Here is a 114384-nt window from a genome sequence, read left to right on the forward strand (position 1 = left end):
GTTACAGTTAACCTGAGAATGCAACTTTTGAAAAAAAGTTTTGTGATTTACACGTGAAAGAAGTGAAACTATCATGGTATTTGAACAGATGAAAGACTCAACAGACAATCAAAGTATTTTTCAATGTATAATTTCAGTTACATCACACTGTAAACTTTTGCTATAAATTCTGTGCCTTACAATTGTGTCCTCCACAATCACCCGATGAAGGAGCGGCGCTCCGAAAGCTAGTGCTTCCAATTAAACCTGTTGGACTATAACCTGGTGTTGTGTGATTTTTAACTTTGTACACCCCAGTCCAACACTGGCATCTCCAAATCATAAGACAATTGCAGATGTCTCAATCACGTATCATGAAGGTCTACTGTCTTTGGAGAAAATTATTTCAAGATGTTATTTTAGTTTTCTTTTACAAGATATGGATTACCCAAAGAAATACAAGCAGATCAAGGTTTATCAATATCCAAAGCAACAATGAAAAGTGCTCAATAATAAGGAGCATTAGAAAGATGGTATCAACTTTGAAAGTCTGTGTTAGCATCTAGTATCAGGAATGCATTAATTTATTGGGATAAAGGAATTCCCTTGTCACTGTTTGCCATGAGAGAGTTGATCGGGGTTCAGCCCTTTTGAATCTAGATATGCACATTAGGTGTTCGTAAATTAATTAACAACAAATTTAAAAAGCAAAACTGAAATGTGTCACATTTTTAGTAAAAAAAAACAAGTGCATGAGTTGAACAAAAAGAAATTTCAAAAAATTACTCAACAAGCAAAGAAAACCACATCAGCTAAAAATACAAAGCTCAAACTAATGTTACTGGAGACGAGATGCTAGGATTGTTAACTGTCTCTGATGAACCATTGAAAGCAAAGCTCAGTGGATCTTATTAAATCAAAAGTCAACTCAATGATGTGAATTATGCAATGAATACTCTAGACAGGAAGAAAATTCATGAATGTGTCATTTAGTACATTAGACTGATACTGTGATGGGAAAGACAGGAGATAATAATGTTTGTAATAATGAAATGAATAGATAGTGAAATTTTTAAAAAGTCAGAATGATTTGGAATGAATTAGAAATTAAAACTTTTGAAGTTACTCTTCAGTTATCAGTTTGATTAACACAGAGGTGTTTAAAGTTAGATGCAATTATCTTCCAGAAATATATCAAGGTGATTTATAAAAGTTATTATAGCCTCTTCAATTGATTTTTGTGTGAATAAACTAGGAAGAATATATTTGATCATGCATAATGCTAATTTAGGGGATACAACATCCATAAAGCAATATTGTAACAGATTCAACCCAGAGATGTTAGCCCAGCTGAGGAAACAGATCTAGTTAATGTTGGAAAATAACATTATTTATCCAAGTAATAGTAGCTGAAGCTCACCAATTGTAATGGTACCATAACCAAGTTAATCACAAGGATTACGTATAAATTATTGACAAGTCAATGCAGCAATTAAGGTGAATTCAGAACATTTCTGAAGAAGGGTCAGTGGACCTGAAACATTAACTCGACTTTTGCTCCACAGATGCTGCCAGATCTGATGAGTTTTTCCAGCAATTTTTGCTTTGGTTTGGATTTCCAGCATTGGCAGAACTTCCAGTTCTTTTTTTTTTGCTAAAGGCAGATTCATATTCAGTATTGCAATTGGAGGATTGAGAAGATTGGACAAACGAGGTCCAGGGCAACAACTAGTTTGCAAAAGGGACATTGACAATTTGTATTCACCAATGTGACTAAACTAATTTCTAATTTTTAACCCAAGATTGACCTTATCAATGTAAAATAATACTTTTAAGGATAAAAGATACATTAGCATGATTTAGTTGTGTTCAGCAATATGATTCCAAAATCCAATTTAACTTTAATTTCAAGAATCAAATGAGACTACTCCAAGTACAAGTATGTTTTGGCAAGGTTTGGCAGTTTATTAAGTTATCAAAACAAGTAGGACAGAAATGAAACTGGATCAGCTATCCCATAATGGAATTGTGATTCTCTGTTGACTGCGGTTGACTCTTTTTTTTTGTTCTTCTTCCTTTTGCTGAAGTGGGCCTTATTAACTCTTTCCAAACCACAAACCATATCTTGCTTGGAGATGTCTCTTGAAATCTGACTGGTCCAGACTTTGGATGGTTAGATTCTTGCTTGGTGATGCAAGCACAGTGCATGAATATATCAAGGTCAATCTTAGTTTGGCTAGGTCGTGCAAGTCCAATTTCTGATCGGTTTCTTTAAAAGTAATGATCACCAACTGACATCACTTTATTTTATCCATTTCTATTACCAGTGAGACACAAAACATTTTTTGATTCCTTGTTGCACATTTATTTAGAACAGGGGAGTTTTTGCTGCTGTGTCCTCATGAGTGATAATACATTGAGCTTGTCACCTCAGACCTTGCTTAATTGATACAAATTCCTTATTTCCACCAATCAAGCACTATTTATTTAAATATAATTTGCTCAATGTGTTTTTGCTGTCCCTTTCTCTCGTTGCTGGTGTTTTGGATGAGTTACTTTAAAATAAAGAAGGTAGTGAAAAATTTCCTTATCTCTATGCAATATAAAGATAGTATTAATGCATGAAATCACGAAGCTGGTAGTATTTAAACATTCTACAAGGTATGTACAAAATATAAGTGCAAAACAAACAATGTATGAAAGGAGAGATGGTCAAATACTCCAATTCAATCAATATATAATTTCAGTGATAAAAATCCAGAAGAATCATGCTACACATTGTTGCAAAAGTTAACTCGAAACTAATTAGCAAAGAAATTTTTTTTTATTTAAAAACTGCAAATGAAAAACATAGAACACAGCCTTTGGCTTTCTTTCCTCTGCTGCTGAGGCTGAGTTTTTGATAATGTCTTAAACTTGTCAAAGAATGTAACCTGCCCAAACAACCTTAACAAAGTTTGCCACTTTTGTTCTGTTTAAAGCGCCATAGTGCATTCCTGTGTCAAGTAACACTAAGCAGTCGCATTGCTGAAGTCCTGCGTTGGTTACAGTTTCAAAAGAGTAACATTATATTCAGTGAATTGATTAATATACTTGGAAATAAACTGAATTAACCGTGAAATGTTACTTTCTCTGTGCAGCCAGGAACACTTGACCAAATTGTTTGATTTGTCTACAAAGTGACAATTTGAGAAATCTGGCTTAAAGTACATTGGCCAAAGCAAAATTAACTTATTTGGGCTACTCTGGAATAAGGACAAGAAATATCTGGAGAATCAAAGATAAGGTCAATATCTGAATTTCTAATGTAGGATTTACAACTTAAGACAACAAGGTATGTCTGGATTCTTTTGCAAGTCCAGTCCAGTCTGAAATTCAGTATCTTAATGGTCCCTTTGACAAGTTTGTTAAAGAAAGGCAAGCAATTTGAATGGACAGAGGAGTGGCAGAGTGCTGCTGATAGCTTGAAAGCTGTACTGACTACTGCACAAGATTTAGCAACACCAAATTATGCGAAAGCACTAGACTGTTGATTAGGTATCGGTTACAGGAGAATGAGATGAGGATTGAATGGTCAGTTACCCTTCTCACAAACTGAATTCATGCCAGGAGAAATACTCAACTGTGGAAAAAGCGACTGAGTTTACTGATGACCCTATTTTGAAGGCTACATATCTAATTACTCTACAAGGACTAATATTTATATGAGCCATGATCCACTAAATTTCCAGCAAAATTACATACCAACAATTTCACACTGTTTTGTTGAAGATTAATGCCACAACTATAGACTTTGAAGATCATTCATTTAGCAGGAAAGAACAATATCAAAGCAGATGATTTATCACGAGCAAATATGGAGGAACTGAATGTCCTGATCAAAATGGACTTAACTACTGTTTGTATGACAGGACTGTAACCAGCATGGAAATGAAACCTTAGAGCAATTCTGCCAGACTTTCTATTTTTCAACAAGACCTATCTTACACAGCTTTTAATAGTAAAGCTAAACTGAGAGTTAAAGATAATTTGTTCGTGTCCTTAAGCTCTCAAAGGGACATAAGCTCTTTAGTTTGTCAAGTCTTATTTCAGGACATTTTTGGGTTTTTCCCAGTTAATTATCTATTGTTTTCTTTTTCTTTCCTGGTTAATCAAAACATCACCTATAACTGAATCAATTGGCAAGTATAAAGTGCAGCCCCGATCACACTACTTTGCATTGATAGTCCGAGTCCAAGGATGGATCTAACCCCAAGTTACAAGAAAAGTTACCAGGTTTAAAATCGAGATAGACTGAATGCTTCCAGTTGAAAGTTTTCAATTAGTTGTTCATTTTGATTACTAATGTTAGTTCACTGATATAGTCTATTCTCACATATCAGACAGATAGAGCTGAATCTTACCTAATTTTGGCAAGTCCAAATTGTGTTGCGTATTTTGGAGGGTATCTTTTTTCCATAAGAGTATGTGTGTTTCTTGCCTTTTCTTACTAACATTGCCTAATTAATTATCTGCCATGCCCTTATGGTATCTCTCGCACCTAATTTCTACCTCATTGAACTGTGTACCATTCCCAGATCAACTCATCTCTGAGTGGATATCCACCTACAGATCAGTGTCATTTGCACCCATGTCATTTTTAAACCGCCTCAGTGCACCCAGATGGGCACTGGCATTCCAAAGCTAATCTGCTCATGGATGGACAGAATTGGAACAAAATGGAAGAGGGGAAGCTGGCACTGTGATTCTCCAATAGGAGACTAATTGTCCAGCTGGGCATGGTGGTGCAAAGGAAATGAGTTCTCTTTCCGGAGGACTAGAAGAGGAGGCTGTGCCTCCAGACCTTGCCCACCTGGCCTGAGGTCATCACCCTGCTCAGTGCCATCTCTTCAGGGTGCAGAGAAACAGCCAGTCATGTAGAAAGAAGATCAATAACTATTTCCAGTGTTAGTCCCATACTCTTCCTGCTGTTGCCTGACATTCAATCTATCAGCATCACTTCACACACCTCTATCTAGGCCCATGTCCCAATGCCCTCAAAGTTCCCTGCAACACATTTGCTCTACCGCTCTCCCCCCTCAGTCTCCCACACCACTAACCCTGCATCCCCTCAGCACTGCCTCCTCAGTCTTTGAGAATACCTCACCAACTTTCCACTAACATGCACCAGCACTAAAAGCCATGCCAGCCCCTGTCAACTCACTCAGTTTTCTCCATTTTCACATTACAAGAAGAGGGCAGTCCGTAATAATGCAGAGAGGAGAGAATCCTGGTGCTCACAGGAACATATTGGGGCCACTCCTGCGGGAATGCCGAAACACCTACGGTGCACCAATGTATCTCTGTTGAATGCCACTGCCATTCTCACATTAACCCTGCTATCAGTCTCAATCATCGCACACCACTTCCAACAATTGGCTATGATGTTTTCTCTCTCTTTTGTCTTTGTCTTGCAGATTGCATCAGTGTTTCGATAATGTCTGCGTAGATGTGGCTAGTTGCAGGTGAACCACCCTCCTGGGACTCAGAGTAAGCATCAGTGAGGCTACCCCTGAATCCCACACCAGTACACTCAGTGACAGCCTGCTGGGAACCTTAGACACAGAAAGTGTGACTGTACAATTTGGTGAGTATCTCACAGCAACAGCTCTGTCGTTGGCTGAGGAAGGAATGGCCGAGACTGCTGGCACTCAGAGGGCTGCAGCAGACCAAGCAGGAGATGGCCATGGGATGTTGGCAATCAGGGACTCCATTCAAATATGCAGGGAGAAACAGCTTGTGGCACGTAGGATACAACTGCTCTTGTTACCTAGAAGCTGTAGCAATGCATTGAATCATATGACTAAATCTACGTCCATGAACAGGTTGGCAGCTGCTGTGGAGAGTCAGGTCCAGGCCCCTCAGTGACCACTGCAGAGACGCATACACCTGCAGTCTATTGCTCCAACCATCAGTCTTCAGGACTGAAGTCATGTGATGGGTCACTTAGAAATTTATTGCTATTCCTTCAGTGTTGGTGGGTCAAAACCCTGGAATTCCCTCCTTATCAGCATTGTGGGTCTACCTACAGCACATAGATTGCAGCAGTTCAAGAAGGCAGTTCACTACCATCTTTTCAAGAGTAAATAGGAGTAGGCAATATATGTTGGTCCAACCAGCAATGCCCATATTTCATGAGAGAATTTTTAAAAATAGGTTCCCTGTCCTCATAAGGAGACAGGGCAATACCAAGAAGCACTCAGCCAGAGGTGGAAACATACATGCGCCCCTCAACTAATTCTAGTCAGGAGACTGCAAAGGGGGCTGGGCTCTCTAATTCCACCCTTCCTGTCCCCACTGACCCTTGGAGGTTCAAGCCAAGGAAGGTCAACCTGCCTTTAGCAAGAAGACCCTCAGCACGTCTGGCCTGTTCGGATGCAAGCACCCCTGTATTACACCAACAAACCTTCAGAATCAAATAAATTAATCTGCTCCACAGAGAGCCTGAATATCGATGAGGCATGTTCTGGTGTTAACATAATGGTGAGCGATCTACAATAACTTCCTATTGGCATCTCCCATTGCCTAGTGAGAATCTCACCACATAGCTTGCAACAAGCATCAACAATGAAGCGAGATGATCTCAACATCAAGATAAGCCTTGCTGCACTTGTCACCAGATTCTGCCACACATTTCACCATCAGCCATACAGCTCAGACCCCTATAAGATGTTGCCGATGCTTTCTTCCTGGTTATGATATGAGAAGATATGTGCAAAGAAACTGAAACCAGTATAGAACCAGATGCTGTAATCCACACTTAAATAAGATGAAAAATGGTCATCATACAACACAGACATAGATGGTGGTGAACTTCTAAACATGAGAGTTTCAATATCATTTATTCAATTGCATTATGAAAATTAATACTTCTGTCCTGATTTTATTTCTGAAACCTTTGAAATTTCAGAAGTACAAAGCTCAGCTATGCCATTTATTGCATTCACATATTCATTATCACAAAGAAATGGCTACAGTTATTTTTGAGAGAAACTAGGTACTCATATAAATCAAGCTGCCGCCAGAAATTTGCACAGCTACGGGGAATGTTGCATATACTGTATCTAGTTCATAATTCATATGATTTACAATATATATTCTTCCATGTAGGTATTGCTTCAGTAGGTAGGTATCAGTTACGAATCCCCAATTGACCAGAGGGCAGTTAAGAGTCAACCACATTGCTATGGGTCTGGAGTTTCATGTAGACGAGACCAGGTGAGGACAACAGTTTCCTTCACTCAAGGAGTTGAGTGAACAAATGGGTTTTTCTGATAATTGACAATGGTTTAATGGTTATCATTGGACTCTTAGTTCCAGATTTTTACTGAATTCAAACTTCACCATCTGCCATGGTGAAAATCAAATCTGGCTGCCCTGAACATTACCTGAGTCTCTGGAATAATAGTCCAGCAATAATCCCACGAGGACAACACCTTTTTCCTTGAAAGCTTTTAATTTTATTTTATCTTGTTATGACAAAGGGTAAGTTAAAGCCTGCAACACTGAAAAGATTTTTCCCATGTAGTAATCTGTGAAGATTAGAGATGCCAAGCACTATTTAAAGTAAAAATTAGCAACTATATTTCTTGGAGTATAACAGAGAATAATTAACTAACAACTATTTACAAGTCCTTCCTCTAACCTATCTTTTACCTTCCCCTTCTACAATATTAGTCCAATAAAATTCTCAATTAAGAATTACAAAACAAAAATTCTTATCTGAAAACCAGGCAGTTTTCAGTTTTCTCTGTATTCCTGTCTTCTTTTCAATTTTGGAGGGATTCTGCTTCACAGGTTACGGATTGATAAAGGTATCTTTTAAGAAAGCTATTTTTCAGACAATCTTTACATGCTGGTACCTTGGCCGTTCTCCTCTCAACCATTCAATTTTCCCCAGACTTATACACCCAAAGCATCGGATTGTGTTATTGGCTTTTAAGATTGTCAATATACCAAATTAAAACTGGATTGGAGTTTGGTATTTTTCGGAGTATAATTTAAACTCATTGGTCTAATTCAAATCTATTTTGTCATTTCCAGGCAACTCAGCTAATCTAGCTTTCGACCCAGTGTTACATTGATTCTTACTGAGAACACTTGGTGCTGTCACTCCTAGCTTTTAACTCTATTAAAGTTACAGTACACCTACATCTTCATAACACCACCTTCCTTGAGAAAAAAAACCCATCATAATGAAAAGATGGCTTCTTCTTTGTTTATTTTTAAAAAACATTACCTTAACCTACAGATAATTTTAGTATATGTTCATATTAACTTCTTCTCATATACCTGTGTATATAACATTAAATAAATACAAATCTCATCTAAACTCTATCAGGTAAATCCACAATAATGCATCTGCGATTACATTCTTTTGACCTGCAACATGTATAATTTTTAAAGTAAACGTCTGTAACACAACACTCCAATGAAACAATCTCATATTCTTATCTTTAAAACATTCTAAGAATGTAAGCAGATTGTGATCCATATACACAACCCTTTCCGACATATTGTTCATGACATACACATTGAAATGTTGAAAGGCCAGTACCAAACTCAGTAGTTCCTTTTTGATTGTGAAGCATTTTCTCTGGTGGATGTTGATCTTCTAAAAGTAACCAACTGGCAGTTCAATCCCAAACTCATCTTCCTGTAGGAATACAGCTCCAACTCCTGTGTCACTAGCATTGATGGCAACTTTAAAAGGTTTTGAAAAGTTTGGTGTAGCTAAAACTGGTTTGGTGGTTAATATGGCTTTCAAATGGTCAAATGTCTTATGGCGTTGTTCTGTCTGCTGAAACTTTGTGCTCTTCTTCAGCAAATCGGCTAACTGTGCCACTACATTGCTGAAGTTTGGAACAAATTTCTGATAGAATTCGTTGAATCCTATGAATCGAAGCACCTCTTTCTTGGAGGTTGGTCGTGGAAATTCCTCGATGGCTTCGTCTTTGTGTTCCGTGGGGTTAACCTTCCATGACCGATGTTGTGTCCCAAGAACATCACTTCTGCTTTCGCAAATTCAGTTTTATTTACATTTATCACCAGTTTTGCTTCTCATAGTAGTTCAAAGAGCTCTGCCAACTGTACCATGTGATCTTCCAGGACTTACCAAAGATCACAACATATTCCAAATAGACTGCATAGATTGTTAACCCAGCCACAACTCTGTTCATGAGTGTTTGGAATATGGTGGGTGTATTTTTCATTCCAAAGGGCATCACTTCAAACTAACAAAGCCCATTTGGAGTTACAAACGCAGACATTTCTTTCACTATCTCTGATAAAGATACCTGCCAGTAACCATGCATTAAGTTCAATTTGATGATCTAACTGGCTTGTCCAGTTTTCTCGATACAGTCTTCCAGTCTAGGAGTTGGATGTGAGTCCGATTTTGTAATGGCATTGATCTTCTGATCAGCCATGCAGAATCGTTGAGTCCTGTCTGGTTTGGGAATTAAGATGCTCGGCAAACTTCCCTTGCTCTGGCTTGGTTTGACGATGTCCTCGTCAAGCATGGCCTCCACCTCCATCTGGACCAGTCTAGCTTTTGAAGGATTAAGCCGGTAGGGGTGTTGTGTCATCAGAGCAGTATTACGTCTACTTCATGTACAATAGCATTAATCCTCCCCATCTGATTCTTACAAAAGTCCTTATACTGCAATAACAAGTCCTTCAACTGCATTCTATGCTCTTGGACAGATAGCTCACTAATCTATCCCACTCCTCAAGGACTTCTTCATTTGTTAAATCTATTTTGAGCCACCTCAAAATCCATGTCATCTGGATTTGATTCCTCACTCTGCAGGGGAGTAACTAACACCTGTTTCTCCGGTTCTTTCTCTCTCGTATAATATGGTTTCAACATGTTCACATGACATACTCGATACCTTTTTTTCAATCTGGCATCTGTACTAGATAGTTCACCTGACTCAACTTTTTCTCAATTTGATAGGGACCATTAAACTTGGCTTTGAATGGATCGCCTATCACTGGTAGCAATACTAACATGTTATCCCCACTGGAAAGCATACGAGTCTCATAGCTTTTATCTGCCACCTGCTTCATTCTACACTGTGCCCTTTTTAGGTGCTATTTTGCTAACTTGCCTATTCTATTTAATCTCTCCCTCACCTCCGATACATGATCTAAGTGTGAGATCTCTGACTTTGGTCCTGTCAATTTTTCTTTAATTAATTTCAAAGGGTCTCTCACTTCATGACAGAATATTAACTCAAAGGAAGTGAACTAAGTAGATTCATTTGGGGCATCTCTAATGGCAAACAATACAAATGAGTACTTTCATCCCAATCATTCGGGTAGTCCTGACAGTATGCTCTCAATGTGGTCTTCATAGTCTGATGCCATATTTCTAAAGCTCCCTGGGACTCAGGATGATACACACTGGATTTAAAATGCTGTGTACTTAAGCTATCCATAACCTCCTTAAACAGGCTATCAGTAAAATTTGACCTTTGGTCCAACGAATCTCTCAGGGTAGCCCATACCATGTGAAGAAAGCTACTAACTCCTCTACTAACTTTTTTGCCTTGATACTCCACAATGGAATTGCCTCCAGAAATCTGGTAGACACATCCATTATGGGTAACAAGGGCTGATTCCCACTTTTAGTTCTTGGGAGGGCACCTACTCAATTAATTATAACCCATGTGAAAGGTTCTTCAAATGTGGGAATTGGCAACAGAGGTACTGTTTTTATAACTGCCCGTGGCTTACCTACCATTTGGCATGTATGACACGTACAGCAAAAGTTAACCACATCATTGTGCATTCCAGACCAATAAAAATGCTTTTGTAGCTTACCTTGAGTCTTTCGTACCCCTAGGTGACCTCCTAAAGGTCGTTCATGTGCTACCCATAACACCTTCTGTCTGTATGTTATTGGCAACACAATCTGGTGCACTTCGGCCCATTTCTCTTCTGCACTAACCTGCCATGGTCTCCATTTCCACTTTAAGACTTTATCTTAAAGATAACAACTCTCCAGAATATTCTCTGCCTCCTTTTCAGAGTACGCATCCACATATATATCTTTTATTGTCTTGTCTTGCTGTTGCAAGACCCTTAGCCTTTCAAGACTAAACACTTATGTCTAACCGTCTCCCTGTTCAGGTTTTTCCTGCACTATTACATCAAACAGGGTATCCACTAACTGAACCTCAATTCCTTCATCTTTCTCTTTACACTTTGCTTCATGCTGTCACTTATGATAATGGAATCTAGTTCCCACAAAGTTTGGGGAAAAAAAAGAATATTTCTGTTTTAACTCCTCGGTTTCTTGGTCTTCCTTGGGCTTCTCCACAGCAAGGGGTGTCACTACCACCTTGGATCCTGCCAAATCATTCCCAACAAAAAACTGAATTCCTGGAACTGGCACTCTGTCAATCATTCCCATTGTAACTTTCCCAGTCTTAAGTTGGCACTCCAACATGATCTTACATAAGGGAATGCTAAATTTCTTCCATTTATCCCACAAATTAGCTCACTCTTGGATAATAAATCAGAAAGAGTGCATATTTGTTCATCTCTCACTATCAATGACTGGTTAGATCCTGTATCTCTCAAAATTATAACTTCTTGTCCTTCTCCCCTGTTCTTTCTGAGTAAACTTTACCAATGGAGGTGAATTCTTTGTAGAGATCAGGTACTAACTCCATACCCAGCCCATGCCTAGGCTGTGCACTCTCCTGCAGCTCCTCAGCTCTTCCTGGGATCTCTTCTACTACCTTCACTAATGCCACTGGCTTAGCTTCATTTACCACATCTTTTCCCACACGCTTTCTTTAATGAACAGCACTATGACTTTACATGTCCCACTTTACCACAGTGAGGCCTTTCACTTCCATTCCACCCTCTTGGGTTTCTTTTTTATCCTGTGGTAAATTCTTACCAGTGCTCTCTACTCTTGGTTTAGTAGTGTAGGATATCCTCTTCTCCCAACTTCTTTCCCTCACAGGATGAAATTCTGGTCAGAAGCTTGTCTTATGCACCAACATGTACTCATCTGCTAATTTTGCTGCCCTTCTCACATCCTGAGCTTTCGGTCCCTCCATGTGAATTCTCACCATCTCTGGAAGTGAGTTTTTAAACTCCTTCAGCAGAATAATCTCTCTTAGAACCTCAAAGATCTTATCTATTTTCAAAGCACGCACTCATTGATCAAAAAGACTATATTTAATTATTTTGAACTCAACATAAGTCTGACCTGATTCCTTCTTTGTGTTTCTGAACCGCTGTCTATATGCTTCTGGTACCAATTCATAAGTACTTAAAATAGCTTGTTTAACCTCATCATAATCTCTTGACCCCTCATCTGACATTGTGGCAAATAGCTCACTAGCTCTGCCTACCAGTTTAGCATTACCTATAAATTCTCGGACCACTCCAACTGCCCAGCCAATTTTTCAAATGAAATAAAGAAGGCTTCAATATCTTTCTCATCAAAATGTGGCAGAGTTTTGACATAGTTTATATGTATGTATATATATCACTATCTTCTCTTTTAATCTCCATCCTAATAACTTGACATTGCTGACTAAATTATAGTTACTTTGCAATTCGGTCTTGGAACTGGTTATAAGTAATGACCTTTTTTTAAAATATTAAAAGCATCAAGATGGACAGAGAAAAGCAGGAATATGACATTGAGATATGGAACAGCCATGATCATAGCGAATAGCAGAATAGGTTTGAAGAGCCAATGGATTAGTGGTGCTGGAAGAGCGGTCTCCTCTACTTTGGGGAGACTGGTCGCCTCCTAGCAGAGCGCTTTAGGGAACACCTCCGGGACACCCGCACCAATCAACCACACCGCCCCACGGCCCAAAATTTCAATTCCCCCTCCCACTCTGCTGAGGACATGGCGGTCCTGGGCCTCCTTCACCACCGCTCCCTCATCATCAGACACCTGGAGGAAGAACGCCTCATCTTCCGCCTCGGAACACTTCAACCCCAGGGCATCAATATGGACTTCAACAGTTTCCTCATATCCCCTTCCCCCACCTCACCCTAGTTCCAAACTTCCAGCTCAGCACTGTCCCCATGACTTGTCTGGACTTGTCCTACCTGCATATTTCCTTTTCCACCTGTCTACTCCACACTCTCCTCCCTGAACTATCACCTTCATCCCCTCCCCCACTCACCCATTGTACTCTATGCTACTTTCTCCCCACCCCCACCCTCTTCTAGCTTATCTCTCCATGCTTCAGGCTCACTGCCTTTATTCCTGATGAAGGGCTTTTGCCCAAAACATCGATTTTGCTGCTCCTTGGATGCTGCCTGAACTGCTGTGCTCTTCCAGCACCACTAATCCAGAATCTGGTTTCCAGCATCTGCAGTCATTGTTTTTACCTTGAAGAGCCAATGGCCTACTCCTGCTCCTAGTTTCTGTGTGTGCTATGCTACATAATGATAATATTTCAAATTGGAGCCTGTGTTAATTGCTTCTTTTATTTAGTTTATGTGAGTCCATGACAGGAGCAAGTAGTTCCCAAACTCAGTTCAGTTTGGGAAAGGCAGAGCCACTTATAGCTTTGCTATCGTGAAGACTACACCTCACTAGATTACGATAGCCGACAAGATGTGGTAATCAGTTAGGGCTGCGTTTGAAGCTGAAAAACTAATGATGTCATCATGCAATGCATAGAATTCAGGTTGGCCTCTATCCCAAAGTCACGTGCATGACCATCAACTAAAGATAAAACACCAACATCCAACATGAGGGAAAGGTAACCAGATTTGCTTCAGCTTGTAGTTAGTGGAAGAGATCTCATTATGCCAACTGGCAGAAAGCAGTCAGCAAAGTTAGCTTGAAAAGCTCTGGAGAGGCTTTTTCCAGCAACCCAAAAAAGGAGGTGAGAGGTCCACAATCTTAAGACTTGCAAGAAAAAGTTAATGGGGTCACATAACCAAAAACCTAAAAGCTCTACCTTGGAATCTTTCTTCAGAGTAGCTGAAGTAAGTAAAGAAAATCAAAGAGAATTCCAGAGGGCAGTGGCGTACTTTTCACATTTGTTTCTGGGAAAGTGAATGAACTTTCAAGGCTTCATAAGGTAAGGTACACTTTGGCAGGAATGAGGGGAAGTGAACAGTCCAATTGAGTTTGCAATAAGTGGTTCCTTATAGACTTTATTGTATATTTAAAGAGAAATTAAAGAAAGCAAACACTATTTGCTTAACACTAATGTCTGCTTTTGTGAAAATGACATGAAATCTTGTGATATAGATTTCTTGGTGAATTGTAGGATGTTGGTGTTTTATCTTTAGACATTGATGGTCCTGAATAGAATTGTAACATCAAAGAATAAAGATGAGATTAGATTAGATTAGATTCCCTACAGTGTGGAAACCTAATCTAATCTAATCTTTACTCTTTGATGTTACAATTCTGTTCAGGACCATCAATGTCTAAAGATAAAACACCAACATCCAACAATTCACCAAGAAACTTATATCACAAGAAATGGGATAATGCCAGAATTAGAGGGAACTAAGATCTTGCAAAGTAACCATGGACTGAATGGCTTTCTTGTGGGCTGCAAGCTTCAATAAAGTAATTTTTTCTACTAAAAATGTACTCTATTTGTAAAATTTGTAAAAGTCATTCATAAAACATTTTGATTGGAAAATCATATAATTCATAAAACATTTTGATTGGAAAATCATAGAAGATACACGGTGGTACAGTGGTTAGCACTGCTGCCTCACAGTACCAGAAACTTGGGTTCAATTCCTGACTCAGGCAACTGACTGTGTGGAGTTTGCACATCCTCCCCATGTCTGTGTGGGTTTGCTCTGGCTTCCTCCCACAGTCCAAAAATGTGCAGGTTAGGTGAATTGGCCATGCTAAATTGCCCGTAGTGTGGGGTGAATGGGTCTGGGTGGGTTGTGGGTTGGTGTGGACTTGTTGGGCCGAAGGGCCTGTTTCCACACTGTAAGTAATCATACAATGAAATTCAACTTGTTTTCAGATAACATGGGCCTCAATTCAATTGAAATAACCTTAATAATTTCAATATACATTTCATGTCAGTTACTGAACTTGAGAGAAAAAAACATTTTAAATTGAAAATTATTGAAAGTGTAATAAAAATAAACTTTTATCCTGCCACTAAATACCATTCTGAAATATTTTAATTGAATTTCAATATTTTCAATTTTCACAATGTATATGCTTTGTCAGGCCATGTGTTTCTACAGATTCTAGGCCCATGTCACACAATGGCTAAAAAGCAGTTGACAGCATCCTTTCATCAGTTTCCCTCTTTAGCACCTGCCCCAAGATGTTGTGCATCTGATGGTAGAAAGTCATTTCGAAGCTGTTGGTCTGCAGCTATCAATCAAAAACGACTCTCTTCATTGGAAAATCGGAAGTTTTCAGCAGAGCAAAGTGCATCTTTGAACAGAAGGAAGATCCTTCAGTTGAAGTTATTGTTTGTTTCAGTGCGCATCCCTAGGAACAGCCAATAGAGTATTGAGCTCAGTTTCATGAGCTGCTTGGGATGAACCTTGACTACTGAAACTCTGTCCAGATCTTCTTTGCAAAGGTACATACTACAAGGAGTTATAAAATGAATCCTTTGCTGCTTCAGCCACCTTGAAAGCAGTGTAAACAGGTGTTGAGACTTCAGCCATGTGAAAAGGAATTGACAAGAGGGACCTTTTTCACCACTATCCCAGCTATGTCTCAGTGTTTGTATGTTATGGCTATGAGGTAAATGACTTTGACAGTCTGCTTAGGGAACCAACCAACAAAGTCTACCATTTTCTTTTCCTGCAGACCTCTAGGACTTCATCTGCTGACCACTACCTGATGGATTGTGGTCAAAGGCGTTTCTTTGCATAAATGGGTCAAGTGATATGGCATGATTCAACTACTTGGAATCTTCTTCAACAATGTGTCTGGATACAGTTGAAAAGAAAGATGCCATCAAGATGAGGGCATTGTTAGGAATATTCCTTCCTCCCCTATCTAGAGATTTGTACAAGATATCCATGCAAACATGACTTGTTTTTGATTGCCAGATAAAGCTGAATATAACTTAATTGATTGGCTGAAGGTATGATGAATGGATCTGTTCTACATACAGATACTTTGAGAGTATGTCATATCTGATAATCATGTTCCTACTTGCAATGGTGAGGGGATATTGCTCCCATATGCACAGTTATTTACCATGGCTATTCATTTCTTCCTCTTGTTACAGCATAGCTTGACCCTTCTGAATGTTATCCCTACCACTTTCAGGTAACTTGAGTGATTAGGGATGGAGGACCAGTCATTCCAGTTCTCAAAGCACATGACCTGGCTCTAGCCATAATTTACCTTGGCTCCAGAGGCATGGTCAAACTAATTTCGGTGTACATCAGTCTGTGCACTGATTGTGAGCCCAAACAGAGGATAGGAATGTCATCAACATACTTGGAACTGAGTGTCTCCATTGTCTGGTATGGTCACTGTTTGATAGCCACATTCTTCCTGATGGACTCAACAAAACGTTTGATGCAGGACATGAACAGGACAGGAAGAGAAGGCAGCCCTGTTCATGTACGGATTTGATTGGGACACATTCTATGAAATGACAAACATTTGTAAAGTGTTGACTGTGCCTTGAAGTGCAGATCCCTGACAGCAATCTAGGTTTGTTTAATATATCCATTTAATTGCATGACACTGTGATCTTTTGCTATAAATTCTGTGTTTTATGATCCTGCCCCACTAGTTACTTGATGAAGGAGCAGTGCTCTGAAAGCTACTACCTCCAAATAAACCTGTTGCACTTTAACCTGGTGTCGTGTGATTTTTAATATGATAAAAAATTCATGCTAGATTTCAATTGCTAGTTTTCAATTGCAGATTTTTGTATTCATTGAATTTGAACTTCACCTATTATGCTGTAATTTGATATTTATGATTTGGTGGTTTCATGTTCCTATAGCATTAGCCTGGGTCTCTGGGTTACTAGTTTAGGATTGTTATCACTGTGCCACAATTTCCCCTACGATCACACCATTCTACTATACTGCTTCCCCACTGTTGTTCAGCTGTATGCCAATTGCCAGGTTCCATTCTTTTTTGTCAATTTCTAGCCAATGAATCACTTAAAATGGCTTATTTTCTATTTCCAACTGTTTTCTCCACCGTAAGTGATCTCTTATATTTCTCAACTATGTGTTTCTCCTCTGCAATGTCATTTGATGGCATATCATTTTCAATGATTCCCGATGAAGAGCTTATGCTCAAAACATTGGTTCTCCTGCTCCTTGGATGTTGCCTGACTGGCTGTGCTTTTCCAGCACCACCCTCTCAACCCTGATCTCCAGCATCTGCAGTCCTCACTTTCTCCCATTTTCAATGATGTTGACAACCTATCTCTTCCCCACCTCTTACAAATTGTTCACACTTTCTAAAATGATCAAGCTTATTATCTGACATCAGTACTGGATGAGTAGCAAAGCATATTTATGCTGGTGTTTAGATTTGGATTACTTACAGATTTTAGATTTAGATTACTTACAGTGTGGAAATAGGCCCTTCGGCCCAACAAGTCCACACCAACCTTCCGAAGAGCAACCCACCCAGATCCATTCCCCTACATTTACCCTTCACCTAACACTACGGGCAATTTAGCATGGCCAATGCACCTAACCTGCACATTTTTGAACTGTGGGAGGAAACTGGAGCACCCGGAGGAAACCCACGCACTCACGGGGAGAACATGCAGGAGTTGAACCCAGGTTTCTGGTGCTGTGAGGAAGCAGTGCTAACCACTGTGCCACCGTGCCGCCCATTACTTCAAGCCTGACTACTCGAGTGCACTTCTGGCAGGTCTCCCAACTCTATCCTTTGTAAACTTGACGTAATCCCAAATTCTGCTGTTTCCATTTGCCTCACGTCACCTTCATCTATTACAATGTTCATCAACTCATATTCAAGTCAAGTGGTCATTTTAAAGATTCTCATCTTTGTTTCAGATTTCACCATGACCTTGTCCCTCCCTATCTCTTCAACCAGTCTACAACCATCAGAGATATCTGCGCTAATCTAATTCTGGAGCCCTGACATCTCAATTCACAATTCCAATTATAACACCCTTGGTGAATGTACCTAGCCCTTTTGCTACAGAAATTCCTCCCTAAATCTCTGTGCTTTTGTAGTTCTCTTTCTTCCATCCAGATGTACTTTCTGGCTTATCTGAACTATCAAGCTGTTGGCCATCTGCTTTAGTATTACCTTATGTGCCTTGACATCCAAATTTTCTTTTTGAAGTGTTCCAGAATGTTTTATGATATTTATATTGTGAACTCCACTTATAAAACATACATCAATTTTGTGTTTTTTTTTGATAAATAAATAGACAAAACTGCTTGCTGAAGAATATGGGGATAAACTAGGTTAATAAAGGAAACAGGCCTCCAAAAGGGATTTTTTTTTCTGAGTTAGGTGGAAGATTTCAGTTGATTTATATTCAGATTGCTGGTTATACATTGAAAAATTTTAAAAATGAGGTTTATGCATTTGTCAAATTTTATCTCATTTGATTGTCATAACGAGAAAAAAACTGAGATAATTTTTTTCCACTACTTTCTTTGCTACAATTGCTTTTCAAAGGAGAAACTTATGAAAATCAGCAGTCACATCCATAATTGTGAGGAAATACTGCTGTCTAGCTTTTGTTTTTCATAATGGTCCTACACAATCTTCTCACACTTAACTGAATGGTTCTTCAAAAATGGGCATGAGTATTAAAAGCAACAGTTTGACTACTGAGTTGAAGATTTTCTACTACTTGATATGTATTGTATGTTTTACGGAAGAGCAGTATAATTAAGTCTTATAAAGTCTTGGCCAGGTAAAATGCCTATTTATCATTGCATGAATTTTCTGAATTTCTATGTCTTACACATTTTCTGCGCTACTCTGCAATATCTCATTACAATGTTAGGGCAGTAGCACTATCTGATGAACTACCATTCATCCTTTGTCCATTTTTTCATTAGATATCCTTAATATGAGAACACTCAGAAACCTCTTCAGCCTCAGCATTTTTGTGAGATGTTTGTGCTATCTTATTTGATTCTACATCTGCTTTCTGAGTCCCAGCTGAAGACATACCAAGCCCCTCCTTTGAATTGTCCTCATTTTTAAGGAATGTTTTCACTACTCTAACATCCACTTGTGATATTACTTTGACTTCAAGTGATGCATTTTGTTTAGCAATTGACCTGGTCACCACACAATCCAAAAAAATCCCAGAACATGTTCCTCTGACTGTCCTGTCTCTTTAGCCTCATTTGGACTTTCTGTGCTTATGAGTGAAGCTGTAACCTTTACTATAGTGTATAGACAATTACTTTTTTGTTTTTCTGTATTTTTGATTTGGGACTGAAATGGAAAAGGTAAACTAAGAATTATCCAACTCGTCTATGCCGACCAGGTATCCCAACTCAATCTAGTCCCACCTGCCAGCACCTGGCCCATATCTCTTCAAACCCTTCCTATTCATATACCCATCCAGATGCCTTTTTAATGTTGCAATTGTACTAGCCTCCACCATGGCAGCTCATTCCATACATGTACCACCCTCTGACTGAAAGAGTTGCTCTTTAGGTCTCTTTTATATCTTTCCCCTCTCAACCTAAACCTATGCCCTCTAGTTCTGGATTCCCTCACCCTAGGGAAAAGACTTTGTCTATTTATCCTATCCATGCCCCTCATGATTCTATAAGGTCACCCCTCAGCCTCCGATGTTCCAGGAAAAACAGCCCTAACCTATTCAACTTCTCTCTATAGCTCAAATCCTCCAATCATTGCCTCAAGTTTCACAACATCTTTCCGATAGGAAGGAGACCAGAGTTGCACACAATATTCCAACAGTGGCCTATCCAATATCCTGTACGGCCGCAACATGCCCTCCCAACTCATGTACTCAATACTCAGACCAATAAAGGAAAGCATACTAAACGTCTTCTTCACTATCCAATCTACCTGCGGCTCCACTTTCAAGGAGCTATGAACCTGCACTCCAAGGTCTCTTTATTCAGCAACACTCCCGAGGACCTTACCATTAAGTGTATAAGTCCTGCTAAGATTTGCTTTCCCAAATACAGCACCTCACATTTATCTAAATTAAAATTGATCTGCCACTTCCATTGGCTCATCTGATCAAGATCCCGTTGTAATCCGAGGTAACCTTCTTCGCTGTCTACTACATCTCCAATTTTGGTGTCATCAGCAAGCTTACTAATTATACTTCTTATGCTCACATCCAAATCATTTGTGTAAATGTAAAAAAGTAGTGGATCCAGCACCGATCCTTAGAGGATTGCTGTACTTTGTAAAAGCAATTAACCTGATGCCAATTATAAGTACGGTTTACACAGCTGCTCATTCAAGCAGTAATGAAGCTGGAAGAACACAGCAAGCCAGGCAGCATCAGGAAGTAGAGAAGTCAACTTTTCAGGTGTAACTCTTTTTCACCTCCCGAAGAAGGGTTACACCTGAAATGTCAACTTCTGTGTTCTTCCAATCTCCTGCCTGTCTACTTTGAATTCCAGCATCTGTAGTTTTTTTGGCTCTATTCAAGCAGTAATGGCAATCTAGTTTGCAGACAGGCTGGAGCCAAGGGTTGTGTACCAATGGAGCTTTGGCTGACAACAAGTAGCTCATTTGTCTGTAGACTGGGGTTTACTGAGATGATTGTTTTGACCTCTCCAGGTACTTACCCTTGTTTGCAGGAGGCACAGGATGACTGGCTCAGACTTATAAGTTCTCTGAATTATTGGCTCAGAACCACAGCTTACAGCAAGTGATGAGAGAGGAAAAACTGGCTTTCTTCAGGCTTGCAATTTTAACTGCAGAGGAAAGGATCAGTTCCCTTGTTTTCGGAGGTTTAAAATTGTATTTGTAAAAGCATTCACACCAAACAGGTATTCAGCCACCTGGGAGTCGAGAGTATGGTGCTGGAAAAGCATAGCAGGTCAGGCAGCATTCGAGGATCATGAGAATTGACATTTCAGGCATAAGCCCTTCATCAGGATTGGTCAACTGGGAGCTAATCACATTGTTTTTGGCCTTTTGTCATTGACAACCAGTCACCATTCACCAAACTAATTGTCTGCTCTGTAGCTCCAGCTTATCTGCAATTACATGCCCCATCCAGCCACCGTCACTGACTGCTTACAGTGTCAGGTAAATTGCTTTTAAAATGTGCAGCAAGGCTCCATTTTTAAAACAGCCCTTTTCCCATTTCAGTCCATAATCAGGAATGCAAGAATAAATAGATACTGGACTTTACATGAGGAAGACACTGTAAAAAGTTCAAAATGACATTGACAATTCGATGGAGTGAGTAAATAGATGGCAGGTGAAGTTCAACACTGAGGTGTGGGAGGTGATGTATGAAATAAAGAGTACCATTCCAAAAAGAATGCGGGAGCAGAGAGACTTGGGTGTACATATGTGTAAATCATTAATGATAGAACAGTTAGAGAGAGCTAATAATAAAGCATGTAGTATTATATTCATTCTCATGGGCATCGTGTATTAGAGCTTGGAGGTTATGCTGAACTTTAGGACAGTGGTTTGACCTCAGCAGGAGTGTTGTGTACAGTTCTGGGTGTCACATTCTCGGAAAGTTGTGAAGGCATTGGAGACAGTGCAAAAGAGGTAAATGAGAATAATTCCAGGATAAGACACTAGTTACGAGAATAAATTGGAGAATTTGGTACTGTTTTCCTTGTAGAGAAGGCGAAGGGGAGATTTGAAATAAGATGTCAAAATCATGAGGTATTTGGACAGTATACATAGGGACAACTGTTCCCAATTGTAAAAGGATCATGAATTAGAGACCACACTGTTTAAAAGTAGTTGCAAATAAATCAAATACAAAGCAAAACAACCTTTTAACATAGCCACTGGTCCAGGTTGGGACAGGACTGCTCTAAGTGTGGTGGTGATGGGATCAATTGAGACATTTGTGAGGACACTTGAATGACTGTAGAAACACCAATCAGTGGTAGGGGCAAAGGCAGAAGTTTAGCACTCATGTCAGGGCAAATACAATGGGCCGAATAATCTCCTTTGACACCATATTGATTCTGTGAATTAAGAACAAAAACAAAAACTACTGGAAAAATTGAGCAGGTCTGGGAGTATCTGCGTAGAGAAATCAAACGTTAACGTTCCGGGCCGAGTAGCATTTCTTCAGAATTTCAGTAGCCCTGCGAATTAGGGAGACACCCAGCATCACCCCCCACTCCATGAAGGAATTAAAAACAACATTCTTTTCCCACTTTGCCGTACATTCAGTTTCGGCTGGGGGCAGGGAATTAAACTTCGCACGTGCGTCCCACTTTCGGTCTTGCAGGAGACGAGACAGTGAGGGCTGCAGAGGCTGCAGATCATGGTCGGGAGTGTGGTGCTGGGAAAGCACAGCGGGTCAGGCAGCATCCGAGGAGCAGGACAATTGACGTTTCGGACCGGAGCCTTTCAACATTCCTGATGAAGGGCATATGGCGGAAACGTCCATTCTCCTACTCCTCGGATGCTGCCTGAGCTGCTGGGCTTTCCCAAGAACACACCCTCAACACTTCCTAGTCTTGTTTCTGTCATGCGCGAACGGGGACAATCCCCAAAAAAAAGGGACACAAACCGCGCATGCGCAGCAACCAGCCGTGTTGTCAAATCAGTAGCTCGTGATGTTAAGTCATTACGCGCCGTCATGCGGTACGCGACGCATGCGCAGATGGCGCCCAGCGGCCATCTTTAATGGCGGCCTGCGTACGGCATTCTGGTATTGTTTGATTTATCATCCTCACACTACGTTCTGATAGTGTTCAATCTCTTCGTTTTCCACGGTCCCGATAGATTTGGTATTAAATCATTTCAGTAGTGCGTTCTCCCTGAGGTGAGTGAACATGAAATGTCAGAAAGTCGGTGTTTGAAAAAAAACTGATTGTGCGATTTTGGTACAGTATAAGATCATGGCAGCAGGCAGAGAGTGAGCTGAGTGTAAATGTTTGTGGGCACAGGGAAGGACGAAGGTAAATGTTGGATGGGCTGTGTTATGGGCGGCTCTGCATGCCAGCTGCTCTGAACTTGCCTTTTAAACTCCAGCCGTAAAGCTCAGCGTTGGGGCTGCTCAGAAGAAAGTTGTTGTCATGTCGAAAAAAAAGCACTGGCTTTCTATGGGCAAAACCAAACGGAGTCAGCTAAGCACCCTACATTTAAATTTAATATTCAAAGTTTAACTAAACAGCTACTTAATGGCAATAAAACCAAGATTGAAACGCAAACACAAAATGCTGGAGAAACTTAGCAGTTCGGGTAGCATGTGTAGAGAGGGCAAAGATAGTGTTTAGAGTCCACATCCTCTAGGACTACATCCTCTAGACCCAAATGCTCGTGGACTTCCTTTGAAAGATTTTTAGTATCTGAGCAGATTCTTAATTTCTTTTTTAGAAACATTCCTCATAGTGGTTCTTAGGAACAAAAACAAAGCGGTACATGTGCAAACCAGCACCTTTTGGGCATAATATACTTAGTTTGAATTCTCAACATGTTAGAGCTGTTAGATAATACTGTTTGTTGGAGCAAATGCATGGAGAATTGAGGGACTGTTTTTTCTTTCATGGGAAGAGATGTTTGTCTATAACTCTTTAACTTTTTAAAAAAAGTTTAGGAATAAAATCAAATATTGAAAAGAGCATACAAAAGAATGTATCAACTAACACTTGGATAAAGCTTTGGCCCAAAAATTGGAAAGTAATTTATGCCTAAAGTGTACATTTAATCACTTTTTTCTTTGACCAGATTTGGCTGTAAAAATGATTTGGGGGTGGGAATACTGGGTAAAGATCTGGTGTCATTGACAGAAAATATGAATAGAGAGATAAAATGGATTTTACTTTGAAAGTATTCACCTAATTTAAAAAGGCATCTCCAAAAAAGGTGGCAGATTTGTAAGTGGAAATGCAAATTCTATGTCTTTGCTGTGGGAGTTTGCATATCAGAAGAACTCACCTAAGCATTAAAAACATTTGGAAAACTTTCTTGAAGCAGCATATTGGAAGAGGACCATGTATCTATGCAATACTTTGCTATACTATTCTGATTAGATGCTCCTTGTCAGACATTTGAGGCACCTTCTAGTCCAGTATGTTCAGTGATATAACGTGTTTCGGGAACCTCTGGCTCAGGGACTACATTACAACTTGCACTACAAGAACTCCTTTGTCAGATGTTTGACCAAACTGGTTCACTACAATTAGGTCTTAAATAATTAAGACTCCTTGGAGATATCACTGGCATGTCTTATTCATTCCAGTTATTTTTCAAAAAATGGTGTTGACCCATCTTGTTGAACAAAACTTGTGTGTGGTCCTTGAGACCATTTTAGGAAGTAAGACTGAGGACTGCAGAGTCACAAGTCAAAAAATGTGGCTCTGGAAAAGCACAGCAGTTCAGGCAGCATCTGAGGAGCAGGCGAGTTGGTGTCTCAGGCATAAGCCCTTCTACAGGAATGTGGGGGGAAGGGGGAACTAAGAGAAATAGGATCATGGGGCTGGGGATAAGATGGCTGGGAAGTTGATAGGTTGGGGGGGGGGTGAGGGTGGAACAGATAGTTGGGAAGGAAGATGGACAGGTCAAGACTGCATTGCTGAGTTGGAAGTTTGGATCTGGGTTGAAGTGTGGGGACAGGAGATTTGGAAGCTGGTGAAGTCGGTCTTGATGCTGTGTGATTCAAGTGTTCCAAGGCGGAAGATGAGGCATTCTTCCTTCAGTTGCTAGGTGTCTTGGATTTGGCGGTGGATGAGGCCCAGGCTTTGCATGTCCTTGGAGTTGAAGTGGTCAGTCACAGGCTGGTGGTTTTGTTTCTGTGTGTCCCAGAGGTGTTCCCTGAAATGCTCTGTGAGTTGGCATCCTGTATTCCTGACTGTAGAGGAGACTGCATTGAGAGCAATGGATACAGTTGTTCAGGTGAGTGGGTTTGTAGGAAAATCTCTGGATGTGAAGCAATCCTTTGAGGCTTTAGACAGAAGTGAGGGGGGAGGTGTGGGTATGGGTTTTACACCCTCCAACTTGATACCGCTATCTTGACCTGTCCTACCTGTCCATTTTTCTCCCCACTGACCTATCACAATTACCCCATATCGCCTTCCCAGCTACCTTCCTCCAGCTCCATCTCCACTTGGTTGCTGCCTGACCTGCTGTGCTTTTCCAGTGCCATATTTTAGAATGATTTGGAGGTGCCAGTGTTGGATGGGGGTGTACAAAGTTAAAAATCTCACAGACCAGGTTCTAGCCCAATAGGTTTATTTGGAATGAAGGGACAGTGCTCCGAAAGCTTGTGCTTCCAAATAAATCTGTTGGACTATACCTGGTGTTGTGATTTAAAAAAAAAAACTATTTGGAAAACAGTTAGAGACAATCTCATTGCCAATAATTGCAAAGAGGTGGCTACATTCTCAGGTATAAATGCAATAAATGACTCAACTGAGCTTTGTAATTCCTGACATTTAAACATCCTAAAATGATAAGTGTTGACAGTTTAACTAATTATACTGAAACCCCCATATTTAGGAATTTATTACAATCTACTTCTGGAATATATGATACCCAATTTTTGACCACTTTAGGTGTGCATGGCAGCACTTTGGTCTGTATTGGTTTTAGTTTCTTTGCACATTTTATGGTTGAGATCTATTTGTTCTCGGGTCATAAGCAAGCACAAGCACATATTAAAGTAGTCAATATTCAGTACACCACCGTTTAAGAATTAAAATGAATTAATTGGAAGTAGTTGGCTTCACATTTACACTTATCTCTCCACCCCAGAGACTCCCAGCCTCATTTCTGATGAAGGGCTTTGGCCCGAAACATTGATTTTTCCTGCTTCATGGATGCTGCCTGACCTGCTGTGCTTTTCCAGCACTACTCTAATCTTTAATCTCCAGCATCTGCAGTACTCACTTTTGCCTTTACTTTTACACCTGGCAAGTTTTTTTTTTCTATAGTTTGGTTTCAGATGTCTGTGCTTCCTGACCGATGAGAGGCTGTGTTATAACCTTGGATATGCCAATCAACTTTAATTCTCGTACACAGTTGACTTTTGAACAGAAGGAGGTGGGGTGTGGGGAACAATAGTAAGTGATTTTTGGGGGGGAAGAAAAGCGAAGAAAAGCAAAAACATGACAAAATTAAAAAGCTTGAAGAGTGGAAAATTTTAGCAAAATTGTTCAAGGGTTTATTTTCATATTGGATACATTCCAAATCAAACTCATTCAAACTGAAAGTACGTTAGAGGGACACAAATTCCATTGGCAAATCTCAGATTGTATTGGGAATATTACATTCTCGAGTTGAAAAGATGTCACCCAAGGCTCAAGCTAATGTTCTAGGGCTATGGCTTCAAACGAGTATCTGGTGAAATGTAAATTCAGTTGCTAAATCTGGAATTGTTGACAATAAAACCCTTAAGACAGGACTTTTGAATGAAGGAAATCTTCCATCCCTACCTGGTCTGGCCAAGATGCAATTTCAGCTCCACAGACATGTGGACAACTCAAAATCCTTTCTGAAATAGCTGAGCTTTAGTGGGAATTAAAGATAGAAAACAAGTGCAGCCTTTGCCAATGACACACATCCTGCGAAAGAATATGATGCATACAGATCCAAATTCTGATTAAAAAAAATTTTCTGCCATTCATACCTCTCCCATCATTAGACATTACATAATCCACAATCGTAAATTTCTAATGCTGTTACATTCAATCCTTGTTTCTAGATATAGACATTTGAACTGCTCAAACATGAATATAATTTGTTAATGAGTATGAAATTTCCAACTACTACATCAACCATAAACTAAATATATACTGATGTAGGTGGAATGAGACTGGACAAGAAAGCAAATGTTTTCCATGGAGCAAGAACAGGATAAAACAACAGGAAACTAGGTAATTCTGTCAGTCTATTCCCATGAATATTTTTGGATTATCCAACTTCTCTTCCCTTCCTAGTCCACACATTAGTTGATATAAAATTTTTCTCATTCATGGGCTGTGGGCACCACTAGCAGCACCAGCATTTATCGCCAATACTTATTGCCCGAGAACCTTCTTGAACCACTGCAGTACAATGGCTGCAGGTAGAGCCACTGTTTCTGTTTGGGATAGAGTTCTAGTATTTTTACACAGTGAAACAAAGAACAAAAATGCTTCCAAGTTTGGGTGGTGAGGGGCTTGGTGAAGAACTTGCAGGTGGTGGCTTTCTCTATATATTTGCTACCTCTGCCCTTCTAAATGATAGTGGTCCTGGGTTTGGAAGATGTTGTCCAAGAAACTTTGGAAAAGTTTGGTTGGAGGTGTGATCCTTCAGCAAAGTTAGAGAATATTCTATCACACTTGAGTGTCACAAGTGGACTGACCTTGGTGAGTCAGATTACTACCACAACATTTATGGCATCTGATCTGTGCTTGTAGCCACATTACTTGTATGGCTAGTGCAGTTCAGTTTCTGGTCCCTGGCAAATCAAAAGATACCAATAGTAAGGGATTCAGAAATAATCATGCCCTTTGAATGGGAAAGTTTATTGTTTAGAATCTCTTGTTGGAGAGAGTTATTGTCAGGCATGTGCCAGCCCAAACCTGGATATTATCCAGGCCTTGCTGCATAGCCTGCTTCAGTATCTGAAGAATCAGAAATGATATTAGATTACTTAGTGTGCAAACAGGCCCTTCAGCCCAACATCTCCACACTGACCTTCCGAAGCGCAACCCGCCCATTCCCCTACATTTACCCCTTTACCTAACACTACGGGCAATTTGGCATGGCCAACTCACCTGACCTGCACATCTTTGGACTGTGGGAGGAAACCGGAGCACCCGGAGGAAACCCACGCAGACACGGGGAGAATGTACAAACTATCTGGTCGGCGTGCGCGGGTTAGACCGAAGGGTCTGTTTCCATGCTGCATATCCCTATGACTCGATTTCATATTGCATAGTCACCTGGAAACATCCTCACTTTTCATTTTACTACGAAGCAGTTGAAAACGTTGCAAGAGAAAAGAAAAAGGTGGGTGGGGAAAAAAGAGAGAACGTGTTCCCTAATTCTCCAAGCACTTGCACTACTCCCCCAGGACTAATTTGCTGCAGACTCAGCCAGCTGGACCCTAGCCAATGTAACTTCGGTTCCAATTTGCTGCAACATGAACCCACAGTGTTAGTCCCAGGCTGGACGTTACTCAGTGTATGGTGCAAATTTCCATCAGTCTTATTACAAAAATCATAAAAAGAATACCACAGATGCACTAAGCCAATGCAAATTCTATATTTCCAAGTAAAAATTAATTATTTAATGATATTAGGAAAACAACAAATTATACAGGACTGATGTTGTGATAGAGCAACTATAAAAGTATAAATTATGGACCATTACTACTTTGTATGATGCGATTCTCTGGCACAAAACATCGACTTAATGATTTGAGAACTTATTGCACAGATTGTTGGAATCAGCTTCTTATTTTGGCAATGGCAAGTTTGCCTTCAAGAAATCAGAGTTCATTGGGGTGGGGAATTGGAGAAGTTCAGGAAAACATACCTCACTTTTAACAACCCACTGAAATCCTAAACAATTCTTCATACAAGATTTAAGGTGTTCTGTGTACAGTTTTAATTACATAGAAAAATTGCTTTGTGACTAAACATAACTCAAAATATATAATATATGCAGCAATTCCCATTGAAGTATAAATTTGCTAAATTGAGGCTGGATAGATACCAACCATTACTGCATTCCTACATAAAATAAAAGCATATACAAATATGTACTTGATAAAATTTAACTCAGGACTGTCTGCTGAGGTTAGAAACAGGAAAGAAGTCACCCTGTTGGGAACTTTCTATAGACCACCAAATAGTTCCAGAGATGTAGAGGAAAGGATAGCAAAGATAATTCTGGATAGGAGTGTGAGTAACGTAGTTTTTGAGATCTTTAATTGTCTAAATATTGACTAGAAACACCAGAGTTTGGACAAAAACTGACCCATCTAAAGTATTCAATGTGTGCAGGATGGTTTCCTGACACAGTATATAGACAAGGCCACATTGGATTTGGTACTGGGTAATGAACTTGGCCAGGTGTTAAGTAGATGAGCACTTTGGTGATGGAGACTGCAATTTGGTTATGTTTACTTTAGTGATGGAAAGGGATAGGTGTGTAATGCAAGGCAAGAATTAGTGTTGCGGGAAAGGTAATTATGATGTGATTAGACAAGATTTAGGATGGGGACGGAAACCGCAAGTGGTGGGCACAATTGAAACATGGAGCTTTCTTTTTTAAGAGACAGCTACTGTGTCCCCTTGTCAGGCAGGGAGGAAGTGGTTGAGCAAGGGAACCATGGTTTACTTGAGAAGTTGAATCTCTTGTCAAGAGGACAAGGAAGGCTTATGTTAGGGTGAGACGTGAAGGCTCCGTTAGGGTGCTTAAGAGTTACAAGGTATCCAGGAGAAGTTGTTGACAGGTTGGATCAAGGAAAACCCTAAAGCCTTCTCTGAGACCATCATTGGCTAGATCAACATTTTATTGTTTATCCCTAATTGCAAACACATTGCTGTGGGTCTGGAGTCAACATGTAGACCAGACCAGATAAGGATTGCAGTTTACTTCAATAAAGGTGGGGTTTTCCTAACGATTTGTTTCATGGTCATTATTTGACTCCGAATTCCAGATTTTCATTGAATTCAAAGTCTATCATCTGCAGTGGCAGGATTTGAACCCAGATCCCCAGAACATTATCTGGGTCTCTGGATTAATTGATCAGCAATAATACCACAAGGCTGTTATCTTCTCTACATTTCTACTATTGTTTTTTTCCAGTGCCTATATCAATGCCAGGTTGACCATTTTATTTTCGATTCTTCGTTGAAACTTTGTAGTGATTGTTACCATTGTGTGACAGTTTGCTAGGCCATTTCTCAGAGCAGTTGATTGAAAATTAGAGGGGTGATCATGTTTGTTCTAACCCAAAATATGGTGTACCTAAATGATAGTGATGTGAAATTTTTTTAAAAAATAATCTATTTTATGTCCATATTAATATTGGCTATTTCCAATGTCAATCTTTCGGTTAGTGTTGGTGTAATTTTTTGATCTCCAATGTTTTACCTGGTACTTGCAGAGGAAAATCCAATGCTCCAGCCAACTCTACTTCTAAAAGTAATAGCTTTCATATTTTACCTAAATTACAAACTAAGCCATTGTTGTCCATCCATTGGCACTATACTTGCACATCCTGGATAACTGTTTGCTCATTGTCACCCCTGACAATGCTTGTCATGGCTGTAAAATGAGTAATGATAAGGTTATTGAAAACTTATTGAGAAATATTTGCAGTCAGTCAGTCTCTCTCCAAAAGATGACAATTCATGGGCCAAAGTCCCTTGTGCCCTTGCCTTGAACTCTGAAATTTGCTTTATTTTCTCTGCCCTCCCATCTCCAGTTTTTCGAGCTCAAGTTTGACATTAATCTCTTAAACTGCTGACTATCCAACTTTCCATCCCCTTCCTTCACCCATCCTAGAACCCAGTCCGGAGGAAGGGTCACTCGACTTGAAACATAACTTTAATTTTTCTCCACAGGTGCTGCCAGACCTGCTGAGTTTTTACTGCAATTTCTGTTTTTAGTGTGGTCGATTTACTTATTCTTGTGATGTGGGCATCACTGAGAGGCTAATATTTGTTGCACATTCTTAATTGTCATTGTCATTGAATTGACTGACTGGTGTTTTTGGCCAGGTCCTACTGCTGTGGGTCAGAAATCCTATAGCTTAAACTGGATATGAATTGTAGATTTCCTCGCTCAAATGAACATCAGTAACCAGATGGATTTTCATGATAGTTGACACAGGCATGATTACTAGTTTTCAATTAGAGATATTTTGTATTAATTGAATTTATACCCTATATACATTCTTGTAAGGACATTACTCCTTTCTGAGCAATTCTTCCATGACCAGACCATTCTTATCCCTGCCTCCCCATTGTTGTTTAGATGGGTGGGAGTGCAATTCACTGGCTCCATTATTTTCTGTATAATTACAGCCAATTAATCATTTTGAAGTGGCTTTTCTACCTTTCTGACCGTTTTCATTTACAAAATGCTCTTTTGCATCTGTTATGTTTCTCAACAGCACCATCAGAAATCTGTCAGTTTTCACAGCTTACAACTCTTATTGTACCCAATTTAACTTTCTCCATCTGCAGTAGCTCCAGATTATGTGAAGCTTTTATTTTAAGAGTTCCCATCCTTGTTTTCAGATTTCTCCATGATCTTGTCCCCTCCCGCCCCTCTCTCTCTCTCATGTTCACCAGTCTACAACCAGTCTACCATAGCTGTTGTAACCGAATTATGGTTCTAATTTTGCTGGCTGTGCTTTTAGTTGCTAGCCTCTTTGGTCCAGAAATCCATCCCAAAATGTTTCCCTCCAGATGCTCTTTAAGATTTGTATGTCTAAACCAGTTGCATATTTGTGCCTTGCTGTCTAATTTTTCTGAAGCTGTAAACTGTATTTAAATTGTGCAATTTATTTTCTAAATAGATCATGGAAGACGCAAGCTGTTTATTGAAGAAAATGGAGATCAGTGTGTCAGAAGCAGAAAAACGAACAGGCAAAAATGCAGTGAACATGCAGGAGATTTATACAGTCTACCTTATTGAAACAAAGTATGTAAATATGTATTACAGCTCATTTGTGTAGTTTCATAGTAGTGCCACTGCCTTGGTCTGTAGTTTGTTTTCTTTGGCGCGTACACAAATAACGTTGTGATTTTAGACTTCAGTAGCAGACATTTTAGCAGTTCTTGCTATGTAACTATAAAGTGATTTGTCTATGTTTTGATAAACATTGTCATCATAAAAATTGATTTTAATTCTTTACAACATGTACTGTTTTTTAGTATTTTACTGCATAGGAATTCTAAAATTTTTGCTAAGTGAACAGGTGAAAGATCTCTTGTGCTAGATCAATGTTATGCCCAAATTTGGTGTACACTCATGCTGACTTCTTTGAGATTACCATATCAAGTTTCACTTAAATTTTCAAAACCATTCTGAAGTTGTTAACTCAACATTGGCGCAAGTCATAAAATCACAATTGACACTTAGCCAAGAAAAAGTGGAGAAATAAGTTTTTATTATATTTATAGTTTTTTTTTAACTTAGGAAATTACTGCTGCCTAGGTTGCATGATTAATTCTTCTTTCCAGGTGCTTTCTAGTTTCTACATTAATTTTAAAATTGGGGAAACTTGGTAAGCAACTGAATAACTGATCATTCGAAGTAATGCCAACGTGAGGTTGTTTCTGATCACGTTGGCATTAATTCTAACCCTTTTTGTGGTCTGTTTTCCTAATGTACTGTATATTCCAGTATGCTATTCTCTTTCCAAACTGGAATAATGTAAATTTGTGCTTTTTATTTCCACTTCATGAAGAAGTGGATGTTGCTGTTTAGACAGCATTTACTACCCACTCCCAATTCCCTATTGAAAGTGTTGGTGAGCCTCCTTTCTGCAGTCCCATGTGATGTGGGCTAACCTATAGTGCTGTCCAGAAATTTGATTCCATGATGAAGTAGCAGTAGCATGGTTCCAATTCAGGATGGTGTGTGGCTTGAAGGGCAGCAGGCAGATAATCAGTTATCCCAGATAGTAGAGACTGTGGGTTTGCACAGTCATTGAAGCAATCTTGGTGAGTTACTGCAGTGTATCTTGTAGCTGTTAAGTGTGGTGGTGTAGGCAGAGCATTTTGAAGGTGGAGGGTTTGGTGCCAGCCAAGTGGCCTGCTGTGTTGACTGATGTAGGCATTCTGGTTAAGTGGTGAGTTCAATTGAGTTTCTAATCAATGGTAACTCCAAGGATCTTGATTATAACAGGATTCGGTGATGGCATACCAATTGAATAGAAAAGATGGTGGCTAGATTACCCAGTTCTAGTTGGAGATGCACATTGCCAGACATTTATGGCATGGATGTTACTTGCTACTTGTCAGCCCAAGCCTGGGAATTATACTGATCTTGTTGCATTTGAACATCTGGCTCCTTCAGTATCTGAGAGTTGCAAATGCTGTTGAACATGGTGCGATCATCGGCAAACATCTCCAATTATGACCTTGTGAAAGGAAGATCATTGAAGAAACAGCTGAAAATGGTTGGGCCTAGGATGCTTCTGAAGAACTTATGCTGAATGTCCTGGGGCTGACCTCCAATGACCATAACCTCCATCTTATATGCCAGGTATGACTTCAAGTGGAAAGATTGTCCCTGGATACATTGATTTCAGTTCTGCTTCTGGTCTTTCGTCCACATTCGAGCAAGGCTGGAATGAGGTCAGCAGCTGACTGGGTGTCATTGAGCTGGTTATTGCTGAGCAGTTGTTGCTTGATAATGGTGTTGATGACACCTTCAGTCACTCTACTGATCAAGAGTGGACTGGGGCAGTAATTGGTAGAGTTGGAATTATTCTGCTGTTGCATACAGAATGTACCTGGGCAACTTTCTACATTATTGTGTAAATGCCAATATTGTAACTCGAAGAGCTTGGCAAGGAGAATGCCAAGTTCTAGTCTTCAGTATGATTGCTGGAATGTTGTCAGCACCCATAGCTTTTGTACTGTCCAGTGCCTCTGACCACTTATTAATATCAGTGTGAATCGAATTGGCTGAAGACTGGGGGTATCTGTGATGTTGAGGACCAGAGAAAGAGGCCAAGATAGATCATCCACTTTGGCATTGCTGACTGAAGCATTCACAGCAATCTCTCTCACTGCATAGGGCTCTGCCATCATTGAAGATAGGGATATTTGTGGAGATGCCTCCAAGTAATTAATTATTCACAACTGGGATAGGACTGCAGAGCTTGGATCTGATCCATTAGCTGTGGGAATCACTGAGCTCTGTTAATTGTTCTGCTATTTGGTGTGTAAGTAGGCCTGCTTTGGTAGCTTCACCAGATTGACACCTCATCTTTCAGGTTTGCTGGATCCTGCTCCTGGAATGCCCACCTGCACTCTCCATTTGAGCAGGGTCGATACCTTGGCTTGATGGTAATGGTTGAGTGCTTGGCCATGAGGCTGCAGATTCTGCTGTTAACATTTTTTCTGCAGCCAGCAGGTTGGCAAGGATGAGATAAAGTATGTCTTCTTGTTTCCTCGCTGCTTGCGGCAGACCCAGTCTGGCAGCTATGACCTTTAGAACACAACCAGCTAGATCAGTGTACTACTGAACCACTTTTAGTGGTGGACATCGAAATTCCCTATTCAGAGTACACTTTGCACTCTTGTCACCCTTCGAGTTCCCCCCAAGTCTTCCTCAACAGGAGGAATCAGCCAAGGGAGATGGTACACGATGATCAGCAGGAGGTTTCCTTGTCCACGTTTCTCTAAGTCAAGACTTCATGAAGTCAGGAATCAATATTGAGGCCTCCCCAGGGCAATTCCCTCCTGTCACCACCTCTGTTGGGTTTATCCTGCTGGTGGGACAAGGCATATCCGGGGATAGTGACAATGATGTTAAATACAGAACACCCCTTTGAGCCTGCTCTGCCATTCCATCATGATCATGGCTGACTTGTCCAACTCAATAGCCTAATCCTGCTCTTTTTTTTCCCTATAACATTTTTTTTTAGATTAGATTACTTAGTGTGGAAACAGGACCTACGGCCCAACAAGTCCACACTGATCCTCTGAGCAACCCACCCAGACCCATTCCTCTACATTTACCCCATTACCTAACACTATGGGCAATTTAGCACAGCCAATTCACCTAACCTGCACACTTTTTGGACTGTGAAAGGAAACCGGAGTACCTGGAGGAAACCCACGCAGACATGGGGAGAATGTGCAAACTCCACACAGATTGTTGCCTGAGCTGGAAATTGAACCTGGGTCTTTGGCGCTGTGAGGCAGCAGTGCTAACCACTGTGCTGCCCATATTGATCCCATTTGCCCTGACTGCTGTATGTATCTAATTATCTTGACTACATTCAATGTTTGGGTATCAACTACTTTTTGTAGTAATGAATTCTGCAGGCTCACCACTTTTTGCATGAAGAAATGACTCCCTGTCTCTGTCCTAAATGGATTGTTTGTTAGTAAGATATGATTCTATCATTGTCGAGCTATTGCTTAAACTAGTGTTTGAGACAGCTCCCCCAATTTTGGCATTAGCCCCCAGGTATTACTGCAAAGGACTTTGCTGAATCAACAAGGTTGGTTGTTTCTGCTGTTGTCTTTTCTGGTACCTGGGTCAATGTCAGGTGGTCTGTCCAGTTTAATTTCTTTGATACTTTGTAATGATTGATGCATCAGAGTAGTTTGATTGGACACTTCAGAGGATATTGAAGTCCAATGTATTGCTGTGGATCTGGAGTTGCACATAGGCCAGACCAGGTGAGAATGGAGGATTTCCTTCCCTGAAGGGCATTAATGAGTCACAGGTTTTTTTTTAAGTTAAGTAATAGTTATCAATACACCATCTGCCATTGCTGGATTTGTACTTGAATCCCCAGAACATCAGTTGAGTTGCAGAATTAATAGTCCTGTGATAATACTACTGGCCACTGCCTCTCCCTTTATTGGAAATTCTCAATTATTCCTATGGAAGTATAAATAATAGTTAGAATAAAGTGCAACTGGTTGAAGATGACTTTGCCATTGCTATCAGATGTTAATTCAACTGTCAAATGCATTTGTTTCTTTAATTGCATGGGATCGGTGTGTCACTGGCTAGGCCAACATTGATTGCCCATCACTAGTAACCTTAGCAAAGGTGGTGGTGAGCTGTCTCCTTGAACCACTGCAGCACTTTTACTATAGGGATAGCCACGGTGATGTTCAGAAGGGCAGGATCAAAGACTTTGACTAAGTGATTGTGTAGGAACAAGTCAGGATAGAGAATGTGCAGGTTGTGAAGTTCTTGTGCCTTTGCCCTTGCCCATCTAAGTGAATAATGATTCATGAAATTGCTTGGAAAATAAATGGTTTGAATACATTTTAAGGAATATTTTCTCAAGGGCATAGTAAGGCAAATCCTGGTAGAACGTTCTTGACATGGGGCTATTCTTTTTCTATTGTGGGTTTGGCATGAAGTCTGTTGCATGCAGCAGACCTTTGCAATAAAACATTAATTTGCTTCATTGACTCCCAGGCTGTTTAAGAGGATTATGATTGTAAACTGATCAGGGGACCTATTTGTGAATCATCTTCTAGACCTGGGGATATTTGGTCTGATTGCCTACTACATCTTTGCAGTTATGTCCATACCGAGTGTCGTTGGAGAAGCTTTTCCAGCCCACTGTGGCCATTAGCCATGGAACACTCTCTAAATGTTTCAATTTGAATTGTGTTAACTTAACTTATTGTTTTGTTTGTTTGTTTGTTTCCCTCTTAGACTGAACCAAATTAAACCATAATAAATTTACAGAACTAGAGTGGGAAAGGGGTGGGGAGAGAATAAAAAGCACACTCAAAGTCTTCTGAAGGCACAAACTATATGAAAAGTCTGGTAAAAGGAGTAGAGCCAACTGGGGACCAAAAAGGGATTTACACATGGAAGCATAACATAGTTGAGGGTATTAAGTGAATATTTCATGTTTGTCTTTAACAAGAAATAGAAGCCATGAGGGCAATAGGGTCTGAAGAGGAAACTCTTTCATAAGAAGGGTTCAAAATTGCTAAGGAGATGAGATTTGATAGTGATACTTAAAGCTGATTATTTCTGCCTAGTTAAAAATCTCAACACCAGGTTATGGCCCAACAGATTTATTTGGAAGCACTAGCTTTTGGAGTGCTGCTCCTCCATCAGGTGGTGTCACTGGTCAACCCCATGATCTGACTACAATCGCATGGTGTACAAAGCTTTTGTTTTGAATATAAAAACAGTTGTAACCCATAAGACTATATGAGATAGTCATAAAGATGTACAGCATGGAAACAGATGCTTTGGTCCAACTCATCCATGTTGACCAGATATACTAAATTAGGTGTATGATTTGGCTATTCAGCCCACCGAACCTGCTTTGCCATTCAATCATGTCTGATATGTTTGTCGAACCCATTCTTCTGCTTCCTCCCTGTAACCATTGATTCCATCTTTCTCTCTTTTTTTAATGACTTTGCCACAGAAGGCTGTGGAGACCTTGAGTTCCACTAGTTGACCACCCTCTAGCCAAAGAAATTCTACCTCATTTGACCATGTGCCTCTGGTAGTAATCTGGTGATTATCTGTTTTTCAATTTGGTCCCTAGCTGCTAATATTCCCTCAGCAGAACCTTTTTTTTTTAAACCTGTATCATTAATACCTATATCAGCCATGCCATTGGATCTTCCCCTAGTTATTCAAAAGTCCAAATGAGCGATCATGAACCTGGGCACCACAGCTATTAATGGCTCTCTTTTGGCCACAGTAGTGTCTGTACCCCTGACTGTACTATTCTTGATTTCAGCTTCACTTCTTTTGTGTTTTCCGCCCCTGCCAACCTCCTCCTGACCCCTCCCCCCAAAAAACAAATCAGCACTGAGTTAGAGTTCCTTGAGCGAGCAGCACTTGCTACAGATTTGGTTGCTATAAACCACATTGGGGTCCACCTGCTCCCACATTAATGCCTGGCCCTGCACCTCTTTTATTTTACTTAGTTCCTGGTTCATTTTTTTTCCCCAAAAAGAAATTCTACTTGTCTTCTAGTTTGTAGCCTGTAAATACCCTGTTCTACCTTCAGTCTGAAAGTAATCGGTATTATTCAAGTTATAGCTATCACCAACTACTGAACATGTGGCTTAGCTGTTATTTTGCTCTTTTGTGTTGGATGCCTGATCCTGGGCTTCAGCTTATCCTGTTTCTTTCAAAAAAAACTTGCAAACTGTGAGCTAAAAAAGCAAGTAAAAAGTACCACTTCCCCTCTGCAATGAATTCCCATGCTGCCTCCAAATAAAGTCACCAATCCAAAAAGTTGCCTTTTATCTACCTACCTTACCACCCTTGGGAATCTATAGACGTGTGCACCAAGGTCCCTCTGTTCTTTCCTGGATCCTAACATTAATTTGTAGCTTTCCTTATTGTATTAGCCCTCCTGAATTCACTACATTGCACTTTTTTCTTTTCTGTGTTGCATACCATTTGCCACACACCTGACCAGTTATTAATGTCCTGCTGTAGTTGAAAGCTGCTCTCCTCACTATTTTACCACCTTACCCATCTTTGTCTATGAGCTAATCACATCCCCAGTCTTTAAGTTGAAATTAATGTACACCACAGGTAAGGGTCCCAGTACTCAGCCTTATGGGACTCACTGGAAGCAGATTTGCAGTTACAGAAACAATCTGCCTTCACCCTTTGCATCCTACCTCCCAACCACTTTTTTAGAATCTAATGTGCCACTTTTGCCTGCGATCCCATGGGGGTTTTAATTTCTGGACCAGTCTGACATGAGAAACCTTGCCAAAGCATTGTTAAAATCCACATAGACCACATCAGATGCCTTTGATTTGACTGCATCTCTGATGTTTGATTCTTTGCTCCTAAGTCTAATATTTACGTTTTTGTAAGAATTGATGCAATGAAAAGGGGATTAGCAACATAGACACAAAATTGGCTGAGTTATGGTTGATTGATTTTTGGGCTGAAGGAAGTGGTTGACATTGGCATCCCTGCCAATATTTGACCAGTGTAAAATTCACTGTTATTAGTAATATTTGATTATGTTCTATAGTGATTTTAAAATATGGTCAACTAGACTCTTCTGTTAGGATGATATCTGCAAAGTTAGTTTTCATTGCAGGTTACAGAATACCTTCCAAACACACTTTCATGCATTTGATACGGGGAATTTTTGTACACTTTTGAGACTTCACTTGAAAACAAGCTAACTTCATATTGGTACAGATTCAATGGGTCAAAGGGCTATTTTCTGTGCTGTTACAACCATAATGAAAAATGTTTTGAGAAATGGCATGCATTTGTTTGTGGAACTGGTAAATCCAGAAAGAAACAGAAAATTGTTGAATTTGGATTTTATGCACTGAAGAATTGAAATTACTGGGTTTTGGGAATAATGGGATCACTCCTTTGTTCATCACATCACTTACTTGAACTTTTAGCCTGATTTGCCCATATGTGTTCTCATGACACACACAGCTTGACATGATATATGGTCATTGCTCTTTGTTTTTAGTAGGTAAGTATGCTATTCTGTGTAATTGCAACAAATCTTTTTACTGCTTTCCTGTTACTTTAGTCCCTTCATCACTTGCTCCTCCTTCATTTATTCCTTAATAGATGAAACAGGTATGCAGACATCCTAGAGCAGTCAAGGAGGAATTTAGTCTCCTTCTCTGCCATTCTTTTTTGTCTGCTTTCAGGTGCCCTTGGAAAGGGAATGTGCAAAGTCTATTCTAATCTTGAAACCTTTACCTGTAGTTTCTGGGGACATCATTATGATTCATCAGTCGGTCTAATGGTTATCCAGAATTAGCTCTGTAATCCTTGGACTTCTTTCAGGGTAATAGTTGAGTTCAAGTGAGTTGGTACTCCCTGAATTCACGGACGTTAAACGTTTTTTTTAAGTGAGCATGACAGATTTGGGGGAAATTGCCCATCAGAGATTTTGGCCCAGCTTTTCCTCTGGCCAGTTATGCCAATTTGGTGGAAGTGACATATGAGCTCCCTGTGATATTCCCAATGTAACACACTCAAAGATATCCCTGGGAAATTTAAACTTTTTGGTGAGCACTTCTGAACCTTCCCAATGACAGGCTTTTGCCCAAAACGTTGATTTTCCTGCTCCTCTGATGCTGCCTGATCTGCTGTGTTTTTTCTGCACCACACTGTACTCTCCAATCCTCTCTTTTTTTTTGCCTAATGTTCTGAAAAATCCTTTTTAAAGCAGAATTTGGAAATACATTGGAATTGCAAGTTTACACTCTTTAGTGTATCGACTAACTGAATAATTATTAAATTGGCCCCACCTTACCCTAAGTACCTTGACACTTAAAACCGAATGAACTGCTGGTACTTTATTTGCTGTAAATCAAAAACAAGAACTGCTGAGCTTTTCCAGCAATTTGTTTTGACAGCATCTGCGAAGAGAAAGTTTGGCTCTGGTGACCCTTCTTCAGAACGGTGACACTTAAGTACCATACCCTTCCAGCACCCTAATGTCACACTTGCCTTAAGATTAGATAGCCGCTATTGTAGTGGCGGTCAGGACCTTTTTTTTTTGAAAAATTTTGGAAACTAATCACTGCTGTGAAAGGGGGCCTGTTTTGTCTTCCTTACAGTTCTGTACTGCAAAAGAACTATCAGAATGAAAACACTGCTTTACATTGAGGGAATCTTAATTGGAATTCCCTTTCAGAAATGAGGCACTCCCATCTATTCTTTAATTGAGATGTAGGGCCTTCTAAACAACACTTAAGTCTCAACTTGCTTAGCATTTTTTTTTTTGCTTTGCTCATTTAGGCAATCCCTGCATACCAAGGATCATCCTAGTGATCCTACTCTGAATTGCCTCCATTGAAATATCTTCCCTCCAAATAAGGGGACCAAAACTGTTCTCACTACTCCAATGCAGTCTCACCAGCACCTTGTACTGTTGCAGTGTGACTTTCCTACTCTTAAACCCTTTGAAATAAGGGCCAACATTTCATTGGTCTTCCTAATTACTTGCTGCACCTATGTGCGAGCTTTCTGTTGCGTGCATTATTACCTGAAGCATGTTCAGTTGAGCTTATGCATGCTTTTTTTGTTTCCTTTTGCCTCTGATTTAATTTCAAAATGAAACACTAACCAGCTCTGAGAATAATGTCTGATTCATTTCCTGTTGCAAGTATTTAATGTTCAGCTGTTAAATTAATTTGGTTCGCCAGCACATTTTTCCAATGTCTCCTAGGAATATGGTTTCTGTATACACTTAGATATTAGCCACATTTACTTTCATATTGTAACAACTTGTCTTTTGTCCTACCTCCTCTCCCCTTGTGGCATTAAGCTTGAGTAATAAAAGGACATTCTATTTCAATAATGTTATCACTTTACATACTTAAATCTCCTGTGTTCTTCATTAAACAGTAAAGAACACACTCCAGAAACTTTCAGGATTTGTGTAAGTTTTTTTTATTAGCAAGAGGTACAATTTATTTAACTTTTTACTAAAATATTTAGAAATTAAATTCTTGCCTAGTTACCAACTTATTTTAATTTCTGCACTGATCTGATGCAAAGTTCAGTGGAAGGTTATGAAAAGTGACTTAATAAATATTTTAATAACCACTGGTGTGTCCAGATGTTTTGTTTAATGGAGTCAATCTATTTTGTGCATTAAATAGGTGTGTAATACATGTGACTATGATTTCAAATGTTTAGAGGTGTAGATTACCCTAAAGTACGCCTTGCCTTTGCACGAGAATTTATCAATACTTTTCACTTGAGACATCTCTTTTTATGTTTTTGTCTTCTCTTAGTTGACAGCAAATTTGCAAACAATTATTTCAAATAAGGGACTAGAAAAAGCAAATCCGAATTGCAGCTGTTTCTACTGTGGTCTTTGAATCTAAATTGCAGAGAAGATCCATTATGTGATCACTGAAAGTAAACTCGTTTGTTAAATGATCCTTAATCCTATCTTAAGAATTCATCAATTGAATGTTATGAGAACTGGGGAATAGAAGTATATTTTGAACATGATTGATCCCCAATAGGTTTGAAGATTTTTTTAAAGTCCACATCAAATAGTTTGTCAGCTGCTATTGTTGAAAGTATTTTTTGACAGTTAATCTTTTCAAAGCCGTACAGCATAGAAGTAAGCCTTTTTGACTCTGTCTGTGGTGACCAACAAACACCACCAGATTGCACTAATCCCATTTACCTGCACTTGGTCCATAACTTCCTATACCCTGGCATTTTAAGTACTCATCCAGATGTTGCTCAAACTTTGGAAGAGTAGCTGTCTCCACCAGAATGTTTGTTTCATATTTCTACCACCATCTAACCCACTTTCTCGTCACCTTAAACATATGCCTTCTGATCTTAGCCACGCTTGTCATGGAATGCATTCTCTCTCCTTTTTTTCACTCTGTTTATGCCTGTCATAATTTTGTATACCTGAACCAGGTCCTACCCATCAGTTGCCTTTTGCTCTAAGGAAACACCCAGCCTATTTGGGGTCTCCACATACTGAGACTGTGGCAACATCCTGTGCCACCACGTCCTTTCTAAAGTGAACTCCAGATTTGGGTAATGAGCATTACCACTGAAATGGTTGTTTTGTTTAAAAGTCTTTAATTTCAAGTGATATGCCGCTGAAGAATTTTTTTTCTGGCAGATCAGTTCTGTATCAATCCATTTCATGTCTAGAACATACTGAAGGATATTTTTATCAATATGTTTTCCTTAGAGTTCATAGCATAAGTGATTCATTTTAATGTTAGTGTGGAATTATTTCCTGCCTGTGAATGAATGGGAAGGCTTGGGATGTTCACTTACTTTTTGTTTAACATCAAACTTTATATTTGGTTACATGTTTCACTCTTAACTTGTTAGGAATGTCTTTTGGTAATTAAACTTTATCTGTTACAGGGGTAGAAGGAATACAGTTTATTAATCTAACCCAGAAGTTAGCAATCTGATTTTGTTTTTTGTCTTAATACTTTTTCATTTATAGGACACATGATTCACAAAATGAAGAGGAGAATTCTGTGCCAGATTCACTCTGGAGACGATACAGTGAATTTGAATTGTTGAGAAATTATTTAGTTGTTACATATCCTTGTATAGTGGTACCACCTCTACCTGAAAAAAGAGTGAGTAACATCCCCAAATGTGTGCCATTCAGTAATTGTCAATTGCAATAATCAAATGTGTAAGTAATTTGTCAAAATGAAGGGCTGCATTTTGAACCCTGTTGACATCCTGCACTGTGCATGAGGGTATCTAAGGCTTATGCTGAAGAAAGTATCCATTGAACTTTTTTCTTTTCCCTTTTAATACCTGATTTTCACACATAAGGTGGTGTATGAGTCCATTCCACTTCTAATGAGGGAGCAATCAATTAAAAATATTGCATTTGAGAATACTGAAGTGGATTAGATGCAATGCCATAGATGGCAGTTCTTTTAATAAAGCACATTGCTGAAAGCTTTTCTCTTGCCAATTCAGAGTTCTTATTAATGTAGATTTTAGTATGAAATGGATTCAAATCCCGATTCAAAGCAGTCATTAGAATAAAGAAAAGTTACATCCTAGAGCACTGGATGTCTATTCTTTTGGATTTGACCATAAATTTCCAAGTTAAATCTCAAATGAGAGAAACCAATTGTCATACATAGAAACATCGAGTCCTGCAATATTTTTGGGTTGCTGTATATCGGTCCACCATGTTGGACTTGCTCAACCTGCTTTGATCATGTGATAATGCTTCCTGTAAGATTTTAATTCTGCAAACCTTATTAGCATGTGTGGCCTGCTTTACCCCCCAGGGAAATCACAACTGAAAGTAGCTTCAACATTATTCAATAACAAGTGCCAGTTGAGTAACCTGCCTTCTGTTCCATTCCTGCAGGCAGAATTTGTTTGGCATAAGTTATCTGCTGATAATATGGATCCTGATTTTGTTGAACGACGAAGGATTGGTCTTGAAAACTTTCTGTTGCGTGTTGCTTCACATCCTACTCTCTCTTGTGACCCAATTTTCTATTTATTTTTAACACAGGTATTGGAAGTTTGATTTGTTTTGTTAGCTCTGCAATTTTAATACTTTTCATTGCAAATGGATGGCTTTGGCATTATTCAGTGACCAGTATGGCTGCAGAAAAATGAGAAAGAAATGCTGTATCATTTTAAATATCTAACTGGGGACCTCTACTGTACTATAAGCTAAATAGTATGTTTTCTTAAAAATTCTTGACCAAAGACCAATTCTTTTTTCCCTGGTACTATGGTACTCTTAAAACAAATAATTTCAAATTTTAGTGAGTGTAGAGCTTCCTTTTTGGCACTGACAAGTCATCAGCTGATTAATTCAAACTTCAGGTATGTTTGAGGTACAGGCTTTTGTCAGAAACTTTTTTTTTTGTCCTCTAACTTTGGATATAAAATGATATCATTTTTCCTCTGGCATGTTTGTTTCTTTCACCCACAGGTGAGCGCACCCCCCCTCCCCCCCACCCCACATCCACTTGAATGGTGTACAGAGTTTAAACAGAAAATGGCTAGTTGGTCGTCATTGGTAGCTTTGCCTCTACCAATGCCTATAGTATAATTTTTGTGGATTCTGCAAGACCCTTACTAGATTTTCTGTCAAAGTTCTGCAAACGTATTGCTCCTAGAACTCCAAAAATGTATTTTGTAAATTGGTTCAGAGCCACTTTCAAGTTTTGATCTGTTTCTGAGAGAATGGCATCTGTGATTTGATGTCTTGATGCATTCTCCAGGACTGTTGCTTTATAGGTTGAAGAAGCCACATTTTAGTAATGTTCCTCAGAAAACAATCCTATAAATGTGTTGATAAATAAACGTGACAGTGTTTGCTGTTAACTATTGTACTTCATCATTTATAGTAACTCCACTCTGAGGCAATCCAAATTGCTATGCCACCACATCATCTTCACAACCCAGTTCTTTTCGTTTCATTTTGGATTTCTCTTGCTCAGAAACTGAGAGCCTTAAACCTGAGAGATTAATATTACTGGATATTTTTTCATTTATGCAGGATGTAAAATTACTTGAATGTCTGTGAATTGCAAGTAATATAATTTTAAATTGGATCAAACAAGTGGCTGCAATATTAGATGGTTATAAGTTTGCAAAACAATTGTACAACTCCAGTAATAAAAATTGTGTTCAAATATACTGAGCCAGTTTGCAGCAATTACTTGATATGTAAATTTACATATTTTGAATGTCATGCTGGAATACTATTATAGCTGGTTGTTCACTGTTTAATTTTCTCAGGAAAATGGCTGGAAAGAAGCAGTAAATGAATCGGGGTTCCAAGCGAAGGTAAAGTTGACTTGACTTTTATTGGTTTATACACAAATATGTGCTATACTAATGGAAAATTACTACTTTCAAATTCATTAGAGTCTGATTTTTATTTTGTCTTTCAAAGCCCTGCAAAGACACCTGACTAATTTATATGTATCATTCAAATTGTCAAGCTGAAATCTAAACACTTGGTGTTTCAGTTTGAATTTGTAAGCATTTCTGGAAGGAATTTAACTTTTTAATTGGCTTGACAGTTTAGTGCTGAATGTTTAAACTATTTCGGTGCCTTTTTGTGACTTTCAAATAAGCATTTTGAGCTATTTTTGACGAAGAAAGAACAGGTGCAGTTGTCAATAAACCAATTGACTGGCCCCTTAAACCCATTCATAACCATATGATATGGTATTTCTAAATCTTTCTAATTGCAAGAAATGTGTTGCAGCATCAGGCTTTGTTGATTCAGTTGACTTGTCACATTCAACACGTGTTATCATATTTTCCCAAAATTGATACCTCTTGTCACTAATTGTGAGCTATCTTTAGCAATTTTAAATTTTTAATTGATCAATTCTTCACTTTTAGTTTTTTCATCCTGATGAGTGTTAATTGATTTAGGGGTTGATTAGTATCAGCTGATTACCTTGTGCAGTACTGAAGTTCTTTTTCCAGTTAGCGGCATTAAACAAGGATTGCGTCTTATCCATTCAGGTGGGCATAAGTGATCATGTAATGAGACTCCACCCCCCAAACTCTAACCAGCTAATCACTAGAACATATCAAGTAACTTGTCACATTTAGTTATCAAGATCTTGCTACGTCTATTTGTCTGCTCCCATAAGCAACGTTTACTTTTTTTTGTAACTCATGAACCCTGGAGTTGTAGATTGTCAGATCATCCATGACTTCGTTAAATAGCAGTGCCGACTCAATGGGCCATATGGTCTACTTTAGTTCTTGCATCTTACGATCTTTTATTTTTCAAATCCAGAAGCAAAAAAAAAGTATGTTCCTGTTTTAATCATGCCCTAACTGGAGAAGTCCATTTTTGAAAATTTTCTATCGTTATGGAGAGAGGGTGGGGAGCAGAAAAATGAAAGTTATTTTTAAATCTAGCCAGTTTATATACACTTTCTGTATTTAGAGTGCAACACTGACCATCATCCCTCCTTCCAGATGAAAGTGTATTGCACTGCATTGCAGAAAACTTTGGATTACCAAATATGGAGAAACTTTTTTAAACAGAATTGTTTAACAATCAATTCAGAATTGTTTTGAAGGTTTTCTTGATTGCCTGTAGAAAGTCCGATTCACTTATCCTCCAACTCCTTACCCTTAACTATATATTTACCCATTACCAAACAACTGATTGACCTTTTTATTGAAAATACTCTAAGTAGTGTGAGCAGCAGAGCCCATAAAATGAGGTTAATATGCTATCTTGTGATTTTAAAGAACTGATGTATACAACATTCAATTGACCTCTAACCCCATTTACTTCTGCAGCTGAGCAAAGTCAGCACAAATATGCATTCAAAGAATGATGATCATAGGAAGCGTTACAAATTGCACTGTCAGACATTTTTAAAAATCTGACTCCATTGTGCTGAAGAGCAATGTGTGCTTCACATTTTTTGTAGTTAACTGTATAAGTTCTGCCCTGACTTACTTTGGACATATTTGAGACTTGTATTTAGGCAAAGATCTCTGGTCCGGAATAAACCCGTTCATTCACATAAGAACGGGTAGTAACTAATACACCCTTTTTATATTTCTGTCACGCAGACTTCTGAGTTCCATGTGCAGCAAAAATGTTCAAAGCATGTTTGGTGTTTTAAATGTGATGTATACTGTTCATGTGATTTGGGCATTTGCTGATTTAGTAGCTTCAGAATTGGGAACCAGTACTGAGGAACAGATTTTGAGTGTACTATGGAAGATGAGAGGAAGGAAATTGTCATAACAGGAGGACCTCAAAGGTGAAACTCTGGCTTGTTTTACCAGACTCCCATTTGGTTATCTGTGGTCTATGGGTTCCATAATGAATAGCTAAGTTGTATATCATAAGAACTTTTTGAAATCCATGCATAAAGTGGTATTAGACTAATAAAATTATACATTTGAACATTGCCAGTACTAACGTCTTTTGTAAGAGCTGTGTTTTTTTATTAAGTAGCTTTTTTGTTTGTTTTCCTTATTATCCATTACTCCATGAGAATAACTAAGTTGTCCTTTGAAACTGCATTATATTTTGCAGCTTTAATTATCCATCAAACTCTTCAGTGTATAAATATTCAATCAAAACTTAAATAAAAATTCAGTGTTGCAAATGTGGCATTGGTTTAACTCCAAATCTAGTATTTGAATTTTTAAATTGCAGTGAATTGTTATCCTTGGCCATGCACTTAATGTTGCAATTTGAGTTTGTTTTTAAAATCAGACCCTTTTTATGTGGTGTAACCCTTGAATTTTGACCTTGTGTGCCAATTGGTTGTAATTCCATGCCTGTCTGAAAATAGCTCCTTGGAGACTACAAAACTCGTGTAGTCTTAACTTCAGCCTGTACTAAAGATTTTTAAAATGTCCAAGAGCTGAAAAACCCAACATTCTGAGTTACTGTTGTATCTCTTCTGTCCAATGAAAAGGTCAATTGAATAGAATTTAAGAGCAAATTTCTTCACTATGCAGCCATTGAATGAAGAAGGATTGTTTTCAAATATTTAAATCTGCCTTTTTTATTTTAAAACAGGCAGATTCCAGATTAAAAGCACTCAATGCAACATTCAGAGTCAAGAATCCTGACAAGTAAGATTTTTTTCCCTTTTTTTTTTGTAACATTTGTTTTAAACTAGCAGCTTTTGTTTTCTTATCGATCCCTCAGGATTGGTAAGTACCTTTTCTGTCTATTCTATCACGTTTTTCCTAACTTAGTGCTCAACATACAAAAAATATAATGCTGAATTGATATGCCAGCTAGGGATATAGCATGAGAATTTAGATTGCATGGAGAAGCTCATTTGTATAACTTATTTTTTTGTGATAACTGGCTTGACTTTGTCAACATGGTTTTATAAATGAGCCATTGTGCACATGGAATTTCTCTGCAAATTGCATATGTGATGAATAATGTCTTAAGTGCATGTAGCATCATTTGGTGACCATCTCAATGCAGAGAAGTTCTATTATGCAGTTGTGAATTATGTCTGGCCTGGTTTGTCTGTACTCTCCAAACCATTCCTCAAATTTGTAGAGAAATGCACCACGAAGGAGGATAATCACATCATTGGGTAATTCAGTTAGTGCCCCATTTTGCATACATCCTTCCAATTATTTTATATAGTTGCAACAATATTTGAAAGTATTGGTGAGACTGCACCTGGAGTGTTGTGCGCTGTTTTGGTCCCCTTATTTGAGGAAAGATTAGTGGCATTTGGAGGCAGTTCATAAGAGGCTGACTAGATTGATCCCAGGTTTGGGGGGTTTATGGTATGAAGAGAGATTTGCACAGTGGAATTGAGAAAAATGAGGTATTCAAGATGATAAAAGGTGTGGATAAAATAGATGTGGAGCGGAATCTTCCTCTTTAGGTATATGTCTTTTATGAGCCACTTTTCTTGCTCTGCTGCTGTCAATCCCTGAGAATGCTGTTAATGAAGAGCTTTGGCATCATACATATGCAAGTATTTTGTGCCATGAAAAAGAAATTCAGTTAAATTGATCACTTGTATCTTCGCTGTATTTACCTGTAAATATTTGCCGTTTATTGTTTTCATTTGCTTTAATAATATTGTGCTTCCAGAATCTTTTGATTTAACCTTGACTAAACCAACTTTTTAAAAGTTGTGCTTGCAAAAGCAGGTCAGTGGCTGAGGTCTGCAGTGAGAAGCTAATTCTACAAAGTCTGTCCAGCATTGATGCTGAGCAAGTCAGGATTGTGATGGATTACTCACCACTTGCCTGGATGAGTGCAATTTCAACAATACTAGAGACATTCAAGAGGAAAATAAAAGCCAGAGTGCTTGGCACCCCACCTATTACATTAAACTTCCATGCACTGCAGCAATTTGCCATCACGCTTTCTAAACTTGGAACTAGAACAGTGAGGGCAGATGCATGGAGCACCATTACCTGCAAGTTCCCCAAGTCATTTGTTTATTTGCAACTGTATTACTATTCCTTCACTGTTACTGGGTCAGATTCCTGATGCTCCCTTCATTACAACATTGGTGTACCTGCATTAATATAGAATACAGTTTTTGCAAAAGGCACCTCCCAACCACCACCTTGAAGACAATTAAGATTAGGCATTAAGTGCAGGCTTTGTCTATGTTGTTCAAATCTCAAGAACGAGTTTTAAAATCAGAATTTAGGCAGTTGCGATCTGTGGTCTGACCAGGATCTTCTACAGTTTTGTAACTGTCTCTCCTGCCTGTGACAACTGTCTTGCGTTGCTTAGACATCTTGGGAATGAAGGTAAAATCCCTTGTTTTTATTCTTGATGAAGGGCTTTCACTGCACTTTGGATGCTGCCTGAACTGCTGTGCTCTTCCAGCACCACTAATCCAGAATCTTGGGAATGAAATCTACTTAAGTTCATCTTTCAGCTTCACCTTGAATATTCACAATCCCATTTGAGTACATATATCAGTGTGTACTGCATCTTGAAAACCTGTGATCTCAGAGTAACAGTCAGCCATTTGTCCTTTCAAGCCTAACTTGCCATTTGGCACCTCTATCCAATGAAATCGTGTCTGGTCTCCTCTCCACTTTTGTCATCTGCATCCTGTAAGACCTTGTTATACTCTGGAATTTTTTTTTGTAGCTATATGTTCCATTTCATTGTTCTGTTCACTTTTTTTTTTAATCCAGCTCCAGAAAAAGCTTAATTGTAAATACTAGTTTGTTTGCTCAACTGGAAGATTTGTTTTCAGATGTCTTGCCACCATGTCAATAGAAAACCAGCTATGCCAGCAATGCTTCATCCAGAGGCTTACTGAATATACTACGCAGTATGGTGAAGAGACGTCTGAAAACTAACCTTCCAGCTCAACAAGCAAACCTACATCCAGAACCTCTGCCTGAGCTACAAATCTTCTTAACATGCTAAAGCTTACAATTTAAATGCTTTCCCCCTTCCACTTCCCATTATATGATTTTGCTCACTTCAGCTAGCTAATATTACTCATCCTGTTTGGTTAAAAATTTAAATGTTATTGAAGCCATATGTTGTGATTGGCTTGTTGAATTAAGTTTACATTTCTGTTCTGTTAAATAGTATTATCAACTTGTTTTAGGTATTTTTCATATATTAAGGCTTCTAGGAAGTCAACTAAGTTCCCCCAAAAGCTTATTCTCCATCATTTGACATGCTCTCCATTTTACAGAAACTTTTTTTTTGGTTCGCCTTTTGTTGAATGGTTTGTTGGTATTCTAAACAATAAAATGCAATTTGAGTATTAAAAAGATTAAAAAGAACTTCATCTCTTTGCAGGAGATTTACGGAGCTGAAACATTATGGAGATGAACTGCAGTCCATCATATCTCACCTCCTGCGAGTTAGAGCAGTATGTAATTCTAGGCTTATACTTTTTCTCTCTTTCCGCCCCCCCCCCCCCCGCCCAAGAGTGATTATACTTGTGTATAAACTTGTAAAGTAATATGTTGGCAAGCTATTATACCCAGTTCCTACTACTGTCACTGTGTCTTTCACTGTTCAACCTATTCTACTGGACAGCAATCAGGATCAGTAATCCTCATGCCCACCCTGACAATTACCAACTTTTTAGTCATTGCAAATTGCAATTCAAAATTGGATCAACTTCCCTAGGCCCTATAATAGCCTGATGATTCAGGAATTCATTTGCTGATTGAAAACAGATTTTTTTTTCCCCTTGATTGATATAGTTTCACAATTTTTTAAAAATACTTTTTGCTGCAATCTTGTAGTTGTCTAAATGTGTGGTGATTTTGCATTGGTGGTTCTTACTTTAATTTCCAAAATGCTTACTGTAATTGCAGAGAGTGGCAGACCGTCTGTATGGCGTATACAAAGTGCATGGAAATTATGGAAGAGTTTTCAGGTAAGTTGTTTAAGAATTTTTCACAGCTTCATCGTTTTATAAACGTACTGAGCAATATAAAGGAGTTTAAAATTACAAGCTTGGGAAGGTGAAATAATTATTATATTAAATGTCTGGTATAAATTGCATAACTGTTTAAACAGCATAAATTTTTTTTTTCTTTTTTATCAACGGTAGTATTCTTTCTCCTTTTTGAACAGTCCATGGAAGGCCTGTTAGAAGTTTTTGTACTTTTTTTTAGTACATCTACATGGACTATAATCCAAATTCGTTTTCTTTTTGCACAGCGAGTGGAGTGCTATAGAGAAGGAAATGGGAGACGGACTGCAGAGTGCTGGTCACCACATGGATGTGTATGTATCTTAAACAATCCTAACTAACTCGTGATACAGTAGAAGATTTCAAAAAATAGGATTTTAAACTTGCATGCTTAAAGCCTTTTTGGGGAAATCTGGAAGCAAAATAATACTGACATCTCTTAAACAGATCAAAATTCAGTTTTTAAAAATTGTAGGAATTAAAGTAGCTAAATATAAACCTCTAGAGTTTTCAGTGTTATAATTGTAGGAACGTTTTTGGCATTGTTCCCATTTCTTTTTTGAAACCTGTGCCAAAAACCATGCAATAACAAAAAGCTGCTGTACTGCACGCTTGATGACTTCCATTTGCTTAATAGAATGACATTATCAAGGGCCTTTAGATTATTTATGACTGGAAAGGAAAACCGTCACATGGAACTATTGGTGCCTTGCTAACCATGATCAGACTCTAGCATTTATTGAGTGGCATGCATTGTTTTGTGAATTTTAAAAAGTTGCTTGCAAGCATTTTTAGGAACAGTTTTCAGGAAAATGCAAGAGTAAGCAATGACAATTTTTAAACATTTTTAAATGACATTTATTTTGTTGAAAACTTAAGATTTGGTACACCAGTTAGTTATACCACACTTTTATGTGGGCTGCATTTTAATGTGTTATGGTAAAACACAAATCCCTCAACTGTGACAGTAATGTTTTATTGCGTGTCAAGTTCAAGGCTTTTCTTCGTTCTTAAAGATATGCAGCATCTATTGATGACATTCTAGAAGAGGAGGAGCACTACGCTGACCAGTTAAAGGAATATCTCTTCTTTGCAGAAGCTCTTCGGTATGTATTATGCACTTTTTTAAAACCCAAGGCAATTTGAAGAGTTGGGTTAATCAAACGGAGTCTTTTTTTTCTAAATTAGAATACCGACAGCGCAGAAAGAGGCTATTCGGCCCATCAAGTCTGCACTGACCCTCAGAGCATCCCAGCCCCTACTCAATCTCCACATTTGCCATGGTTAATCCACTTAGCCTGCACATCTGTAGTAGGAAACTGGAATACCCAGTGGAAATCCTCACAGACACAGTCACCCAAGGCTGGAACTGAACTTAAGTTCCAGGTACTGAGGCAGCAGTGCATACTACTGAGCCATCGTGCTGCTCTTTAAAACTTTAATGCTTGTAACAGCAATCTTGTAAGTATTATAATATAATTGGCTTTGATACAAACTTTTGAATTCATCAGCCATGAGGTTTCTGTGTTGACATAGATCTGTTTCAGCACTTAGTCTCTCTCTATACACACTCAACAATTGGCCATGTATGAAGCTGCTATCTGTGTTCAAGTTACTTTTAATGGCCAACTGAACTTGTTGCAATATATATTGGAAGCAATTACTTTAAAATATTTTAATGTTTGATGCAATGCTAGCCAAGATCCATTCTCTACTACACAAATGATATTCATCTTAATTATTCATGGTAATGGGGTCAAATTTATTCTTAAAAACTCTACCTATCCCCACTGAAGCAATTCAAAAAGGCCTGCTTTAAACTATGATAATTTGAGGATGGTCAATAAATACAACCTTTAGCAATTTTTCATTGCATTTTGAGAGTTTAAAGAGGTAAGGGCATAATAATTTTATTGCTGGGCTGGTGAGCCAGTTACCCAGAGACCCAGGTAATGTTCTGGAGAAGTAGATTTGAATCCCAGCACTACTTTATCCAAATTTTAAAGAAAAAGCTGAAATTAAATGTCTAATCATCTTTGGCAGTCCCTCCAGTGTCAAGGATAACGTGTTTTCCTGCCTTCCCATTTTGGGAAGGTGTATTTGGCAGTAATTGAAAAGTTGTAATTCTGGAGCTGCCCACTGATTTACAGGTGAATCAGGTGGTGTTTGCTAAGGTGGGTGGAATGTTCTGGATTCTGCACTTTGTGCTGCTTGTGCTTGGTGTTCACATGATCTAGTTGGTGCCTTTAATTGCCAATAGGTTCAATCACAGTTGATCCTTCTATTTTGTGTGTTCTAGGGCAAGCTACTCCCATATGTCAGTGGGGGTGTTACATTTTGTTTATAGATACTTTCAGGGTATCCTTGTAACAATTCCTTTGGCGGCCTCCTATTGTTGCTTACCATTGTGGAGCTTGGAATAAAGAACTTGTTTATGGAAGTTTGTATCTCTATGCCTGACACGTGACTCACCTATTTCAGCTGGTCATTTGTGAACAGTGCCTTTCCTGGAGGCAGACCATCATTGGTTGGACATAGCAATCAGTGAGTTTGCAGGATTTTGGAGAAGGCAGTACGGGTGATGACTATCCAAGGATTTGGGGTTTCATCATTTGAACAGTTACTTTTCTTTGTCAGACTAAGTGTCTAATGACATGAAATCATTGTCAATTGTCATAAAACCTGTGGGATATCCTTTTAGGGTAGGAAATCTGGTGTGGGGGGAGCAGAGAGGTTGGAAGTGAAGAAAGAATTTCAGGTAATTGGGGTCACATTTAGTACCATAGAAAAATCGTCCCAATGTCCCAGGTCTAACCATCTTTAGCTGCTTAACCTTTGTTGCATTATCCAGTCAGTAGTAGGAATATTCACTGCAGTGCTCAGCACCATTTGTTACTTCTTTTGAAACTGAAGCCATCTATGTCTGATTGCTACAAACCTGGCTAATACCCAGATTTGGGCTGACAAGTGACAAACATTCACATCAAGCTGAAGTACCAAGACCGTGACCATTATGATGTGTGTATTATAATTAGTGGCGTGTGTGTGTGGGTCAGTTTTTATGAAGGGGTCAGGGCAGTCTTTCAGGAACCATAACTTTAACTTTAAAGCCAGTATATTTCAGAGAGACCATGTGACTGAAATAACCCCTGGGCTTTTAATGAATGTTTGCTTATGCTGTGCGGTTCTACAACCAGAGGGAAAAATCATTACATTAGCTAGAGTAGAATCTAGGATGAGCAAACTTTAGTTCAATCTCTTTTGGGTTTAGTTCCAAAGAGACCCAACTGAAGTCAGTGTGAGTACAGCTCCTTCTATAAAAGAAGATTGTTCTGAGCAACTACAGTAATAGATTGCATCAGTAAAAGATTGTAGTTAGGAAATTTTCAGACCAGAAATGTCGTAATTTTAGAATTTTTAAAAAATTTAGTGTGGAAACAGGCCCTTTGGTCCAACAAGTCCACACTGACCCACAGAAGCACAATCCACCCAGACCCGTTCCCCTACGTTTTATCCCTTCACCTAATCCTGCGGGCAATTTAGCATGACCAATTCACCTAACCTGCACGCTTTTGGACTGTGGAAAGAAGCCAGAGCAAACCCACACAGACAATAGGAGGATGTGCAAACTCCACACAGTCAGTCGCCTGAGGTGGGAATTGAACCCAGGTTTCTGGTACTGTGAGGCAGCAGTGCTAACCACTGTGCCACCATGTATCTTCTGTGATTTTTCCAATCAAAATATTTTGTGAATTACTTTTACAGACTTTACAAATAGTAATTTTTTCTACTAAAAATATACTCCTTATTGAAGCTTGCAGCCCACAAGAAAGCCATTCAGTCCATGGTTACTTTGCAAGGTCTTAGTTCCCTCTAATTCTGGCATTATTTCATTTCTTGTGATATAGGTTTCTTGGTGAATTGTTGGATGTTGGTGTTTTATCTTTCAACATTGGTCCTGAACAGAATTGTAACATCAAAGAGTAAAGATTAGATTAGGTTTCTACACTAATCTAATCTTTTGTTCTTTGATGTTACAATTCTATGCAGGACCATCAATGTCTAAAGATAAAACACCACCATCCAACAATTCACCAAGAAATCTATATCGTGAGATTTCATGTCATTTTCACAAAAGCAGACATTAGTGTTAAGCAAATAGTGTTTGCTTTCTTTAATTTCTCAGTAAATATACAATAAAGTCTATAAGGAACCACTTATTGCAAACTCAATTGGACTGTTCACTTCCCCTCATTCCTGCCAAAGTGTCCCTTTATCTTATGAAGCCTTGAAAGTTCATTCACTTTTTGTTTTAGATTACTTAGTGTGGAAACAGGCCCTTCGGCCCAACAAGTCCACGCCGAAGCGCGACCCAGAAACAAATGTGAAAAGTATGCCACAGCCCTCTGAAATTCTCTTTGACTTTCTTTACTTACTTCAGCTACTCTGAAGAAAGATTCCAAGGTAGAGCTATTAGGTTTTTGGTTAGGTGACCCCCATTAACTTTTTCTTGCACGTCTTAAGATTGTGGACCTCTCACCACCTTTTTTGGGTTGCTGGCAAACACCACACAGGCAGTCGCCTGAGGCGGGAATTGAACCCAGGTCTCTGGTGCTGTGAGGCAGCAGTGCTAAGCACTGTGCCACCATGCCGCCCTTTGCAGGTTAAGAGCTGAGAAAAGTCTAAAGATCTCAGATGTGGCTCCAGCACACAAAGGCAGGAGCTGAAGAAACTGTTAAATCAAACCTACAGAGTTGTTGGGGAAGGAACATTTATCTGGATTTTGATTACCTATAAAATGATCGTAGTTGGGAATAGATAGGAGTTATTTTACTGTTTTGAAATTTTTCATACATTTTGAAAAGGTTATTTTTATTTGTGTAATATGCTTCTGTTTTATTAAAACTAACCCTGCAGCCTTGTGGGCATTTAATTTTTTTAAAAATTAACTACATTTAGCTGGATTTCATTCTGGGATCTAACTTGTCTAATAGTAATGTCAGCTGGGATCATAACCTTGAATAAGAGAGTCTAATTGTCACCTCTTAACCTTGAATGGTATTATCATCACTGAATCCCCCACTATCAATATCTTGGGCATTACTATTGACAATAAACAGCTGAACTAGCTATATAAATACTGTGGCTGCAAGAGCATGTCAGAATCTAGGAATCCGAACTCTGCTGACTCCCTAAGTCCACAAAGCCCATGACAAATCTGATGGAATGCTGTCCACTTGCCTGGATGAGTACAGTTCCAATAAAACTCAAGAAGCTTAACACCATCCAAAAGAAAGCAGCCTGCTTGATTTCCACAAGCATTCAGTCCATGCACAACCAATGCTCAGTAGCAGCAGTGTGTACCATCTATCAGATGTGCTGTAGAAATTCACCAGGGTTCCTTAGGGAGCACTTTCCAAGCTTGATTGTCATCTACAACTCCAAGGCAGGAAGTTCACCATGTGCAAGTTCCTTTCCAAACCAATCACCATCCTGACTTCGAAACAATATATCCGTGTTCTTTCAGTATAGCTGGGCCAAAAATCCTGGAATTGCTTCCTTAACAGCACAATGGGTATACCCAATACCTGAATGTATTGCAGTTCAAGAAGGAGGAAACCACATTCTTCAAAGGGATAATTAATACTGTCAGAAGTGTGGCGCTGGAAAAGCACAAACAGGATTGTTTCAGGCATAGGCCCTCCATCAGGAATGTGATGGGCTTATGCCTGAAAAGTTGACTCGCCTGCTCTTCAGATTCTGCCTGACCTGCTGTGTTTTTTCAGTGCCACACTTCTGACTCTAATGCTCCAGCATCTGAAGTCCTCAGTTTTTCCTATAGATAATTAATAGCCAACAAATGAACACGTCTCTCAAATGAACACATTTTAACAATGGACTAATCTGAAACTGTTTTTTTAAAAAAAAAAAGACCATAGCAACATGCCTTTTTGAAGGCATCCATCTGTGAAAATTTCTGATTGAAAATCTAATAATGCTTAACATTTCAAATGTAAAGCGTCCAGAAAGTGGTCTATAGCAGAAAGGTTGAGTAATGAAATCAGTGGGAGAATCTAGAATCGGGAAATACGATCTCGGAATAAGTGGCAAGCCATCTTAAAACTTTGTTTTCTAAACTCAGCAATGTAAGCCCGAGCTGTCTACTCTCTCAGCAAGATTCCCTTGCAACATTGACTTGCTGCATTTTGCAAACCCAACAATTTTTTTTCCTCCGCTCATTCTCCAGAGTTAAGCCAAATAAAACTACGCTCCCACTTTTCATTTCCAATGCTCTTCCTCCCGTTTTCCCATGACTACTCCTTTTTTTTAATCAAACAATATCTTTCAGCTGACGAGAAAATTTTAATATAACTTTTTTTTTGTTGGGGGGAACCAATTTGAAATGCGTTAGCACATCTGAAAATAAACAGGAGGAAAACTTGATGGGAGGAAACAAGAGGAAAACATGACTCCCCCGTGTTTTTTTTTAAAAAAAAGGAAACTGAAGTCAGTTTAAAAAAAAAGTCTTCCCCCCCCCCCCCCCACCCCCCCCCTCTAGTTTTCCCCCTATATTTTGTGCCCTTTCTCTTTTTAGGGGCTTGGTTGTCACTGAGGAGGGAGGGACAACACTTGGTTAGTCTGGATGATGGGACGACACCAAGCAAAGATACTGGTTGCTGTCGAAGACCAGGATAAAACAGAGGAAAATGTCAGTGAAAAATTTTGGACTTAAGTCAAACTCTACCCAAAAAGTTTGTTTTTAATTTGTAAAATGATGAATTTTTAAGTAATATCCAGTGTTTGTACACATTTTATTGATTGAAATAAAAACTCTAAACGTTTTTTATGTAGGTTATGTTCAGAATGGCTTCCTTTGTTTATGATCCAATCAGTTATCCAAACAAAATACTCCCCACCCATCCCATTTGGGTAATCAAGGTTGTTCTGTAGATTGATTTTATTGCCTAATTTTGGGGGTGGGCATTTGACACTATAACCAGAGCAATTGGTGAAAAGTGCACATCTGTTTTTAAATGTACACATCAGGACGATTTGGCACGTGAGTTTAACCTGTAAAACAGCAACAGTGTTGTCAGATTCTTAGTTCAGAGAATTCAATTTTATTGTAATCAATCAGTTCACAGCTAATTTGTGAAACTGAAAAACTATTGTAACAATTGCTTATGCATAAAAGTTTTGATTCATTCTGATACAAAATCCAAATTATTTCTAGGTCCATAAAAAAATCAAATGATAAGTAAACTTAAATGAAAAACAAATTTCATAACCCCCTGTTTTATTTTAAAGTTTTTATGTGCAAATTAGTACTTTAGTCTGAATCCCTCTCACCTTGTTAGAATGTAGAACAGTGCAGGCCCTTCGGCCCTTGATGTTATGCTGACCTTTTATCCTATTTTATGATTTATGTAAATTTTAACTCTGATTTGCATAATGGCTTACTTTCACAGATGTATTTTTCTTTGCTCAAAGCTTAAGTGTCAATTATCAAACAAATGGCTCATGATATTCTTAGGAATCCTGATATGCTGTTAGTAACTGTTGAAACAGCATTGTATAAATTTGGCTCCATTTTTAAAATTCATTCATTGTATGAGGGTTCTGCTGATTAGGCCAACATTCATTGCCCAGAAGGCAGTTACGAGTCAGCCACAGTGCTGCAGTTCTGGAGTCATATGTAGACCAGACCAGATGAAGGATGGCTGTTTCTTTTTCTAAAGAGCATTAGTGAAGCAGGTGGGATTTTTCCAATAATTGACAATGGATTTATAGTCATCATTTAGATTTGTACTTCTGTATATGTATTGAATTCAGATTCCGCCATCTCCCTTGGTATTCAAACCCAGGTCTCCAGAACACTACTGGGTCTCTGGATTAACAGTCCAGTGGTAGTAATACCACTAGGCCCTTGCTTTCCCATTTGTTGAAGGATTATCTGGTCTAGAAATAACACAATAAAACTGTGGTTCGTAATTGTCGTAGATGACTTGAACCTTGGAAAAGAAAACCTGGAAGTGGGAAGAGAATTTTTGCACTAGATAAAACATCTTAGTAACTGAGTATTTAGAAATCTGTTGAAGCCAGATTACCAATTATACAAGTTGTTTTCTAAAAATTAAAATTCCAGGCAACAATTGGAAAGTCTGACTTCCCTCATTCTCCTTGGACATTGTCCTGTGTATGAACTGTTTGGCCCACCTTACTCAGGCAAAGAATTTGAAAGATTCCACTATTAAATTCCAATATAAATATGGGAGCTATCACAATGTAAATCCGAAGATATGTTTACAGAAACTAAATTGTGAAATCTTGTTAAATTAATATATTAATGAAATGTTAATACTCTTGGTATTATTACTAATTTCTTTTGATTCTAGGTCTGTATGTAGAAAGCATGAACTGCACCAGTATGATTTGGAGATGGCTGCTTTGGAGCTAACATCAAAGAAACAACAAAAAGAGGAGCTCGCTACAGGGGTGTGATCCTTTTTTTTTCAGTTATCTTTGCCATATTGTATGAGCGCTTCAAATACCAGTTCCAGTTAAATACGTATGGGGATTAAACTTGTATGAAAGAGTATAGAATGTAAATTTCAATCACTCTGCAACTATATACAGTTGGTGATGGCAGTGTACCACACTCCTGGAATCTGGATGATTCATTCTCGCACCCTTCAACAGTTCACTGCAGGGAGTCCCCACCTTATGAATATCCACACTTAAGTTTGCATTCCCATACAGTGGTGTGATTTTAAAGAAATTAACATATCCTGGATTGATACTGACTTTTTAAAGTTGTCCTGTATTGTGTTATGACTTGTGTACAAGCCAACTTGCTAACAGACTCGACTCGAATGGAACCCGTTCATGTTCTAGGGGTTGCCTGTATATGTATCCAAGAGATGTGCAGTTTGTTTAGGTATTTGTAGAGTTCTTGTATAATAAGTCCACCTCACTAGCTTACTATTCTCGTGAGAATACAAAAGTAATTACAACTGTCAGTTTCCCAGAATTTTGGATTAAGTTGGATGAGTATCCTGGTTTTTTCTTTTTTATATATCTGGCTATGGTCAAAGATCTTCGGATATAATTGCAAATTATTATTGAAATACTTTGTCCGAGTATTGGCAATTCATAATTCAGTACAATTACAATGAGCCCATTGTTTGTTTGACTTGACCAGAAAAATTTTAAAAAACAATGTTTAGATCACAAAAAATTAACATCAACTACTTTTGTAATTAATTAATAAGGGAGTACAGATTTTGCATTTGTAATATGTATGCTGTGGGGGAGAAGAGGTCTATATTTCAGTTGCCAATCTCACCAAGATTAGAAGGTTTCTTTTCCTGAATGGGTTTTATCTTTTTATTTACATTGTTTAAAGTCTGTAGAAACTAATCCTCTTACTCCAATGCAAAGACGAGCAATTAATACATAATTGAAATAAAGTCCATAAATTGGACATGATATGCATGTAAATACGTTGGTTCTAATCAATTGAAGAAATTTTAATTTTAATGTTTTTCTTAGCCTTTGCAAACAATGATCTTGTCTGATGTATGAAATGGCTCATTCTAGTTTGTTTTTTGAACCATTAGCTAGATGCTATAGTTATCATGCTAAGGAAAAGCTTTCTCTGTTTACTTATTTTTCTTTTGATTTATAATTTGAACCCTTTCCATATTTTTTTCTATGCTCTTAATTCAGATATTTGTCTCTGTTAATATAGTTTTTGCTCAACCTTTTTGAATGTATCCATTGATACTAGCAACATAATTTGAATTACTTTGGCCCAGATTTTGATCGCTGAGGAGAAGTGTAACTGATTTTCTGCCCACATGCCATTTTAAGATGGGTCTATTGCATCCCTGTTGAATCCAGAACTGGAATATACAATGACACATAGTCAGGTCAAATGGCAAGCGTATTTTCACCTAAATCATCCTCCCTTTTTCATCATGAACTGAGCCACGTCCTTTTAAGATCAGTCTTTTTAATTCATGGAATTATGCTATTCTCATGACCCACAGTGCACATCAGGCTGGAAAATAAACTCTGGGGAAACTCAGTGACAGAGCTTTAAGTAGGTATTCATGATCCTGAGCAAAAAGCTTTTTTTCTCGAAGAAGGACTTGATGAGAACAATGAAGTACTCCTCAACAATGTCTTCAAAAAGAGTATCCAATCAAAAGCTAAGCTAAAAAAATTCATAGGCCTGAGGATTTGGAATATTTTTAGACCAAGAGGATGATAAAGCAAAGTGGGGAGAAATTTGATTCATGAAAGTAAACTTTTGAAGAAATATAAGAAGAAACAGCAGAAGCATCAATGGGTATTTACAAAGAAAAGCAGTAGCTAAAGTAAGCATGGAGCAGTAGAGGATGAAACTGAGAACTAATAATGGACAGGGAAATGGCAGATGATTTCAGCCAATATTTTGCATCCTTCACAGTGGAGGACTTTTATGTAAACATCCCAAAGATAACATAAGCAAGGTGCTTTAAAGGAGAAAAAAATTCTTGTAACAGTCTCTATTATGAGACAAAATAATTGACAAAACTAACCAGATTTAAAGGCTGAAAAGCCAACAGGATCTGATGGCCTGCGTCGGAGGGATTTAAAGGGGTGGCTGCAAAAATAGTAGAGGTTATTGTATGAAATATTCCAGAACTTGCTGGATTTTGGGAATGTTCCAGTGAGTTCGAAAACAAACTGCTCATGTGACACTCCCGTTCAAGATGGAACGTGACAAAGAACCTACAAGTCAGTTTATCCCAACAACAGATTTTAGGCTATGCCAGAGTCCAATACTAAGGAAGAATAGATGTTCAATTCATAAAGCTTAACGAAATCAAACAAATTCTCAAAACTCCAGAAATTTGAGTGTTCTCATTCAGTGTTAGCTTGCAGGTGCAGCAAGTAATTAAGAAGGAAAGTTGAATTTGACCTTTGTTGCTACGGGGTGAGAGTTTAAAAATTGGGAAGTCTTATTATAATTGTAACAAGTGTTGTTGAGACTGGCTGTGGAATGCTGCGTACAGTTTTAGTCCCTATATTTTATAAAAGATTTATATGGTTTTAGAGGTTGTTCTATAGAGATTCACTTGGCTGACTTCTGGGATGGTGTGTGGGGGGGGTGGGTGGCGTTGTGACTTACCAAAAAAAATCAACTTAATCTTTAATCGTTACAGTTTAGAAGCATGGGAGAAATCTTCTCAAAACATAAGATTCTGAGAGGGATCAACAGAATTCTGGAGGCTACATCATGACATATTTGCAGAAAAGATAGTTAGCTTTAATCCCCAAAATTTTGAATCTGACGAGCTGATACAAGAAGAGTTAAGGCATCGGGCAAATCACCCATTGGGTGACTGGTCAGAATTGAAGGGCTAAATCGTATTTTTGTTCTTTGCATGCCATTTTTCTTTTACTTTTTTCTGTTTATCCACTTTTTTTTTGGAAGTAGCATCTGTATAAATTGCACTGATCAATTGCCTTTTTCTTTTGGAGTGAGTGTTTGTGACTGACTTGCATCATTTTAAATTGTGAAATTACCCATTTGAAGTACTGTCTTTCTGTCAAAATGCCCGACATGATGGTCGTGAGTTAATTGTAAAACATTTTTCAACCTTGCATGTTAAGTTTTTCTACACTACTGGAATGCTAAATAGCCAGGTCTGTGTTTATTGCTACCAATATTATCTGGATTCAGTCATCAAATGAATTCTTACAGAATAGGCAATTATCAATGCCTCATTTTGCATAACTCATTATTTTTAACAGCATTTATTCTTTATGTAGGCTAATGACCACTATGGGAAGTATGTCTTTATGGAAATATTTAAGTTTCTATATCTGAATGATGACACCAATTTTTATTCTATCTTTTACAGACAGTGCGAACATTCTCCCTGAAAGGTATGACAAGCAAACTTTTTGGTCAGGAAACCCCGGAACAAAGAGAAGTTAAACTAAATATGTTGGAGGAGCAAATTACTGATGGAGAGGAGCTTGTGAAGGCCAAGAATCTTGAATGCGAGTAAGATCAACAGAACAACTTGTATGTTTTACTGCTAAACAAATCTTGTGTTGACAAATAGTGTCACATTAATTTTTTGTACAGAATATAGTATTAATTTTGAATCTGTGTAAAACAATTTTAGAAGTGCCACCAGACTTGATTAACACTTATTTTTGAAAAGAAGTAGTTTTAAAGTAGCGTTATTTTCAGATCCTTCCTTACACTTCAGACTATTAAGAGTTCCTTGGATGCTGTATACTTAAATTATTCAGGACTCTGGATAGAATCTACACCACTTGTGCATTTTGATGTATTATGTTTGTAAATTGCGTAAAAGCTGTATTGGTTTAATGTCACTGTTTTGAGTTAAGGAATGAGCCATTATGTATTTATGAAAGGATTGACTTTATTAATTTTCTACTCATGCATGTTTAAAATGAGAAACCTTGAACAAACAAAACATAAGCAAACAAAACCATTCTACTTTTGGGAACACTCTTTGGGGATGTGGAATTACTAAAGAGAAACCATTGACCAGAAGATTTCATGTGAAGATTTAACCGTGCAGTCCAGCAAATATCCCTTCCCACTCAAGATTGTTTGGTACCCTGTTTCTCCAAATTAATCTTTGAATATCATTTTTGCTTTCTGAGCTTTTAAAAGTTTATAGACTAATATGTCAGGTAACATGACGGTGTTATTTGTCTAGAGGAGATCTGGACATGTTCATATAAACCATTTGAAGGCAGAAGGGTAGGTTAAGAAATTGATTTTTAAGGCTTGGGGATCCTAGGTTTCATAATGCATGGGGTACCAAAGCAATGAAGTAATTATACCCATGTTTTAAAACAGTGATTTGACCTCCACTGCAATATTGTCTAATCGTGGACACCACTCACTTGTAGGGACATAAAGGCATTAAGGAATGTGTAGAAAAGACTGACAGTGATCCCAGGGACTTTTTTAGGAAGTTAGAATGAAGAAGCTGTGGTACTTCTAGAAAAGGAAGTTGAAAGGAGACTTTTGAAGGGGGTGTTCAAAATCATCCTGGGTCTGCATAGCGTAAATAGAAACTTTCCCTTGTCAGAGGGGACATGAACCAGAGGAAACAGATTGAAGGGGATTATGATTAAATGTGGTTTTATGTAGTGAGTAGACTGAAGCTTGGAGGTAAATCAAATTGTGGCTTTGCAAAAGGAATTTGATAAACAACTGAAGGCAAACAAAAATTGTACATTTTGAGGTTAGACGAGTGGGGCTAGTTGAATTGTTCTTGCAGAAAGCTGCGACAGACACAACAGGATGCTGGAAACATTCAATGGATTCAAATCTGATTTGGAAAAATGTCTACCTCACTTGGTACAAATGTTCATTCATTGTTGTAAACACTGATTTCATCTGAAGTAAATGTCTGATGTGCTTTTGGAAATTTGAGGTATTTCATAATGCCAAAAATACAAACCTACCAGCCTTTTGCGCCAAGCCAGAATCTAATTCTTGCGCAGTTAAATGTCTTGTCTAAGTGCATTTCAACAACTAACCAATTTTTGGTATTTCTGGATGTTGTAGTAGCTCTTTCACAGGATTGCTACTTTTTAAAGATACCTTCACTTCAGGGTTCCTCTTTTCACCTGTGGGAGATTTTTTTAAAAAGGAGGACAATTTCTCAGATTAAAGTCTTTCTTGACAGCTCTTGTTGAAACATCTTGCTTGTGGATATTAAGGAGTGCAATTTCATAAGCTTCATCTTGTCAAAGTTTTACAAAAAATAATTTTATACATATTTTATAGATAAATGTGAAGTGATGCATTTTGGGAAAGCAAATCTTAGCAGGACTTGTACACCTTAATGGTAAGGTCCTAGGGAGTGTTGCTGAACGAAGAGACCTTGGAGTGCAGATTCATAGCTCCTTGAAAGTGGAGGCGCAGGTAGATAGGATCGTGAAGAAGGCATTTGGTATGCTTTCCTTTTATTGGTTTCCCTTTTCCATTTTAGTCCCAAATTAAAAATACAGAAAAACAAAAAAGTTATTGTCTATACACTATAGTAAAGGTTACAGTTTTACTTATAAGCACAAAGTCTGAGCATCGGAGGCTGAGGGGTGGCCTTATAGAAGTTTATAAAATCATGAGGGACATGGCTAGGATAAATGGTCTTTTCCCTGGGGTGAGGGAGTCCAGAACAAGAGGGCATAGATTTAGGGTGGTAGGGGAAAGATATGAGACCTAAGGGGCAACATTTTCACACAGGGTGGTATGTGCATATGGAATGAGTTGCCAAAGGATGTGGTGGAGGCTGGTACAATTGCAACATTTGAGGCATTTGGATGGGTATATGAATAGGAAGGGTTTGGAGGGATATGGGCCAGGTGCTGGCAGGTGGGACTAGATTGGGTTGGGATTTCTGGTCGGCATGGACGGGTTGGACTGAATGGTCTGTTTCCATGCTGTACATCTGATTCTGACTGTATGGTGTAGATTACTTGCCATTTTCAGTTTTGTGTATTGTTATGGATACAGCACACACACCTTTTTATGATAAAAAGCTAATTTGCTTGAACTGTTGTTGTCTCCATTCGCTGAAGGACCATATTGAACCATGTGGGTTTTTGGGGAAATTACTACTAATAGTTTCATGGTCACCATTACTGAAATTAGCTTTTCAATTTCAGACTTAATAGCTGTTTTTAAATTCCATTGCTGTCATGATGGGATTTAAACTTGTGTCCCCAGAAGATTATCCTGGGCCTCTGGATTATTAGATCAGTGACATTACCAGTGCACCACCATCTCCCTGTTTTTCCTTACAGCTTCATGAATCTCAACCAGTCAGATGTATAAGTGCCACTAATTGATTTTTTGGTTTCCTCTGTGGGAGTAGAATGGTTCAGTGGTTGGCACTGTTGCCTTAAAATGCCAGGGATCCAGATTTGATTCCATCCTCTGGTGACTGTGTGGAGTTTGCACATTCTCCCCCATCTGCATGGGTTTCCTCCAGGTGGCTTCTGTTTTTCCCCAGTAGTCCAAAGATATGCAGGTTAGGTGGATTGGCAGTGCTAAATTGCCTGTAGTATCCAGGCTAGGTGGATTAGCCACGGGAAATACAGGGATATGGTGGGATGCTGTCTGGAGGGTTGGTGTGGACTCCGAGGACTGAGTGGCTTGCTTCACACTTTTTTGGGATTGTATGATTCTGTATGTCTACACCAACTTTAGTCAGTGAGACGTAGACCCTTTTGGTCCAACTTGTCCATGCCGACCAGATATCCTAGATAAATCTAGTCCCACTTGCCAGCGTTTGGCCCTAATCTGTCTGAATATTTCCTATTCTCATGCCCATCCAGATGAATTTTTAAATGTTGTAATTGTACCAGCCTCCTCCACTTCCTCTGGCAGCTCATTCCATACACATGTCATCCTCCATGTGAAAAGGTTTCCCCTTAAATCTCTTTTAAATCCTTCCCCTCTCACCCTAAGCCCTCTAGTTTTGGACTTCCCACTCTGGGGAAAACACCTTTGTTTATTTACCCTATCCATGCCCCTCATGATTTGATAAAGTCCCGTCCGTCCCCCCCCCCCCCCGGCCTCTGACGATCCAAGGAAAATAACTTCAGCCTATTTAGCTTCTCCGTATAGCTCAAACCCTCCAAACCTGTCAAATCCTTTTTTAAATCTTTTCTGAACCCTTTCAGGTTTCACAACATTCTTCCTATGACAGCAGCGTGACCAGAATTGCACACTGTATTCCAAAAAGGGCCTAACCAATTTCCTGTACACCTGCAACATGATCTCCCAACTCCATACTCAATGCACTGACCAATTAAAGGCAAGCATACCAAACATTGCCTTCACTAACCTATCTACCTGAAACTCTAATTTCAAGAAACCTTGAATCTGCATGCCGAGGTCTTTGTTCAGCAACACTCCCCAGGACTTTGCCATTAAATGTATAAGTACTGTCCTGATTTTGCCTTTCTAAACTGCAGCACCTCGCATTTATCTAAATTAAATTCCATCTACCACTCCTCAGCCCATTGACCCATCCCATTGTACTGAGGTATTCTTCGCTGTCCACGACACCTCCAATTTTGGTGTCATCTGCACAATTACTAACTATATACGTCCTGTGTTCACCGAGCTGGGAATTTGTGTTGCAGATGTTTCGTCCCCTGTCTAGGTGACATCCTCAGTATGTGGGAGCCTCCTGTGAACAGCTTGTGTGATCTTTCCTCCAGCATTTGTAGTGGTTTGAATCTGCCGCTTCCGGTTGTCAGTTCCAGCTGTCCGTTGCAGTGGTCAGTATGTTGGGTCCAGATCAATGTGCTTATTGATTTGAATCTGTGGCTGAGTACCATGCCTCTCGGGATTCCCTGGCTGTTCTGTTTGGCTTGTCCTATGATGATAGTGTTGGCCCAGTAGAATTCATGTTGCTTGTCATCTGCGTGTGTGGCTACTAAGGATAGCTGGTCGTGTCGTTTCGTGGCTAGTTGGTGTTCATGGATGCGGATCGTTCGCTGTCTTCCTGTTTGTCCTATGTAGTGTTTTGTGCAGTCCTTGCATGGGATTTTGTACACTACATTGGTTTTGCTCATGCTGGGTATCGGGACCTTCATTCTGGTGAGTTGTTGTCTGAGTGGCTGTTGGTTTGTGTGCTGTTATGAGTCCTAGTGGTCGCAGTAGTCTGGCTGTCAGTTCGGAAATGCTCTTGATGTATGATAGTGTGGCTAGTCCTTTGGGTTGCAGTATGTTCTCGTTCCATCGTCTTTCCCTTAGGCATCTGTTGATGAAATTGCGCGGGTATCCGTTTTTGGCGAATACATTTGTATAGGTGTTCTTCCTCTTTTTGCAGTTCTGGTGTACTGCAGTGTATTGTGGCCCTTTTTTTTTTGAACCGTGTCTTGATGCAACCTTTGTGTTGGGGTGGTTGCTTTCGTAGTTCAGGACTTGGTCTGTGTACCTTTTTTTTTGTGGTGAATTCTCCATTAGGTGTTTTCTGTACCATTACGTCCAGGAATGGGAGTCGGTTGTCCTTTTTCTTCCTCTCTCTAGTGATTCGGATTCCTATGAGTGTGGCGTTGATGATCCGATGTGTGTTCTTTCTTTGTAATCATTAAAAACACAAAGAGAGAACACGCACCTGATCATGTATTAATGTATTTGCCAAAAACGGATACCCGCACAATTTAATCAACAGATGCCTAAGGGAAAAACGACGAAACGAGGACATGCTGCAACCCAAAAGACTAGCCACACTACCATACACCGAGCATTTCCGAACTGGCAGCCAGACTACTGCGACCACTAGGACTCGTAACAAAACATAAACCAACAGCCACTCTCAGACAACCACTCACCAGAATGAAGGATGTGATACCCAATGTAGTGTACAAAATCCCATGCAAGGACTGCACAAAACACTACATAGGACAAACAGGAAGACAGCTAACAACCCGCATCCACGAACACCAACTAGCCACGAAACGACACGACCAGCTATTCTTAGTAACCACACACGCAGATGACCAGCAACATGAATTCAACTGGGACAACACTCCTATTATAGGACAAGCCAAACCGAGAACAGCCAGGGAATTCCTAGAGGCATGGCACTCGTCCACAGATTCAATCAATAAGCACATGAACCTGGGCCCAATATACCGACCACTGCAACAGACAGCTGGAACGGACAACCGGAAGCGGCTGATTCAAACCACTACGAATGCTGGAGGAAAGATCACAGAAGCACTTCACAGGAGGCTCCCAAGCACTGAGGATGTCACCTAGACAGGGGACGAAATGTCTGCAACACAAATTCCCAGCTCGGCGAACAGAACCATAACAACAAATCACGAGCTACAAATCTTCTCTTAAACTTTGAAAACCAATGGATCTAGTACTAATTCTTGTGGCACATGGCTGGTCACAGGCCTCCAGTCTGAAAAGCCTCCACCACCACTCTGTCTGCCTGCCTTTTTGAGTCAGTCCTGTATCCAAATGGCTAGTCCTCCCTGTTTTCCATCTGGTCTAGAGACAAAAAAAACTGCAGATGCCAATCTGTCTACCATGAGGAACGTTATCAAATTCTTTACTGAAGTCTAGATAGATCACATCCACACTTTTTGACCTTATCAATCTGTTACTACTTTAGTTTTTCAAAGTCAAGTGAATACACTATTTCCCATACACAAAGCCATGCTGATTATCCCTAATCAGTCCTTTCATTTCCAAATAAATGTAAATCCTGTCCCTCAGGATTCCTTCCAACAGTTTGCCCACCACCAATGTCAGGCTCACTGCTCTATAGTTCCCTGGCTTTTCCTTACCACCTTACTTGAATGTTTATACTTTTCCATAATAAATGTTTCTTGGGTTTAATACTCTCATTGTTTTTCAAGTTTCAACTTGAATCCCAGTTTTGGGTTCCTTTTTTAAATTTTCGGCTTGTATTGCGTATAAGTTCTATTTTGATATCTAATTTTAGAGATTTCATGAAGGATGCCTGGGCAGACATTGAGCGCTTTAAGGAACAGAAGAACAATGACTTGAAAGAGGCCCTTATCAGTTATGCAGTAATGCAGATAAGCATGTGCAAAAAGGTGGGTTGGTTATTACTACAATTGCCTATTTTTAAAATCACCATGATTGATTATGTGAAGAGAAGATTGAGTTTCAAACATAAAGTTCTCATGATCGGAATATTTAAGTATTGAAAATATTTTGCAAGGAAAATTTTTAATTTGAGGCCATATTCGACTAAAACTTGACTTTGCAGTAAATTTGTATAAATGTGTTCAGTGGAACCAAGCCAAACTTTTTTTAATTTTTGGTTTTGAAAACTGAACAGGACATTGCAATTTTGAATTGTTTAGAAGTCCATATCTCTTTGTTCTAATTACAAAAAAGTTAAACTACAGTGCATTTCAGTGATTTGTCCTTTTTTTATTTTTGAATACATTCTAAGATCATAGACTCCACCCCCCTCCCCCCGCCAGGAAGCTTGGGGCTATAATTTATTTAGCTGGCAGCAGCCCATCTTTATTAAAAGAAAATGTTGTCCATGTTTTGATTTTACTGTTTGTGTTGAAATGCTTCCAAATTGGTATAAATAGTGGTGAGGGATTGCATTTGTTCTGGCTTATCAGATTTCTGAAAGCAAATAAACACAAGTCACGAATGCTTGTACAAATTTACTGAGTTAACTATTGATTTTTGGGAAATATACAATTCATAGGCATTAATATGCACTTTCTTTTGGTGTACACTCAAGTGCACAAACTTTTTAAATGGTATTTGAGTAAATGCTCAGGCCATAATTGCTGCTTTTCTTGAAACATTTGGTTATATTTGGATTGTGACTAAACCCATTAAGGAAATGTTCTCTTGAATAGCTATTATTTAGTGTCTCAGTTGTGATTCTTGCCACTTACAAATTGTAGAATTTGTGTATCTGATTCCTTCATGTTTTGACTACTTGGAGGGAAATTTAGTAACTTTTTTTTGGACAAAGCATTAATGCATATTTAAATATAGTCAGATTGATTGAACTTAATTCTTGTTCATGCATACCAATTGTTAACTTGGTCTGCCTTTGGAACAAAAGCATCTTTCAAATTTCTTTGGAGTTTCTTTTATTAGGCCAAGCCTTTTTATTTTCCTAATAATAATGACATTTAGTTGAATATGGCCTCAAATTAAAATTTTCCTTGCGAAATGTTGTTGCTACTGTATCCATTGTTATGTTGAGGAATTAATCAAATCTGAGGAGGTCTGTATAATAACTTGGCATGATTTTTCAGGAGACAATGAATAAAATCTTGTGAATTTGTTTTGCTGCGGAACTCTAGGCAGTGTGCCTTTTAAAGGAATTCAATCAAAACCTGTTCCAATTTTAAATTGTGGTATTACCGATTCCCATCCCTTTTCTGTTTTCCTTTGAAAAATATATGAATAATTTAACTCCACATTGAAGAATATATTCTGGTGGTTTACTGGGAGATTAAATGGCTACTTTTCACTAAACTTTTGTGTTTAGAACAGGACATAATTCAGATATAGTTGTGAGTGGTATAAATAGAAACAGATTATTTACTTATGGTTTAGCTATGCAGATCTCAAGTACAAAATTTAAGATTATTGCTTAAACTTTTCACTTTTTTTGCCTACTTTTAGAAAGGAATTTTATGACCTATACTACAATGTAACATTTAATTGCAGCATTCATGACAAATGCTAACTATTTCTAAGAATGGCCTGAGAGCGCTACATAAGTTCAGCACTTTTGACTGTTTAGATGTAGCATGTATTTTGAGTGACACTGAAAAAAAAAAGTCAAATCCTCAGAGGCCAAGGTTGTTTGGTCACTGTCTTGGAAGTTGAATCTTTTTTGATTTTGTTATTCTGAGAAACCTAGAAACATGGACATTAGGAGTAGGATAAGGCAATGCAGCCATTTTTTTGATTCTGCTCCTCTATTTGTTATGATCAGTGATCATCCAACTAAATAGCCGATTCCCACTTTTCCCCTATATCCTTTTGGTCCCTTTAGCCCCATATGCTTTATGATTTCAAGAATACGTTGGTTATATGTTTTGACCTCTGCTGCTTTCTGTAGTAACAAATTCCACATGCTCACAGTTGTGAGGGTGAAGAAATTTCTCATCTCATTTTATTCCTAAATGGTTTGTCCTGTTGATACAGTGGCTCAGCAGTTAGCACTGTTACTTCATAGCGCCAGGGACCCGGGTTTGATTCCTGTCTCGGGCAACTATCTGTCTGTGTGAAGTTTGCACATTCTCTCCTGGTGCACAGTTTTCCTCCCACAATTCAAAGATGTGCATGTCAGGTGAATTGTCCATAAATTGCTCCATGTTAGGTGCATTAGTCAGGAGTAAATGTAGGGTAGGGGGATGGGTCTGGGTGGGTAATATTCAGAGGTTCGATGTAGACTTGTTGGGCTAAAGGGCCTGTTTCTACAGTGTAGGAAATCTTATCCAATCTATATATTTCTGTGCCACCTTGTGGTCTCATTATACAATCCTAAATTATTCTGTCCTCTCTGGATCTTTTTGCATATTTTTCCCCCTTCTCAACTTATAACCATTCAGATAATCCATCTTCCTGTTTTTTGCTCAGTCAGTAAGCTCAAGTTTATCTACACTTGTACTGTATCTGCTGTGAATTTGCCCACTCTCATTCATTCAGTTTGTCCAAATCATACCAAAGCATCTTTGCATTGTCTTCACAGCTCACCCAATATTTTTTTGAATGGCAGTCAGTGATTTGAAGATCAGATTATTCCAACTTTATTTGGTGTTTTCATCCTCATCCTCATCCTCATCCTCAACCTGTGACATTGGCTGCATCAATTTCTCCAACCCTGTCACCCCCTCCGCACATGTAGCACTCCACACTATCTGCACCAACCCTTGGTTCGCCATCTGGGGCAGTTGTAGTCTGGAGAATGAGCCTTTATGTTGCGGATGCTGAATGCCAACTCTTCAACCCTATGTCCTACCACCTCCTTGCCCATGACCCATCAGGCCAAAATCACTCACTATTGTGCCCTCATTGCCTCTGATGCACTCTCCTCCACTGCCTCCAATCTCATAGTCCCCTGCCCCACACTGCCCGGTTCTACCTGCTCCCCAAGATCAACCAGCCCAAATGCCCCGGCTGATCTAGCATCTTGGATGCTCCTTCCCCATTGAACTCAACTCATCCTATCTCCACTCCATCCTCTTCCCCCTCAGTTCAGGTAATTCCCACCTACATCTGCATCACCAACCATGCCCTCCATCTCTTCAGCAACTCCCTGGCCCACAGTGCTTTACTTTCACTGTGGACATGCAGTCCTTGTACACATCATACCCCATGAGGATGTCTTCCTGGCCCTTAGCCGCTTCCTCTCCAACAGACCCATCTAATCCCCCTCCACCAATACCCTCCTTCACCTCGTGAACTGGTCCTAATTACCCTCCAGCCTGTAGTTACATGCTTGAACTCCATGCTTATACCCTAGTGGGGTACTGAGGGAGGTCTTGTATTTAGGCTGAGATATTAAACCTAGGCCTCATTTGTCTCCTTGGAAGAATGTAAAATATCCTGCAACCTTACTTTTTAAGAGCTTTGGCCAGTATTCTCAGAATACCTCCCATGTTTTGTGGTCCAAATAATTTTCATTTGATATATTATCTAGTGGTTATCTGATTGCTGTGTGGGAATTTGCATGCAAATTGCCTGCCTATTACTTTTCTACAATAAAATGGCTTTAAAAGTACTCCAAATGGCTGCAAAATGCTTGATGCCTGACATGAAATGTGCTCTATAAAGAGTTTTAGCATTAATTTCTTTATGTAAATGCATGTCTCACACCACTTGAAAATTTGGTAGTGTTACCTAAAAATGTAAGTATTTTAAAATGATTTTCTGTAATGCATTTTTTTGTAGGGAATTCAAGTCTGGACCAATGCTAAGGAATGCTTTAGCAAGATGTAAACGTTTACATTCAATAAACTTCAACCTTGCATAATAGAAGCACAAGGAAAGGTAGAACTCAGAAATGATTTGAGCACATGGAATCCTTTTTACAGCGATTGTATATTTATCTTTCAATCCATTTGCTTGAGAAGTGGGCACAAAGAAACTTTTGTGAGAAAATGTCTTGCTAATAAAAATTTAAAATCATGTTGCCAAGGACGTGGGGTTAAGGGAAAAGCAGGCAGAATTTCGATTTCAGAAACTAATCCATGTGCTGTGCTGGGTTTTTCCCTGTAAATTTGAAAGCCTTCAGATCATTTCCAGATGTGATTACATTTTGCCAGTTTTTTTGGTGCAGGTTTGCATTGGCTTTCAACAAGGCTGATTTCCATAACTCTTAATAAAATGGACAGCTGCTCATATTTGCTGTAGAATATGTAGATTTGTACAATAAGTCTTAATTTCATGTGTTCAAAATACCCTGTTTAATTCTTCTCAATAGAAGGTCCCAGCTTTATTTGATTTCTTTCAGCTGAACTTGCAGCATTCTACAAATGAGTAGATTAAACATTCAAATGTCTACTATTTGGCTGGGATATACAAGAAATGATTTGTAACCAGCCAATCCTAATTAATGATTGGTATGAAGAACTGTTAACTTCTGGTGTGACCAGTGTAGATTATTTAATCTTGTTCATTTGGCATAAAATTTGAATAATTTCAGTTGTGATTTGGTTTAGTCTGGACAATGCATACAGTTATCAATCATGATTTATAAGTGACAATGAAAAGTCTACTTTCTTAACCTGATTTGAGAAACTCATTAACTTCAGTATCTGATTTATCTATAGATTTTTAATATTCTAGCTTTCCAAAACTTGTAAATTTCAAAGTGTAGATTATGACAGATGACTGCGTTCCCTTCAAACCCTTATGAGTACCATGCATGTCTAAGTAAATGTGATTTAAAATATCAACACTCAATTAATGACACTACCATTTGTAATTGTTTGTTTCTTGAAGCCATTTCATCAGTCTTTGGGGTAAGTTTCTTTCTTTTAATTTCAGCAAAAATGTTGAAGGGAAATTGCTTTTTCTACTGACTTTTCTATTCTAAAATTGTCAATGGGGGAAAAGTTCATTCCTGCTATAATTATGCTTTTATACAGTAAGAAAAGCAAAAAAAAATTCCCTTCAGTTTTCTGTATTTCTTCTAACTTGAAGAATAGTGTTAAGCTGTGCTAGAACAACCATGCAGGTGATTTTAAGAAATCTGCTAACAAACACTTGGTTGAGAATGGATGGCAAAAGGGATAATTTGAACATATATGAACATTACCTGTTTAATGACCAAAAAAAATGATTTTTAAGAAGATGAAGTGACAAGTGGTTCCATTAATACATTCTGTTGCCTTTTGCCTTGAAATGCCAAAACAATAACACTAAATGATGGTGCCTTAAATATTCTGCCATTTTTGTGCTTATTTGTATATGTATAGTAATTACTGCATGTTCGATTTACTTTGATTCCATCTTGGATTGTTCAAAAGATTGCCTGAAAATTCATGTGTAGATAAAACCAGACAATACATTGGAGTTTGTAGAAGAATCAAAGGAATACACACCCCACTGTGCCAAAAGTGCTGAATGAATAAACATGCTTTTAAAATGCAAGTTTTGTGCTTTTTTAAATTTATTTTTCCAGTTGTAAATCTGAACAACAAAGCATCTGTGCTCATCTTGCTTGTGGTGAACAATGATTTGCACTAGACCAACTATGGGGAAAATAAATTAACTTTGATCAAAGGTATGATGTATCCTCATTTCATTTTCTCTCCATTCTCTTCCAGTCATTCATGGCCCCAAGAGGGGAACAGAAGGAAGTGACCAGAATTGCTCAGCACCTTCTGTGGATCCTGAGAGAGGGATAAGCTTAGGGTGGCAATCCTGAGGGAATGGGTTGATTTTCTAAACATTCCGAGCTTTGCTTCTCACTGCTGAGCTTTTGTATAGTGTGCATCAAAAAATGTAACAAACTTTACATCTAAGAGCAATACTTCTAAAACTGAACTGATTGGGCTCAACTGGAGAGGAAAGACCTTTATATAAGAATGTCTACATTGGCTGACAGTTATTTTAAATGTAGCTCAGTCAGATAATTAGCTGGTTTGCAATGCAGAGTAATGTTAACAGCATGGGTTCAATTATTGCACTGGCCAGGGTTACCATGAATGTATGGGTCTGAAATGGGTTGGTATTTAGACACCTGTTACCTTTTCAAATGAAACCAGCCATCTCCCCCTACTAATGGGGCTGTAAAGCCACTAATCTAATTTTACTACCTTACACCACCAGAAGAATTATTAAAATAATCACTCAATACATGCATACTAACCCATGTTTCACTATTTTTAAAAAAAAAAGCTATTGACCAGAGCTCAGAATAAAACAATTTGGTCTTTTGGCTTTTTATTTATAGCAAGGATTTAATGAGTGGGTCTAAGCAGTATAACCACTTGCACCACACCTAATTGCTGGGATCCAGTTGGTCCTGTGGGTGTACTTCCTGCTTTGTTTAATCCTTTGACTTTCGTTTTCATTATTTGGTACTTTTTGGGTCCTTTAATCATGAATTAAGGTATAAAAATGTACAAACTTTCAGGCAAAAATCTCCATATACTTTTTGTTTTCTAATGTTCAGATTTTGTTGCACAACTCTAGAGCAGGTGGAACTTGAATATGGGCCTTCTAACTCTGGTCATGTCCCTATGAAACTTGAAGTAACTGAATTTTAATTGGAATTAAGACTAGCTAAACTAGGCTTGCATGTGAAATATAGTAATTACATAATATCTAGAGTCATAATCAGTCACTACATCAAACAGAAGACCATTTCGTCTATCTTGCTTGAATTGGATCTTTAAACAAGTGCCAATTCCCTGTTTTTATTTTTTACCCCCATATATTTGCAAATAAGGATATGTAAATATCCAAATAATCATCCAATGCCCTCTTGAAAGCTTCAATTGAACCTGCATCCACCAGACTTCCAGATTTCGCATTGCATATGTGTTTCTTTTCTTGTAAGTCACTTTAAATCTATGCCACCTTTACTTTGTTATATTGAACAGGAAATCCTCTCTCTATGCACTCTATCCAGCCCATGCACAATTTTGTAAACTTCGAACTCCCCTCTCTGTCCAAGGTAAACAGTTCCAGCTTCTTACATTTATCCTCAACTGAAGTTTCTTATTCCTGAAAACATTTTTTTAATTACTTCTGCAATCTCTCCAATGCTACTACTCTGCTAAACATCACTGGAGTTTAATGCTCCAAAATAGAGTCCAAATTTTTCCTCAGGTGGGGTACTTTAATTTTGATATATCTGAAATAAAATACTAGTCTCACTGATGAGTTTGATTATCCTTCAGAGGAGGAAATCTGCTATCCTTACCCAGTTGGACTTGCGCACACTTCCAGGTTCACATCACTGTTTAGCTCTGACTTGTAGTCTGCAATGGTATAGAAGCCAGTATAAAACTGTGTCAAAAAGTTGCCACAAAAACAAATCCAGGGTTTCTTCGGCAGTGGTACCTTCAAAATGGGATTCGTAGCTGCCTTAACACTGGAGATGTGGCTGGATGTATCTTTTGGTTCACAACTGCATCAATTCAACATGCAGCTCACCATCACCACCTAGAGGGCAAATAGGGATGGGTACTAAATTATGTCCTTGACACACATGTTGATATATTAAAGGTGCATTTTTAAAGTATGAAATAAGGATTTACTATAAGCCATTTAACTGTAGAATTAACTCTAACATCAATCAGTATTAATACTCCATTGGTGTAGTTATTGAAGCATTTTTTTGAGCCTGCAGCTGCCCCCTTGTGTCAGTTGGTGAAAAACCAGTAACTTGTCTTTGGTTTCATTCTTTGATACAAGCATCACTGAACCTGTTTAGGCCTAAATCCACCTGTCTCCAGCTATATGATCCAATGTCCATATTCACACCTTGCAGAAATCTTGACATGCTGAACTGTATGGGAATCCCTTTCAATGGGAAGTGGAACACACAGCAAAAGTTCTCAAACTGAAACTTTACCCTACCACCACCACCAAGACCTGACTACCCTTGGACCCACCGATCATTCTCTCCATTAGTTCACCTTAACCATTTGCTAACTAATTCACTCATTCATCAACTCTCTAAGGTATGTTGTGCACTTCACCTTACTATAAAGTAGCTGGTGCCACTAGATAAAGGTGTGGAGTGCCCTGAAGAATATTACATTTCATATTCTTTTGCACAGCTGGGCTTTGAAGACTCTACAAAAAATAGGCCTAGGTGGGCAAATATTAGGGCTGCCTGTGGACCTTAAGATCATTGTCACACTGTGGAATATTAGACCAACATAAGTGAAATTCTGCCAGAAAGAAAATTTTAATGTAATATTCCCTATATGTATGCAATGCTAATTTGCATTGGTACATAAATAATAAAAGGAAAAGACAAGGTAATTTATTTGAATGCACATAGCATTGAAAACAACATTAAAACTAATAATCACTACTGTGATGTAGCTGCAGAATGACTTTTTAGGACCTGAATATTGAAGGGTATGTGACATCTTGGAACGACAGGAAGCCAGGAAAGGGTGGATATATGGTTGTGTAATGAAAGATGATAATAGCGCAGGTTATGAAGATCTAAATTCAGGAAACTAACATGATGAAGTCATTTGGGTAGAAATGAGGAATAATGAAGGTGAGAGATCCCTTTTGGGATTTATGTTCAGGTTCCCTAACAGTAACCACATGGTAAGTCAGGGTATCAAGAAAGAAATAATGGGATCTTGTCAAAAGGGTAGAGCAATTATCATGATGGATTTTAACTGACCTACTAACTGGAAAAATCAAATTGGAAAAAGAAGTCGATGAGGAATTCATTTAACATTTTTAGGATAGTTCCTTAGACCAGCACATTCTGGCATCAACGAGAGAGTAGGCTATACTAGACCTGGTTTTGACCAATAAGGTAGGATTACTTCTAACCTTGCAATGAAAGTATAGTGATTGTAATGAGGTCAGTGAGGTGGACTTCATAGAATAGGAATTTCCTGATTGGGGCTGTTAATCTGAGAGATGAGAAGAGGAGTGTTGTCTGCAAGTATTGCCCTTCTCTGGTTTTGCTTATTAATTGCTCATTAGCCACATGGGTGTTTTCCTGGTTGTGGAAAATATGGAATAAAATTTTTGCACAATGCTGTCTTTTTATTGAGTCATTGCACATACATGAAGGTACAAAAGCCCTACTGCTGTGTAGTGGTAATATAAGAGATTAGAAGATAAAATAAATGTATTTAAAATAAAAGAATGGTGTGTCAGGCATTCTGTTCAATCTGAGAGCTGACTCTGAGTGAGCTGGATAAGTATCAAGGACTCTCCATGTATAAGTAAAGGGAACTTTGTGATGGGAGAGTAGCCTCTGTACAGTTATTTAAGTGGTGATGAGAGAAAAACATGCTCCTGAAGAAAGTTGCTTGCAATAGTCACCTTTGAGTTGGAGTAAGCATTTCTGGCATCATATCGTTATTTGGGAAGCTTGTTTGTTCGATCCTGCCATTGAAGACCAGGTCCAATATGTAGAAAGAATGTATTACTTTTTCTGGGCAAATAACATTAGGACAGATGAAAAGCAACAAGGAATTCTTCTGACAGTTTGTGGACCCATGGCTTTTTCGGTTATTAGGAGCCTAACTTTCCCCTGAGGCTGCAGATATTAAAACCTTTTAAGAATTAACTGATTTAGTTAAGGAATATGTTAATTCTAAACCTCTTCTAATTCTGAGATACTATTGAGTTTGCTCTTCATTTCAAGAACTGGGGAATCCATACCGAGATTTTTGACCAGGATAAGATGATTGCAGAAGCATTTGACTTTGATTGAACCCTGAATGGGATGCTGACAGACTGTTTGATATACGAGATTAATGATGTAACCATGCAAAAGTGCCTACCAGATGAAACTCAACAGACACCATAACTGGCCTTATCATTGGAAAACATGGTCAGTAGAGTGTAATGAGTTACAGAGTATTCTGATTGAAGTGAACACCCTCACCAGCCTAAGTCTGGGGAACACACTTGAGTGAAGCCAATTGCATAACTTCACTTAGGACATATCCTGAACAGAGGGGCTGTCAGTCAGCCCGCAACGAAACCCCATAACAAAGCGAAGCCCCAGGCAAACGTTTAAAACTTTCTTCATGATCCAGGCAGGCAAGCCAATGAAATTGCTGCCGGTGTGTGGACTTGAGACCAAAAGAATCCAACTAGGCCTAAATTGAGTACAAGAATTCATAGGCTGGTATCCAGGAGGGTGCACAACCTGGAAAGTCCACTTACAAAAACAGTTTGGAACATGTAAATTGCTCAGCAACATCCAAATCAGAACCTCCAATCAAAATAAATAGGTTTAGTTAAATAGTCACCTGTTTCTAATGGAAGTTGATACCAGTGCAGCCATTTCAATAATTACAGAACCAGTTTTTAACAAAGTTCACTCTGGATTCCAACCCTTAAGTTTGCGTAAGACCTCAGCCAGTCTGAGAACCTATACCGGGGAATCTTTACAGATTAAGGTTACAAGTTTGATTCTGGTCTCTTATGAGAAGCAAATGGTTCAGTTACCACTGATCGTAGTAAAAGGTTTGAGCCCAAGTTTGATGGGGTGAAATTGATTGAGAAACATTCATCTAGATTGGCTCAACATTTTTTGATTAGAAAATGGCTGCCTAAGTGAAGCTCTAATTAAATACCTGGAGGTTTTGCAGGAAGGCTGAGGGACTATCAAATGACTCAAGGCCACCTTGCATGTTCACCAAGAAACAATTACATGATTCTGCAAGTCTTGACATTTTCCTTACGGACAAAAGCAGAGGCAGAAATCAGAAAGCTAGAAAGTGACGGAGTCATCACATCAATCTAATTTGTGGAAGGGGCAGCCCAGTGATACTGATGGTGAAGCCCAGCAGGTCAGCCCGCCTTTGTGGGGATTTTAAACAAATAGTAAACCACTTTTTGCAGCTGGATAAATATCCAATCCCTAGCATAGAGGATTTATACATTAAAGGGTCTGTCCTTCACAAAGTTGGACATGAACCAATTAGATGAGGAATCCCAAAAGTAATACTCATAGGCTTTGTAACAATTTAACAGACTGCCATTAGGGGTATCATCAACCTGTACAATTTTTCAACCAATGATAGAGAACAATTTACAAGGTCTATCCCAGGTTGCCATTTATCTCGATACCATGCTAATAACCGGGAAAACCAACAATGAGCACAGAGAACTTGGACTTAGTCCTTCAATGTTTCTCACAGGTAGGCATATTCCTTAGAAGGGAAAAATGTGTGTTTCAGGCACCCCAATTGACTTAGGGCAACAGAATCAGCAAAACCTGGTAACATCCATTGGAAAATACAGTGAGGGTGATCAAACATGTCCTGGCTCCCATGTCCAAGGTCTTTCCTTGAGCTGGTGAATTATTACTTCAGGTTTATACATGATCTGGCCTCCATCCCGGCACTTTTGCATCAACTTTTAAAAAAAGGGTCAGCCTTGTAAATGGTCAAACAACCAAACCATACATTTCAGGGAAATGAAGACACAGCTATCATCCTCGAAGGTGTTGGCACACTATGATTCCAAGCAAGATTTGGTATTAACATGCGCTACCTCCCTGTATAGGGTATTATTAACTCGTTGGTGGCCCACTGGAGAGGAACGCTCAATTGAATATGTATCAGGACTTTGGCTAATGCAGAGTATAAATACACCCAAATAGAGAAGGAAGCTTTGGCGGTCATATTTGGAGTCAGGAAATTCCACCAATACCTTTACAGATGTAAATTTCTAATAATAATGGACCAGAGTGGTGGGCTGTAATACTAAGTGTGTATAATTATAAGTTGGAACACCGTCCTGTAGGTTAAGTGTTATGACATGGAGGTGAACCCCTCTATTAATTAAATCAAACAACCAAAACAGCTCACCCCACCTCACCTCATAATGTTAAAATATGAGTGATCAACAACTCACAAATTCCACTATTTAAAGAAGGGATATGGGCTGGGTGCTGGCAAGTGAGACTAGATTGTGTTGGGATATCTGGTTGGCATGGACGGATTGGACCGAAGGGTCTGTTTCTGTGCTGTACATCTCTATGACTCTGTGACTGTAAAATAACATCAGTTTTTTTTATCTCTAGAAGTGAACAACTATTCTATTCACAATTCTAAGCTCCCCTTTCTCTTAACAGCTGATGATCTGCCACCAACTCTCCAACATTATACTGTTCCTATAATACACTTACTAAGATTATACCAACTTAATTTCAAAACCACACAGCCACTGTGTCTTCTGTGTCTTTCTTCTTCCAACTGAAGATCTCCCTAGGTCGTCTTCTTTCTCTTTACTGCGAGTATATTTCATATGAAAAGGTACCTTTGATAAAGAGTGTTTCCTAATTTCTTGGAGAACAAGATATTAAGTCTCCATGCATTTCTGTCTCGATGGCAGTTGCTCTCTCTACAATTTTTAAACATCCACATTTTTATCCCCCCAACATCAGATTGACTCCTTCGTTCAATGTTGGCAAAATGATAAATCCAAACTTGAATGGGTTTTAGAATCCTGGGGCATAATTTAAACTGATTGGTTAAATTCGAATTATTGTCAAAACAGCAACCAAAACTCAGATATCCATTTCACAGCCAAATATTATATTTTTTCAATTTTCCAGTCCACTCTGGAACTGCCATCCAATCTTACACACAAGTGCTTGTAATTTCTCAGTTCAGAACAGCATTCTCTCTCTCTTAAAGGTACTGTACATGCCTTTAACTTCATAACAAGTAATAAATGCAGATGCATTGAGCTGCCTCTCAGTGGCAGATACACCACTGCTGGTGGAAGAGTCTGTATTAGTTTTATATTTTCTGGACACACAATGTCAGACTTTGGACACAGAAAGATCTGGTCCTTGCAAACTGAAACAGCTGGTGGTGATGGGGGGAGCCAAAGGGCCATCACAATCAGATTGAACTCAGAGAGATCAGATCACAGTAAAGTATGGCATGTTATTATGGGGAGCGAGCATGATTATCCCGAGAATAGGTAACTGCCAGCTACTCCAGCACAGTCATCCAAGGGTCTCCCAAATGAAGATACTGGTGAGAAGTTACACTTAGTGGCCAGGATTTGATGCAGTCAAAGCTACGTTGCTGGGGCAGCACCCAGAATGCTAACAAGGACAAAAATTTGTTGCTAGAAAACCACCCCACCACCCCCCGCCACCAGCCCATGCCATTTGTGGCAATGGACTCCGTTGCACTTTGAGTATACCAGTCCTTTCATGGGCTCAATGGATGCCCACTCAAATTACTGGATGTGCATAGATTTCATTCATTAAAGATGGAGACGATGATAGAAAAACTGCACACATCTTTTACAATGCAGTGAATTTGAGTATTTCCTAAAGTTGAATGGTATTTGGTGTTTACTTATTATGTTTACTTCAGGGGACAAAGTTTGGTTAGGAACCATGAGAATGGACATGAAGGGGTATGAGGCATGGTTGACGCAACGTCAGGTCCAGTGACGTATAAAGTTCAGGTAAGTATGATGGTCCTGAACAAATATGTGGACCATATGAATACTGCAAATTTACAAATGGTGAAGGGGCATAATGTTCCCAGCTCCTCAACAACCTTTCCAAATGTTCCAGACCCCATGGAATCTCCCTCTATCAAAAGCATGAAGATAGCTTGGAGTCTAAGGTGGGCACAGTAAATGTCACCACCTTGACAACTTTGCCACTTGAAGAAGAGTTAATTTCTTCCAAGATGTTCTGAGTGCAAGAAGCAAGCTACACACCACCCATATCAGAGGCAGAGTTGGAGGGGCCTGATGCAGTACTAAAACACCCCTGAAGGTCCTACAAACAAAAGCTGATGTATGTCTTCAGACTCAGAGAAGGAGGGATATAATGGTTGTAACAAGGTCAGCCAGGTGGACCTCTCAGCATTTGAGTTCACTGATTGGGGCTGTTAATCTGGCTGACAGATAAGAACAGAAGTGACAGACATCCCATTCACTCTGAGAGCTGGCTCTGATGTAGCTGGATCAGTGTCAAGGACATTCCATGTGTAATAAAACACCCAGGGCAGCAGAGTACTGGATGTGATTTAGTTTGACTTACTCTAGGGGAGAGGATTGTGGGTCCAAGATGATGATTTTGAATTTAAACAGCAAAATTATGAGGGCATGAAAGCAGAGTTAATAAACTGGCAATTAAGGTTAAGGAATAGATCAATAGAGATGCAGTGGCAAACATTTCAAAGGATATTCCAGAAAATGCAGAATACATAACATTCCAACAAACAAGAAAAATTCTAAGGATGGATCTGCCCATGCTTGGTTAACCAACAAAAGTCAAACTGAAAGAAAAAACATATTTGTGCAAAGATAGCTGGGAGGTCCAGCGGTTTCTCTAGAATATTTTAAAAATTAGTAAGAAATTACTAGAAGATTAATAAGGAGGGAGCACTTAAGTACAAAAGGAAGTTAGTAAAAATACATAAACAGACAAAATTTCTTCCAATTTTTTTTTAAAAAAGCTAACAAAGTGTAGGTCCTATGGAAAATGGGACTGGGGAATTAGTAATGGATATTAAAGAGAGGATAGATGAATTGAACAGATATTTTGCGGCAGTCATTACTAGAGAGGATACAAATGTACTCTCTGAAGAAGTGAAAATCAATGATAGTAATTAACTATATTATTCTTTGCATGTGGTGTACCTCATGAAATTGTTGTTGGTCTCAGAAAGTAATAAAAATTTTATTGCCACCACAAAATTTGGATCCCAGAATAGTTGATCAAACATTAGACCAGAGAGGTAGATTTTAAAGGAATATTTTCGAGGGGCACAGCAGAAATTTAGGCAGGGAATTTTACAAGATAGGACCAAGGTGACTGAGGGCAGGTTCACCAATGGAAAGAGGAGATTGGAGGCTTAGCTGAGGCTTGAAAAGAATGTAGAGGATATGAACAGTTCAACGCTGAGAGCTGACATGAGCATAACGTTTTCGGCAGGAACTGAGATATTAGAATTTTTTCTTACAAATATAAAACTGTAAAAAAAAATCTTACCAAAGGCTTTGCTTGGACAAACAGACTGACAACATAGGTAATGCAGGGGTTGTTGGGGTTGGGGTAGTATTAGAGAGCTTAGTGTCAATAACGTGTGTGAAAGCAAGTCTTAAATATAAGAATAGTGTTGTCAAGGAACAGCATATATGTTGAGGAGAAAAAAAAATGGAGAGTGGATCATGAGATTTCATTGGTCACCTATGGAATGACGTTTTTGAATATATACCTAGTATGTTACCACCTGTCAACCACAGAATGGTGCATAGCAACAGGTCAAAGACAACAGAACCTTCAGAATTCATACACAAAGCAGGTCTTTACAACAAATCGGTCATGTATATCTATTGTGTTTTAGAAATCATGATCAATGTGTGATTTATGTTCCTGTACATAGCAAAATAATATTAAAAAATAACTTAATGGATTTTCTATGAAAAAACTTCATTAAACTAAAAAGCAGTGTATGTGCACTGCTCTATTTTGAAATAGCTTTTAAAACTATGAGGGGCAGGGATAGGGTAAATAAAGAAAGTATTTTCCTTGGGGTTGGTGAGTCCAGAACTAGAGGGCATAAGTTTAGGATAAGAGGGAAAAGATATAAAAGAAACCTAAGGGGCAACTTTTTCACACAGAGTGTGGTATGTGTATGGAATGAGCTGCCAGAGGAAGTGGTGGAGGCTGGTACAATTGCAACATTAAAGCGGTATTTGAATGGGTATATGAATAGGACGGGTTCTGGATTAGTGGTGCTGGAAGAGCACAGCAGTTCACCAAGGAGCAGTGAAATCGACGTTTCAGGCAAAAGTCCTTCATCAGGAATATGATGGTGAGCTGCATGCTGCCTGAACTGCTGTGCTCTTCCAGCACCACTAATCCAGAATCTGGTTTCCAGCATCTGCAGTCATTGTTTTTACCTCTATGAATAGGACGGGTTTGGAGGGATATGGGCCGGGCGCTGGCAGGTGGGACTATATTGGGTTGGGATATCTGGTTGGCACAGATGGGTTGGACCGAAGGGTCTGTTTCCATGCTGTACATCTCTATGATTCGATGATACAATGAGGCTACCTTGATTAATTTCAGCAGTAAGCAAAATACAAAATTCACTAGGTTATTAGAAGTTTTACAAGCTTTTCAGACAATATTCACAGAACGAGAGACCAGAATACTCAGGCTCACTTCTGGCCTCTGTTCTCAGTGATAGGCATAAACAAACATGCAATATGACAATATAAATGTACCAATGCTATGCTTTTAGGTGGTGGAGAGGTGTGTATTATTCTTATTTTCAAAATATTCCTGGTTCAGTTAAAAGCATTGAGAATAACAACTTTAAAAATTAATTAAATTATAAAACTGTGAGCTGTGTTTGCCCACCCAGAAAAATATTGACACTTACTTGATGCATTGTTTCCACTGATAACAATGTAAAACCCAGGCTGAAGTGAAATGAATTGTTATGGTCAGACCATCTCTCTGATGCTGCAGGGTGGTTAGGAAATGGAATCATGATCATACTAATAGGAAGTGGGGCTGAGGCAGTAGGAAAGTACCTGGATAAAAGGCAGAGACACTAAAACAGCAGCATGGCAATGTAGCACTAGAGAAAGCAAGCAATGTGGCTGACAAGAATGACAGCAAAGTCAAAGATATGAGCATTGAAATTCTATCTCAGTTTACCCCAGAGGATAAGGTAATCCAAACATTTGCGAAACAGGTAAAGCTTGGAGCTGCATGCTCCTAATGTACAGTAACAATACAAGTGGAATTTTTCAAATAACAAAATCCTGCCATCTAGCTGAAAAGACTTGCTATCCACCCTACAAATGCTATATTAATTTCAATGTCAGTGTCAGGTGTGTTCACTTGGCTGTTCACAATAGACAAAGTACTGACAGTACTCACCATCTCATGCTTGGAATGTTCAGAACAATACGTCCAATGTGATTTCACAATTGAGCAGCATTTGTTGAACAATCCTGAGTACGCTATGAATTACACTCGCAACCAATTTAAGATTATCATTTGCATTCAGAATGTGGCTCACTAACACTACTAGAAGCTCGATATCTTCATATGCAGAGATATATCCTGTGCAGATAAAAGGAGACATTGCATCCATATTAAATTATACAAAAGTAGCAGTATAATAATTCCCTGGCAATAGCTCAACTGATTGGAGTTGACTTGTCAACCAATTAGAATTGTTTCATTACACAGTATAAATTTTTAATCTCTTTGAAATTTGGCATTGTGATATATATCCTGGTCATTGGTAGATGGACAATTTTGGAAGCACGTCTAATTGTTTTCAGCAGTATTATAATTTGAAAACTCCAACGGAGCAGAATAGGTAATCTATATGGCAGTTTATGTTTGCAGTCTTACTGTTGTACTTATTTCATTTATTATCCTCAATGAGCCAACAGATTCAAAGCTTACAGTGCAATCGATATTAGGAGTAAAGCTTTCGTTGAAGCCAGCTGTCTGTTCTCAAGTCACTTCTTCCAGTACGTTGATAGGTATTTCACCTTCCTAACAGTATTAAAATTTATGAAGTATCCTAGCTATGATATGCAGGTAAAATGTAACCCAGCCAATTACCACTATGTCAGGCAACTCTTGATCATGAGTGAAAGGTCAAAAGGTATTGTCAAGAAGCACTTACTCACCAAACAATGTACACAGATATTTAACTGAAACTTTAACATGATCACTTATCTCCAGGTCTCAATTCAGCCTTGGTTCAAAAAATGAGCTCAGGACTTGAATGCCCCAGATGAGGCATATTGGAAATCATTGACATAAAGGCAGCATTTGACCAGAGTGGCCTTGTGAATCAATGTGAATCAAGGAGGAAACACTCCACCGGTTGTAGTCATGGTCTAGATTAGAGTGATACTGGAAAAGCACAGCAGGTCAGGCAGCATCCGAGGAGCAGGAAAATCGACGTTTCGGGTAAAAGTCCTTCATCAGGAATGAGATAAGGGGCCTCCAGTGCAGAGAGATAAATGGGAGGGGGTAGATCTGGGGAGAAGGTAGCCAAGAGTACAACAGATAGATAGAGAGGGGATGAAGATGATAGGTTGGAGAGGAGGGTGGATCAGATAGCTGGGAAGGAAGTTTGGCAGGTAGGACAGGTCATGAGGATGGTGTTGAGCTGGAAGGTTGGAACTGGGGTAAGATTGGTGGAGGGGGTATGAGGAAACTGGTGAAGTCCACATTGATGCCCTGGGGTTGAAGTGTTCCGAGGTGGAAGATGAGGTGCTCTTCCTCCTGGCGTTGGGTGGTGAGGGAGTGGCAGTGAAGGAGGCCCAGGATCTGCATGTCCTTGGCAGAGTGGGAGGGGGAGTTGAAATGTTCAGACATGGGGCGGCGGGGTTGATTGCTGCGGGTGTCCCGGAGATGTTCCCCAAAGCATTCTGCAAGAAGGTTTCCAGTCTCCCCAATGTAAAGGAGACCGCATCGGGAGCAACGGATACAATAAATGACATTGGTGGATGTGTAGGTGACACTTTGGTGGATGTGGACGGCTCCTTTGGGGCCTTGGATGGAGGTGAGGGGGGAGGTGTGGGCGCAGGCTTTGCAATTTCTGTGATGGCAGGTGAAGGTGCCAAGAGGGGAGTGTGGGTTGTTGGGGGGGTGTGGACCTGACCAGGTAGTCACGGAGGGAATGATCATTGCAGAAAGCAGAAAGGTGTTGGTAGGGAAATATATCTCTGGTGGTGGGGTCTGTTGGAGGTGGCAGAAATGTCAGCAGATGATGTGGTTTTTGCAGAGGTTGTTGGTGGCTGGGGAGGGAAAATATCCCCGGTAGTGAGTACGTTTGGAGGTGGCAGAAATGTCGGTGGATGATGCGGTTTGTGCAGAGGTTGGTGGGGTGTGGCCCATACCCCCAACAACCCACCCTCCCCTCCTTGCCCACACCCTCCATCCACCTATTGCACCCTTGGCTACCTTCTCCCCAGCGCCACCCCCTCCCATTCATCTCTCCACCCCAGAGGCTCCCTGCCTCATTCCTGATGAAGGGCTTTTGTCCAAAACGGCGATTTTCCTGCTCCTCGGATGCTGCCTGATCTGCTGTGCTTTTCCAGCACCTCTCTAATCTAGATTCTGATCTCCAGCATCTGCAGTCCTCACTTTCACCTGGTTGTAGTTCATACCTTGGACAAAGGAAGATTATTGTGGTTATTCAACATTAATCAGCTCAACCTCAGTACATCCCTGCAGGTTTCCCTCAGGATGTTATCTGAGTCTCATCACCTTCAGCTATTGATCAGTTAACATAGAAAACATAGACAAACACAGAAGCTGGTCAGTTGGTCCTTTGGGGCTGCTGTGCCAATCAATATGATGATGGTTGATCCTCTGTTTCAATGTCATATTCCCAATTTCTGGTCAGACTCCATGATGCCTTTTATATCTAAAAATGTATGAGTAGCTTTCCTGAATATATTTAGTGACCCAGCCTCCATAGCCCAGTGTGGTAGAATTATTGAATTCTGACAATACAGAGAGAGGCCATTCAACACATCTAGTCTGTACCAACCCTCTGAAGAGCACTTCCCACCCTCTCCCTATAACTCTACATTTACCATGGCCAATTCACCCAACCTGCACATGTTCAGACTGTGGAAGGAAACCAGAGCAGCTAGATGCAGGGAGAATGTGAAAACTCCAGACACTCATCCAAAGCTGGAATCAAACTTGGGTCACTAGAGTTGTAAGGCTGCATTGCTAACCACTGTGTTATTGTGCTGCTCATTTATGAAAATGAATTCCACAGGTTGAATATCCTCTGAGTGAAGAAATGTTTCTTCATCACAATCCTAAATGGCCTATTCAAACTCTGAGACTCTGACTGGGTTTTAGACTTCCCAGGCAGGGAAACACTCCTCCCTGCATCAAAGGTAATTTTGTAATGCTTAAGAATTGTATATGCTGCATTTAGCAGACTTGTAAAGGACTTTAATATTCACTTGACCACCATAAATAACAATTTTGAAGCATCCTCTCTTTTCATTCTATTAATTCTAGATCATAGAGTCATAGAGATGTATAGCATGGAAACAGACCCTTCAGTCCAACTCGTTCATGCCGACCAGATATCCAACCCAATCTAGTCCATATCCCTCCAAACCCTTCCTATTCATTTACCCATCCAAATGCCTCTTAAATGTTGCAATTGTACCAGCCTCTACCACTTCCTCAGGTAGCCCATTCCATACACATACCACCCTCTGGGTGAAAAAGTTGCGTCTTAGGATTCTTTTATTACTCATGTCACCCTAAATCTATGCCCTCTAGTTCTGGACTCCCCCACCCCAGGAAAAAGACTTTGCCTATTTATCCTATCCATGCACCTCATAATTTTGTAAACATCTATAAGGTCACCCCTCAACCTCCGACGCTCCAGGGAAAACAGCCCCAGCCTGTTCAGCCACTCCCCATAGCTCAAATCCTCCAACCCTGGCAACATTCTTGTAAGTCTTTTCTGAACCCTTTCAAGTTTCACAACACCTTTCCGATAGGAAGGAGACCAGAATTGCATGCAATATTCCAACAGTAGCCTAACCAATGTCCTGTATAGCCGCAACATGACCTCCCAACTCCTGTACTCAATACTCTGACCAATAAAGGAAAGCATACCAAATGCCTTCTTCACTATCCTATCTACCTATAACTCCACTTTCAAGGGCTATGAACTTGCACTCCAAGGTCTCTTTGTTCAGCAACAACCCCTAAGATGTTACCATTAAGTGTATAAGTCCTGCTAAGATTCACTTTCCCAAAATGCAGCACCTTGCATTTATCTGAATTAAACTCCATCTGCCACTTCTCGGCCCATTGGCCCATCTGATCAAGATCCTGTTGTAATCTAAGGTAACCTTCTTCGCTGACCACTACACCTCCAATTTTGGTGTCTTCTGCAAACTTACTAACTATACCTCTTATCCTCGCATCCAAATTTGTATCATCGATAGTCACAGTTGAGGTGCCGGAAGACTGGAGGTTGGCTAACGTGGTGACACTCCTTAAGAAGATGAGTAAGGACAAGCCAGGGAACTATAAACTGGTGAGCCTGACGTCGATGGTGGGCAGGTTGTTGGTGCAAATCCTGAGGGACAGGATTTACATGTTTTTGGAAAGGCATGGACTGATTAGGGATAGTCAACATGGCTTTGTGCGTGGGAAATCATGTCTCACAAACTTGATTGTGTTTTTTGAAGAAGTAACAAAGAGGATTAATGAGGGCAGAGCAGTAGATGTGATCTATATGGACTTCAATAAGGCATTTGACAAGGTTCCCCCTGAGAGACTGTTTAGCAAGGTTAGATATCACGGAATACAGGGAGAAGTAGCCATTTGGATACAGAATTGGCTCACAGGTAGAAAACAGAGGGTGTTGGTGGAGGGTTGTTTTTCAGACTGGAGGCCTGTGACCAGTGGAGTGCCACAAGGATCGGTGCTGGGTCCTCTACTTTTTTGAATCAAGTCTTTTTACTGCACCTGATCATTAATGTAGACAGATAAGCAAGGGCTAATCATATAATCTATTGAGCCCGTTTCACCATTTAATATGATGGTGGCCAAATTTAGAATTCATTTCCACTTCCTGACTGCTCCCTACATCAGGAGAAAGTGAGGTTTGCAGATGCTGGAGATCAGAGCTGAAAATGTGTTGCTGGAAAAACGCAGCAGGTCAGGCAGCATCCAAGGAACAGGAGATTCGACGTTTCGGGCATGAGCCCTACATCAATTGTGTCTACTTCGGTATTAAATGTGTCTACTTCGGTATTAAATATATTCAATGATAGCACATTCATAATCCTGTGGGATTGAGAATTCCAAAGACTGTAATGCTTTGAGCGATGAAATCTCTCCTCATCCCAGGCCTAACTGATTGACCCTTTATCCTGAAATTCTGCCTCCTCATTTTAGATTCTTGAGTTGAGGGAAACAACATCTCAATAACTACCTTGTCAAGCTTGATCATGATCTTGAAAGTTTTAATGAGATCACTACCCATTTTCTAAACTGCAGAAAATATGGACCCAATTTATTTAGCTGTCCTCATAGGAGACACTTCTGAGATCAAAGATAAAGCAAAACATAGTGAATCAACCCACAGTGATGTGGTTTCGTTTTTAGTTCCATGATACTTAATCAATTATTTAAGTTACCATCAATTAATCATTAATCTATTTAGCTTAGAGTCAATCACTATTACTACTGCGCAGTACCATGCCAACAGTTAATGTCATGGCTGAAATCAAACCTGGATGAAGCTGGTGAAGATTAATCATTCTCAGCCTCAGAACTTTGTTTTAGAAAATCCAGGGGCAACATCCAATGTCTAACTATCTTCAACTGTTTCATCAATAATCTTTTCCATAATAAGAGGAGGAGTGGACATGTTCACTGACGCTGTAATTCAATATAACGTCCTGAGATGAGTAAAATGTGAGATATTGTGTGAACACAATTCCTGTAATCTTCAATTCTTTTTTCCCTGCAGTAAACTTTAGGAAGATGATTTCTCCTGTTCATTATTTGTATTTAAATGGTAAATGAATTCCTTACACCATTGATTATTATCCGTTACATGAGACATGTCTCTCAAAAAACTGCAGCTCTCTTCTCTTGCAGATGATAAAAGCTGGTTTTCTGGTCAGTGACAAACAATACTGTTAACTTAAAAGAAAGCTACCCACAAAGATTTATCAATGTCTCTGATGTGGCTTTCCATTTACCTCGTAGTAGCTTGAATCTAGTACAAATTATTGAGTAGTTTTAGTTATACACTGGCAGTGATTTCAGTGAGCAAGTATGCAGTCAGCCACACTGAAGCCTTAAAAAAGAGACATAAAGTTGTTTTGTTCAATTTTGCACTCAGGCCAGATACAAGAATGCCAAATTCGAAAGCGAGTGACAATTTATACAGCATGAGCAAAGAATGTTGATTGACTGGCAAGTTAGTTTTGATTCATCAATGTTTTGTTTTTTCAGAATGCTTCAGGTAATTACTGCTCTGCAATGTTTATTGTTTAATTCCAAAAAAAGGGTGAAGTGCCTGGGCATGTTCCTTCTGGTTGCAAAGGTCAGAGCCCCCATATATATGCAAGGAACCTCTAACAAATATAAGATAGCCATATTGCAAGCCTACTTAATAGCTGAAAAATGTGTTGCTGGAAAAGCGCCGCAGGTCAGGCAGCATCCAAGGAGCAGGAGAATCGACGTTTCGGGCATAGCCCTTCTTCAGGAATAAGTTAGCTAGCTCGGTGTTATCCTGAAGAAGGGCTTATGCCCGAAACGTTGATTCTCCTGCTCCTTGGATGCTGCCTGACCTGCTGCGCATTCCAGCAACACATTTTTCAGCTCTGATCTCCAGCATCTGCAGTCCTCACTTTCTCCTAGACTAATTAATAGTCCTAAATTGTTTGTTAAAAAAAAGGATAGTTCAGAAAATGTCATTTATGGAATGATATCACATTGTGTTCCAAGTTTAGCAACAGTTCATTGGTGGAATACAACAGTATTCTGCCTATTGCAAACAGCTGAATACATACATTTTTTTGAATTAATTGCCAGTTATTGGGATGTATTGTGTACATATCTGTTATTGTACAAGCACTGAATTTCATATACACATTATTCAGTTAAACAGAACATTGGCAGCAATCTGCTAATGAAAGAAGCCATTCATATTGCTGCTGCATTGTAGCTGCATGAAATCATTAACTTCACTGTTTCTCAATTCTTTTTAGATATTTTACACTTCTAGGGTAATTTAAGGTAGAATGGGCACTTTTCACAGCTGAAACCAGTGGCCGTAGGCCCACTCATGAGTATATCATCTCCTGCATACCTTAACCAGTCAACATACAATGTTGCAATTCCAACAGTTCCATGCATTATAAAATTGCCCTTATAGGTAATCTTGTAAATTGGTCCTGACCCACTTGCTCACCATGCAATTTTAACACATCAAAGCTATACTGTCACAAAGCTAGTCCATCTTTTCTAAAAGTTGTTCCTTTTCTCAAGGATACTGTGTCCTTGGTTTTTTTCAGAGTGGTAATAAAATGCTCCTAGCTCCAATTAGACTGGTTTGGTACAGAGATTAAAGGGTACTGAGAGACCTTTTTGTTTATTTGTAAACAGATGAGGCTTCAGGCCAAAGTGGTCATGTTTTAGAAATGACTGGCATAATGAAAGGGAAGCTGAGCAGTTCAGTCTAGAACTAGTTAGGAGTTCAGCTGTGTGGAAACAAACATGATCTCTCTCTCTCTTTCTGCCCTTCTAACTTCAACCTGTAAACATCTGTGCGATTTTTAACCATTTTTTAAGGGGGTTAGCTTATTGGAACCATTGTGTATATTCGGAACAGCATTATTAAGTCTAGTTTGGATAGACTGAGTTCTGCCGGGGTTCTTTATTCTGTTCTTTGTGTTTCATTGTGTAATTTTGTGAATAAATTTTTGTCTGTTTTAAAACCTGGTAGTCAACCTAGCTAACTTATTCTGAATAATTTTCACTGTACACTTATCAAAACAAATTGTAAAGTTATGGTCTAGGTTGCCTGCTCAAGAATATTTTGAGTGGTCTAGCCTAGTCCATAACAATACTGAAGGATAATTGTTACCACAGTGAGATGACTGCTTGTTGTGAATCATGTATGCTGATAGCTCCAGTCTTGGGCAAGATGTAGTACCAGGCCATGTGCTGGATTTATGGCAAAAAAGGAAGTAGATGCTGATCAGGTTGCTACGGTCTCAGGTTATTACTGTAAAAATGTATCTGCTGTGTTTTAATCAATACATTTTTAAATTCTGTGCATCCATTGTGAGTTATGACAGTCAGCTGATCAAATAGCTCTTTGCTTAATGAATGTTTTCTGATTATTATTTGGAAATGTGGTGGCTCAGTGGTTCGCACTCCTGCCTCACAGTACCAGGGACCTGGGTTTGATTCCACCCTTAGGTGACTGCCTGTGTGGATTTTGCATATTCTCCCCATGTCTGCATGGGTTTCCTGCTACTGTCCAAAGATCTGCAGGTTAGGATTAGTCATGAAGAATACAAGGTTATAGGGCTCGGGTAGGGGGTGGGACTGGATGCTCTTCGGAAGGTTTTTGTGGACTTGATGGGCTGAATGACCTGCTTCCATACTGTAGGGCCTCTATAATTCCATGATTCTGAAGTGGACAGAACCATGTATAGTTTTAAGTTAGATTTACATTTTAATATTGTGTAAGTTGGGAGGGAACATAGTTTTGGTTGCATTTTTGAGTTCTGTGAATGGTGACAATTTGCCTGGAATTTTTTTTTACATGCATCTAGATGAAGCTTTTAGTATTTGTGAGGAATTAGCTCAGAGCCTTAGAAACAAAGGCCAAAGAGAGAAAACAACAACTGGGCTGCTGACAGCAACAAAATATCCTATGACACAGCGAGATAGAGACAGAGATGAGAATAATCTCTTTATCAGTCTTCAAAACTGGGTTGAACATAGGTTCTGAGTGCCTTAAAGTCTGGAAGAGAAAAGCTCCAGAAACAGAAGGCTTTCAAATGGAAGTTTATGCACTAATGTTAGGAAATAGAAAGCTGCATTATCAGTTTGATTAAGGACCTCAGCAAGATTATTTAATTAAAGAAATAGTATAGAGTGAAAGCAGAAGTTTGCTGAAAATATACCAAATACAGCCATGCCCAATGAATAAGGGAATTTAAAGTGCAAACAGGATGGCCCTTCACTGTGTTTTGAGTGCTGTAAGGTTGTTGTCAAGGATGAAAGGGTTGCATCATTGTTTTTGATCATTGAAAGAAAATCATTTAAAATAATTTGTCAATGGTGTAGTATAGATACATTTTTTCACCTTATATGTCATTATTTTTGCATGTTGGTTTGATAAAGGTACATTGGCAGCTTCTTGTGAATACGTTCAGTGACAGAATACTGTAGCAAACAAATTGCAAACATAAAACTATTAGTCTATTGGTTTCATCTGGGATCTTACTTGTCCAGTACTACCACCAGCTGGAATCACAATGCTTATTCGATGCTTTATCCTTTATTAAAATTATAAGGTAAATTTCATATTACCACTAACAAATATATTTTAGCAAAACAAAAGCTTCTGCAAAATACAAGAGTTCTAAATAAAGTATTCTTTGATATTTTATTTATAAGGAATAAAACTATGCCACTCACTTAACAAGATCATATAAGTTTGATTCTTCAATGTTTTAACACAATATTAATGCAAACTTGTAATTACACTTCAGAAGTGGGTTAAAATTTTGTTTTCCTCCTGACTAAGAGGATTTAAAAAAATATTAAGTGATAATATAATCTCCTTAGAATCCTGAAGTGATGCACAGAAATTGAGGGAATGAAAGCTCACTACTTGATGTGGCACAACATGGAATAAAATTGACAGAAGTTGTGAAAGTCAAGGTTCAGACTAAATTATTCTTTTTGCAGCGAGAGGATGCTGGAGTACAATCAATACTGTTGATAGAAAAAAACAAAGAAAGCTTTGTAAAATTTTGAAAAATGAATGTTTAATTTTTCTTCATTTGCATTACAGCAAAATTCATATGGAGATATATTACCTTTGTTTGAATATTAAAAAGAAACACTGATTGTCCTTGAGCTTCACTTCCTGTCTCTGCATTTATTTTTTATCCCTAATTGCCTTTGAGAAGCTGTTGGTCAGCTGTCTTCATGAACCACTGTGGTCGATTTTGTGTTGGTATACCACAATGCAGTTCGGAAGGGAGTTCCAGGATTCTGACCAGCAACACTGAAGGAACAGCAATATATTCCCAAGTCAGGATGGTTTGGTCATGACTCGATTGGGTAAAGTGCACCAATAATTGAGCCCCACTATTTCACAAGCCATCACAAATGTGTAACTACCCAGTAAAATTGATAACATGATCAAGTATTCCACTCCAGGTCTTATAACTAACAGGAAAGTAACTCTATTGACTATAAACAAACTTATTTTTTTAACAACTAGCAAAGTTAGATTGCGAATTAATTGTGTGACTTAAGCTATATACCTTTAGAATCACTAACATGCACACATTCAGTCATGAATATGACAGATAAAAAGCAGATGATTTGATACAAACATTATGGGTGGAAAACTGTAGACAGGAAAACCAAACCCTGTAGATCAAAGTCCAGATGGCAAGGATAAAGACTTATTTTTCAGTTCTTTGATTTTAGCAAAGACACCTGGTGTTTGTAGACCTGTGGTTAAGATTTGAGTCAAAAGGTTATCAGCTGGAGTCACATGTTTCCTTATACTAGAATTATTTTCTTTAGAGTCTCTGTGTTTTAAAATCTTTTTCATTCATAGACAAAAGGAGAAATTAAAACTAAAAGGACTGTGGATGCTGTAAATCAGAAACAAAAACAGAAATTGCTGGAAAAGCTCAGCAAGTATGACAGCATCTGTGCAGAGAAATCAGAGTTAACATTTCAGGTCCAGTGACCTTTCTTCAGAGTTCTGAAACTTTTCAGCAAATTCTGTTTTTGTTTATATGATGAGAAATTATCATCTGAGTGCACATCACTCACAGATCTTTGACAAACTGTAACAGAGTGATCTTGGGGTCCATGTCCATAGATCCCTCAAAGTTGCCACCCAAGTTAATAGAATTGTTAAGAAGGCTTATGTATGTTGGCTTTCATTAGCAGGGGGATTAAGTTTAAGAGCCATGAGGTTATGCTGCAGCTCTATAAAGCCCTGGTTAGACCATCCTTGGAATACGAAAGAGCTAATGCTCAAAGTGTTGCCTCTCCTATTCCTCGGATGTTACCTGACTGGCTGTGCTTTTCTAGCACGACAAGTTTTGACTCTGATCTCCAGCATCTGCAGCCCTCACTTTCTCCCACACATGGAATATTGTGTTCAGTTCTGGTCTCCTCATTATTGGAAGAATGTGGAAACTTTAGAGAGTGTGCAGATGAAATTTACCAGGATGTTGCCTGGACTGAAGGCATGTCTTATGAAGAAAGGTTGAGGGAGCTAGGGCTTTTCTCATTGGAGCGAAGGATGAGAGGTAACTTGATAGAGGTGTACAAGATGATGAGAGGCATAGATAGAGTGGATAACCAGAGACATTTTTCCAGGATGGAAATAGCTATCATGAGTGGGCATAATTTTAAAGTGATTGGAGGAAGGTTTAAGGGAGATTTCAAAGGCAGGCTCTTTACAAAGAGAGTAATGGGTGCATGGAATGCACTGCCAGCTGTGGTAGTAGAGTCAGATACATTAGGACATTTAAATGACTCAAGAATAGGCACATGGATGACAGTAAAATGAAGGGTGTGGAGGTAAGTTTGATCTTGGAATAAGACAAAAGGTCGGCACAACAATGAGGGCCAACGGACCTATACTGTGTTAACTGATTATGTTCTACAAATTGCAACTGGTCTGGTCAGAAATCTGTTGTTAGGCAGTATTTTCATAACTGAAAGACTATGGCTGCCACTCTAAGTCATAAGTTATCCACTTCATTATTCCAAAGGTAACATCATCTTGTAACTGCAAAATCTCCCATGATTCTCAAACTGCAAAAGCTTTCCTGGTACTGTTAAGTATAAAAGTGTCCTACTTCAATTTTTCAGTTAATTAACCAAAAGGATAACTATGTGGTCCTTTAAATCCCTCCACTATTAAAGAGATGACATAGCATTTTTAAAGTCATTTCAACACAAGGTAAATATGATTAGCAACAAAATAAGGCAAAAGGGAATTACAGTCATTCATCCTCCTTCATTCTTTATGCAGGACATGTACAAATTCTCGTTATCTTTCCAATCAACATCTTAAGCATTTATAATCACATTTTGATAACATATCTACTATTACATTAATTTTTCCAGTACTAGAGATTGTTTTTTATGATGGAACAAATAAGCTCACTCAAACAATCTCAAATTTCAATTTTCTTCAAGTAATAATAAGGGATTATGGTCAGCAGTGTTCCTTTGCAATTGTGATGGACATAGACTTCAAAATATTGAAGAGCCCATAATAATCAGCAAGCCTCTTTCTCTATCATACAGCCTTCCTTCCTATATTAGATTATCTTTGGAAAGTACCTCACTGGTTTCTCTATCCTCAAATCATCATCTGCAATAAGACACACCCTCCAGTCACTAGCATCAAATCACCGGCAGCTAACGTACATTCATCATGAGGATTGCCTTCAGCTTCTCAAATTCTTCTTGGCATCTGCCAACCATACCAACTGTGCCTGGTTTTATCAAAAAAATCTGTTAAAGATGCAACTATTGTGCTAAGTTAGGCATGGATGTCTGATAAAACAAAATCACATATTCCCAGACGGGTCATGATTTTCTGTTTAATTTAGGAATGGGGAATTTGATCATAGCCCTCTGATGTTTCCTAAGTAAGTTACCATTACTTTTTGCAATTTCAGTTTTGGCAAGATTTACCTTGAAGCAAGGCAGTTGTAACTTACTCAAAGAGATCTCCAAATTGCTTTACATGTATTTTTCTTTCCCCAGGTATTACTGTACATTAGAAAATCATCCAAATAAATTATGTACTTAGACTCTTCAGTGTTGAATTAATTCATAAGCCTTTGGAATATAGTTGGAATGTTTTTAAACTTGAATGGCATGACTTTAATTGATGCAATCCATTTGATATAAGAAAAGTTGATAACTCTTTAGTTTTTCATGTTAATTGTACTTCTCAGTACTGTTTCAATAGATCAAATTTAGAAAGGACTGAAGCATTGCTAACCCTGTCAATGCAATCTTCTAATTGAGGAATGGGTCTAATTGAGTCTGTTTTCTTTACTGCATTTACTTTTCTGCAGCCAAGATATCTGCTCCAGACCATGCTGTGATCATGGCCAAGCTTTTCCAGTGCAGTTACAACACCAGCAACCATTGCCCCGGTATGTCCCAGTCTCAAAATGCAGGACAAATCTAACCTAGTTCTCCACCATGCCATCAGTCTAACCTTGGTTATCAGTAAACTGATGGAAGGGTGTCATCAACAGAGCTATCAAGCAGCATGTGCTTAACAATAACCTGCTCACTGTTGCTTAGTCTGGGTTCTATCAGAGCCACTCAACTTCTGATCTGACTATAGACTTGGTTCAAAATGGGCTAAAGAGCTGAATTCCAGAGATGAAGTGAAAGTGACTGCATTTGAATGAGATAAGCATCAAAGAGCTCCAGCAGAACTGGAGTCAATGGAGATTGGGGAAATCTCTACTAGTTGGAATCATATCTGGAGCAAAGGAAGATTATTGTAGTTTTTGGAGGTCAGTCATCTGAGCTCCAGAACATCTCTGCAAGAGCTCCTCAGGTTAGTGTCCTTGGCTAAAGCATTGTCAGCTGTTTCATCAATGATCTTCTCTCCTTCATATGGTCAAAAGAGGATGTTTGCTGATGATTGCACAATGTTCATGTCCAAATTTAGGTTTGGTAAGTGCAAAACAATCACTATGTCCAACAAGAAGGATTCTACCTTGACATTCAATGGTCAGCATCACTGATAACTGGAGGTTACCACTGACCAAAGACTGAACTGGACTAGTTATATAAGTACTGAGGCTCTAATAACACTGAAGAAGCTTGACATCATCCAAAACAAAGCAGCCCACTTGATTGCCACCACATTCTCAAACATTCTTTCCCTCCAGCACCAATGCTCAGTTGCAGCAGTGTTTACCATCTGCAACGTGCACTGCAGAAATTCCATAAATCTCCTTAGAAAATGCTTTCCAATGCTTTCCAACGTGCACTGCAGAAATTCCATAAATCTCCTTAGAAAATGCTTTCCAATGCTTTCCAACGTGCACTGCAGAAATTCCATAAATCTCCTTAGAAAATGCTTTCCAAACTCACAATCATTACCATCAAGGAGAACAAGGACATGGGATCACCATACCCACCTGCAAGTTCCCTTCCATGTCACACACCATCCTGACCTGGAAATACATTACATTCCTTTACTGTTGTACAGTCAATATTCTGGAAATCCTTCCTTAATGGCATTGTGGTTGCATGTACACCAAATGGACTGCAGTTGTTTGTAAAGGCATTTCACCACGATCTTCTCAAAGGCAACTAGGAATAAGCAATAAATGCTGGCCCAGCCGATGATATCCACATCCCATAAGTGAATTAAAAATGTCTTTACAGCATCTGGTTGCCCATTTGTGCCAGAACTAATACCAATGGTACTGAAACTCCATTTTTACCTGAGCTTGTTTTTGTGGGCTTGACCATTAAGGTTGTTTTATCTGTACTGATTTCCTTACATCCACATCGTACCTGGTACTCACTGAACATGTCTACAGATTTCCTAAGTAATGTTACTAGAATTTCCTGTTGTCTTTTCTCAAAGTATGAGAATACAGTGTCTAATTGTCTCAATATTTCAATGGCTCTAGCTCGCTTTCTATATCACTCTTATTGTTGCTATCATCCTTCACTGTTCCTATCACATGACATAAATTATAGAGTTATATTTATATATGGTTATAATTCTTGTTGCATTGCCTCTGGTGGGTAGTACTTGTTAATTGTTTAATTAGTGATCCAGGTGATTCGGTGCTGATTTTGTAAAAACCTGGTGTGCCAATTATGTGGACCTATATTAGACAATAAGGTAAAATTAGTAATCTTATTAATGGATCCAATACAATTATCACAGGAATTCATAGACAACATCAAGAACATAAACATAGACAAGGACGAAGCAATGCTCTTATCTGATGTAATGGCACTGTTCACTTTAATTGACAATATCCAATGCCTGGAGCAGCAGAACAGGCGACATGACGGGGAACCTAACAACAAGGACTGCATACTCAAAGTATTAAACCTGTGCTTTACAACTCACTTCACATTCAACAACCAAATATATGAAGAGATCAATGGAACACCTATGGGCTCACCCAGGTCTGGGATCACAACAGAAGCAGTGATGCAAAGATTGGAACAAACAGCCCTACCACAAATCCAACCCAAACTCTGGGTCAGATATGTAGATGATACCTTTGTTATCATTAAGGGAACAGAAATTGAGAACACACACCGGGGGATTATCAACATCATGCTCACAGGGATCAGATTTATGAGACAGGAGGACACCAATAATCAACTCCCATTCCTGGATGTGATGGTACAAAGAACACAGAACAGTGAATGCATCACAAATGTGTACAGGAAGGTCACACACACCGACCAGGTCCTGAATTACAACAGCAACCATCCAAATATACATAAGAGAAGCTGCATTAGGATCCTGTTCAAAAGGGCTACAAAACACTGCAGCACTCTGACCAATGAAGGGAAGAAGAAGAAGACCTCTACAGAGTCCTCACCAAGAAGGGGTATCCTCGCAACTTCATTTGCAGATGCCTAAGAGACAAATAACGTGACAAGAACATGCCATAACCTAACTCAATAGCCATGCTACCTTAGATAAAAAAATCTCAGAACTGACAGCCAGGCTTCTCCGATCGCTTGGGTTCATGACAGACCATAAACAGACAGGCACACTCAGACTTCAACTGACCAGGACAAAAAGCAACTAATACTAATGCAATACTAATGTAATTTATGGAATTCCATGCAAAGACTGCAGAAAACACTATATAGGGCAAACAGGCAGACAACTAGCAATCCGCATCCATGAACACCAACTAGTCACTAAACGCCACGACCAGCTGTCCCTAGTAGCCATAAACACAGATGATAAGGACCACAAGTTCACCTGGGACAACATAACAACCATAAGACAAACGAAACATAGGACAGCCAGAGAATTTCTAGAAGCATGGCACTCAGCTACGGACTCCATCAATAAACACATAGACCTAAACCCAATATACCAGCCACCATAACAATCAACCAGGCAAGTGGAAGCAGCAGAAATGGAACCAAATAAATTCCAGAAGACACAGTACAGCAGTACTTCACAGGAGGTTCCAAAGTGCTGAAGATGTCACTTAGACAGGGGATGAAACTTCTGCAAATCAACTTCCCAGCTCAGCGAACATACCCACAACCACGACAACTGGCACCGAGCTACAAACCTTTACACAAAACTTGGTAATTTTCAAATTGTATTGATTCTGGGAAGAGTGGGAATTGTTTTCTAATGTACTGCCTCAAGTGAGTTGAGACAATCATTGATCTTTGATTCAATAGCTGATCAGATGGACCTGGAGATATTTGTATTAGAATTCTTTCTAGTGTATTTTTTTCTTTTTCTTCCACCACAAGAGATAGTGAGAAATGTTGTATGCTTCATAATATTGGCATCACATCTGTAACTGCAGCAAACTAAAGGCACACATATACTCCTATTAAATCTTAAAGTTCCAAAAGTTGTCCTGGTAGTTTTAGCTATAAAGCAGTGCCCAGCTTCTATTTTCCAGGTTATATTCCCAAAGAACAAATAAGTGTTGCCTGACATGAGTATCTCTATTCAATAGGAGTTTTCTCCCTGATTCTCATTGACTCCAGTTTTTCTAGGGCTGGTTGATGCCACACTTGGTCAAATATGAGTTTGATATCAAGGGCAGTCACTCTCACCTCACCTGTGGAATTCAGCTTTTATTAATGTTCGGAAAAAGACTGTAATAAGGCAAAGAGCTGAATGAACCTGATGGAACCCAAGTTAAGTGTCATTGAGCAGGTTGTTGCCGAGTATGTGCTGGTTGTTAATGCTTCTGATGACACCTTCTATCACTTCATGGATGATTCAGAGTAGAGAGATACAGCAGAAATTGACCATGTAGGATGTGTTCTGCTTTTTTTCACAAAGCATACTTGGGCAGTATTCCACATTGATGAACAGTTATCGGTTTGGAGCTGTCATGGAACAGCTTGATTGTGGACATGACAAGTTGTGGAGCATAAGTCAACAGTACTGTTACCAGAATATTGTCTGAGTCCAAAGCCTCTATGCTAATTGATTTGTTATTGCATGGAATGAATCAAATTGGCTGAAATATGTTTTTTTTGATAAGGGATGATAGGACCTTTGTAGGTGTCTAAAATGCAATAACAACATGGCACTTCCAGTTGAAGATAGTTGCAATTTCTTCACCCTTGTCTTTTGCACTGATGGACGAGGCTCTCCCATCATTGAGGATAGGGTTATTTGTGAAGCTGCCTCATACAGTGAGTGGTTTAATTGTCCTTTATCATCCATGATTAGATATGGCAGGACTGCAGAGCTTAGATCTGATCCATTAGTTGTGGATTTAGTTAGCTCTCTGTCACTTGCTGCTTATGTTGTTGGGAAAATGATCATCTATGTGTAACTTCACTGGGTTGACACCTCATTTTTAGGTATGCCTGGTGCTACTCCTAGCATGTCCTCCTACATTCTTCATTGAACCAGAGCTGATTCATGGTTAATGGTGTTACGGACCAGGCCAGACCCCCTCAAAACATTCCAAGAAAGTAGCCTAGACCTTAGCTTTGCTAGTCTTTTTAAAACAGGTGTAACACGGATATTCCAGAAGTGATGCACCTGGTCAAACGGCATTGTTTTATACAAAATAGAATTTATTTACAAGATTACTGTAATTACACAATTTGTATTTACACAAACAAAAGAGTACAGAATACAGAATAACTTAGCCTATCCAAAAACCCAACAGATTATACCAGCTTAATGATGCTGTTCTCAATACTCGCGACAATCCCCATGAAGACCCCTTGGCACAAAAGGTAAAATCAAACACAGGGTCTTACAGGAGAGAAGTCAGAGTCAGGGTGGGTTGGCATGGACCTGCTTCTATTGGGGCCAGCAGCTTCACAACTGCCTGACTGCTTTCAGTGAATAGCCAGACTGCCAAAAACCAAATCAAGCCATAGAAAAGCTGAGCTGGGAGAACTGGCCACTCCCCTTTCATTGCACAAGTGTTTTTTTTAAACATTGAAAACCTTTTGCCTGAGTCAGTATCTGATAGCTATATTTAAACCTAAAACCCATTGAAAGCCAGACTTTTCGGAATTGTTGCTTATACAACCTTTCTGGGAAAAAAAAAACAAGGATAACAAAACCTTGTTAAAGGAGCAGCATCATCACAGATGGTAATAGTTGAGTATAGGATTTGCCTATGTGGCTGAAGATGGCATCTGAAGAAAACTTTAAAGTTGCTAAAGACTTGAAGTCGCTAATAGATATCCAGCCTTGAGTTGCCACATCCGATTTAAATTTAATTCATTTAGTACATTGGTAATGCCACACAACACATTGTGAAGATGGGGATTCATCTCCATAATGAATGTGTGATGGTCACGTATACTGATACAGGCAGAGACAGATGCATCTGTGGCAGGCAGATTGGTGATGATAAGGCCATGTATGTTTTTTTTCCATCTTGTTGGTTTTGTCTCTATGACTCTATGGTTGTTATTCCTTTTTGGACGTGACCAGCTCAGTCAATAGTGTTGCTGCTGAGCCACCCTTGCTGATGGACATTGAGGTACCCACTACCCAGAGTACACTTTTTTTTAACCTTCAAGTGGTCTTCAACATTGAGCAGCACTGATTATCAGTTGAGGGGTACTGTGGCACAATGTAATCAGCAGAGAAAGTCAGCCTGTCCTGACCTGGTCTGACCTCCATGTGGCTCCAGATCATGGCCGAACCTTTCAGTTGCCTGAAAGCCACCAAAAGGTCTTTAAGGAATTAAACTGGAAGAAATCTTGACAACGACCTAGGCACCAGTAACTACAAAAGCAAACTCAGACCAGTAGATGATTGAATGTCCTCCTTACCAAAATCTGAGAGTGCTAAAATTGGGAGAGCCATCTCACAGACTAGTCAAGCAATATCCTGACATAATCATAGAACCATGGAACCACACCTTACAAAAAACGTTTCAAATACCACTGCCACACTCTTGGGTATTCCCAGGAGAGGTGGCAGCACAGTGGTACATAGCCATAAAGGTAAAAGCAAAGTAATGCAGACACTGTAGATCTGAAATAAAAACAGAAAGTGTTGGACATGCTCTGGCAGCATCTGCAGAGAGTGAGTTAATGTTTTGAGTCCAATATGACACTTCTTTGGAACTGAAGCAGGACCCAAAATTTATATTTTTCTACTGTTGAGAAAATGAGGATGAGGGATAAATAGAACACACGATACCCAGATCAAAAGGCAAGCAGGGTGCTAATGATATTAGAGGAGAGTTATAGATGAAAAAGCTGGTGTGCATAGCAGAAAGTAAGTCATATCTCTCTAAAGGATATTTGCAAACCAGATGGGTTTTTTATAACCATGCTTGTATGATCATTCTTAGATATTAATTTCCAGATTTTTAAAAATTACATTCAAATTCCACCATTTGCCATGGTGGGATTTAGACTCCAGTCTGCAGAATATTACCTGGGTCTCTAGATTAACAGTACAATGACAATGCTATAAAATCATTGTCTCAACATTGTTCTTCCCCAAGTTCCTTTAAGCCAGAAAAAATTTGCTTAATTTAAAAATATTGGCTGTAGTTGTCAATTTGAGTGAATGGTGGAGTGGGAAATGAGGCAGTAGAAGTAATTCAAAGTTGCTGCTTGTTGATACTGCAGTGTGCTCGATTATTACAGATGATGTGGTCATGATCTCAGCATTATTAAATTGAGGTAGAACAATGCAGAATTTAGGTGTGGCTGATCACTCATGTACATTGATACATTTGGCTAAAGGACAGAATAGCCTCAGCTTAGAAGCAAGCTGTTTGTTCATTAGATCTGGTTAACTGAATAAAATTAAGGAAAAAAAATGTGAGAAACATTATTTGAGAGCAAATACTCATAATCAGCTCAATATGTCCAAATACAATTGACAAAAGTATAAATGTTTTTATTCTCCATAATGTTGAAGATTATACTTCTTATTTGAAAAGAACAAAACAACTTTTGATAGACTACTCTTGCTGCCATTTACATGATTTTTTTTGAAAACTGCAAGTAAAAGAACTCAAGTTTACACTCAGTAGAAGGTTGTGATATTCTCTGGTGACAAAGAGTTTTTGCCTTTAAAATTATGTTTGATGGAATAAAAAAAATCAAGACAAAATGTAAATTCCAGAATTTCTACTTCTATTGTGACTCCAATGAACACAAAGAATAAAACTAATGTTTCAGTGCTGGCATGCATTTAAAAATACTCAATTGTAAGTGAATTATGGCAGTCAGGAGCTTGTGTGGGATGAGAAGAGAGAAAGGGAGTACCTATTTGAATCATTGCCTTTTTGAAACACCTGAAAATATATTGTACAGTCATTGTGAACATTAAACACCTCTTTGTTTATAAAATACAACACAAATTCCACATTCAATACTGTTAAGCTCAAGCAGGCAGTCTCTTCTAGACTGGCATGAATTAAAATATTCTGTTGCGGTAAATAGCAATGAAAGTAATGTAATACTTTTAGTACTGTTAAGTTGTCTCCAAGGTATCATAAAGTGGTCAGATTATGTTCCTGTCAGCTTTTATTTTGATGTAGCCAAAATATATTTGATTTTGTAGTTCCTGCCTGTGTGCAACATTATATTTACTACACAGCTCTAAGGTAATAAAGAGTTCGGATAGACATTTATTAATCTGTCTAGTCAATTTTAATTATATTAAAGAAAATACAACAAACTGAAACAACTATTTTTACATTGCTAAATGGCTGATCTCATATGCTTTCAATTTTTAATAATATATTAATATCTGTTAATTTTCTGCTAGTACTTCAGTACAGGAATATGAAACTTTATGTTGATACATAAACAATGTTAGGCAACAATATAGAGTGGATAAAGAATGAAACTGGAAAAAGCACAGCAGGTCAAGGCAGTATCAGAGGAGAAGGGGAGTCAAGATTTCAGGCTGGAATCTTTCATCTCAACAAAATAGCCTGATAACATTCGTAGAATAATTCTTTGCTTAACATCAATGACACTAAAAATATTGGATAGAGGTCAATACGTATTAAATTAAATTCTGATAAATACTCATGTTCAGGAATGTGTTTTGAGAATCTAGAGTCAACCTTCCTCAACTGGTATAACCTTTGCTGTTGAGTTAGCAAACTGCAAGTTCAGACTGCAAAACAAAATGTACATTGTTAACAAAATCAAAATATTGAGGATTTTAGAAATCTGAAATAAAAAGAAAAATACTGCAAATACGAAGAAACTCAAATGGGATTTGTGAATCTTCTTCAGAACTATTGTTATTAAATAATTTTATTTAAATAGACTTCAAAGGAATATACAGCAAAACAGTCATAGACAATTTCACTTACTTATCTCTCTTCTGCAAAGAATGGAGATTTATGATGCATAGTGAAGTATTGTGGTTAATGTTACTGGACCAGTATTCTAGAGCTCCAGATTAATGTGCTAGGGAGCTATGTTTGAATCCCACCACAGAGGAAGCTGAAAATTGAATATAAAAGAAAAAAATGGAACTAAAGCTAGCTTAATAGCAGCCATATAACAATGGTTCATTAACACTTTTTAGGAAATGAAATCGGCTGTCTTCCCTTGATCTGACCGATATGTGACTCCAGACACACAGCAATGTGTTTGACTTGAACTGGCCAAGACAGCCAATCAGTTCAAGGGCAACTAAAGATTGGGAACAAATGTTGGGCTTGCTGTTATGATCACATCTCATAGAAAAAAAATACTTTTTGAGTTGATTTATTTGATGTTGTCACTGCTTCTCTTTGAGATTACAATGTTGCTCAGAAAGGAGTCATAGCAATTTCAACACAATGCTACCAACAATAGCCAAAAGAATTTGAGCTTATAAAAACAATTGTAAGACATTTCACAGGACACTTATAAAACAAAATTTGATGTGAGCCATGTAAAGAGATATCAAGGAAAATGACTAATATCTTAAGTAGTGTGCAATAATGAAGGAGTGGTGTAGAGGAGGCGAGTTTTGGGATATAATTCCAAAGATTAGGCCCTTGGCAATGAAAGGCATGCCCACCAATGCTGGAACAATTAATATGAGGATTACATTATAAGAATAAGTTGCATTAATCTGTGATGGATTTATTTGACAAAACAAAGAACTGTGGATGCTGGAGATCTGAAACAAAAACAGAAATTGTTGATGAAACTCAAAATGCCTGGAAGCATTTGTGGACAGAGAGCAGAGTTAACATTTTGAGTCTGATGCCTCTTCATCAGAACTTGTTCTTGAAACATTAACTCTGCTTTCTCCAGATGTTGCCAGACCTGCTGAGTTTCACTAGCATTTTCTGATTTTCTTTATGGATTCTTTGAGTTGAGAAACATAATGGTTCAGTAAGGTTTTAAAAATCTTCTGTGATTGATACAAAAATACAACTTTCTCTGGATGAGAACATAATCATTACATTAGAGAGTGATTAGTTTTAGGAGTAAAATTGGAAAGCATTTTACTACAAAACTTATGGTGAAAATTCACAACTCAATCCTCTAAAATGTTTTTAAAGCTAGTGAAATGAAATCTTCATCACTATGGTCCATAAACTATTTCAAGTAAGACTCCCAAGGAATATAGGTCAAACTGAAGTAAACAAGGTTTGGGTGCAGAAATGCAGTAACATTGAAAATAGAAGTAGAAATAGGCTTTTCAGTCCTTTGAACCTGCTTTGATAATCAATATGATCATGGATGATAACTTAACTCAGTACCCTGTTTCCACTTTCACCTATAACTTTGATTCCTTTAGCCCAAAGAACTATATCTATCTGTAGTTTTGGAGAAGGGTAAATGGACCTGATACATTTACTCTACTTTTCTTCCACAGATGCTGCCTGACCTGCTTTCCAGCAATTAGTGATTTTTAAAAACTATATCTATTTATTTCTTAAAAATATTCAATGTTGCGGCCTCAATTGCTTTCCATAGCAGAGAGTTGCACAGGTTTACCATTTTTGGGTGAAATTTCTCCTCATCTCAGTCCTAAAGAGCCTACCCTGTATCCTTAGACTGTGGTTCCTGGTTCTGGATTCCTGATCACCAGGAACACCCTTCTTGCATTTATCTGTCTAATCCTGTTAGAATTTTGTATGTTTCTATGAGATTCCATCTCATTCTTCTAAATTACAGTGAATATAGTTCTAACTAATCCAGACTCTCTTCATATATCAGTTCTGCCAACCCAGAAATTAGTCTGCTTCACCTTTATTGTCCTCCCTCCATACCTGGAATGTACTTTCTCAGATACAGAGATCAAAACTTCACACAGTGCTCCGGATGCAGTCTCACCAAGTGCCTGTACACTTGCTGCAAGATAACCTTACTTCTGAATTTGAATCCTCTTGCAATGAAGACCAACATACCATTTGTCTTCTTGACCAGCTGCTGCACCTGCAGGTTTACTTTCAGTGACTGGTTTACAAAGGACATCCAGGTCTTGTTGCACTTTAAGCTTTTGAAATCTATCACTATTCAGATAATAATCTGTTTTCCTGTTATTGCTCCTAAAGTGGCTGACCTCACGCTGATCCACGTTACACTTCATCTGCCATGCATTTGGCCACTCACTCAACTTGGTCCAAATCACACTGAAGGATTTTTGCATCCTTCTCACTCTCTCACTCTATTTTGTATTATTTACAAACTTGGAGATAATACCTTTATTTCTCTCATCCAAATCCAGTGGGGTGGCACAGTGGCCCATTGGTTAGCATTGTGCGAGGGACCCAGGTTCGATTCTAGCCTTGGGTGACTGTCTGTGTGGCACATTCCCCCCATGACAGAGAGGACTTCCTCAGAGTACTCTGGTTTCCTCCCACAACGATGTGCTGGTTAGGTTGATCGGCCATGCTAACTTATCCCATAGTATCCAGGGTTGTGCAGGCTAGATGGATTAGCCATGGGAAGTGCAGGGTTCCAGGGATGAGTGGTTCTAAATGGGATGCTCTTCATAGGGTTGGTAAGGACTTGATAGGTCAAATGCCCTGTTTCTACACTGTAGGGATTCTATAGTTACTATATATTGCAAATAGCTGGGGTCCAAGCATTGATTCATGTGGTACTCTATTAATCACTATCTGCCACTTAGAAAAAGACCAGTTTATTCCTACTGTTTCCTTGCTGTCTCTTAACTAGTTCTCTATCCATGTTAGTACACTACCCCAATCTCTTATATGGGACTTTATTGAAAGTTTTCTAAAGTTCCAAGAAAACCACATTAATTGCTTCCCCCTTCCCAATTCTGTGAGCTACATCCTTGAAAAATTTCAGTAGATTTGTTGAGTATGACATCCTTTTCATAAATCCATGCTGATTCCGTCCAATCCTATCACTGTTTTTCAATGCTTTGCTCCTAAATATTTTATCGCAGGCTCGAGCATTTTCCCTACTATTGATGTCAGACTAACTGTTCTAATATTCCTGTGTTCTCTCTACCTCCTTGTTTAACTAATGGAGTTACATTAGCTATTCTCCAAACCATGGGAGTTGTTCCAGAGTCTAGTTAATTTTGAAAGATGACCACTAATTTATCCATTATTTCGAGAGTTTTAAGTACTTTGTAATGTAGATTATTATCGGCTCCTAATCCCATCAATTTCCCCAACTCCATTTCCATCGTAACTATGATTTCCTTTCCATTCCTCCCTCTCACTAAGCACTGTATTCAACATTTTGGGGATATTATTTGTGTGATTCTTTGTGAATAAAGAATCAAAGTATGTATTTAATTGGTCTATTTTATTTTGTTTCCATTATAACATTCCCTGTTTCTGACCGTATGAGGCCTGAATTTGTCTTCTCCCATTTTATCTCTTCACAAACTATGGAAGCTTTTATAATCAGTTTGTATATTCCCTGCAAAACAAAAGCAGGAAGAAAGGACAAAACAAAAAGACACAATGGGAAATAAGTTCCCATAAGTTCCCATTCCTGGTCACCCTGCAGCCATGTTTCTGTAACCTCAACTATATTATATGTGTTTACATCTATTTGAGTAACTTATTCATCCACTTTATTCTGAATGCTCTGGATTTTAAAACACCAAGCCTGAAGACTTGTTTTTTAAAACATATTTTTAGTCCCATGCAAATTATTTTGCACTGTGGCCCTGTTTGATTCTTACCCTTGAATTCTCTGCCTATCATTTTTCTTTTATCCCATTCTGTCTTTTGTTTTTGCCCTTGCTTCCCTCTCTTCTATCGCACTGTATAGGTTCCCATTCCCCCTTCCATGTTTATTTAAATCTCCACAACCACATCAGCATATACTTTCCTGAGGACATCAGTTCCATTCCTGCCCAGGTGTAACCTATCCAAGTGTGTATTGTTCCCACCTCCTTCAGAATAGGTCTCAATATCCAAGGAATCTGAAACTCTCTAACTCCAGCCACAAATCCATCTGTTATTTCCATACTAACTAGCATGTGACACTTGTAGCAATCCCAAGGTCACAATCTTTAAGGTTCTACTTATTAACTTTCTTCCTTAGAACCCTATCTGTTTTTGCATCTATGTTGTTGATCCTGACATGTACCAGGACTACTGGCTGTTTTCCCTCCCACTCCAGAATGTCCTCTAGTTGCTCTGAGACATCTGTGGCCCTAGCATGCAAGAAGCAGCACACCATTATGAAATCTCATTTGTGGCCACATATTTTTCCTTTAGGTTTGAATCCCCTATTACTGAGGGGAAAGTAAGATACATTTGTTCTTATGTAAATGCTAAAATATGTCATCCTGCCTTTATACCTCATTGCTGCAAGCCCTAACAGGGGTTTCCCTTTTTTCTGTGTTCTTAACAAAAGAATATGCCCTGCACAAATTCTATAGTTTGCTTGTGAACCAAATTGTGAACCAAAGCAAGATCATGCTTGATCTGATTGAGGCCTTACCTCCACTTTTCTGCATGTTGCTGCATAACCATTGACTCCCTAATGGATCAAAATGGAATAGTTCCATGGATGAGGAGTTTCACTGGAGAAGTTGAGACTGTTTTCCTTGGAGAAGAGAAGATTGAGAAGAGACATTAGAGTGATATTCAATATCATGAGGTCACTGGACAGAGTGGATAGGGAAAAACTGCACTGAAGTAGGAATCACAAATGAGAAGACACAGATTTAAGATAATTTGGAAAACAAGCAATCCCACTATGAGGAAAGAGCTCTGAAAAAGTGCAATTGGACCTGAAACATTGATTCTGTTTTCTTTCCATAGATGTTGCCAGACGTGCTGAGTTTCTCTAGCTATTTCTGTACTATAGAAGTGTTGTACTGGACTCAACAGATTTTGTCTCTACAGATGCTGCCAAATCTGTTGAGATTCTCCAACAATTTGTTTTTATTTCAGATTTCCACCCCTCACCCCTCAATGTTTTACACTTCAGTGAGAAAAGGTCCCAGCAAACCAGATTCTCTTTATAACTGAAACCCTCCATTCCTGGCAACATTCTGGTAAACCTTTTAAGAATCTTCTCCAGCTTCATAATATCTTTCCTATGATAGGGGCAACCAGAACTGCACACAGTACTCCAGAAGAGTCCTCACCAATGTCCTGCACCTCAACATTGTATCCCAATTCCTATAATCAACATGTTTCCGCTGATGGGTGAGTGCCGAACCAGAGGACACAGCTTAAAAATACAGGGCAGACCATTTAGGACAGAGATGAGGAGAAACTTCTTCACCCAGAGAGTGGTGGCTGTGTGGAATGCTCTGCCCCAGAGGACAGTGGAGGCCCAGTCTCTGGATTCATTTAAGAAAGAGTTGGATAGAGCTCTCAAAGATAGTGGAATCAAGGGATATGGAGATAAGGCAGGGAGCTGATACTGATTAGGAATGATCAGCCATGATCATATTGAATGGCGGTGCAGGCTCAAAGGGCTGAATGGACTACTCCTGCACCTATTGTCTATCAAAGGTCTGAGCAATGAAAGCAAGCAAGCTAAATGCCTTCTTAACCACCCTTTCTACATGTATTGCAAACGTCAAAGAATTTTGAACCTGAACTCCTAGTTTTCTGTTCTACAACACTACCCAAGGCCCTATTTTTAATTGTATAAGACCTGCCCTTCTTTGTTTTACCAAAATGCAAAAACTCACATTGATCAAATTAAACTCTATCTGCCACTATACCGCCAACTTTGGTAGCATCTGCAAATTTACTAAGCATGTCTTGTATATTCTTATCTAAGTCATTTACATAAATGACAAACAAAGGTGGACCCTGTACTGATCCCTTTTGAACACATGGATAGCAGGCCTCCAGTCTGAGAAACAACCCACTACCATCACTCTCTATCTCCTGCTGTTAAGTCAATTTTGTATCCAATTGGCAAGCTCACCCTGAATCTCATCCCTGGTGCTGAGAGGCAACAGAGCTAACCAAATTCTTTGTCTTATTTGCTGCTTTAACAAGACACCTTGTTTTTGGCTTTTCCCTTC

General features: G+C 38.9%; 1 protein-coding gene across 1 annotated transcript; it reads left to right on the top strand.

The window, feature by feature from the left end:
* The first annotated feature begins 22772 nt into the window (after nucleotides 1-22772).
* snx4 (sorting nexin 4) lies at nucleotides 22773-75520 on the top strand. Its single transcript, XM_060827861.1, has 14 exons — nucleotides 22773-22949; nucleotides 31647-31771; nucleotides 42759-42897; nucleotides 43656-43805; nucleotides 45047-45094; nucleotides 47826-47881; nucleotides 50568-50640; nucleotides 51095-51156; nucleotides 51444-51509; nucleotides 52212-52301; nucleotides 59592-59691; nucleotides 63111-63256; nucleotides 69720-69834; nucleotides 73685-75520. Exons 2-14 carry the CDS (start codon nucleotides 31650-31652, stop codon nucleotides 73730-73732), a joined length of 1215 nt encoding a protein of 404 aa, XP_060683844.1. The 5' UTR covers nucleotides 22773-22949; nucleotides 31647-31649; the 3' UTR covers nucleotides 73733-75520.
* Nucleotides 75521-114384: the final 38864 nt, after the last annotated feature.

Source organism: Hemiscyllium ocellatum, chromosome 7, assembly GCF_020745735.1.
Source record: "Hemiscyllium ocellatum isolate sHemOce1 chromosome 7, sHemOce1.pat.X.cur, whole genome shotgun sequence".
In the NCBI taxonomy this organism is placed as follows: domain Eukaryota; kingdom Metazoa; phylum Chordata; class Chondrichthyes; order Orectolobiformes; family Hemiscylliidae; genus Hemiscyllium; species Hemiscyllium ocellatum.

Coding starts and splice junctions, on each gene's coding strand:
- snx4 (XM_060827861.1), top strand. CDS start 31,650: ATGGAAGACGCAAGCTGTTTATTGAAGAAAATGGAGATCAGTGTGTCA. Junction 50,641..51,094: donor ACCTCCTGCGAGTTAGAGCA/GTATGTAATTCT, acceptor CTGTAATTGCAG/AGAGTGGCAGACCGTCTGTA. Junction 69,835..73,684: donor AGATAAGCATGTGCAAAAAG/GTGGGTTGGTTA, acceptor ATTTTTTTGTAG/GGAATTCAAGTCTGGACCAA.